A 138,863-nucleotide genomic window follows, 5' to 3' on the forward strand; every position below is an offset into this window, starting at 1 on the left:
GCACGTTCACAAACACGACACAGAAAAAAACTCTATAGAGTACAGACCATAAATATCCTGAATAAAAAAGAGCGTGTGTCCTGAGGACGTGTCAGAAGTTAAACTTCTTTAGCAAGATTAAAATCTACCAAAATCGTCGCCTTACTTTTACTCTCAATGGTTTTCAGTGGTTTTATTATCTTTAATGATGATAAACATCGCGGTATTTTACCCGCTGAAAGAATCATCATTTTATGTATATTCTATGATATCGACCACTTTGGGGCATTAGATGACCTACGGCTGGAACGACGATCTTAGGTCTAGGTGACAGGTCCAGCGACTTTGTTTTGTACCTACATCTGTATCGTTTGTACACGTTGTACGTTTTGCGTATCTACTACAATATATCTACCACACCGCTTCCTGAATATTCAAAATTGAATCCAAACGAAATGTTCATAATATTTTGAATAGGAATAAAATGTTATATTTCGGGCAAGTAAACTAGGTACACGTCATTCTTGATTACTACATCTTTGCTAAGCTAAGTTATCAGGCGCGCTTATTAACGTGAATTTTTTATTTATTGCACGCCTCATAAGCGAAGCGTTGAGGTGGGTACTACTGTCACTTCGCGCAAAACATCTGATTTTTCAAACTTAAAATGTCTTTATGTATCATACATTGTACTTGTAAGATAATACATACACACATATTAAGAAAAAACACTATTTTTAACATTCATGATATTTTTGATGTCACTTTTGTTATTTAAACTAGTTAAAAAACAGTTTAAAAAAGTTCTGTCTTGGACGTCCGTGTGTCTGTATGTGCGGAGGATTTTCTTGTTAACACGATATAGTCCTTTCCACCCAAGAAGCTTATATCTAATACACTGGAGATTGCACTATGACCAATAACTTGTAACAAGAAAATATGACCTAGAATGACGTCAGTCATGTTTTTTGTCTCTTTCTGTCGAGTGACCACGCTGGTTTGTAAATTCAGGATTTTTCAAAATAGAAAAAACTAAAAATCATGGTCTATAAATAATAACGACATAGGTATATTTTTAACAGTATTTATATTATAATATTATGGTCATACTTTATAGGTAAATACAATTTTAATTGGTATAGAATGATAGTTTTAAATAACTTTTGGCTACAAAGCTTGGATATGAACCGATATATAGCATTAACATCCTTTGTAAATAGAGGAAAGTTGTGTTTTGCATCAGATGCTGTTTACCAAATTGTAAGCTACTCAGATCTTCTTTTTAAACGCGTTGCTTCGACGGGTCAATTTCAAGCCAAAATCATCAAAGAAAAACTGTTAATAGCAGCCTTGCACAAATTTCAGCTAACTTTACAAAGTTTATTTTTCATAAGGTATTTTTTTCTGGGTCGTAATCCTCAGTAACCTTGATGGGCACATATATTTCTTTTTATTTTACTTTTTGGAAAGCTGAAATACGTAAAACAAAAAAATATAAGGTAAGTTAAAAAAGTATAAATTTCAATGTAAAAACGAACAATCTTATAACTACATGTGAGTGCAATACCGATGTCGTGTGTTGTTTCATTACTAGTAACAATCTTTAAAATGGTGTTCTAAATTTTCATCATAATATTGTTATTACAATTTAATCTCTTCGCTATCCATAAAAACTCGTCATCATGGTTACCTTACTTGTTAAATTTGTTTATTGAAAACTTGTTGAAAAATGATGAAAGTATTAGGGAAATAACAAATTTAACATGACTGCTTACTAAAATGATGCTAAATTAGACAATTTTTGCCATTGAAATGATTCTAAACAGGTAAATGCAGGAGTATTGAGGAATATTGTAAATAACGTAAATATACACTTGCCTGTGAAATTCTATGCCAGAATTTGGTGTCCAAACACTTCTGCAATTTTGCACAATACAATGCATTCTTTATATTCGGAAAATATTCATTAAATAAGCAACAATATTAACTTAAATATTCGAAGCGACGCAATTTTTTTGACACACATGCCATATTGACAAAGTGAGAGTTGCTACAATTTTATTATGGTGACTACCCATAATCAGGGAGTATCGCTTTTTAATAATTGGTTCAGATACTTATTTTATTTAGCATAAATAATAATTGTCTCATCCAACAATGCTTCTGAATGACGTTGTTGGCAATTTATCAACAAACTCATGTACAAAAACTAACCTTTTGCACAGAATATTACAGCATACATAGTAGCCTTGGGAAAACTTCGTATTAACAGTGGCAATACCAAGTTAGGTGTGAAAGTGATAAAAAACATGAACTGGGCAATATTTTCTTGTTACACGTCAATGTTCATACCGAAATCTCCAGTGTATTAGATATAAGCTTCTTGTTTCCACCTAAGATGATTTCTGTGACACATCGATTTTTGACACGTGTAGAGATGTCGGTTACTGAAATCGTATCAATTGTTTCCGATAATCGATAATATTTTATATGGAAATGAAATCGATTTGAATAAAGTACCAAAATCAGTTTTTTCGGCATTTCGCCAATAATTAACTAAGGAAACTTAGCAAACAACAGCAACAAAAAGTCAACAATAACAATTAGTAAAAATAACAGAATACCACGTAAAGTATCAATATAAAGATGCAACTTGTATACAAGGCTGACGTACTCGTACAGACGATTGACTCGATTGACAAACGATCACAAGATGGGCGCCGATTATATGATTTTCCAACTCTATGATTTTTCAACGATCCATTTCATGTACACGAATTGCGTAAGTATTATATATTTTTTGTGTTATTTTATTTTATTTTTCATCATATTAAACTAAACAATACTGTTTTTGATTTATAAGCTTAAGATGTTTCATTTTTATATTTTTGGTAAGTAATAATGCCGCCATAAAATAAAAATATTATGCACTAAAATTATTTTGACTTTTTAAACATAAAATACGTAATTCGGAACACGATGAAGTGTCACAGGAATCATCATAGGTGAAAAGGACTATAATCGAGTCTTTTTTTTTCTCTTACGCTTGAGTATGCTCAGGAATAGAACCCTTTCATTTTCAGGGTCTGATTCGATGTGGTTTAATTGTTATTAAATAAACAAAAATAATAATTAATAAATAATTATTAAAAAAAATTATGAGGCGTGCACTTTTGGATTTTATTCTTACTTTTTTTTTTCAAAGGGGTTTTGTCAACAGTTGACGATGTCACCCCCGTAAAAGCAAATAACACGATATTAACATACATAATAATACTACCACCTAAATATAGTTTTATCAGCATCTTTGCTTCTCGAGAAAGAGGAGAAGCCAAGATGCTGTTACACCATCCCAGATTTAAATCACTATCTATATTAATATTGTACCTACATTAATTGAGATCGTAAGGCCTCATTCCGAACACATTCCGTCAAAATATGTGTAACATCATCAATGACATCACATTATTGGCCATTAGGAGATGTACTTAGCTTTAACAGAAATTTAAACTTATTTGACGGGATGTGCCCCGAACGAAGCCTCATCAAAATAACAGAATTTTTTCTATTACAATTATCAGAATCGAACCATGGCGATGTAGGAGGCTGACACTGAATCGTCGTATACCAAATACCTTTTGTGAGTGCGCGCTCATTAAAATATTCATGCCATAAATTACGACACATTTTTTTTTGCACAGGAAAGTACTTCGGAATAAACCGGTAGACTATTAAATAATACTCCATCACTAATTGCCTGCCTAGCTACAGTGTTAGCCTCGTCATTGCCCGGGATGCCTACGTGTGAAGGAATCCACTGGATAACTAAGGTTTTATTTTGGGGTTGAAGTTTTCAGATGGTGTCTAAACGTGAATTTTCTATTAAATTAAGTTAGAAATGTTTAAATCTAGCATTAAAATTGAGACCAAATTCTTGATTATACAGGGTGGGAATTTTCGATAGGCCCTGAAGGGAAAGTATACTTTAAATACTGGAGATAGCAAATTTTGCTGAAAGGAAACATTCCTTTATAATTAAAAAGAAATAGAAGTGCATTCCAATTTCCAATATTTTTGAATTGTTTGAATCCATGAAATTTTATTCTAAGAGCAAATATTGTTACGAGAATGAAAGAATGAAATAACAAATTTTATTAAGCTATTGCATAGCTTCTATCGCGGGCCTTGAGCGCGGGGACCGAATCTAGAAATTCCGTAACGAAAAACCTCACGCTCCCCACTCCGACGGGCACGGAGGTGTGGCTTGAAGGCATAGCATGCAATAGATTTACCGCGGCAGTCCCCGAGTGCCACACGTTTTTTATTTTTTTTATAATTTTTAGTTACTTAATTTGATTCCCAGTCGAAGCAAGTGAATTTTCGAAAATCTTTCAATGCAGTGATTTTTCTTTTTAAAAATAAAGGAATGTTTCCTTTCATCAAAATTTGCTATCTCCAATATTCAAGTAGGTACTTTCCCTCCAGGGCCCATTGAAAATTTCTACCGGGTAACATATTTCCTGTATAAGATTGTTTTTCTGTCATCACATCTTAATTTAGCAATGAAAGACTTTATAACGTACTAGCTTTCCGCCCGCGGCTTCTCCCGCGTTTTCAAAAAAATCCCACATAGTTCCCGTTTCCGTGGGTTTTCCGGGATCAAATCTATCCTATGTGTTAATCGAAGTTACCCTCTATATGTGTGCTTCATTTCATTATAATCGGTTCAGTAGTATTTGCGTGAAAGAGTAACAAACACACACATACACAGCCTCACAAACTTTCGCACATCCTAACACTTCACTAATATATTGTAATACTGCGACTGTGTCCTGTGATCGTTGTTATGGGCAGGTGTAAAAAATAATATAGGTATATCTAACACTCGCGCTAATTAAAACTCTTATACCTACATCGTTCGATCCAAGAGCTTTTAATGAGCTTTTTAAAAGAGGTTAAAAAACACAAATTAGAAAATGGCATACTTAATATTTATTTTCAATACAAAATTACAAAAGTGAAAAAACATACAAAAGCGTTCCGTATGACAAATTAGCCATGCTTAAGAATAAATTACAATAATACCATTTTTTTTTTACAATCATTTCTAAAAAAATTACAGTAATAATTATATAACGCCCGATCTAAGGATGGTTATTAATCATTATTAATTATTGTCAAGAGACATCCATCTGAATAAAATCATCTCTACATAGAGAGGTAAAGGCATAATAATTATACCAATGTGGCATCAAAAACGAAGTTCCTTACTAACTATGCTTATTACATACCTAATATATAATTTTTAACTTGTTAAGAATATCCAATTTCTAACGTATCTTCTAAAACTTACACCTATTTCAGTTTTATATCTACTTACTTTATAGACTAGAGTAGATAATTTTTGAAACAAAAAAAAATCGCAGTCGGATGAAACCCATTAGAAAAGGAGGGGAATATGATAAAAATGTAAGGAAAAATAAATTACGGTCAATCCAAGTTCGGGAAGTGGGAGGGGGGAGCTTTTAAGAGAAAAAAATGGTCTCTCTCGATTTCCGACAAAACTACAAGTCCTACGGAAAAAAGTTCAATGGCAAAGTTGTAGGTAATAAAAGGATCTACAACTTTTGTATTAACAATTTTTTCACATAACCTCAAAATTTAGGTGAAAAATTCAAAAAACCAAGTTTTTGGTTTTTTATTTTTATCTCCTTCAAAATTTATTGTTTTTCTACGAAATTTGGTGAAAACTTACTTTATTATGTCCCAAATACACTGTAATTTATTTGATTGAAAATATTTATTTTTTCGCCTTATTTTTAATTAATACCAAAAAAACAACCTAATTTTCAATCGAAAAGTCACCCGTCAAAATATCAGCTTTTTTCAAAAACTTGGGGTGCCTTTTATTCATTGAAATCTCTACTTTCATATGGTGTAAAAAAAAATAAACACCACCATAGTAAATGTTCTCAGGAAATGCATACAAACAGTGTGAAAATTAGCTTTTACTAAATCAGGCACACTTCTGGAACTACCTGAAATGTTTTTATCGACATCATTTTGCTTTTGAATATACAGTGTAAACTCTATATAACGACACTCCATTTAACGTCAAACTCCGTATAACGTCAAGATTTCTCGACTTTGGTTGGTTTATATTGTTGTCTATACAATAATACACTCCATATAGCATCACGCTCACTCTAATTAACGACCACAATAAGACATTACCACTAGGAACTAGGACTAGGTTGTACTGACTAAGTTGCCGAAATCAATGAAAATGTAGTTGTGTACATTCTTTTTTACTGACATACCGAAGATTCTCAGAAATGCAGTCGTAGAAAAATAAAGAAAGAATTCTGCATGCCGAAGAAGATGGACGATCTGCCAAAAAATTGAAGAAACCTCAATATGAAGACCTTGATCAAGCGATGATAACATGGTTTCATAGGCAATGTCAAAATAATATTCCTGTCTCGGGACCAATCATGCAATTTTCCCTTTCTCTCCATTTAACGACCACTCTCTATAACGTCGAAAAATGCACGGTCCCTTAAGTGACGTTATATAGAGTTTAAACTGTGTAAAATATTAAACTTAGAACAGATAATTATTTTTCTTTTGAAATATTACCGAAAAGCCGATACAAGAGAAGATATAGAGTTCGAGAAGTGTGCCTGATTTAGTAAAAGCTCATTATCACACTGTTTGTATGCATTTCCTGAGAACATTTACTATGGTGGTGTTTATTTTTTTTACACCATATCAAAGTAGAGATTTCAATGAATAAAAGGCACCCCCAGTTTTTGAAAAATGCTGATATTTTGACGGGTGACTTTTCGATTGAAAATTAGGTTGTTTTTTTGGTATTAATTCAAAATAAGGCGAAAAAATAAATATTTTCAATCAAATAAATTACAGTGTATTTGGGACATAATAAAGTAAGTTTCCACCAAATTTCGTAGAAAAACACTAAATTTTGAAGTAGATAAAAATAAAAGACCAAATACTTGGTTTTTTGAATTTTTCACCTAAATTTTGAGGTTATGTGAAAAAATTGTGAATACAAAAGTTGTAGAACTTTTAATTACCTACAACTTTGCCATTGAACTTTTTTCTGTAGGACTTGTAGTTTTGTCGGAAATCGAGAGAAACCATTTTATTCCCTTAAAAGCTCCCCCCTCCCACTTCCCGAACTCGGATTGACCGTAATTTATTTTTCCTTTTATTTTCATCATATTACCCTCCTTTTCTAATGGGTTTCATCCGACTGCGATTTTTTTTATCTTTTCATTATTTTTAAAGGCTTCTACCCCAGTCTATTATATTATGACATTACTTTGGATTTGTCGAATAAAACAATTAATATACAATGTGCAATTTTAGGACGAATATAAACATTCATTTTTTTGCTATTATTTACACAAAAATGTGCAAAATACTTTGTTGAAAGATATCGAAATATCATTGTGAATTTTTATGATTAATGAAAAAAGCTCAAGCGAAGACAATGAATCTACTTAATAAATTATTACAATCTAAATTTATTTACAACCTTAATTTACAAAGAAAAGCTGACCAAATTGTTAAATATTTTGTGATCCAAATAATTAAGCATGTTTGTTTAGTAGGAAAATTTTTGTACTTACTGTATATAAAACAAAAATAAGATTTTAATAGAGCTCTCGTGGTTTAGAGAGCATTTTCAGATGCAAGAAATATTTTTTATCTAAAAGCGAATACCTAATAAGAATGAGAGCAAATTGTGAGAGTAAGTAGACAATAGCCGTGGTATAAAAATAATAAACAATTTTACATAAAAATACTAAAACTACCTAAAAAGACACATACAGCAATGATATAAAATTACATCGAGCTTACGATTTATTCTAGTTTTATTGATGCATTCCTTTATCACAGCTTATTAAATCGAATTAAAATTTAATTCACATTATAATATTCCTTACCGCATAACGTCTTTTAAACATGTCTTAGAACTACGGACGGAAAATTTAATCCGAAACGGAGTCAAATCAAATAACAAACAAAAACGCTTCGAATAGATTAATACTTTCAAAATTTAAGGTATAATTTGAAATCTAAAACAACACATTACACAATGTTATAAAACTGGAAACGTTATAAATTATACACAGTAAAAATGATAAATTTTCCACAGTTTATGCAATGTCGGTTGTTTTAATTTTCAGTTGTTCACGTGTAGCAATTATCTTCATCGGCGTGGTCCGAACAGTCGATGGTTCCATCACACAGTTGCGAGAGGGTGATGCACCGGCCGTCCACGCAGCGCAACTCTTCATTCGGGCAAGGAGACGCGTGAGCACTGTTGTGTCCTAAATCGTCGGTTTCGAACAGAGTTGCGTTAGATTCTGGGGAATCTGCCATTTCTTGCTTGCGTGCAATCGCTGCTTTCTGAAATTATGTAGAAAAATAATAAGGTCTTTCGCTTAAAGCATGTTAAAGTTGAGCACAAAGAATATTAGAAAACACTTAAAATACATGTAATTTTTTTTATAATACACACCCTTAGCAAACCAGCACCGTCAATTACTCTTTCCAGGTTATCAAGAGATTTATCAAGTCGTGTTGGAACAGTTGCAGGGACAATTTCTTCTGGTTTCATTGATTGCTTTACTTTATCAGATCCTTCCTTTTCTATGTTGCCAAATACACCCAAATCATCCATTTTGACATCTTCAGATGAGTCATTTTTTTTCTCAGATGCGTTACTTTGGTGTTTCCTAAAGTTTTTGCGATACATCCACCGGGGTCTCTCTGTAATACTTCCGGGGATTAAAGGCTCTTCCTCGGATTCTTCTTTTTTTGGTTTCGGCATTGGTCTTGAGTATGGAGTGAGACGGGATGGTGAAGGTCGCCGAGTAAAATTACGCTTAAAAGAATTTGTAGAATCGCTGGTCATGAGCAACTCTTTGCTGCTATCACTTTCTCCTGAAAAGACAAAAAAATATTATTTAGTTTATCAAGTGAATCAAATAATGTGTATCGTATGTTTGTTTATAAGATTATTTTAATCCAAAAATAAAAATTTCATTATTTTTAAAGAAATTACAATTATTACTGTTCTTCATAAATTATTCACTATGTAACATAATTTAGACAATATTTAGTGTTATGGAAAAATAAAAAAATATAATTTTATACACTAACGATGCCAAAACATGCTCATAAAAGCATATTTAAAATAGTAGTAATGTTTTACCGTTTCTGTAGTGACCATTCCGTATTTCTTGTGTGGGCAGTCTATTTGGCTTCCTTATAGACGGTGCTGGGGCTGATCCAGCAGACTCTTCTCCCGGTTCCTCGATTTCTGCTGCTGCGGACACCCGGTTAGGGACTCGAGTGTAACAATTTTTATCCAATTCATCATCACCACTAGGACAGTCAGAGTAACCGTCACAAACCCAGCGTTTCACTATGCATAGACCTGAACTGCATCTGTAAAATACACGAATATTATCTTGCTTAATAGAAAATGCCAATTTTAAGGTAATATAACATTTAAATTATTTGGGCGCCTTATAAGAAAACAAGTCTTTAATGGTTATTAAAATTTAGGCGCTTATGTTTTGAGGTGCTTGAACATAATTAGTATGAATGCTTTACATTCTTTTACCTTGTCAAAACTCAAAATAATTATAATATTAGTAGTATCGATACTTTACCGAAATTCATTTTCTTCACACGTCGAGCAAGGTGCTTCATCCTCTCCACCAGGGCAATCTTGAGTCCCGTCACAAACCCAATCTCGCGGGACGCAGGATCCATCCCCACAAGCCAGTTCCCTTCCGTAGCAAGGAGCGCGAGCGCTGGCGCAGTTGCTGCTTGAATACTGGTTACAACTGAACATTGAATTTAATTCTGTTGGGATGTAGCCTTCGCAGTTATCCACGATTGCTAGAAGATAAGACACATTTTTAATTTCACTTTGAAAAGGATCCAAACGTGCAATTAAATTCAATTTTGAGAAAATATTCGTAAATTTTACCTTTACACAAATTATAGCAAGGTAGTTTTGAGGAATACGGTGGTGGACTACATTCTGGTTCTAGAAGTGCACAGGCAAAGTGGCGAACCCTTTCACTACAGTTGGTAGCCACCAAGTACTCGATCTGAGGTAACAGCTGAGTAACTTCTTTCTTGCCCACGACGGCTGGTGCTCCAGCTAAGTCGTATGGCAGGATTCCCCGGCATAGAGGCAGATGCGTTGATCGGCATTGGGGTACTGTGAATATTAATAATTTGTTTTTATTTTTGTACTTAAAATGATTTTAATAATTATTAATAGTTCGTTAATAGTAGCTACTTAAATAGCTTAATGTAATTTCTGAATAAGTTCCTTGAAAGTAAAGCACCTGAAAATATCCCTTAGGATTCCATCTGTTAATTTTTAACCGCATGCTCCCATGATATTTTAATTTGTCTTACCGTCAGATAGAGCATTTATTGGATAGTTTTTAGTTGTAGTGTCATCCCTGTCTCTCCAAGTAGGAAGTGTAGGAGAAACTCTAGTATTGTACAACGAGCTTTGTGTAGTAGCTTTCATTTTTGCTGCATCTTCTATAGATATACCGAAGAGTTTTGAATGACCCGATGTAAACTTAACATCAGAGTTAACTACAGGTTGCCCGTAATATTCCTTAGTACCAATTGGTACTTTCGGTACTAATCTGTGGGTTTCATGTATTTGTGGATTATACACGTTCGGTTGTTGAGTCTCATGAATGGGAACATAATATGGTCTGGTAGTAGTTTGTGCAATTGAATTTGTAGTGTAGTTTTCTTCAAAGTCATCATTGATTTTAGATGTAGGAGAAATATTTGTAGACTCCGCCTTCTTTATTATTTCCGTAGTAACTCTCTCAGTACTTGTTGACACAGCATCGACATCTTTGAAGTAAATAGCTAATGGCTTTTCTGGCTTTTGAGTAATATGAGGCCTCAGCGTTGAGTCCTCAGGAATTGAGCTGGTTTCTTCGAGGATTTTAGGCTTTCGTAAATTATCGACTTCATCATTTCCATATTGTACTTCTGGCTCTATATGAGTAGGATAAACTGGAGGGATTGGGAATTTCCTTGTAGAGCTGGTTTCTGCGATCACAGAAGATATATCGATATTTGTGTCATTCTCAGCATCATAGAAATCGATTTCAGTTACTTTTATACCTGTTTGTAAAATATATTGTAATACACATATTTTATGCCTTGAAAATCTTATAACAGTCATCTAAAAATTTGAATGTAAATCTAATAGAATTAAAATATAATAAAATAAAACAAAACATAAAAATGATTTAATTCTGATTCATGAATAAATAAATTGAAATGTTATGTAACAACTGAAATAACCACTCTGATATGAAATATGCATAACACATAATTTAATCTACGAAATTAACACAAATATTACATGTAGTTAAGTATATTAAAAATCCAATTTTGTGAAAAGAAATATGAATCCTATTAACATACCAGATGCAAACGATTTCTCTTGTTGGCTCTGTTTCAGTTTTGGTTTTTGCGTTGAGGAAGTTGGTGCAGAAGAACTATACGAATGAGCTTCAGTAAAGCTTTGTTCCCAAGTCGTCGCATTTATGTTGTCTACGTCTTGTCCAAGGTTTTCTGAAAGCATTAAAGGTTTCCTATTAATTAACTATTAATTACAATTAATTTAATCACCTTAAAATTTCAGTTTCGTTTACTCCAGGAGACTGTTGAAAAAATATATCTGAATTTTTACAAATTTAAATAATAATTAGTTAATTATAGTGTAATCATTTTATAAATAAGATTTCTATAAGCGGTCTTATAATTTTAATAATCTAAAATATACAACGAATACCGAATACCGTAAGGAAATCTCCTTTTTGCATAAATGTACAGTAAAGTTGTTGCTCTCTATATTTGTTTAATTCGAAATATTTAACCTCTATTAGGATTTCTCAATAAGGATATTAATTCAGATCAGACTTGCACATAATATGCGTAACTTCGTCAAATCTTGATTTTCTAAATGATCTGACAAAATATTAGCTTTACATTGTAAGCGAGTATTTAAACTATAAGTAAGTGGGACGATTCTGTTTGTGCCCCAATTGACGTAATATCAAATACGAACTCGTTGATCTAAAGACGAGAGCAGAGAAAGCCGGGTTCAAAAAGTCACTAGCACGTCTCTGTAAGAATATCTTGACTTTGACCTGTACATCGTTAATAATCCTTATCAATTATATAACTGTTGATGTAAGTTGCTTGAAATCTTCGATGTTCTACCACGTTTTATTGTCCCATGTTGCGACATAAAACACATTGTTAAAAAGATCATTAGACTAGGTACCTACAGTTACCACTATGGGTACATTAATATTTGTTATTTAAGCCTGCCGAAAGTGTGGTTTTGTTGGAAGTGATTATCATTTATACTCAAGTTAATAGCACCAGTATAGCACATATTTTGTCTCAGATATCGACTTCTGTCTACGATATGCTTATGAGGCCACCATATATTATCTACTAGTATATTACATTGCTGCTACAATTAAAATATATGTAATATGTTTGACATTTTGAAAATTGATTTTTGTAATTATTGTGCACGTGTTAATATTGCCGACAGCATCGACTTTGACCGCAAAAAGTAAGTAGTCTATTTACACTTTACACGTATTCAATATTGGTAATCGCCGTGTGTTGGCTAATTAGAATTTACTTCAGGTGTCCCTACAATTTAACCGATCACAAAATATTGCCTACATGGGAACAGTTAACCTATTAATATCAGTTTATTATGTTTATGTAACAAGTTGAGATCGTATTGAATTAAAGAGTAATGTAAATAATTAATGTACTTGAATATTATTAAATGTATTATGTAGTACGTATTCAACAGATTGTTTGAAATTCTAGCAAATATTATAATAATCATAAAAAAATAAGGTTGTATTATTGGTTCAGTTATCCATACCTACTGATACCTACATAGATTCTTAATTTATAGACTGTTATGGAGGCAACGAATTCTGTTTCTCTCTCTAGATCAAACTTTTATTAATAACCATTGGAAATTGAACCCAGGTGGATAAAAATGAAAAGAAAGTAACTACGGATTCATGTACTTTTTAAAGAAATGCCGTAAAATCGAAAATATCGGCCATTGAAGTTGCCATTCAATGTATTTCGTGAAGATGTCATAAAGCACACAATAAAACCAAGTATAAAAAATATTGTACACATATCATGATGACAAGCAAAAATATTATTAAAAATTATATTGTTCTTGTCATTCCCTTCGGATGTAAATGTGAAAGTGGTTAAATATTTATGAATATACCAGTAATCTTCGTAAGGTATAGAGGTCCAAAGCAATATAAGCGTGAATAAAGGACTATAATTGTTTTGAATGAAAGTTATTTTATGCCCCAGGGCCGACGCGACGTAATTACGGTATTTTTAAGTCATATATTAGCTGTAAAAGTTCGTGATATGCAAAGTGTTTCTTCCTAATTGGCGCTGTGGATCGTTTTATTGCTTCTTTATGTGGGCTTGCTATTGAAACAGTAAAGCTTATCTACAAGGATTGTTTCAGTTTATTGGAACTTTCTTTCTTCACCATTTAACGTAATAACTATTCAAAAAACTTATCCCATAAACAAAATTTTAGATAAGCTAAGTAAATGCTTGCTGCTTGAATATTATTTTCTTAAATAAGAGACATAATACTCAGCAAGTTTGGAAAGTGATATGATGGCAACTGTTATGATAAAAGATATAACATCCCGTACATCCGTACCAGCTGTACTTGTTATTATTACTTTTGCTGAATAAAAGATCCTATCAAACTATCACAGCACGAAAGCCGACTACTTTTTGAAAGTTAGAGTAAACGTACACTTGTTATTTGCAATTGCGTAAAACGAAAGCTTCGTCTTTATTTGTGATGATATTCTATGATGTTTAACGAAATATAATATCTACAATTCAACTTTATTTTCAATTCAGTAGAATTTTAATAATAACAAATTTAATTCTTACCAGGCATAAGGAAGTAAACAAACACAGCTAGAGCAACGCACACACCGAAGAGTGCGACGGGCCATCGCAACAAACGGAGTACCCGCACAATTTTCTTAGCGCCGCCCGGTCCGTCCGACGGCACTCGATACAAACTATCTGGATGCGAACCCTGAAACAAAAATAAATCTTATTTCCATCTAATTACAGGTCATCGGGGAGGTCGATCATTCAACATTTCGCGCAGTACATCTTGCATTGCACGGTCTTCAAAACGGCGATTAGTACCTAGCAGTTTCCAGAATACACCTAATAACCAAATTGCAGATCTTTTAATCAATAAAATCGTGTTTGAGATGCTGTTTTATTTATTAATTATATCTATGATCTAAGCTGCGTCTACGTTTTATAATTACTGTTTACAGATTAATCTACGTTCGAGTTTTTCAAATGCCATTACCATAACAAGCGTAGAAATATCGCAAACACGAATTGGCTGCGTCTGGAATTCCTTGAGTCGTGACTTGTGAGCATCTTTGATAATGTTACGTGATTGTTGCATTATAAAATGTTTATGGTGTCATTTAAATGGATGAAAGCTGGCGTGTGGGTATGACAGTCGTAACTTTTGTTAAGTACAATAAAATGCTGATAATTTATGCGGATTACGGCGGCTGTAAGCCCGCGTTGTTCTTGTCCGCGATGAGACATCATCATGCCCCTTGACCTTAGAGAAAGTTTCCGAGCACAAATATGTTGCGTTATTGGTCCGTCTCACATGTTCTAAAATTATTGCCGTTAATCATAGCTTATTGGACTTAGACCTATCAAAAAATAAAGCCGGTGTATCAAAAAGAAAATATGAATTATTTGATGTGTTGTTTTGATTAGCAATACCTTGTTGGCAGAATTTTAATGAAGTAAAAGCTTTATTTATATAAATATTTCTGGTTTTGTTAAGATAATAAGTCGTTTAAATAGTTTATGCACATTTATGTAGAGACATGTTTTGACTCTACGTAATTGCTAAACTAGCCACGTGTGCTATTCTAATGAACTATTACGTGCCGATACATTACGTATTTCAACACTCAATTATTCTCTAAAACTGTATAAACTAGATATTCTAATGAAAATAATGTCTAATTTAATGCACAAAATTGTACCCACTATATATATAGTAAGCTAGCGCAAAATATATGTATGTTTTTGTATGTATTTTTATCTTGCCTACCTTAGCGCTAAAAGGTTGAACATCCCTTGGCCTGGCAAAATATTTATCAAATTTTGATTCGTAGCTCATCCCCTCATTCATTGTTGGAGTCTGAATAGATCGTATCCTGTACGTACCATACTGCTCACCATGCTCAGAAATTGTGGGCAAATTACCATTGGGTGAACTACAACTACTGCTTGATCGGGAATATGCATAATTAACAGAACCATCACTGGGATTCTTTGGCTTTTTAGCAAACGTATATCGTTTAATTGGTTCTTCTATAGGTTTCAAATCATACGTCTCAAATTTCTCTGTCACGTAATTTTCTTCAACTTCAGTGGTTGGCACATAACGTAGTAATCTTGGTTCTTTGATCTTCTTAATGTATTTGTCAGCATCTGTCTCGTTATCCAACTTCTGAGCCAGGTTTAGGGAGCGTTGTAAGTCATTAGCCGATCTATTGGATTTGCGTTTGGTCTTGCGTTCTACGGTTCTAGTATGCACATGGTCATCCACAATTTCTGATTCCGAGGCTGGTCGGTCACCATATAACACATAATTTCCATTCACCATTGTGTAAGCTTTAAGTTATTACAAGATGTGCAGTGACTGGAATATTTTCATCTTGTCCAGATTTTTAAAAAGCGTTATTGGCATAACTTTTGTAATATTTTGACAGCACAATAATTAATCTTTCATGTCTCGTGGTCACTACACTATAAAATACTGTACGACCATGTTGGCTGAATGAAGAGAAAAAATATGGTTTGTTTGTTTATTGAAACAGTTGTTATGTCGATTGTGCACGCAACAAACAGTTATTGGGTTGTTTAATTTGGCAGCGGATGAATGAACAAAGTATGTATAGAATTTCCTGTCTTTGACACGATGGATATTTTCGGGATGGTCTTTTGCAATAAATTATGCTCAGAATACAATTATTATGTTAAGAGCCATGGCAATGTGACATAAAATTACACACCAAGAACAGTAAATTTACACGCGGAATTAAAAAGTACGTACGTTGTAAAAACTTTTAATCGCACGCTGTAATTTTCCAACAGTATGTGAACAAAAGCTGCGTATATGAAGTTCTTAACAAATAATGAGAACATTGCAATGCAGTAAACTGCTCAGTAGATAACGTACGGATCGTTATGTTGGCTATTATTGTTTTGACGAGGTTCCCGCGCTTTTTGCCCCATTTACGCGGGAATTTTCTCAGTAAAGCGCGTGCGCGACAATGGCGTCCAACTACATCGAGAGTGAAAGATTGTGCAACATCTCAGGGTGTTTTATGCAATGATGTGCCGTTAGTGCAACAGATGTTTTGAATCTTAGGTCATTTAGTTACATTTCCTGATCCTAATCTATGTCTACATTTGCTTTCATCATTAATAATGTTCTTGTGGGAATCTATATCGTCGGATTAAGTAATATTATATGTATTCTCATTTAAAATGTAATTTTGAAGTTACAAATTGTACATTATACATATTTAAGACTAATATATTATTATGATAACCCAATAGCTTGGCAACATTAAATGCATTAAGGTAACCTTTATAAGATCTAGCGATAAGGTCAATGTTTACAGATGTATTGAAGATCAAATTCGAAATCTATAATTATGGTTTGTGGGAGCACAATCTTTGGTATGCGAATGCGCACTGTATCATCAAATCGCTGTAACAAAGGCAGACCTTGATCTATGTGTAGGCAGGCATTCCTGCCGATTTCGTCAATAGTCAAAGGTTCTATTATGTGAAGCGAACTTTGAATCCTTTATCTAAAGAGGACATCTTGTCTTTATATGGAAAAAGATATGAAGGAGACTTGGTAGAAACACAATATAGTTATAAAAGGTTGTTTTAAGAAGTCTGCAAACCTAAAAAGTAAAACCGCTTCTTTATCTAAGATTTATCGAATCTAAGATTTATCGAATGACCCTTATTTGTTTTGACAAGTGTGAGAAGCTATCCTTGTCATTTTGTATGCTATAATTTGATGACGAAAAATAAGCTTTTATAGAAACACGTAATTGGTCTTTCCTAACGCGAAAAATATAGCGGTAGCCGTAAAATACACCGTACGAAAGAGTACGAATGAATGAGCACCGCGGTCGCTGCCTAAGGCATTTAAATCCATACATATCGTAGTTTATCGGGTATCACTAAAGGAAATATATTGGAAATCTCAATAATAGTATGGTATGATGGTAAGGAATATATAATCTCTCCAGGGAATTATTATTTTGGTGCACATTATTTTTTATAGGTATTAAATTATACTTAGATAATTTCCTGGCGCTACATCGCCTAAATGCATATTCACAATATATGATTTCTTGTCGCGGAAAATAATTATTATAAGTGAAACATAGAAGCAAATTTTTAATTTCTAATTATGTATTACAAAGACTTGATAGAGCGTTAAAGTGTGACATAGTATGTTGCATGGATTACTGCAATTGTATGAAACGGAGAAAGCTATAATGTGCATAATATGCCTATATTTACAACTAAAATAAAAAATGTAAAAGTGCCAATCAAAAATATAGATAATGTATTGTTCAGAACGTATTATTTCCTATATGTATAATGTTATTCAGTATTTTTTTGTGTGTTGCTACTTTCCTTAAACATCATGATTGACGCATTAACCATGACTCAAAATTAAAGCTTTTTTTAAACTTAATTTAGTTTTAATCCACCAAAGAAGAGTTAGACGCTGAAATCCATAGAATGCTATAGATACAGAGAAGTAATGAAAAATTTAACTTTGATAGCGCACAAAATATCAACCAAGGTGCAGCCAATCAACAAACAACCATTAGGTATTAACGAAACAAACAAACCACAGAACACAGCACTAATTATAAATCACATTCACAATACATGCTGATTAAGAACTGTAGAAAAATTCTGCTTAATGCTCCAAGCCTGCGCGTAAGACTGAACCAGGCGACACTCACCACCGTTGCACCACAATGTGGGAAACAGCCGTGGAAACGTGTGAACATGCTTTACGCAACCCATTATATCCAGAAGATACTAGATAAATTATTTAGCAGCTCCCATTCATTGACCGATCCGCCGATTACAAGTAAACAATGTGAACTGGCCGCTTCGCAATCTTTTTACAGATGAACATCAGGTTAAATCTCGCCAGAATGAAAGGAGAAACAAATTGAGCTATAGCAATCCTACATTGCGAAAGGGTTTGTGTTATAATCGAGAAATTGGATACACAGACATAAATTGGAAATAAATTTATAGTTTGGACAGTTCTAAAGGGGTGCGATGGGAAAACATGAGCGAGCTCATACACTTACAAAAACAGCAGGCGCAAGGAAATTCGGAAAAGTTCGTTTGCGTGTGATGAGTGAAATTTCAGAACGCGAGAATTTAACTTGAATATATAAAATAATAAGAATAAAGATGAATATTAAAATACTTGAGACTACAATTTTTCATATACATATTTCAATAAATATGTATCTTAGGAAAGTAAATTGCTCTACTTTATTTTTTTACCTCTGAAAATTCAATGTTTCTATAAATTAGTAATTTAGTGAACAATTATGCTATAATATAAAACAACATTGGATCGTAAAAGCTTTTAGCGTACAGTTCTTACAAACAAACATAACTGAGATGTTCTGGTTCCCAGATCATGAACGAGAAGGTTGGTTTCCATTATATTACGTAAATAACACAAAAATATACACATTATATTTATCGTGTCTAGTAACAGCAGGAAGTTTGGCGTCAAAGATTGTTGGTTGTAAAATTAGAAAAGAAAATAAAACAACAATTTTAAGATTGTGTCACATTACATAATTTTTTTCTTATTATTTTTATTTTATTTTCTTTATTTATCACAAAAGGTCGTTACATGTGTACTAGGGCTAAATACAGTTATATAAATATAAGTTGGCGTATGCACTACCGGTTATATTATACAGCTCACATTTATTATTATTTTGGAAATATTCAAAACCGTCGAGCAATATATTCATAGTGAGATGGGATTCGAACCCGTGTCCTATATTCTACAATAGAGACGCCGCTAGGCTACCCACCACTTTTGACCTAATTTATGTTTAAAAAAATAATAACCACGGGTATATAGCGGAATTTACATAGCTAAAACGGTGTGCAATGGAAACACGTAAACTTAATCGTTGCGTGCTTACCGTAGCTTCTATTGTAACAGTCGATTATAATAACGTTACGTACAAATTGTTTTGCTAACGGGTATCACATAATTATGGTAAGTTTTATTATTTTGTAACAACTTATTATTATTCGCATTGACAATGGATTGCCAAATTTTTATCTGTTGAATCTGGATCCCAGGTTCGATTCAAATGACTCAGTGAGCTCAAGTTGGATTTACTGACCTATAAATTGATTCGTTTTTTTAGTTCTCAGACAAATGAATATTGTACCTTAGTTTAACTTTACAAAAATACCTAAATCTGCATTAGATTTAGGTATTTTTTTAAAGGTCTATACCGCAGCAGTGAGAGGAAAATATATTGGCTAAGGATAAAATAAATACATTTTTGTTGTAAAAACCTAAATTGTAACTGTAGGTTTATATTCACATAGTAATAGTGATATGAATGAAGATATGAAATAATTGAAACAGTTATTTGTTTAGTTTAAAAATAGTTATGATGAACTACAAAAACAAATATATAACAAGAAAAAAACACACTGAACTTTATACTGTGAGACAATGTTTCGCGTGTCGATAACCTACATCTCGGCTAAACAAATGAATAACGACTATATATAATTGTGACAATCATTTCGTCAACATGTCAACACTATTCAATTAAATCACGTGTAACACATTTTAAAAGACAAATAAAATAAAACAAATTCTTTACTCTATTAACCTCTTCAAACCAATCTAGTAATTGCTTGATAATTTTCTTATATTTTCAATTTGCTCGCTTTATCCAGGAATTATCCACCGCATCACCATCATGCTAAGCTTTTAAGTTTTTTACATTTATAGAATTAATTTAAGAATAAATACTTACAAGTATTTTCTGTAAATAGTAGGTAGGTATGTGCGAAAAATTCGTTATGAATGTGTGAAGAACTGCAAGTATTATCTAAATAGCCAACCATATTTAAAGCCTTGTAACTATTCGTAAACCATATATAATACCTTGCAAAAATATATATCGGTATTAAAATATAATGAAATGATGAAATGGATAAGAAATTGTATTCAATACAAAGCTTTCTCCTAGTTTATATTTCCCATTATTGAGGCAGTAACACTAACTTGTTTTCGCCATTCCGATCTAGGCATATATTATTAAGTTTCACGCTGTTTATCTCGAGCCATATATCACAAGAATCATTTATCATCTGATGACCGGTTGGTTACGTGCCTCGACGAATTACGCGCGAACACGCTAGTCATGTTTGATTAATTGCTTTTTTCGGGAAGTATTTATAATGGCTTAAGAAATAGGGACACTATTCAATAAGCGAAATAATAATAGCACCGCAATCGTTTGATCGTAACGCATCATTTGCATAATTACAGTAAAATAATAGACTCCTAAATCGCGTTATTAAATCATATTAATTAATACCACATATAAGAACGCTTTGTGCGTTTATATTATAGTCGTTAAAATAAACAACAAAACACATAAGTTTCAAAGATTTATAACGCGTAGATTATGTAATCGGAAGCTCAGCGAAAAGCTTTCACTGCGCTTGTAACTGCATTCCTGAACTTATAAGCTTCTTACCAGCTTCTAATGTGCAACTCGTGTTTTATGAAATTTTGTTACGGATTTCATCTTGGATTACATTTCAAATATCGACTGCTCACGAATTCATCTCCAAGAAGTAGAAATGTCGATATGAAGTTTATATTTATGCAATTTCGTGCCTAATGGTCTATTTTATTGCAAGCGTTAACTTATAGAAGGGAGTTTTTGTAACGTCAATAAGCTAGTAGCCGATTAGTGAGTTCTTAGTAAGAAGAAGTATACTCTATCGGTAAGAACTTCTTACCGATAGAGTATACTCACTAACTCACTAACTCTATCCCTCCTTTTATTGATATTTTAAACAGAGTTAATGATAATTTGATATTTTAAAAATATCAAACCAATATATCTAATCACGCAAGCCGTACATTATCAAATGGGCGTAATAAAATCAAAACCAAAACGACCTTTACCTGACATTTCGTCTTTGTTTGACTACACAGTACACAGGCACAAAAGTTCCTTTTAAGCTTGAACTTTGAAATTAACACTAATGCCATCCGCATATTTTGCCGGTCGATACCATATAATTCGGTTCTCGATCAAAGCTGAAGTTCACTGATGATATCTTGTTCGATCCATTGTAGTTTCCCTCCATTGTAGTTATCGTCTCAGTAGTACTATAAAATATAAATTTATCACAATAATAAATACGGTTGCTTTATTACCTACCCGTGTTTTTTCCTTTTTCGACATAACTGCTCCAAACCTACCTAATTAATTATACACATTCATCAAAAATTTATTTAAAAGATATTTAATCCATACTAATATTATAAATGCGAAAGTAACTCTGTCTGTCTGTCTGTTACTCAATCACGCCTGAACAACTGAACCAATTTGCATGAAATTTGGTATCTAAGATATATTTTGATACCCGAGAAAGGACATAGAATAGGTTTTATCCCGGAAATCCTACGGGAACGGGTTTTTCTCTGAAAACGCGGGCGAAGCCGCGGGCGAAGCCGCGGGCGGAAAGCTAGTACTTGATAATGTTGAAGTAAGTAATAATGTTGGTAGTAATCTCAATGATATAATGGATGAAGAAAGAACTTTCTATAACAATATAATAAATATTAAATAATGGATAATAAATAATAATAGGTTGCCGTTTGATTCACATCAATAAACATATTAAATTAGCTCCAAGTTCACAACATCAATTCTATATTGGCAGTCAATAAGATCACGATCAGAATACCTGCCTAATATGTATACCTGCTTATATTAGAAGTCGTGGGTTACAACGTGATTAACATCGGTGTTCTAGCCTGTGTTATAAAGTGCACCTACTTAATACAATTATGCAATGCTTCTTGATGCTACTTATAAATTGAATCTGAGCCTCAGTTATTTAAGTAGGCCTTTACAAATGTAGAGTTATATTCGTACGATGATTTACAAATTTTCATCACGTTCTGTCAGTCAGTCAGATCAGTGATTCAAGTCAGTTTTTGAGTTTTACCTTTGCGAAACTAACTATGAGAAACTGCTATAATTTAAAAATCATTATCAGATCAGTCAATTAATTTTATTTGCATTACATATTACATTTATGCGATTAAATACATGATAGGCCAATTAAGAAATCTAATTTATTAGCAGTGCCGATCGGCAGTCATTAAATCTATATCGAAACTAACATTCTTTTAGATTAAAAAAAATAATTATTCCATGCGGAAGGTTAAAAGATTAGTGGAATTGAATCGCAAATGCTCCAATTTCGGTCACAATCCTGTTTGCCATCTGCACCTTGTATTCATAAAGTTCAAGTACATTTTTTGTACCTAATGATGTGGCATTAGGCGATTGCAATATTAAAATATTTTGTGAATGCCATTTGCATCATAAACCTGACACGGTGTCTACGATTTCATTCAAAACCGATTAGAGTTAAAAATTAAGATAGATAAAAGATGGTTAATTGTAGATTAGTAAGTAACTTTAACACTGATCGATTGCTGTGCATTAAAAACTACTAGAATACATAAGAAATAATTAATGTATTCAGAATGTTATAACTGGAACGTGTGAATAAATTCATTATTCAATAGACATCTAAAAAATGAGAACATTATTAAATGAGGCGCTATATTTCTCTATCTTTTGTTATTTTTATTTTCATTCAAACAGCTCAGAAAACAAACTAACAAACTTCTAAACGTAAGTGTAAACGTTGCATTTACATCAAACGAACGAATGCTCATTCTAACCCCTCTATGTCAAATTCTTTTAGTGTAAACAAGCGTATCTTTCGTTATTCTTAGTGTGTCTTAGTACGAAAGAATGCTCTTGCTCTAGCTCTAGCTCTATGTTCGTTTGATCTAAATGCACCGTAACAAAAATAGATTTAGCATTCATAAAAATAAATTTACAAGATACCTACCGATTTAGCACAATTCAATTAAATCGAGAATAGTATTTTTAGCTTAGTTTTTAAATATTTTTCAAGAATGTCGAAGATTAGAGAAATAAAAAAATATCTAATAATTGTAACCTTTAACCATTACCTTCATTGTCTTTCAGATTCTTGATATCACCGAGAATGTGTTGTCCTTTATTCGTGAAAATTAACCTCACATAGCATCTTATATAATAATTATATTCAATTTTAATCAAATCGCGACTATTCGATGCTAAGGAAAGCTTAAAACTAATAAGTTCTAGAAAATCAAGTTATTTGACATTTGATCCGTCCTTTATTTGTATTAATACATATTTAATTTTGGATGCTTCTTCAAATGCCGAGTATTCATTAGAATCTAGACTTTAATTAAAGTTCTTTAAAAAGCATTTATGTTATGTTTATAAAATGTAATTAAAGATTTGACAGGATTTGTGAAAATTAATATTAATTGCCTTTTAGAGATCGCTATATTAGCGATAAGGCCGCCTTTTTGTTTTTGTCCTTGGGTATTTTGTTATTGGTGCAAATTAAGTTTTTTTATTCATTCATTAATATTTTTCTAGTATTATTAGAATAGGTAGGAACGATAATTTAGATTATACTAGACATAGATTTAGATTAGAATTTATGAGTATTTTTTACGTAGCCTGCAGCACATGCAAAAGTATAAATTCCATTGAGCATAGATAGCACTAGGTAGGATCTATTTAATAATCTACTATCACAGATTACCCGATGGCGGGGCACCTCTTTATTAATAAGGATAATACCAGTCATATGCTCGCGTAAAAATTGACTGATATGAATCATAATGTGAAGATAGTAGGTTCAATAAGTTAATAAGCAATAAAGCACCAAACAATGTGCATTGAGGCACCCACACTGTATGATTCACTGGGAAGATGGTTTAGCCTTAGTACATAATAAAATATCAAATACGCGGTTGGCGCAGTGGTAAAGTAACTGCCTACTGAGCCGACGGTCCCGGGTTCGATCCCCGGTCAGGGCAAATATTTGTGTGATGAACTCAATTACATATTCCCGGTCTGGGTGTTATTATCTATATATGTATTTATTAAATATTATATTTATCGTCGCTTAGTACCCACAACACAAGCCTTAATTGAGCTTACTGTGGGACTAGGTCGATTTGTGTAATAATGTCCCATAATATTTATTATTTATTTATTTATTTATTTATTATAAATATGTATATGGCTTTTAACAGATTCATGTGCCACGATTTTATTATGAATATTAATAAATTATGAAATGGCTCTACTAGATTTACCAAAAAAAGCCATAGATCCAGTTTTAAATATTTTTTCAAGTTGTTAATGAGTGCATATTGACGGCAATTTATTGCACTTGCAAAATGTAGGATACATTTTTTATCTCATAAATGCAATAAAAAATTGTAACCTATTCTAAATTTACATTTATATGTTTTCCATAAAACTGTTTTATATAATTATATACTATTTTATTAATTATACACTACAAAATGCGTGTTTATGATATAGGTATGTACCTTCATATAACTAATGCATAAATTCTTAAGTAACGATTGAACCGGAAGCTTCGAGGTAAGTGAAATAGATTGTGAGATCACGACGCCATCTATCAAAGCCTCTCATTCCAATAAGCTTCGTGGCTTGTTCAATTATAATAAACGTAAGAAAAAAAAAACACGTTGTTTTGCGCTTAATCAATAGCTTTTAACATTGATGGTATTGCTATTTTAAAACGAGTAAAGTGCACGATTTGAATCGTCAAATACGTAAAGGTTGTAAAAAATAAGTATTATCAATTTGTAGAAAATTACTTAATCATCAATTTGAAGTTACTTAGGTGTAGTGTAAAAATGTTATACGTTTAAAAATTCAAGGATTTAAAGAGAAAATCGGTAAAAAAACTACATATTTATACCAGCTGCAGCGCGGGCGTATCTAATACTAGATACTTTATAGCGAGCATGATCACAATACATATTATATACCTATGGATTCTTTCTTCTAAGGGCCGATTTTTCAATGCTTGGATAAAACTTATCCGTCCAATAAAGTATTACACGATAATATTTAAATGTCACGTAAACTGTCAAATTAAAATACGTTTTTAAAATGGTAGTTTTATACATTATTCGACGAATAAGTTTTATCCAAGCATTGAAAAATCGGCCCTTAGAAAATGTTCTTGTACACTTATAACCCACTAAAACTTCGAAGTAAAATGCATATTACGCTTTGAGTGTATTGAGTAACCCATCAACACGAACGTGATGAAAATCCATTTGCTACAGTATCGTGTATTGTGTTCGTTGGGCCACATAAAGCCTTAAGCCTCTTTCTTGCCAAGAACATGTTTTGAGATGTATTTAATACAAATGATTCTAATACAAGTTATATGAATACATCAACGAAATTAAATGTATTCAGCTATACAGAACATCAATTTTCCAGTGTGAAGAATTAATTATTGTGACAAATTAAATGGTTGTGTAATATTGCGCTGTGTTTTGTTAGTTTTAATTTAACGATGTCTATTAATGTTTCATTTAATATCTATTATGATGAAATAGTATTTAAGAGTAATCTGATAAATCATAAAATTATTTGATTATCCATTACAATTCTTACTAGGCTAATCACCTGTAATTGTAATGCAAATAAACAATTAGAAATGTTTTCCGAAAGCTCCCAGGCGGCTTGGAAAAAGCTCAATAAATTATACATCTAAGATTACTTCACTAATCACTTTGTTAATACATAAAGAAACTGCATGATAATATTACAATGGTTTGGAATTGATCACGAAAAAACAGACAGACAGGCACGACACTTCGTATTATGTACCTAGTGATTAAAATGTAAATTATAGGTAAATAGATGTATTTTACTAACCGCAGTTCAAAGGAGCGGTAACATTGATGGATATCAAGGCTCCCAATCGAAATTGGCGGCGCACAGTTCCTTCAGTAGCGCCAATAAAACACAATAGGATGTATTTCGTAAGCAAATAACTCCAATAATCTCACCAGTCGACATTCACATATTTTGCATTCGATATTATAGGCTTGGAGCCACGTAGGCGAATCCTAGTTCGCTGTTCGACACGTGCGTACCGATGTCGAAATACCACCCATTGTTTATAACATTCAAGTTTTATAATAGTATCACAGATAATAGTATGTAATAAGTTCGATCTCGTGTATTGTTATGTAAATATAAATAAGAAGGTGAACGTGTGACCAATGGCCTAAAACTGCTAAAAGACCTCGACGCATAAAAATACCATGGAATAGGCTGAACCAAAAAAGAAATTGCAAAATATCTGAAAATAGATGATTCACTATACAAAATTATCGAACTAAGTAGGTAGCTACGTTTCTAGAGCAAATCCGATTTTTAATCCAAAAGACACTGAATGACATCATTTAGGTTCCGACGTTCACCGGATTTAACCCGCTTGTATAGATAAACGTGTGCTAAATCATAAATGTATGTTAATTTTCATAAAAATGCATTGAATTACAAACATCCTGTTTTTGTACAATATAGCTTATTGTTGTGCGTATACCTAAATCAAACATCAGCATGCTAATGCAATAAGGGCAAAAATCAATTGGATAGCATGCAAGCATATGCATAATTTCTGACCTCTAGACGTATTTATAAGTACAAAATAACTTTAGTATGAGACGATTACATTCACCGAGGCACGTATGCATATCTTAGTTCATCGCACTGTGCACTGCAGACTCTCTGATAAAATTCACAATTGCTTATGCTATTACCAAATCAGGGTACTTGATAACGACCACGAAATGTTGTTATTTCAAAGATTTAATTTTTATTTGCATCTACAAAATTTTTTGAACCCGAAGAATTTGTGTGCTTTTTAATATAGTAAAGAATACTCTAAATAGGTACTCTATGTCTATAAGTGCTTTCGGGTTTCAGTTTCAACTTTATAAAACTTAATTTCAGTAGTAGTTAAATGAAATGCGCACACATGCTTTGTGATTTATTTATAAGCAAGCCAATAATCATGCGCATTAATATGGCATCTGTAGCAGGATAAAGTAATTTATTATTGAAGACGCAATTCGCAATAATAAGACAGAGAATAATGCTTGCATTAACGTGCTATATGACTACAATGTTCTTAGAAGGCAGGTGGATGCAGGTCATCTTGAGGTGTTGTCCTTAACATACGGTCGTAGGGCCAAGTTATTAAATAATAAATGACCTAGCACTTGAAGGTCTACCCATCACACATTATAATTACGTAATAACTATTTATAGAAACATTTTCCAAGTGATCCTTTTATGCGCTTTGAATTGCTACGCGTTCTTTGATAAAAACTATCGAGGATTTATTGACTATTGGATATTTTCAGCTACAAAAATTTTGCATTGCTCTGCTGTTCTCGAATACGGGAAATATACCAACATCTTTTTTAGGGTTCCGTAGCCAAAATGGCAAAAACGGAACCCTTATAGTTTCGTCATGTCCGTCTGTCCGTCTGTCCGTCTGTCCGTCTGTCACAGCCGATTTACTCGGAAACTATAAGTACTACAGTGATGAAATTTGATGGGAATATGTGTTGTATGAACCGCTACAAAAATATGACACTAAATAGTAAAAAAAAGAATTGGGGGTGGGGCCCCCCATACATGTAACTGAGGGATGAAATTTTTTTTTTCGATGTACATACCCGTGTGGGGTATCAATGGAAAGGTCTTTTAAAATGATATAAAGTTTTCTAAAAAACATTTTTCTTAAAGTGAACGGTTTTTGAGATATCAGCTCTCAAAGTCGTAAAAAGTATGTCCCCCCCCCTCTATTTTTATAACTACGGGGTATAAAATTCTAAAAAAAATAGAGGTGATGCATGCTAATTAACTCTTTCAACGATTTTTGGTTTGATCAAAGTATCTCTTATAGTTTTTGAGATAGGTTGATTTAACTGTAATTTATTATATTTGCTGCTACGGAACCCTTTGTGCGCGAGCCCGACTCGCACTTGGCCGGTTTTATTTAAATAAACGGCGTTCCATCTGTCTAAACAACTTTTTTTTAATTGTTAAAAATTTCTCGCCAGCATTAATAATTTAGAAAAACATATCATAATATAATCCCTGCCGCCGGAATCTTCAGCGAAAAAATCTTCGTTACGCCAGTAGGCACTTGTACATAATAATTAATATATATACCTACAATCGTTGAGGTAAATCCAGACTCAAGAATTCCATTCGTAATATTTACGATTTTATTGTTTCATTTCAAAACAATAATGTCAAAGGTCCTAATTATATCATAAGATAAAATTAAATTTAGCATCATTCTCACTACAAATAATAGTATGTGGCTTATTATTTTAATTATTTTTATGTTCCAATTTTTGTGTAGAAATATAACTACCTGATTTGATACTTTTAAAGTAAAGATGAGTAGTGTACCATTGTTTTATACTCGAAAAAAATATAAAAGCTAAAATTACCAAAAGGTTATCAATGATAATTTAAATATATTCCACTGTGAGATAAATTAAATTAAATATGAAAACGCAATTCTATACATTGCACACAAGTAGTATAATCAGCTATTATTTAATATCTATCATTATGATCAATTCGTTAATTCTCTGACCTATCTTCTTGCCCAACACTACGTAGCTTGTCCAATTTACTGTTGCCCTTTCAGCCCAAGTCCGTCTGGCGATCTCACTTACGCAAGCTTCCCATTGCTTTTAGAAACACTACGTTCGTGACTACATCTGCACTCAAACGAATGGCCAATGACATCTTCGTCTCTAAAAGGAGACATACCTACTGTTGTGAATATTGATCTTTATCCACTGCACTAAATGTAGTTAACATTTGTAACAGAATAATATGGTCAACAAATGACGAATGTTGTAACAGCTATTAGAGGATCGCGACATTTAAAACTACTCCTTTATTCTAATCTCGTTACATCATGGCGCTTTCGATAATATTTAATTGGCGCTAATTAACCGGCTGCCTAACACTTGTTAGTCTACATACGTAAGAACTTAGGAAAAGAGCAATTACACTAAATATCAAACGAATGCCGTATTGGCATTTATTATGATGATGAAAGTAGGTGCATAAAAATGGGCTAAATATAAAGTAGGGTGATGAATACGAAACATGATAACTAGTAGTGATACTCGCGTTTGGCAACTATAAACAATTATTATTTGTCAAGCTTTTTAATTATACAGTTTAAATGGTACGAAAAAAATATTGCGTATTCATAAATTTTTTTACCTATGCATTTTTAATGTAAATAATGTCTCAGACATAATGTCACTGTAAAGTGTTTAATAAGTGTTAACGTAAACACGTCATATTACTTTCCATTAGCGACCCGACTTCCGCAAATAACGATCCAATCTACAATCAAATAAGAGGTTATTCACAACAACTCTATGTTTAATAACTTTCCGCATTTATCGCTTTATCAAATATTTATTTTAAGAAATTTGCAACTATAAGTACAAGCGTTGTCAGCCTCGTGGTACTCGCGTGATGATGTTTTATTAAGATAATATAGAGACATTTGTTTGCATTATGGTACAGATAAGTTGTTTCCGTTACTGGGTACGATACTGTAAGAATGTCTAGCATCTAGATCTAGATAATTCACACATTGTTAGGTATTTTAATTAAATTATGAAATTAAAACTTTATGAAGAATACGCGGCTGCAGTTATACCTAGTACAATAAGACAGACATATTTCAAAACTAGTATTCTTCAGTTTTTTCTCTATTGTTAGCAAAATCCCGATTCATAATTTACAGTAAATAGATAACTAATAGTCTCAAACTACACTAAATAGTAATCTATAGGTAGGCAATATATTACATCACGATAAATCTTTTAGAGCACTTATCTGAGAACAAGAAAATCATTAAGAATCAAAGCGCTATCGTTTAATCATTGATCCCTAAAAATAACTTTATTTTATCCAAAAAAGTCTGTTACAAAAATTTACAGAGGAGGGTGAAGGTTTTTAATGAAGAGTCTTTTGATTTTGCACAACCCTTGCCCATAATTACATTTTCTTCTTATTCATCATTTTATAAAATAATATTGTTATGACTTATTTAAAATTTATCAATTTCAGTTTACAAAAAGTTTGTTGTCGATTGCGCTAAATTGGTAACTTTTGTCTTTACAAAATTATGTTGTTAACCAAGTAACAATACCTTCTGATCCTTGGCCAATAGGTAAATATACGTCTTCACTTGTGACATTTATTGAATCAATAAAATTAACCTTTGCATTCTATTGTCTTACGCAATAAACACGTGCTAATGTTTCAATTTAAATGAATGGCATTTAGGTGTAATATGTATTGGGAACATCAAGATGTGCTTTGTTCTGTGTCGGGTGTATATCATTCAGAATGAAAAGGATAGGATTAGTTTTCATTGTTTCGCGGTAACTTTCACGAGAGCATGCGGTTAACGATATGAAGATAGGGACATGAGATACGTTGCTCGTGCGATATTAATTATTTTCCTTATGCGCTAATATGTATGTATATGATTTCCTCGAGTTGCTTGGTAGGTATTTAATATATCAGTTTCAACAAAATTTGCATTATGTACTGTCCGTGATTGTATATTAATGCTACGTATCGTCGAGTTTGTATGTGATTATCACATACAAACTCGACTATTATTGCATTATAACGTTTTACAAAGTTCTAGAATAATAAGAGAGTCATAAGAGCTTTTTCTTATTGTCATAACTTTTCGTCTGTTTCTTACACTCATGACTAATTAACATGAGTTAAACTCCTGGAGCGCTTTTTATTCCGATGAAAATTATTTAGAAACGAATACAATATCAGATGGAGAAAAACGGAGAAGGTACAAGATGACGCAATGTCGCATTTGTGCAGTGGGAATACTTACCAATAAATAATTATAATTTATCGTTGGACTGGGGGTACATATTAAATTAAAACGACCAATAAAACAAGATAACAACATTCTAGTAGAATTGAGTGGTCAAACAAAACCATATCACTTTGTAGCAAGAGAATGGAAAATTCTAAGGCCAATCATTTTTCCGATAGCCTCTGCAAAATGGTCCGTGAAATTATACGTCATCATGACCTTTATATCAAATCTTTCACTTGGATATAAGATAATGCAACGCGCAATACTACCATTAGATAAAGTAAATAGACATTTAGAAATGAAAACAATGATCAATAAGATAGCGTTATTGCGTTTTGCTCGATTATGGCGAATGATGCTGAGTTACCGTTCATATGAAATATATTTATGTTTGCACGTTTGTTTCATAGTAAATCTTGTAAAGATAATATGGATAACGTATAGATACATATTCTGCATGTGTCATAGGTATTGAAGGGTAAGAATTATAAAACAATAATATTATTATTTATTACATAAATGGTAATTCATATTCATTATGTTTTCTTCAAAATGTTTACCAGCAGATTATTTGAGGTGCACTAATTTAGCAAAGTCTACGTACAATTAATTGATGATAGTTGGCTCGTAAATTTTATCGCTAATTTAAATGAAATAGGCTGAACATTAATATCTAGAGTCTACTTATTATCTCAATACGGTCACGTACCTACCTGTCTACTACCTGATGCAACATGACCTCTCTCACGCTACCGTAGAAAGCCAAATGTAAGATAATTTATATTGCACTTCAATATGTATATTGCGAATTGGAAGATTTGTACATTTTGAGAATTTGATAATAATTATTATTAGATATGGAAATGTAATACCAAGTAGGTATCGTAATGAATTGTCCGTTGCCGGTATCGATCTAAGTCTCATTGTTATCAACAGTACTTACCTATGTACCGACTTTTGGTAGGGATTTGGAGATGCAAACTTGTTTCTTAAAGGCTAAAGAGGTCAATTTCTTACCGGATCATAGGTCTTTCAACTACATATTTCATTTTCAAATTTATTTTGGTTCACAGCATATAGACAAATATGCCTACAAAGCTTAGCAGCGCCCATACACGGCACGGTCGTTACACCGCCAAGCCACGTCAAGCTGACAAGTGTCTCCATAACAAGGAGTCAAAGTTCATTCCCACCACGTCTCTAAATAATAAATCCGAAAACGAAAATTATACCTTAAGTTCATGCAATAGCAATTATTTCAGATTGTATTCAGCAAAGCTTATACGCGTCATTAAGTTGAGCTTGAAGGGCGTTCAAGCCTTAAGAAGCAATTATGCATTATATTTTACGACTACAATCTATCCGAGTAAATATTTTTATACATATATTGCTATTTTAGGAACTCTATATATACAAATGTATAAAAAATATACTTAATACAAAATATAATAAACTCTATATAATATAAAAGTCACAGTGAAAAAGCTTAAATGGAACTGGGTAGGCCATATGATAAGAAACAATAAGAGAAAATGGACAAAAGATGTTACTGAATGGTATCCTCGGGATGGGAAACGAAAGAAAGGAAGGCAAAAAACAAGATGGGAGGATGATATTAGGAAGGTAGCTGGAACAACTTGGCAAAGAGAAGCCACAAATAGAGATAGATGGAAAAGCCTAGGGGAGGCCTATGCCAAAAGGCAAACTGATAATAAAGTTACCGATGTCGAAAATTAATATGAATCTAATTTATATTTATATTATTTAATTAAATATTATTATTAATGATTAAAAGTGCATGTAATCTTATCATAATTGAAATAAAAATGAAATTGCTAAATGTGCATGAAACTGATTGTATTAAAATAAATATGAAAGGTATTGTAAATTATATTGAAAATTATTTATTACAAGAGAGATAGAACTATAATGTAATGTAATGTAATGATGTTATCAGTAATAAGGGCTATTTTATTTATTTTATTTTATTATTTATTATTATATACAAAAGTATTATCAGAAGCCCAAGTAATTCACCCTGAAGCAACCCTGAAACTTACACCTACAAATAAACTCAAGGAAAAAAATTGTAAACAACGACAAGAATCATAAGTAACAATCAAAATGATTAATGATTTCAATGCATATTGGGAATCCTCAAGGAATAAAACCGATTAGGCAGGCGTTAGAAATTAATAATGTAGAGTCATCTGTCTGCTACCTACAGAGTACAGTGTTAGTGTGAATCAGAAAAGAGCAATGTCTTAGGAATACATTTTGGTGCCAGGATTATAATGTTAACATGGTCATTCTGTTGGTAAGACTAAAAATAGTAAATAAGAAAACGTAGACAACATAATAATGTAGAACTAATTTCTAAAACTATTATACTGACTTCATTGAATTTTATATAAACCAACAGCATTTGTATGAACTTTGCAATCTCTTTCACAGACCACAGACGGTCTCCTTTTATACACTGACAAAAATACATAAGAAACTATAAGACCTATTGTGACTAATAATGAGATAAAAATGAGCATCATTAGGATCACGCTGAAAGTTTTGATGTAACCGTTTGTGTCGTGAAGTCGTTAAGCAAATGGTACATGAGTGTTTCCCATCAAAGCTTTTGTTAAAACTTATGATTCTTGCTCATAAATAATAATATTACAATTTACGTCCCTGGGGGTTCCATAATGTGTTTTAAAGCAGTATTAATTCCAGTGTGGGAGAGTATTAGCGCTAGACTACCTTAACAACTCTTCATTTTTCGACATTGGAATAATAATAGGTAGAGTATATTTAAATTAAAATACCTTTCGATTTTTAACTGAACTACTTAATCTCCCTATTGGTTAAAGTCGGAGAAAAAATGACAAACAGTGGAATAAGCAGTAGAGCTTGATATTTCATTTGACTGATTGATGAAGCAGGAAGAAGATGTAACATTAAAATTACCGGTGTTACAGATCCATACACAAATTACACGCACTTCAACACGAGTACCTACGTGCATACTATTATTACATACAACATTAGTGAAGTAGGCAATCATTTGTATGCTATATTTGTTGTGTAACTTGTAAGACGACAGGTTACGTGAGAGTGGTCATGCTCATCAATTACTATTGCCTTATAGTTTGGAGCAAGTAGGCGGGAACATGGTATCAACGATAATGTTCTGCTCACCGCAGCCGCATTCTCAATTATTTTGTATTGTGTAAGAGAGACATCTAACCTTTTAATGTGTTGGACCTGTTCCAATAAATCTATATTTATACTAAAAGGATTTCGTAGTACATTTGTAACTTTTTATATGTTTCAACACTTGGCAATTTTGTGTCTTTTATCTAGCTGCATAAAAAATGTAATCCTATAATTGCATTTTGTGCCAAGTTTTCGTAATCAACTTTGAAAAAGAGAAACCACTAACATACAACAGAATGTCAATTAACATTCATATTGATGTAGCTATTTACTTATTAGGATCATAAAAAATATAGAAACTTATAAATAATGTAGGACATGATAGAAAATATAATAAGTCACGCGCATTTCTTTAAATATTGAAATAGAAACATGAAAGATAAAACATAGATGATATACGGAAGTGGTGCAAGCATGGCGGGTGCCAAGTGAGAGGTTATAGAGTCAAGATGTTATCAACGCTAGCTCTCATGTATGAGTATATTATAATTTATAACGTTCTGTACTAGAGTACATGCATTATCTAACAATAAATTAATATTGCTATTATAAAACACTTTGTATTATAACTTGTACCCATCTACGTGCAATTAGGTATTGTTAATACTTTGTGTAATTTTATATATTCAATCCATCTCCCATACAATTCAATAAATATTATAAATAACTGAGGATAAGAAGGATGGAAGGAATTAAAGCAAACAAAGAAAACTTCACTGTGCCCAGTTAAGATATGAACTACAGTAGGCGCGCGATAATCCGGCGCTCGCCAATCCGGCACGCTCAGTAGTCCGGCACTTCGGGACTCAGACAGCCCGCTCTATAATCCGGCATTTTACATAGCTGAACGCCGGATTACTGAACGAAAACGTCACAAATGATGAACCTAATATGTAATTTTAATACTTATTTAATTAATATTTTAATTAATTTATGTATTTTTTTTATAATAAATTCAACTTAGGTACCATTTTAAATATGAAGTCTTATTTCCTATACTAATTCGATAATCCGGCATTTCCGACAATCCGGCATAGAGTAAAAATTGCCGGTGCCGGATTAGCAAGCGCCTACTGTATTTAATCATCACCACCTATACACCCCTAACATGTTTTTAAATATGTCATAGATTGCATAGATTTCTAACAAATAACTCGGATGGAAAGAAGGTACAATAATCGATGGAATATACTAAAGAATCTCAGGTATATCCTGCAGCACCTTACTTGTAAGGAAGTTCTAAAAAAGGTTAATGGTTATAAATACTTTAGATATAGATATATTTATTATACTCTACATTTATATTTCCGGCAAATTAACCACAAAAAGTTCAACATTGTAAATTGTAATGCAGGAACAAAACTTAGTAACGTTCAGTATTTTCTAATTAATCTTAGATAAATGGAATTTACTTCCATTATAATCTTGATTAAATGTTTCAGAAACAGTTATCAGTGCTAGATAGAGTTTTATACGATAGATGAATCTTCTGAATCAAAGGCAAATGGTTGTGGATGTTTTATCTTATATCCTAATTTTGCACAAAGAATACCATCCAATCTTAAAAAAACACAACATTAGAATGCCATATTTTATGAGACTATACAATACATAGCCAGTTATATATTTTATTTGTAGTTAAAACAAAAAACATCACCTTAGTAAACAACCTTTTAGCAGTCACGACTTTTATATGAAGCTTAAATGGATTAATTTAAACCATAACTATATTATCTCGATTTTTTTACATTCGTGCGACTCTTCAAATGAACAATTGGATATTTTGACCTTGACATTATAATATTGTACATTATGAACGAAGATTATTATGTACCTCTCTGCTGACTTAAAAAAGTCTTTGTATTGTTCTGCTTGTGGGTAAACCGTTTTGCAATATGCGCAATTTGCTTCATGAAAGTTCTAACAAAGAAAAGAAGAAAACAAATTAGTTTTTTCAAAAAGAGATTAATTATTGAGTATTAAATTGTATTGATTAAACATTACCTACGTCTGTCTATTGACACTTTCGCACGCATTTCGCATATTTAAATAATAAAAGAAGTAGATCAAATAGTATACAATATCCTACAGTTAAATCCATTTTTTATAGAAAAACGAGTACTGATGTTTCGTCTAAAATCTCAGCTCTTCCGTTGAATGGAAATATGTATCAGCACAGTATGGTAACTTAATAAAGGAATATTTTTTTTATTAATATCCTCCTAAATAGATACTAAATTACATAAATAATATTATTTAGTACCTATGTGTAAATAATATGATTTAACTACTAATATTATCTAACATTATTATTTTACTTTGTTTTTTAGTTTAAAAACAAGTTAATTGAAGTTTACCAGTTTAGATACATTTATTCCGAAATAATAACAAAAGCTTCTTAAATAAGGGCTTATTTGTATTTGGTACTTGTATATTTTCGGAACATTCTCACGTTTTCTGATGTCTTTGACATTTGATTAAGCGAACTGGCGCCAATGAATGGCATGCCACTCAAGTGACACTGAATAACTGTTAGTGGATCAAGGTTGAAACTTTTTACGGTGACTTATGAAAAGTAACATATCGCCGAACTTGGGATGTGATAAGAAAATACATATATCCGAAACTTACGTACACTTACTTACATAGTAGTACAGTACCTGCACAAATATTTTAATATAAATATAAATCTCGTGTCACAATGTTTGTCCTCAATGGACTCCTAAACCACTTAACCGATTATAATAAAATTCGCACACCATGTGCAGTTCGATCCAACTTGAGAGATAGGATAGTTTAAACATGTAGGTACCACGGGCAAAGCCGGGGCGGACCGCTAGTTATATTATAAGACTTGGCGAACGTAGCGAACATTCGTCCAATAATATGGCATGAGATGAATCATTATAAGTACGATTAACTACGGAAAACACTACTTATCAATTACATGTAACTAAATGTAGAGCAATAAATATTCTTCACACCAAAATATTGTCAACTCTCTCATAAAACGCTACGATCCCAGATGGGGAATGGGGATGAGTATACTTAAAGTTACACTTTTATTCAGTTCACGCTTTTAAGTAAAAAAAACAATCGCTTGACTACTTCCTAAAATTCCATTGCCAATTTGATAGTCTTTAACTCTTTATCTTTGTAAATTAATTTGTCTCCAAGCCAACGAATTATCAAAGATACAAAGCACAAATATTGTTACAACGGTCGGGAGCTCACGTTGCCTTTATCAACCCGTCCCAATTCCAAGTCCCTTATCAAATACTTTATTTTGCTCGCTCCACTAAGTGGTTATCATTTCACTAGACGACACTAATTTTCCAGACGAACACAATTATCACACTGTTTGCGAATGTGATTTCTTTCGTAAATAATTGCACACGACGAGACAAATGTTTGCTTTTCAAAATACTTCTTAATTAGTAAGACAACCGAGATTTGTTTGTGTTTTTTCTTATTTGTGTTGTTTTTAACCCGCAGATGTTACATTTGATTATAATTTTAATAAGACAAAATAAATGTGTAATAACTTTGGCATTTAGTATTCAAGAACGTTATTTATGGAATGCTTATGTAACATTCTTATAATATACCCAATGAAAAAAACTTATTATCATGTGTTTTCAATCTTTGTTCGATTATTCCGCTTCAGTTTTGTCGTTGAGATGAATTCGTGACAGGATCAACCTTCATATTATCGACTGTGCCGAACGATTAGAATACAATTGACAATAACAGACTCAACCTGTAATTAATAAACATGATATCTCTTCGCGTAGGTTCATAAATAAGAACATTTAGTTATTTCACCTAAATTGAGAACATAAAAGAAACAGCTGTGAAATGCTTTATAAGTGTCACTAAACCACGAATGAAATATGTGTATGATGTAGGTAAGTAAGTATAATTTTATTTTAGTAATAGAAAGCATTCATAAATTGAAATATATCCGGCACTTCCTATAACAATTAACTTCAGAAACAACTAAAAGCTATTTCTTTGTATGAAAGTGGAATCGACATTGAAGCTTTATTTACACAAATACTATAAGCTACATTTGATGTTAAAGATGATAACCCTAAGAAAGAATTTGCGCACAGTAAGTGGACCTTGACCCATTGCGAAAGCCGTGACATCGAACCCGTTTGGATCTCACCACTTCTACGTATTTAACCAATACCGATTTCAAGGTGATCATAATATTAGTGCTATTATGAATATTATTAATTATCTTATGTGAGCTTTAAAAAATGAGAATTAAACATAATGTTAATATAATTAGTGATTATAGTTTCCCTCACTTTAGGTTTACCTAACAGCAAAAGTTTCATTCCTTTTGAAAAGGAAATCGACGTGTGGTAGATGTTAGTCGTTTTCCTCCTCTATTCAAAATGCCCTCTGAATATTATATTCGTCTTGTTTACCAAGTATACAATCAATAAGTTTAATGCTTTATTCTTAGTAATAAAATTTATCTCAGTACCTATCCGTTGTAATTATTTTTAGTACCTAAGCAATGAATACAAATAATGTAGATAGTTATACGCTCACGTGTTTTTCTTAACAAAATAAATGCTCTACACACGTGCTTCATTCAGAAGTATAAGAATAATAGCGTCTTATCAAACATACAAAGTCGAAACTTAAAATAAATTATTGAGATAATTGTTATTTTTGTCCATACAACTTGGAATATTCCTAAAAATATATGAGCGATAAATAACACTAGTACTGAATATTAATTATCCTTCTAATATTATAAATGCGAATGTTTGTGAGGATGTGTGTGTGTTTGTTACTCTTTCACGCAAATACTACTGAACTGATTACAATGAAATTGAGCACAAATATGGAGGGTAACTTGGATTAACACATAGGATAGGTTTTATCCCGGAAATCCCACGGGAACGGGAACTATGCGGATTTTCTTATGAAAACGCTGGCGAAGCCGCGGGCGGAAATCTAGTTTTTTATATAGTATCAGTAGTATTAGTAGTATTTATGTACCGAATTCAAGATAAGTGTTGCTTAACATTTAATAAAATTAATGATGCAATCATCTAAAGAATAAAATTAACGTATTATTACACAAATAACTAAGGTAAACCACATATTATAAAAGCGAAGGTGAGCTGCGTTAGGGCAGATACGCATGACTTTGGAGAACAAGACAATGGCAGTAGGCTAGACTAATGAACAAGTGGATGAGATATGTGTGGAATGCCTCAGAAGCACGATTCAGCTATCAGGCTCATAATATCTATTGAGTAATCGTATGTAAATACTAACTTTTAACTATGGGCTTGGCCTGTTGACGTAATGCTATTTTTAACACTAAAAGCATTTTTAAAAACATAAATAACGTCTTTAAAGATTTTTATACCTAGGTATGTTTTTAATTGACCAAGTTTTTTCCTTGTTGTATTATTAACCTTATAGATAGATTTTGACCTCTACATATCTCTTAATATTCATATTATAATTTCGCATGTATGCTCAATAATTCACAGTAGATATTTGTCAAAACTACCAGCCTCCAATTTATTTAATCATTTGAAATGAACATTAAGTATTTTTAACTACAATATACATCGTACAACTACATATTATTAAATGTTATATTTGATCTATTGATAAGTTATTATTTATTGCATTATTATTTGATATATTATGACTCTTATTGTTATGCTAATGTCCATGTCCTCAACTGAAAACTATTGCAGTTGCACGTTTACGCAATTTTCATAAACAAGGCATGACATGTGCACAGAGAATAAATGTTTCACGTAAGCTGACGATTTATAGCCACATGAAAACGGATTTGTGGCATATAAGGAGTGAATATTAATAACTTACAGTGTTAAGTGTATGAAAATAATCCTATAATATTTAACACTCTTATAAACTGTATGAAGCCTCAAAGTCAGAAGAAGAGCCATAGTCAAGGTTGAATTTTTAAATTTATTTTAAGGTTTGCTTGACCAACTAAGCACATTATAAAAAGTCCTTCACTGTATAATATGTGTTTATCTTAATATGATAATCTCAAAGAATTAAACTGTAAATGTGGATTTCACCATCTCATAGACATGCAGAATGTAATAAGTGATATAGATATGATAAAAATAAGCATTTAGGTACTAGTTGCGAACTATTTTGACCTTTATACTGAATCATATACAGTTTAATAGTTTGCTCGTTTATCGTAACTTAAACCTTATGAAAATCTATCTATACAATTCGATAAACTAAAATAAAATTAACTACATGTATACTTAACAATAAATTATTGTATAATGTAGAGTATGTATGTGAGTACACAAAGCTAGGGGATCAAAACATGAACATAGAGTTTATGGATCAATAAGATTCTATATTTTATAATTTTTTTTTGACGTTATTCTGTTGTTTTTAAATATTTTTTACGTAATCTGTGTATGCGAAACTATAAGTTCCATTGAGCTTAGTACACAGACAATGATAGCTGTTTTAAATAAAATTGATTTAAAATGCCCTCTTTATGTGAGAACTACTTATCCAAATAGTTGTAAATTTATAACAAAGCTCGAGAATTTAATAAAATACTAGATCACAATGAACACTATACATAAGTCAGATTATGTTATGAATGGTCACGAAATTCAATATTTATAATACAATAGCATGACAAATCTACTGTCGAACTAATATGCTGTAATATAATCTCATTACCATAGTTATGACTCTATTACTTACTTTGGGCTTTTGAATAGTTTAAGCCGATATAGTTTTCGGCTTTAAGTACTGAATATCATGAATATTATTGATATCTGATTTTACTGCTTCTTATTAGGATCGTTTATTTCCAAAAAACATTCAATATAACTAATTACTTAGAACGCCAAAATGAAAATCAAAGTAGGTATAGTATTTATATAAAGTTTTTCATAGTAAGTACGTTTGTATATTATGATACCTAATTATTTTAAATTCGACATTTTTATTAATTTTTGAAGTAAAAAATATGTATTCAGTATAGTCAGAATTATTTTATGATATAGCGTTGAACTCTGACATTAGCTACGCTATTTACATAGACACATAATATTATAAAAATACATCTCTTACTGCTAAGTCTTACTGTAATTAATTTTGTAAGAAAGAAGATATTATCAGAAAATAATTTTATTTGAATATAGTCACTGCAATACAAGTCGATTTTATTAAGTTTATTAACTAGTAAGGATGTTTACAAAATTGTACTAAAAAATAAATATAGCAACACCACATGTTACACTTGAAAAAAAATAGTTTTATTCAATGTATTTTTGCTTTTTATTGCTGATATAATTCAGGTCAAATGAGTGGACCGAGAGCAAAAAATGTTCCACTTACTTATTGCTTCATTTAATAATATTAGAAATAACGATACATATATGTATAATTAACTCTTTTTTAATTAATAACAACTTTACGGAACCAAGATACCCAGTATATAAAACGTAAAAACGAATGAATAAGAAAATGCTAATTAAATATTCGATTTAAATTAAAGTAAGTATTAAGTACAGTCTACATTATCTTTATAATTATGATTAGTACTAAGTAGCGATAATATTAAACAGCCTAATCGTATGTCACGAAGTGTTTAAAAATCATTATCAGAGCGACTAGGACTATCCAATTCATCATATTATTGACAGAGCATTATACATTTGTTCGGAGCTTGGCCGTGGGACAAAATGTCAGAATCGTGTCAACGGTTCAATGTAAACAGCATCGAAATCTGTTTAATGGTTTTTTTTTTTGGTAAAGGGTAACGGATAAGTTTACATTCTATAAATTTATAAGAATGTTTTGCAACGGTCTATATGATTTGTGAAATCAATGGGGCAATGGGTTACTAGTCTTTCACGTTTTTCTATGCTATTCTTAGTGATGTCTCTATGTACTCAGAAATTAGTAAGTAAATAAAAAAAATCATTTTTTCATGTATTTTTTCATATTTCGTAATTTTTTACTTGTGAGTCATATGTTGTTGGTTGGTTGTTGGTTATATGTTGATAGTTAGCTTATTATTTTTTTGGTAGAATAATAGAATTTATTTTATCAAATTCATTAGGTACTGGATAAAAAAAACTAATTGAAAGTATCTCAAATACTTAATGTATATTATTTAAAAAAAATAACATTAGCTTCGTCCTGATTATTCAAGCAGTAGGAAATTTAAATGAATACACTTAAAGTGCTGTGTCAAGGAAAATGTCAAAAATACAATTGTTCAAATTACAATGAGATTCAAATACCTTGATTATAATACGAATAAATTATCGGAGTACTTTAATGTGTGAGCTCATGTAAACATAATAAACATTACTTATATAAAAATATAAAACTTACCTTAAACATAATTTTTTCTTTTTCCATATTGTCATGCGCTACCAGAACCTGTAAAAAATAAACATGTTTTTATATAGTATTATGTTATATCTAGTTTTTTCTATTTATGGAATTTAGAGGACAAGCGATTGTCTTTCCATGAGTTATTATGTACAAGGAAGCGACGTGTTTATAAAAATTTGCATAGACCACATAAATATAAAACATAAGTCATATTTGTATTAACAGTCGTTTTTATCTGAGGAAATGAGTATAAACAGCTATTGATGGTAACTGCTATATTGCTTACATAATCGATCCTCTTTATTTACGTAGGTACTTATGTTTACACTTTTTATTGATACAAAAAGTTACCTGCCGGAATTCAATCTTAAAATTATATTTATTATTTTATACGTATATATAACATAGGTGGTCTTTTCAGAATAATTGTTGTTTTCTTTCGCATGTAGAGCCGAGAGAGAATGTAGAGCCTTTTAAAACCCTTCTGTTCTAGTAGATGTCTAAGTCTCAAATTAGTTTAAGCACTGCATGCTACATTCAACCATCAGTCAATCACCATCTAATATAATTTATGATATTACTTTAAACTGATTTGATATGTTATCAACAAAATAATTCAAACCTACCTACTCCAATCAACGCGATGCTTGCAAATTTAAGTATAACTTCTCGAACGTATCGAATTCATAATAACTTAGCAATATTTAATTAACACCTATAGGCTAGAAATAATTGATCGAACATCAACCATTTTATTCATGAAGGTTGTGTGGATAAAAAACAATACTCACTCAGAAAAATTATAAAATAAATACTGAGATTTTTTGCTCTACAAATCCGACGCACCTACCTTGCATTTATAAGTTTCACCCGAGGACGAGCCCGCGGGTAAAATCAAGTATTTCTGTAGCTCATGAGCTGTTCTGATATTACCGTAAATAATCTTATTACTATAAAAAGTTTCATCCAAATCCTATCCATCCTCACAAACTTTCGCATTAATCGTTATTAGGACTTTCAAATCTTCTCTTTCTATTAAAATGTTTGTCTGGTCCATTGAAATAGACTCTATTTCTCTGCAGACTAAGCAGAAATAACTAAATATTACTTACATACTAATAATAAAAAGCCGGTGAATATGACAGCATTGACTTTTGAGAAAGGGTTTGAAAATTTGTTGTGAAGCGCGATGACTTCATACAAATACATTCGGTATTGTTGGATATGCGTTACAACATTTCGTAATTTATTATATACAGCTGTTACTTGTATTGTACATTTTAAAACGATAACCTTAGCGAATTTATTTTATTTGCTTCGTTGTAAATGTTTATTAGATAAATACGAAACACCTGGTTTATTTAGTATTTTGCATTTATTTTTGCACAAAAAGGTCCTTAATTATAATTTATTCAAATAATATGTATGATTTGTAATTTATATCATAATTTCCAATAACATAAGAGATGGCATTGGAATTTTGAGATTTGATTAAAAGAAGTAACTACCATTATTCAAAAATAATCATCTATATTACATACCTACTTAACTTTTTCATATGAATTTATTTTTAACACCGTCATTAATAATTAATTGAAATATATATCTTGTTGTCATAATTATCTACAAGAAATCATTAATCTGTTACATATTTAATACTAGGTTTCCGCCCGCGGCTTCGCCCGCGCAGTTAAAGAAAAACCCGCATAGTTCCCGTTCCCGTGGGATTTCCTGGATTGCGTCATTTTCCCGGGATAAGAAGTAGTCATGAAAATTGGTTCAGTAGTTTAGGCGTGATTGAGTAACAGACAGACAGACAGAGTTACTTTCGCATTTATAATATTATATTTATATTTATAGGATTTATGCTCTACCTCCAGGCAAGTGTTAGTTCTAATATATTCTTAAATAGAAATATTTTTATTTTAAATTGAAATAAATATGATTGCCTGTCCAATTAGACAAATACCTCGAATACTTTTCATTATTTCATTTACTTGAGCAATTGATACCTTGATGTGATCATGTGAACCGTGTTAAGTATTTGTTAATATTATTATTTTATTTTGATAAGTAGTTATTCTTAACCAAAAATATGATTATATATTTTTAAATAATTTAACCTTTAAATAATTTTAGTAAACTTCTTTTTAGCTTTTCGACTAGTTTTCTCAGTTGGTATTTTGTGTAACGAAATTCTTATATAGGTAGCATTTAATATATTTATGTGTAAATGTTTTCAAATTTCCTAATCTAAGCACAGGCGTTTTAATGTTAACGATAAGTATTTTCTTAGCTTTTTTCCATAAAAATAATAAGCAATAATAAAACCAGACACATTTATTTCCTCCAAAAGGCGTTTAAATAAAAAAAATCATCTCTACATTTTAACATCTTATTTTATATAAAACTAGCGGTCCGCCCCGGCTTCGCCCGTGGTACATATTTACGTTTTCTCTACATAAAAACCATCCTCGTACTTCAAGGAATATATTAAAAAAAGAATTATCGAAATCGGTTCAGCCGTTCTCGAGTTATGCGCTTACCAACACATTTTGCGATTCATTTTTATATATAAGAATATATTAAAGGTAGGTACTGCAATTATAGGTTGCTTTATCTATAACAAAAATAGCATAAAAAGCATTGGCAACATTCGTTATATTTTCGCAACTAGTACGATATTAGCTACTTAACTAGTTACGAATTGTAATTAACTCCATTATATTAAGCAATTGTGGAGTTTTGATTATTTCAAACGTGGGAATACCACGTGTCGCATAAACCGTGTACCCTTTTAGTTTTTATTTGCATTTCTAGCTATAAACTTTTTACAATAATTTGTTCACGATTAGAATTATTTTGAATGTATCTAGTTATTACTTAATAAGTATACAATTAATATCTTCCCACTTTATATCTACGTTATACATATTACCGATGGAAAAATGTTTTACGATGAAAGAACTCATGGCATAACATGAATGCCTTGTCATTGCTCAATAATAACAAATAATTTATTTACTTGTGTCCCAATATTTAACGGTAAATGATTTTGAAATTCTTAAGTACACATCAACAGATGCCTGAAACTTGTGAGTCAAACAATGAAATATATTAAGCTTTGCAATCAAGTCTGTTGTAATTATAAATTCCCCGCCAGTTTCGGTATTGGAATTCACCCATGACTAATTCTACAAAATATTGTGTTTAATAGTTATCCAAAATCGTTTAAGGTTACCAAAAAGTTCAGATATATTTCCCACAAACCTATGACCTACTTTGAAAACGTGACTCAAGCTTTCCGGCCACCTGGCACAGAATTGACCTCAAAAATATTGTCATCAGAACACTATAATAAACTCTTGATCCTTTACATTTCTTAACAACGACGTCATAATTTGTAAACCACATTTTTTTATTGGTAGATAATTTCCATAAACAAGGATTCCTTTATTTAGGAATAAATAGAGCCTACCTAATTTAATATAAGTACCTACGTAGTATAAGTTTGTTACGAAAAAAGATTACCTGTGTCAGTGTGTGTTCAGTTAGAGAAAACCTGTGGAGAAAACAAGCTTAATATTTTATCACAACAGTGTAGATTATAAAAAAGTAGTGTACCTAATTGTGTCACCTAAATACACAAAAATTAAACACATCTGCAGCTGTTTTGTAAATAATGCATTACAACACCTATTTCTCAAGAGAGAGTATTGTTTATATGTATATTATTATTAGTCATTGTCCAACTTGTTGTAGATCCAATATGTACCTAATAAGAAAATAAATAAATCAAACTATCTATCCAGCTTAGAAAGCACTAAAAACTCCTCACAATTTTTTTTATAATACATATTTATAGTGGTTTAAAAGTATCTATAAAATAAATAATGGTGTTTAAAGATAAATAAATGTGATTTTCGAATAGTACATTCCATTTCATAACTACTAGATATCTTCTAGATATTTCTAGATATAGGTAGATATAATTTTTCTTACGAACCTTAATGATTAATTCATAAAAACTATCGACTTCCACATAATTTAAGAACATGCTCTTGATAAGCAGTAAAAATTCAACGTTTTTACTTTTTATACATTTTGTTTACAGGAAGCACTCGTTGAAATCATTTGCAGTTCCGTGCGGAGAACATGTTCAATCGTAATTGTTAGGTATATCTGATATCATTGTTTTGTTGTCCAGATAATAAAAATATTATGGAGTAACATCTTTATCGACATGCGATATATCTACATATAAAATTAATAACTAGTACAAGCACCTACAAGTTGACTAATTTTCCTAATCCTTTATGTGATCTCTGAAATAATTATTTTTCCTAGTCATCGATCCAAAAAACTATGGTGCTTTCACTCCTATCAATTAAAGGGTGGATTTTTTAGCATAGTAGGTATGCAGCATCACGACCGACAGATATAATAAAATCTTTATCTTAGTCCTGTTACCGAGGTCAAAATAACGATTTAAAACCAAAAACGGTAATGCACTTTACATTGTTTGTTCATATAAATCTTAAAAATGGACTAAATTAGCATCAATTAATAATTATGTATAGGTTACTTCATCACAGTAGCGTGATTGTGTTTGAATGATAACAATTACTGCATCAGTTATCGGATATCCGATTTCTAAATGGAAATCGATGAATATTAATGTGTTAATTATATTTTATATAAAATTCGTCAAATTGCTTTGCCAAAACGCTACTGATTTATTGCTTTGGTTTACATAAACTTTTTCATTTAGAATTGAATTAATTTATTTTTAACAGACAAATTGATTGGTAGGTAGGTAGGTAATTACGTGATTGAGTGATTGGCAGCATCGATTATCACATTTACATAATTTATAATTACATATATGTACCTAGTTAGTTACCTCTCTGTGTTCAATTGCAGCACTAATTCCTGCCTAATACTATCTATTATTAGGCAGGCATTAGTTTTAAGGATTAAAGAGAAAAATGTTATGTGAAGATGGTCAAACATTTTAAAATATACATACAATTTCATACGTGTTTATGTCATTGAAAACAATTAATTGCAGTTAATTAATCGCAAATTTTCGTTTGCCAAGCCTAGCTAACCAATATAAAACCAAATAAACTGGTTGATATTTTGTAGAAACTGCCAAGTAGGTAACATTTGAAACCTGGTGTATTTTGCTTAAATATAATATTTTATTGATATTTGATACCTATGCAGCGGTGTGATGTAAGAACGGGTACATCAACTTCTTAAATTAGATACACGGATTAACACATTGCATCTCGAAATAGTTTTGTCAATACAATTGCGGTCCGGAAACCGTTTGCATCATCGCATTATTTTTTACTTGATTGCCAAATGAGCCTTTTAAACTTTTTTTTATTGCGTATTAGATATCGTTAAGTTTGAATCTTTAATCAATTCATGATGTGAGATGTCCATGATCTTTTCAACGCCTATCAAGGAAAAGCAAAGTTATACAGTGTATGTGTGACTGATAAATAATATATTATTTTAATACAGTAGACATATTTTATAAATTTCCGCACGATTTCGGAGATATATTTCGTGGTGTCTAGCGTAGCGTAGCCCGAATAGGGATTAACATAGGTAAGTATATAGCAAATTTTATGCATAAACATCTACATGTTTATGTATATGATATAATTTTTTTTAATTATTGACAAAGTAACACATTATTTTTTGATTCAAACGTAAGATCTAGGATAATATGAAATTTGGCTCTATTTGTAGAGAATATTATCACACACTAGATATGAAATCTATGTTTGGCTAATTTAGGCGCATTTTAATTTATCTGTAATATGTTAATCGTTTGTACTAAAAGGCAGAAGTTTATAATACTTAGTTATAGAGGCCAAAAAAATTGAATAATATTTCAGAAATCGGCGGAAATCAAACTCGTTTTTAGGTAGGTACTCAAAATAGACATCGAACAAGCCTGCATATATACAGTACATTTTCGATAAAATAATTTAGTTTCATTTTTAAGTAAGTATAAAAAATTATAGTGTAAAGGACACAGGTACTCCCCAGAAATTGTATTATAGAGCCTACGTAGGATGTAGGCTCTATTTAAAACAATTTCTTAGTTACAGTTACGTAGGATGAACCTACTATAGACGAATGTGAATTTTTTGCATGTACCTAAGCTTATCTTATTAATTTCCTAATGCCTTATTTTTATTACTTTAAAGTTTGGTAATTATACACAAATGCCTTATATTATTCATGAAAAATAAGGACATGAGCGCTGAAAAAAAAGCAAGAAGATATTTCTTGTATGTATATCAATTCCTCTGTGAGTACTTACTTTTCCAATAAGTCAACAAAACGCACACACAAAATTCGCAAGTATCCTGTTATCGCAAATATTGCTTAGCATACGCGGTTGTCATGGCAACGCGTGACGATTCAATATGGCGGACGGTGCGCGTTCGCCGCTGTTTACGAACGGACTGACTCCGCTTGCGCCGGCCATCGACCACCACACGCGGCTCTTCAGAAAGCGAGAGGAAGAGCAGGCCCAAGCAAGTTTTTATTGTGCGAGGACACACGCGCATATTTCCATTTATCCGCTGCCAATTCGGTTCACTCACGAAACTAGCTATTTTGGCTTGTTAGTCATGCTCCTTTGATCGACTATACTAGGTTCACAATTAAGGTGCATTGTGAGAAATTCCACTTGAATCGACAGCCTTCGCCTTGAGATGTCAACCGAATCGTTATGTAAAGTCTATCGGCAATGTAATCACCATCAATTGATGTAATTCATTATGCAAGACTTTCAAGATGAAGATGTAATATAACAATAGATAGTTCGACCATGTCATCAAATAAAAGAAGAGTTCTGTATACCACAATATTTATTTCTATAAGAATATAACTACCTACGAATTATATAAGTATTAGATTAAAAATATTTTTTTACATAACTGTTTTAATTATAATATACATATTGCAGTACAAGAATTAAAGCTAAATAAGAGACTAAAATCTAAAAATTACTTTTCATATAGAAAAGTACCAGCTGCGAATACCTAACAAAGGGTAAAGAGACAACGAAATTGTTTTTAAAGTTATTAAAATAAGCAAAAATAATAATCACTACATGGCTGTACAAATTAACCCAGATACAAATTAAACCAAATGATATGATGCATTCTTGTAGCGCTCGGCACTAGCGTGCGACTCGCGTGTTTGTCTGCAAAACCGCAGTGACAATAAAAGTATTCATTCTAATATAAATTACTATTTACACGAAATATTAAATGGCAATCAGTTATTAGTTCTCTAATCTCAAATATCCATTTTATCTTAATTTTATCATTACGGTGTCATTATAAACAAATTAAGACTCGAATTATCATTAACAGTCAATTTTTATTGCATAAACATAACATTTAGTCACTGCGATTCCTCGTCTTTAACAATATTATAACACTTAACTAAAAGAACACAAAATAACAATAAAGCAAATAAAGAGCAAACATTAATCACAATAAATAAAATATCTAACGCATTTACAAACATAATAATTTGGTTAATATAGAAGCTCGTGAGACGACACAAAACATATCGTAAACAGATTTAATAAGTAGGTTCATATACAATTCCCTGTCGGCCTTTGAACCGACCATCTTAATCATTACGATAAAATTTACAGCCACTTGACAAACAACAATTTATTATAAACTGATAATACTTATACTAAGAACATAGCACCATTTTACGTATAACACAGACTTAAACAGTGTTGACCACTTGATCGAAGCATTTCGCGACGAATTGTTCCTTTTCGTCTAGTTTCCTGACGTCACTGGTCACGTGGCGCGTGAGCATCGCGTCTTCGAGGGCGGTTAGGGCTTCAGACGTGAACCGTTTTCCCTTTAGATGGGTAATGACTGACGCTTCACCGTGGAACCCGGATTCGACCAGGCCGGGGGGGATATTGAGCGTGACGTCGTTAATCAGTCCCTTTTCTACCGTCATACTGATGACCAGCTCTTGAGTAGCCGAATAGACCTTTGAGGGCGCGAGGAGTTCGGCTGGGACGGGGAACGACCGACTCACGGTGAACTCCGGAGTCCGGCCGTAACACCAGTCCCAGGTTGTCAGCTCGTTCCTTAATTCAGCCAGACCTGCAAAATTAGGCCAATTAACAAACACGCCTCATAATCGAAACCATTTACATATTTAACTTGCAAACGAAATATCTCTAGAAGGTTAATGGCCTTCCCGCCGTTTTCGTACTACATAAACACGAAACTGAATGAGTGCTTGAAACGTGCGAGTTAAAATATTATTAGTGAATAATTTGTATTCTGTCGTATTTTAACTAGTTTGCAGCGGAATACTTAATTAATAATGCATAAAGTTAAATTAATAATTCTGTTATTTGCTAATTACAAAATAAAATTAATTAACACACTGGGATTTAATCGGCGTTTTCTGAACATTATGACGAGACGACTCTACTCTATAAATATTTGCATCCTTTTTTGCAACCCTTTTAAAATGTTGTTTTAAAATCGAATGCCAATCCCTTCATCATTTCAAGATTGTTTAAGTAAATACAGAAAAAGTTACTCTTACTTTTTGATAATAGATAATTAAATTCTACAAAAGGTACACATACCCGGGAACCAATCATCCGTAGGGTTGATGAACTGGAAGCCCCTCTGTTTCGATATGTGCCGTTCGCCCGCATCTTCAATGTGCAGGGCCGGGGTCCTCAAGAACTCGTAGCCGATGGCCGTTTGGAGGCTCTCAACAGTGACCCTGTTGTCGATATCGGCCAGGTTCGCCACGGGGGAGGGCGTGGACGCCGTCGCGTTCGTCTGTATGCCATGCTAGATAAAATTATATGCCCTTAGCTTGATTTGTGTACTGGATTGGTTAGTTGCATTGTGGTATTAGTTACGGACATAGTATAGACATGCAACTGATGATAAATAAAAATATAGTGATATGGGATGAAGGAACAGATGTTAGGAAATTATTGGCTTGGATGCAAGGATAAAACAATTATAAAAAGTAAAGCATTTCGAAAATGTTACAGGAAGCACATGTTAACTTAAATTAAAATGTAATTCATTTTGTAATCATGGTTTCGTTATATGAGTTAGTTGTTTTTTAACAGGTCAAATGTTAAATTCAAGCATTTCATGGAACTAGTGCAATCAAAATAATCTTTTTAAAAATGAATCCATCACTTTACAACTCTGTTTAAATTAAAATATTACATCTCTTTTCTATTGACATTTTTAAGGATGTCTTTAAATCAAATAGCATTTAACAATAACAGTTAGCTATTTGTATAGACAAATATATCATGAGTCATGCTGCATGCTGAGACCTTTAACATCAATGAATTATTTTAAATGTTAAACAGTTTCAACACAAGTAAAACCCTTTTATATGCTCACTACTTTAATATGAATCAACTGGCTTCAAAATTTGATGCCTTACCCTTAACATGTTTGAATTTTAAATCTTAAAGCATTTTTATGACACATAATGAAATAAAAAATACAAAATAGTAACTAAATCAGTATTAGCATAAATGAATATTTGCAAACAACATTATAACTTACAAGTCTTCAAATTAACCAAAAAAAAAAAATAAGGTACAAAACTAAACATGAAATATTTCCAAGACAACTATTTAATACTATTTCTAAATATAGTTCAATGTATTTTGATAGACTCACCTCTCGTTTAGCAAGTGCCTTGCTGAGATCAGCCTTGTTGGCGTTGACTAGAAGTGTGCAGTGGTGATATGCAGATAAACGACCAAGCTTAGCAGCAGTTCCAGATATCTATATTATACTGCTAAGGAAATTACTTTTGCTTTTATCATATTCAAGTAGATTGCATAAATGATGACTTGTTTATAAAATGCTTTTAAGCTTATATTAAGTTAAAAATAGATCACAGTTAACAATGTAAACAAAACATAAATATAATTTTACTTCATGAATTGAAAATTTGTCAAAAATATTGCGGAGATACATCTCACAGTATTACATTACTATTTATCTGTTCATTTCTAAACTATTTTTTATTGAAAAGGGATACTTTATATTTGTCTCTAACGAGAATATCTTGACGTTCATTAATGAGAGATTTAATTCCAAAGCCTCTGTACAGGGCCCTCTTTATAACTTCCAAGTTGTATTTCCTATCATATCTGTCCCGATGAGTAAAGAATGTGATGTTGAGGTTTCCACGGTCATGATATACAGTGCCACCGCCGCTGTTGCGGCGAGCCAAGGAAATTTCTTTCTCACCCAAAAAGGGCACATTGGCCTCAAGCCAAGGGTTCTGATGCCTTCCGATCACAACACATGGCTCATTACGCCACACCATCATAATGTGATGGTTGGAGAAATCCATGTTACGGTACATCCAATCTTCCATAGCAAGATTTGTGTAGATATCAGTTGATTGCGACATGAACACAGATTTTGTGATCTCCCCCTCAGATGGTAATTCCGGTTGTGTTTTTTTTGCTTTTATAGTTGTGCTTGTTGCCAGGCTTCTTGCACTCGCTCTTCTTGTTAGTCCAACAACAACACACATGTTGCTGATGGCAATTTTTCTCATCATTGACTGCGCCATGTTTATCAGCAGATACTTTTCTATATGAATGTGAGATGGGTAGTTATGAGCACTTACAGTCTAAAACAGTCTGTTCTCAAATAGTAAACTAAATCTTACAAATGTAATCACTTAACCTAGCACTGAGTTGTGAGGCAAGCGTCAGTATCAGCTGATGAGAGGGAGATCAGATATTCGTGAAGGGCGATTGTCTGATGCAGCCACTTCCAAGTTTGATGCAGGGCGTTAATTCGAAATCGAATCCCCAAACAGTCACGACAGTCACTTGGCATTCCTTCTCTTGAATACAGGATGAAGTAAAAAATCACAAGTCAAGTTAATTAAATAACTGAATTATGTTACACAGCAAACTATAGGGTATATAATATTTTATAAACTAACTAAAGAAAGGAAGAGTGTAGTCTAAACGAATAGAACTATACGAATGCGTAACGAAATATGAATTAATTACCTTCCGTCGTCTCATTTTATTCACGCTGATAATGATAAGCGGGCCAAGGAACTAAGAGGTCGAGCGAGGGCATATTAAGTTCACTTGAACAGAAGCAAATAAATATAACGATAAGAAACACGAATCGACCACGAGCAGCGCAGTATTATCTCGGCAAGTAGTGCGAGCTGAAATATCTTGTTGTTGTCTGTTTTACTGAAATTTACATAGATATATTTGGTTATTAACGTTTGATAAAATTAAATCGTAAAGTAAATATTAATTAAGTGTTTTTAGAACAATTTGTAGATACTTTAGGTTATATTATATAAATAAAGAAAACTAGGTTTTTTCAACATTATTTCTTGACCTGATCACAGCTGTTCTTTTTCCTAAGCCTAAATTAATATTTTTTTCTTCAACTATCTTTTTCAATTAATTTCCATTAATAATTATTATATTTTATTACGACACTTTATTTACATTCACACGAAATAAAAATACAAAATACAGATTAAACGTGAGATTATACTTAGATTTTAGAAACTTTGTTTGACTGTGGTTTGAGTTTTGACTGGTTTTGACTTTATACTTTATAGATTATAAAATTAAGATTTGGTACTTTCACGGTACTTTAGTTATGTATAGGTCTACCAGAATCTGATGGCATATTTATATTTAAGAAATAAAAGATTTTTATGTGGCAACTTATTTGACAACTATCAAATTGGATGTCAAATTATTTGTCTTTTTTGCAGTTGATGAATAATTTTTAGGATTTTGTCTAAAAAATCTTCGAAAATGTCGAAAAAGCCGCTGCGATCACAAGCAAGAGGTGTTGTTTATAATGTGTATAGAAAAACATTCGATGAAGAAGGGTCAAACACATCACAATTTTCAATTTTGAAGATTTTATTGGTAAATTGGACTTACCCGTTTTGATACTATAAATTAAAAAATATTATATGTAGGTAACTATAATATTGTTTGTTGATTAGAATATAATTTTATGAAAACTTATTACAGGAGTTTCCAATACGGCTATTCGTCAAGTCCAAGCTGTCCAAGTCAATTTTATAATGTGTGTCTGTTAATACTTACGAAAATAATACACTGGAGATTTCAGTATGAACATTAACTTGTAACAAGAAAATATGACCTTGAATGACGCCTGTATGTTTTTTATCCCTTTCACACCTAACTTGCCAAGTGGGTGTGAAAGGGATAAAAAAACATACAGGCGTCCTTCAAGGCCATATTTTCTTGTTACAAGTTAATGTTCATACTAAAATCTCCAGTGTATTAGATATTATTAAATTCAAAATTGGCTCCTTCCATGGGTATGCCACAGCTCCACTATAGCATAGCGGCACATACCATCAACCGCACTCCTTAAATAAGATTCTTGATCGTCATGCTTTAAGATGGTATATATTATGTATGAAAATAAAATGATATAAAACAACTATGTGTATATGGTTAAAGAATTCTCAGAAGCAGTGCAGCAGCTGTTTGAAAGCGTTTACACCAACAAACAAACTCTTCAGCTTTCGTATTTTCTTAATAATAATATCCTATGTATTATATATCATCTGTATTTTCATAGAGAAGTTGTCTCGTTAACTTGACGTAGGTATGTCTGAGAATGACAATTGAGTATTGACAGCTGACACTTGCAACATTCAGTTTTTGGCATGGTAGTTTCGTGAACTTTTGTCGAGGGTCGAGAGACGCAAAATTTACAGTATTTTTGAGTCGTTTTTGTCTGATAATCCACAAAAACCCCAATCAGCATGGCTCTCCGAACAACCAAAGTTCTTTACAACAGTATGTACATCTTTTCCCTATTATTTTGATTGCCTTGTCAATTTTGAAGTAAGATTATATAATTGGATTGAAATCTTCCAGATAGCCTGAGGAAATGGTGTTACAACCTCGCAGGATTTAACAAATATGGTAAATATACTCAATTCACTTTATTTTATAAATAAGAGCTTTACAATTTCCAAAATAATAATTACATTATATATCATTTCAGGTTTACTTCGTGACGATTTGCTATATGAAAATCCTGATGTACAGGAAGCTCTCCGTCGTCTACCTGAACATGTAGTTGATGAACGTAACTTCCGTATGGTTAGAGCTATCCAACTGTCTCTCCAGAAAACCATCTTACCCAAAGAAGAGTGGACTAAATTCGAAGAGGATAAACTGTACCTGACACCTATCGTTGACCAAGTGAAGAAAGAAAGGCTTGAGCGTGAAAAGTGGGAAAAGGAATATTAATTTTAAGAATAATGTGTTAAATCATTATTTTGATTCATGTAGTAACAATTAAGTGATACTTATTTAAATCAATAAAACATTTTTTGTTTATTTAGTAAATAATTTTATTTCAGTATGTTGGCTTATTTGAACATTCGTTTTATTCCTTCATATACAAAAAATGGTTTTTATTATAATTCTATTTCATAAATTGATAGATATTTAACAAAATTTATATATTTATAACATGGGAAAGTATAAAAATTCAAATAAACTGTCACATTTACGCTTACATCATAGTAAAGATTATAATGAAAGTGGATGAAAAAGTTTAAATATTATGGATATGCTAAGAGAGACTGGAATGTTATTAAATTAGGACAATGAAGGTATAGGTTTTTATACAGGTTTCTCAAGTCTCAAATATTATGAAATAGACTTAAGCAATTAAGATACATATTATATAATTCAGATACATTAGAGTGACAAAATTGATTCACTACAAAGTAAAAAGTAAAGATCAACATATAATATTATTATAGTGAGTACAGTGATATAACTATGGTAAACTACACAAATTAATAAATAACTTGCTAAATTGGTTGCAGACATTAATCAAATTTATTTGTGTGAGATTCAAATATTCATACATTTCTTCTAAATTTCCTGTTTATATCCATAGAAATATTATTGTAAAGTGATCCCATTACCGAATGACAAATATTTCTTTTGAGTAAACAAGAGATGAAGAGAGGATTATTAAAATAAATAATTATTAAAAACATAGTACCTACCAATAATTTCAAAACAAATATAATATGTAATATATTATTCAACAAACTGTTGTATAAGTAAAGAAAACTATTCCAATTAGATCAAATATTATTACTTATTGTTATATGAATAATGAAAATAAACATTAAAAGAAGTAAAGAAAACTTGATTTATGAATAACTATATTTCTTCTAAAAAATAAAATAAAAATTCTAAAAGAGTGTTAATGAGTAAATGTTTCTTACGAAAAGCACAGTCTTATCACAATATATTCACTTAATTATAATAAGTTACAAGAATGGGCATTTGCTTACTTTATTCAACATAATGGTAAATTAAATTGAACTATGAATATTCATACCCCTTAAAAATCTCGAAAAGGGACTTTTTTTATATATATATTTTTAATAAACTTGCACAAACTTATAGCAATACTAGCGGTCCGCCCCGGCGTCGCCCGTGGTACCTACATGTTTAAACTATCCTATCTCTCAAGTTGGATCAAACTGCACATGGTGTGCGAATTGTATTATAATCGGTTAAGTGGTTTAGGAGTCCATTGAGAACAAACATTGTGACACGAGATTTATATATGTATACTAGCGGTCCGCCCCGGCTTCGCCCGTGGTACATATGAAAAATAGATGTTGGCCGATTCTCAGACTTACCCGATATGCACAGAAAATTTCATGAGAATCGGTCCACCCGTTTCGGAGGAGTATGCAGACTACCATTGTGACACGAGAATTTTATATATAAGATTAAGATTAAGATAAGATTTATCAAACAAGAAACCAAAAGCCATTTTGTAACATTGAGCCTGAATTTTGGGAATTATTTACCTGTAAAATTATTCACACTGTCCATACTTAAACTATTAAAATGTGCTGTAACAAAAGTGGAAAGTAAAAAAATGAGCTTCAGAATAAAATAAGGCTAATAAGAGAGACTGACTAGTTAAAAAATTTCGCTGTATTACTATGACACAATGAGTTCTAATCTTGGTTTGATCTATGATTCTATTTTCTAACATAATTTCTATTTCTATATACTTTAATGTGGAATTTCTATCTATGATGAATGAATGAATTGAACATACTAAATTATTTTATAAGAATGGTCATTTTAATCTCAATAATATACACAGAAAACATAATATGTATATGTTTAAAAAATTTCATAGACATATTACATATATCTAAATTTATAAACCGTATAACAATAAATTCGTGATAAAGTATTTTAATATGGCAAGTAAATGGCCGGATGAAACGTGACAAAGAAATAATAATTAATACATAGCCATTTTTCAATACAAATTCCGTCTAACTAAATCTTATAAAACACTATCTGTACAAATTTTAAAATTTTGGAACTATGTTTATTTGAGATACATTACATTATTTATACATTGCCAAGATATATATAAAAATTATAGTCTTTGGATGATCTGCTTACAAACTTTAAAGTTCTTCATCACCAATTGCTTCAAAAGCATTGTTCTCAACGCAGTCTCTACCTGTTTTGAATGCAACTGATGCAAACTTTTCTGTTAATTTTTGAACGGAGAATATTTCCCTGGAGCTTCCTGGTGTGCAAGAGTCTCCATTCTGCAACAAAAAAAAATGTATTAATAGTAGTTTTATACAAAACAGTTTATAAAACTACTAAAATTCTATCTATCTACCACATTTCTTGAAAATAATATAAGTTTTTGTTCCAATTTTCGAAAGATTTTAGAGACAAGTACTTAACTCTTATTGTTATATAATAATAACATGAAGAGAAATAAAAAAATAATATTAATATTCAGATATGCATAATTCACAAAGAATTATTGATAATCGCTCATTCAAAATGTTGCTATGTATGTTTATTGTTTATTTATGTTAATTGTCTGTTTTATTCAGAATGCATCATTCATAATTAAAAATGTAACTGTCTAAAATCTAATTATAATTTTCGTGTAATTTATTTATAATGAGATAATAATGAGCACTTAAACAATCAATATGATCCAATAATTTTTCTCATTAAAAGTAAAGGTCAACTTAATTTCGCAATATGTAATTATATAAATACATAATGCAAATTAATTAAACCTTACCTATTAAACCTTGTGTTTCATTTTTTCAGCACATCTACACTAATATTATAAAGAGGAAAACTTTATTTGTTTCATTGTTATGAATAGGCTCATAAACTACCGGACCGATTTTAAAAATTCTTTCACCATTCGAAAGCTACATTATCCACGAGTACTAGGCTATATATCATCATGCTAAGACCAACAGGAGCGGAGTAATGCGAGTGAAACCACGCGGCATACCTAGTTAGATATATATAGATGTTCAAAATTTGTCCCGTTGCCACTATATTTTTTTAAGTGAAAACTTCTTTAGCGGCGTTGAGCACTCTTTCTGTAATGGGTATTAAATCTTAAACTCGCGTCAGGACACGTGACCTGATCGAAAAAGCGTAAGACGGATACCATTCCAAAATATCAAACATGCTCAACGTTAATAATCAAGTTTTCATTTCTGCCGGCACTCCCGGAGTGCAACCCGTCTTTTTTTTTAATTAATATAGGTATACATTTCATTGCGTTCTTAACATAAAAAATGGTAACTCTTTCTCAATTATTGAATGTACATTCTGTAAACCTTTTTTGTTTCTGATAATAAATTAAAAAAAAAAAAAAAACATGAACTCACAACAGAACTGAGTGTGTCGCTAGATGAAGATGGTGTGATGAGTTGGCTGGAACCGTCTCGTCGCATGTACGTGAGGCTTGCGCGTTTGCAGCGAGGAGATGTGGGCCCGGAACCACTCTTTTGCCGCATTAGTTCATCCACTATAGACTGTTTGAAAACAAATTAAGAAATGAACATTTACTGAAATCAAAAATTTATATTAACAACTAGGGTTCCGCCCGCGGCTTCGCCCACGCATTCAAAGAAAAACCCGCATAGTTCCCGTTCCCGTGGGATTTCCGGGATTCTGTCATTTTCCCGGGATAAAAAGTAGCCTATGTCCTTTCTCGGGTATCAAAATATACCAAATTTCATGAAAATTGGTTCAGTAGTTTAGGCGTGATTGAATAACAGACAGACAGAGTTACTTTCGCATTTATAATATTAGTATGGATTAACTGTATAAGATATTATGGACAATTTATTTGTGGGAAATTTGAAAAAGTGGGTAGCTTTGCACATATTACTAAGTTTTTGTTCAAAATATGTATATATGAAAGTATTCAGAAATAAAATATTATAAATTTAATTTATCAAACTTTAGCTTACCTGCAAACAAACACTGATAAATATTGCATTTTCAGTTTTCAATGTCACCCAAACAAGGTTGTCTTTGCTAAGGAGATATTCAAACGAAAGTTCGAAATTTTTTGCAGGTTCTTCCAATAATGAGCCATGACCATTTAATTGTCCATCCATCTAAAAAAAAAAAAAAATCTCACAATATATAATATTATAAACTATTTCTAGTTTAAGCGCTGTTATAATTATTTATAATATTTTACATTTTCATGTATACATTTCGATAATAATTATTCTCATCAAAAATAAAACATGATTCATCTAATTATCGTTGAGCAGCCTTACTTACTTACCCACTATAAAAGTAAATTGAGAATAAAGTATGATCATTAAAAAACAATAAAATCTGTTATCAACTTTAAAATATTACTCACAGCATGCAATGTAGTGATCCTCCAACACCTCATTCTAGTAACTTTATACCTCTGTTCATGATTAGGATGCGTCACACTGGTGAGAGTCAATTCTTTTGCAGCTAACGACACTCTCACTCTGATTATTGCCCCTCCCATTTCTCCAATATTAACGGCTTCGGTGGACGCTTCTCCTGCAGGTATTCGGCCATAATGCCTCAAACTCCTCGCTAATTCTATGTACTGTAATTTTTATTATAGTAATTAATATAATATATTGTGGCATATTCTCCTCTGCTACACTAACTTTTTTCTAACTTTTTTTGCCAAATTTCATGAAAATCGGTTCAGCAGTTTTTCCGAGAAGGAGTAACAAACAAACCAATATATAAACTTTCGCATTCATAAAATAAGCAGGCTTATAGAAATGGTTCTTAAAAATTATTATAAATTTATAATATTTTAATTATTTTTTTTGTTATGAAACTTTTTCATACATTTTAAGATTATTTCTTTATAGATTACATACTACAGTGATATATCACCTAAAATTACACTAACACGATAATAATTAATAACTATATGTATAACTCTCAAGTCTCAATACAGGATAAGTATAAATTGGTCATCTGTTTTATTAGTAAGATGACATCATGCATTCAACTGAATACATTATTAAAACAGAACACATATTGATAAAGATAAATTGTATTTATTAAACTTTAGAGCATTTATATTCCAATTATGAAGTTATCTATACTAATATTATAAAGCTGAAGAGTTTGTTTGTTTGAACTCGCTAATCTCAGGAACTACTGGTCCGATAAAAAAAATTATTTCGGTGTTAGATAGCCCATTTATCGAGGAAGGCTATAGGCTCTATTATATCATCACGCTAAGACCAACAGGAGTGGAGCAATGCGGGTGAAACCACGGAGCACAGCTAGTATATCATATTTGGGTCCTCAAAGTTATCTTTAAAACACATTTAAGATAAATTTAAGTACAAATATTACCTCTCTCTTCTGTTTTTTTGCTTCATGAGATGATAGTATATCTCTGGTGTCAGAGTCAGCAGTTATCCACCCCAAGTCAATATCTTCTATTATTTGAAGATATAGTAAGTCTATTGAAACCCTGTCTTGCATAAGATCCAAATCATAGCATGGATCCCAGTAACTAAAATTAGAAAATTATATAATTTTATTATGCAAACATAAATTTAACAAAAATTGAATCTATTGTTTTTATTAAGGTTTTTGGTTTAAATATAATTATGTTATTTATAACATTTAAGCAGTCCAGGAAACACATACCTTTTCCTTAAAACAATTTTATCCTCAGGCCTTACATACTTTTGAGATATATATGGAGATTCAAAATCTTCAAGTTTTTTCAAACTTGGCTGTCCATCCTTTGCACAACTCCAGTTGAAAAGGTATAAGGAAAAATATTTTGTCAAATCCTTATGCAAATTGACATAATTACATGCTATATCTAAAACAGTACTTGATGTATCTGTTGATGATACTGACAATGGTATTCTGTAGCCATTCATTAAAGATATTTCTATATCGACCACATGAACTTTGACATTGTGAGTTTCTTGTTGAGCTGATAAAAGAAATGTCATCAAAATTCCAGAATTTGCCAAAATAGGATTCTGACCAACTGTAAAGGAAATTAAATGAAGTATATTACAACAGGTAAAAATGATATAAGACTGACTTTGTAAAATATAATACACATACCAAGTTGGACATATTTTTCTAAGAGTATTCTTCTTTCTTCCAATTGTGAACTGGTTAGAAAAAGCTTTTTCGGTGGAAACTGTGGCAATTTAAAGTATGGATATTGTGCTTGTAGTTGTTCATGAAGACTTAGTAATTGTTTAAAACGCGCCGTACAATGGAAAAATCCATCAATGTGAATATTATAGCCCTATAAAGAATTAAAACTAGCTATAGAAACACATTTTCCTTAAAATACTTCATGATTAAATTGAACGATACATTGAATTACAATAACAATGCAATGATAACATAATAATAAATGAAGAAACCTTACCGTATAAGTAACTCCGTTGTCGTCTCGGAATTGTTGCAAGTCAGGAATTGAAAAATGCATTGTTCAAGGTGTTATCAAATTTCATAACTTAAAAATGATGTAAAAACTAGTAATTATATAGGTACTGAATTTACAAATGATAAAAAAAGTATAGCAAAACAAAAACGATGACAAAAACTCGCCCACTTCCACTTATGTCAATCACAGATGTCAATCGCGGACAATTCTGTATTGCCATTTGCCAGTTCTGGTTCTGGGTCTCTGTAATAAGTATATAGTCTATGGTTCTGATAGTACATTCTGTATATATTTGGTAGGTAACTGCATATAATATATAAGTATTGATATATAATTGTACCTGCAACCTGGATTTGTTTAAAATTTTGTATGTATTTTATATTAGATATCTGCGAATTAAAATGTACGTAATGTCAATTTCTGTTTGTAGTCCACATCGCAACAATGGATAAATAGCTGATAGATCGACACATCTATAATATCGACATATTAAAATTTAGAAATATATTGGCCTTTTTTGCCTATAATCGGGTTTGAAGAAAATTATAGAAGTATTTTCTATCTGTCTATCTGTAAACTGTCAAAAAATTTTGCAAATTCGGAAAATCCGGAAAATCATTCATCACTTCATCCTCTAAAGCTACGGCCACACTACCTTACCATCTACCGGGCTGTTACCGCAATAATTATGGCATAAAATTACCGTCTAAATTACTGCATGAACTAGTGTGGTTACACTACAGTTTACCTAGATATGTTGGTAATTATTGGCATTTACCGCAGCAAAAAAAATATTAGTTAATAATTAATACCTATATAATATGGTTGCTGTAATAATTCATCAAGGATTCTTTCTTTTTAAAAAGGATTTTTTCTTTTTCAAATCATCTATTGTACTTGGAAATGATAAATTTTGTTTGATCCGACGCTACGCATCATTGTGTACACTGCGATGTTTATAGTTCTTCTGTTGGGTATCCCCAAGATCCCAAAGAGAAGAATTCCAAGAATTCCAAAAATTTGCGCCATCGTGCGCTTTTTCATTTGACCACTCCATGTTGGTCGATACGTGCGTTGCCGGTGAGCTCATATTGCACACTGGTCATATTGATTGGCATTGTAGAATTATGACCATAAGTCGTGGTTACACCTAGGTGTTGTTAAAGTTGTGGCAATAATTATTGGCATATCACTGTAGTGTGGCCGTAGTATTATACTACACCTAGGTGTAACCACGACTTATGGCCATAATTCTACAATGCCAATCAATATGACAAATGGCGGTAGGCAATAGCTCCGGCGGCGGTATTCTTTCGCACATCAAAGAAGATTACCGCCGTAATTATTGCGTATGCGGCCACACTACCGTTAGTCCAATGTGCAATATGAGCTCACCGGCGACGCACGTATCGACCGACATGGAGTGGTCAAATGAAAAAGCGCTCGATGGCGCAAATTTTTGGAATTCTTGGAATTCTTCTCTTTGGGATCTTGGGGATACCCAACAGAAGAACTATAAACATCGCAGTGTACACAATGATGCGTGGCATCGGATCAAACAAAATTTATCATTTTCAAGTACAATAGATGATTTGAAAAAGAAAAAATCCTTTTTAAAAAGAAAGAATCCTTGATGAATTATTACAGAAACCATATTATAATATTTTTTTTGCTGCGGTAAATGCCAATAATTACCGACATATCTAGGTAAACTGTAGTGTAACCACACCAGTTCATGCAGTAATATACGGTAATTTATTGCCATAATTATTGCGGTAACAGCCCGGTAGACGGTAAGGTAGTGTGGCCGTAGCATAATTGCTCCGAGACTTCATCAGACAAGTGACAGTTCACCAATCACTTGTAGACTGTCTAGATTGGTACTTGGTACCTAGTTGTTTATTTATTCTTCTATGATAAACATATGTTATAATTATTAAATTTAATGTGATCAGTGAAAATAAACGATATCTTGCCAATATCAAATATTATGAAAACACTAAACTGCTACTTGTGTTAGTGAAGAAGTGATAATAAACAAATATGTCTAATTTGCCGGTTGTTAATATCCAATGTGATTGGAATGACGTTCTAAGGTGACTCCCATCTCTATTTTTACTTAGAATTCCTATATACGCAACTTATATTGTGCTTACAAACGACTGGCATTACAAAAAATGAACTCTTAAACTTTGTAGAGCCCATACAATTTTACCATACTCCTAATCTTTTTCGAAGAATAAAATCTGAATTTAAAAATTAATATTCATATTTATTTTGCAGATTGCCGCATGGTAAAGCATGGATATCCTCAAAATATTTGAATGTGAATAGTATACATGATAAGATATCAGCATCCCTTGACAAATCTGAAGTAAAAGTTAAGCTACATGTTCCAGATACTTTCCAATTAATTTCATATTCAAACCTAAGTCTTGCTTTAAGACATTTTGAATCTGGCTTAAAGGTAGCTTTTGTGGCTCCAACAAAAGTACATAATATCCACAAGAAAGCAATTATCTCACTATGTGCAGCAGATAACTTCTTAACTGTATCATCATGTGAAGATGACAAGCTTTTAGTTTGGGATAATAGATCAGGTATGTAGCAACAGGTAGCTTCTTTAGTATGGCACTACACTTACAGGCCTTGGATATTATACTTGATTAATGAAAATTCATTCAGAATTTTTACGTTGTTTGATTTTTCCCTTTTTTGGTGATTTAATTTTTAGTTTTTGTTTCCACTAATATTCTCTCTGATGTCCCATTAAATAAACATAAACACATCTATTTTATATTAATTCGTCAAAATTTTCAGGTGATCAAATACTTGATTTGAAGGGTCATGGAGGACCAATATATAAATGCAGATTCTTTCCATCTGGTATAGTTGTGATCTCTGCTGGGGCGGATGGTTCGTCCAAAATTTGGTCAGCACAATCTGGAATTAACCCAGTGACTCTAAAAGGCCACATTATGGCTGTTATGGATGTCTGCATTATTGAAAAGGGAAGAAATGTTATAACTGTTAGCAAGTAAGTTTTTTTTAATTTAAGATTCTCATCTTTAGTAACTATGCTTCGAAATCATCTCAGTGGCACATTGTTGCTTTGCAATTTCAAGTAAGTATTAGATATTACAAAAGTATTCAATATTTTGTCTGCATAAAGCTCCTGAAGCTAGATATAAATATAAAACCATATAAATATTAATAATGTTTTGTTTATAGGGATGGTACTGCAAAATTGTGGGATGTTGGTGAATCAAAATGTTTGGATGATGTGATTAAAGACCAGGGCCCCATCAATTGCTGTGCTCTTGGTATCGCACAAGAAGAAGTGGCAGTTGGGAATGATAGAGAGGTACTTAATTATATTTTCTGGTTCAAACAGAAAAAGATAGTTTTATGAGTAACATTAGCATGTTTCTTTAAAAGAAACTTTGTTCCCTTTCTAGTAGCTATCAAATGTCAGAAAATGTAATTTAACACTTTTTATAATTTAATGGCTCTGAAAAAAAGTACATAATATAATGAAATACTAAAATAATCCTTTTTTGAAATCATGCTATTTAGTAAACTAAATAAGATAATGCTGAACTTCATCATGTAATCTAACTATTTACAAGGTTTATAATAATCAATATATTTTTTAATTTGTTCTTTTTAGATTGGAACAGGGAATAAGATACTTGTAATAGGTTGTGAGAGTGGCACGGTAACAGCTGCACATGTTGCAAAAAGGGAGCAGATTTATCGGAAAAAATTAGAATCCGCCTGCAATGCCTGTATTGTGGTCGATCAAACAATCATTGTTGGATGTGCTGATGGAAAGGTAATTAAAGAAAAATCACATTTATAACTGTTTATGTATGCTTGAAAATTTATCACAATTTTTAAAGTGAAATTTTTATTACATCGTCTCAAACTTTTTGGTCTGTGTAGCGCATGTCGCGTGTATCGACCGTCGACCGTCACGCGACATGCGCTACACAAAGCAGTGTTCGGAACCGTTCGAACAGTTTCACTTTTACCGTGGTTTCATAAAACCACACAACATTTTTTTTAAGCATAATATGTACATCATATAATTACATAACTCTTAAATAAAAATTTATATTCCCATTTCAGATCATACACATGAAATTGGAAAACGGTGAAATAATCAAAGAAATACACGAATCAGCCAGCCCTATTTTATGCCTCGCAAACCTAACAAACAACTTATACGTTGTCGGGCGTCAGGACGGAAACTGCACTGTATTGTCTTTAAACGAAGGCCATGAAACCATAAGGGTTCAGTTAACAGGATCTGATTGTGATGGCATTAGAGATGTATCATTCAATGGGAAATGGATCTTCGTCGGCTGCCGTGACACCAACGTGAGGAAATACGATTATAATCAACTAAGTGTACACTTTAAGTGACTCTAGGTGTAAATAAGTGAAACACATATTTTGTGCTAATATTTATATTGCATTTTCATATCTTGCGATGTATCTTTCTATGTCAATGTATGTGATATCAGATAGCAGAAACTAAAATGCATTATAACATAGACATAATCCTTGTTGAGGATATGGAGTCTTTATCTGAAATACAGTATAAAGTAAGTATGGCAGAAGATTTTTATTTGAATCCTTATTCTAATGGTCTTAAAGTTATAGGAACTTTATCTTTTGTTTATAGTAGTTGTAGTACAGGCTTTATAAATATTACAATTGAACAGGCAGACAGAATCAATTGAACTTATACGCAATTCCATTTAAGATAGCCTACGGTCACCATATGGTGACTGTAAGCTAGCTGTAGCTATGGTGAGTGTAATTAAATATTTAATTACTTTCCTAAACAGTCCCGTTTTCTCATAATTTTATAACAAAAGACATTCCAATAAGGCAACAAGGTGTAGTGACGCAATTTGATGTAATTGATTGACATTAATTATACAACAAGGATTAAGGCCTTGCCATTGGAATACTAATAAACAATACTAATTTAATTCGGCATTGCAAATTTGTTATTCAAATGATCGTGAAGGAAAATCTCATGTAAATCAGCACTTACTGTCCTTTTCATATAATAATTTTTATAGCTATTCAAACCAATAACGAGTCTTTGGTTTAATTTAAGCCATAGTTTCACATCAGAGTCTATGTTTTCCTTCAATTTTATCCACTTTTTCAAGTTTTCCTCTTTCATTTTTCGGGAAGTACTAATAACAGCTGAAAGGAAGGTATAACTTATAGATTATGTCCTATTATAGTTATTTATAATACCTTGTTTTTTTTTATCATATACCGTTATTTCGCAAATTAGCTACATGAGTATGGGTATTTTCAATCCAGTATAGCCAATTTTCTAAATTAAACATCACATTCTCTAGGCCTTTACACCATATTCGGAGATCATGTTGTCGTAATTTTAATTGCTTGTGAACTGAAAATTACGCGAATTATTAGTTTATTAATTTTTGTAAATTGTAGTTCGAAAACAGGTAAACATACTTTTTCAAACTACTTTCCAAAAACGACCGTAGGTTCACAATTATTAGCGACTACCTTATTTTATGGTATATATTTTGACGAATCACTTTAATACGTGATAATGTTTGTATGGCAGTTGCCGCTTTATATGCTTCAACAATAGTAAAATTGTTTTATATTTAAAATTTGTATACCTTGCTTTTCCTTTTTGTCATCGGTTAATTTTGTTTGTATTCCTTTCTCTTTCGTAACGAGTTTTTTCAAATATGATTCTTGTATTTCAGAGTGAATATCAATTATAGGTAGAGTGAATAGATTTAAATTCTGGAGAATATTGATCTTCATTTGAATCTCTTTCTCGTTGTTCAATTCTTTAATCCTTTCTGTGTTTATTTCTTCACCAAATTCAATCAATTGAATATTATTATTATTATCACCTGCGTTATGTTCTGCATCTAAAGAATTTAGTTCAGGAGAGAAACTAGTATATAACTCCTCAAAGTTTTCCATTTTTGTGTCAGTTAAATTCGATAACTCCGCAACAATCTCTTCTTCCAATGATTTTTCGCTTTCTATTCTTAGTTTTGGATCCGGCGAAGTGATTACTTCTTCTGATTCTATTATAAAACCCAAGGAAGTAACTGATTTGCTTACTGAAGCTGAAAGCTTTGCAGTTAATGGCAAGATATTTTCAGGCCAAATTTCGTCCGCTTCACCTGTATTTGAAAAAGTTTTTCAGTATTTTATCATCAAATTAACTAAAACTTCATCAACACTGGTAATGTCATTTCATCTATACAAATATTATAAAGAGGAAAGGTTTGATTTTTTGTTTGTTTGTTTGTATGAATTGAATAGGCTCCGAAACTACTTGGCAGATTTGAAAAATTCTTTCACTGTTGGAAAGCTACATCATTTCTGAGTGACATAGGCTAGGTTTTATCCCGGAAATCCCACGGGAACGGGAACTATGCGGGTTTTTTTTTGAAAACGCGGGCGAAGCCGCAGGCGGAAAGCTAGTATAATATGTAGATTTTATTACTTACTGATGAGATGATGATTTGGCGGGGCAAAATTAATATTTCTACGAAAAGCCCTAGAATCGTTTCGTGAAAAATAGTTTTCCGAAGTATTTACGTTTACAGCGTCATCATAGCTATCGAGAAAATAACAGATTTAAAATAGTTTTGAAATTAAAAGAAATACCTATATTTAATATCTTGCATAGTTAAATATTCTTACCTTTCTTCTTCTTTTGGTATGATTTTATGTTTTATATCTGAAAATAAAATTGGACCCTTAATTAAATCTACCTACATGATATTAAAGTTTAATATGCAAAGTGTAAGAATTGAATAAATATTTCCAAGCTAATTTAAATCGATTACAATATTTCTTACTACATATATGTAATTACCGATATGGATATCAGAAAATTTTACTTTTTTAAAAGCATCGTCGGTAGTTTCAGATGTATTTGCTTGGTTGACGTCTTCTTCTGTTTTTATTTCATGAATTTTTATATTATCATCGCTTTTTGACTCTTTTTCCTTGACGTTTGTCGGTTGCTCTTCGAAAGCATGGTCCTTTGCCGACGCATCATCTTCTATTTTTGTTACGTTTAATTTGTCATACGTTTCACTTTTTACGTCCATCTTCTCAACAGATTCGGCATTAATAAGACTTTCGTTTGTAACAGGTATAATATCGTCAAAACTATTGTTTTTTCTTAAAATCGTGTCTATAATGGTGTCGATTAAGGATGCGGTAAATTTTTCTAAACTTATTTCATTCTCTGAATCGCCAGCAGCTTGATCAATAAGATTAGATAAAATCAAAGCGACCATTTCGCCGTTTCCTTTTATTTCATCTGATTGATTTTTATTGATTATCTCTTCATTAATCTCAGGAATAGCAATACTCGATATTTCATTTAATAGTTCTCTTATGTCATCGTGAATACTACCTTCATCTTGAATACCAGAAGTTAGACTAGATTTTTTAGTAGAAACCGATATGTAGCTATTGCTTCTTGAACTAATATTGTTTTCCACTAGTGATATACTTTCAGATTTACAGGTGTCCTAAAATAAAATAAAAGTTCATTTGAATTTCTTTTGATTTAAATGAAAATTACTAAGCATTATCAATTGTTTTGAGCTCTTACCGCAACTGCGTCCAAAATTTCGTCTATTATATCCCATATGTGTCCTTCCAACTCTTCTAATTCTAAAATTATTATCAGAGAACAGTTCATAAAGGAATATTACATGAACTTAAAAAATATTATATGTATAAGTATCGATGAAAAGATTATTTTTTTATTATTCACCTTGATAATCATCCAACATGAGCTTCATCGAAGATTCTTCTAAGATAGACGTTATCCAAATTGTTACCTGTTCAATTCAATTCAAGTAAACGATCTAAATTTTTGAAGTGAAACTTCTTTAGGTATTTCTAGAGTAAAATCTCAAGGTGGCGTCATGGCAATACCGTAACGTCATGGAGTAAGGCGACGATTGTGGTGTCTTTGAATCTTGTTCTTGTTAAAGAAGTTTCACTTCTGACACATGTGCTCGACACACACTCTTTTTTAAATGATAAAAAATTACTTTTAGTGGTAGGTATATTTTTATTGTACCTTATCTGCTATTTCACTTTGTATTTTATGGTTAATCACTTTTGTTCTATTTTTTTTACGTAAAATTTTAGAGATCTCGGTATTTATAATTTCCGAAAGTTTTCGTAATCTGAAAATTCATTAAATGATTAATTTTGAATCTGTATTTTTTAAGCCTTATGTATGTGTTTTAATATCGTACATACTCAGGGTTTAATATTGTTTGAACAGGTTTTAACAATTTGTTATGTATTTCATATCCAAATAGTGCATATAGTAGTTTGGTCTTGTTATAATTTTTCTCTTTAATTGTTGTATCTGCATCTCTTGTCCTGTGCTTAGCAAAATATGTTATTTTAATATTATTGAAATCATTTTTTATTAAAAAAACATGATTTTAGTTATTGTTGTGTCATGTACCTTGTTCTCTTCCTATTTCGTGATTTAAAACAATTAATTGCATCACTAATAGGAACTAGTGGTTTTTGATCCATAACGTGCTCTCGTAATCTGTCGGCCTTAAAATATTATTTCTTAATACTTAATACATCTATTATTTTTGCAATGTAAGCATTATGCATTTACACTATCAATGAACAATATTTTGTAAGGGGATATCCCTTTTTTATAAATTGATTTACAGCTTTGATTTAACTGTAGCTATCAGTCTATCATAAGCACTTTATGATATTACCCAAATTTCCGAATAATTTACCATGAAGTCTGGAAGCATGTTGCCTTTATGTCTCCATGTATCTAAACAATGACGTTTTGAAGGAGCAGCAAGTTCAGCTATTCTCATAGGACACCTATTTTTGTTTTTATTGCTCTTGCTGTTATATTTGTTGCGTTTGCGGTGAGTGCCATGACTTCGTGGAAGCGTTGAGGAACGAAATGAGTTACAACACGATAGAAGGCTACGATTATTTCGGAGAGCGGATTTGGTTTCAGCCTTTCTGAAATATAGAATAAATCAATCAATCAAGTTCTCGTCAAAAGGAAATTGATGACAAAGCCTATTATCTCTTTAGCTAGATTGATGTTGAAGGTGTTGCTCTGCGTTTTGATGGCTGTTGAAAAAGCGATGCATTTTAACGCAAAAATTTATTGATATTTTGGTAGACCCTAATTATTCTACACTAGCGATATTTATGATTTTTAGGGTTATTATCAGCCAATCGCCTCTACATGGTTTCTATAGAAAATTAATACAAAGTGTTAAATTACTTCCGGTAAAGCTTTTTGACGGACGTTGTTTTAATATCGAAATTAACGTCTATAGGCACATGTTCTTTCATTAGAGACTTTGTTGGTTTCACTTCTCTCAGTTTAACACCTCTTAAAACTTCTTTGTCGATACTAATGTTACTCCAGAAATCAGTGAATTCTATGCCTTCTGTGTCAGAGTGAACTAAAAATTATAATCGTTTTGTTAGAACTGCATCAACTTCCGATAAATACAAACAATTAAACGAGATGATGGAATAAAGTAACAAATATTATTCGGAATCTAGAATTTGATCATGCTCTCAAATCTCTTTGCAAATAGCTCTAATAAAATCAATTAATAGTTAATATCTACATATTTTAATAAGTACTGACCAGAAGTTTTACCGGATGTACTAGCATAATACATGATTCTTAACTAAGTAATAAATTACTTAGTTAAGAATCATGTATTATAGTATAGTAGTATATGAAAAACTTATTTTCTAGTAATATTTGAGTACATTGTACGAGAAATTTGGTGTGTTTGTATTAAATAAAACGAATCTGTTTGGCCATGGAGAAGATGTAGGCAATTGCATTTTCTTAATTTATGGATAATTGTTTTAAATATCTCCTATATTTTATTGCATTACATGTTAAGTTAATAGTTAGGTATACTATGTTTCTAATAAAGACAGCTTGAATAACTTCTAGATAATGATTGTGTGTAAAAATTAAATAGCTGCATGGTAAATTTTTTGAGAAAACTTATTGCTAATCCATTGCGAACCCCCTCAGCTTGAATAACTTGCATTCCTTTAAAATTAATTTCATCGAGATAAAACAAGACGTCTGCAAAATCGATTATGTAAACTTTTAGATCTTATGATAAAATAAATAGAGCAAAGGATATAATTTTATGTTGGCAATACTATGTCGGCCTCAACGATGTCATAGTGATGTCATATCTCGTGTCATATTTTGTCACTTGTTGCGAAAAGTCAACGCAATGTCAACGTCACTTTGTTGTTGATAAATTGAAAGGTTCGTATCAAAATACAAACACGATGTTATAGTCAATGATTCATTGTAATTTCTGCGCGATTCATTCAATAATTGTATGTGGATACGTCTGCACGTAGTATTTCCAGTGAATTTGTCTGTTAAAATTTGTTATTGGCGAAATTTCAGACTTAAAGGTGCGCTTTTTGCTTCTGAATTACATTGTTTTTTCAACACAACAATCAAGTTCAATACCCTTTACATCGAGTACGGTTACGCTAAGTTACATTATTTTATTTTTTACAACAGCGAGTTTTAAAACAAAGAATATATTTCCAAGATGTGGTCGCATTTGGAACGTGGCAGCTCACCTGTGGATTGGTGTGAATCGAATTATTCCATTACACCTATGATAGCAGAATTTGTTAATACGGTATGTTTATTTTTAACTTTTTTTTGGCTTATGGGCCTGAGTTTATTTTAATGCGCCGTATTTATATTTGAGCTCAAAACCTTATATGCTCGTGTTTTGACGTAGAACTTGTTTATTATGAATAATTCAATCTGTGGTACGATAAAAAATACAATAATTTATTAACATAATTAAATAAATGTTTTAATTTCAGGTTAGCAATGTACTGTTCTTTTTATTTCCGCCAGTATTGATACACCTTTTCCAAGGATATGCTAAATTTTTCAATCCAGCTATTAATATTTTGTGGGTGCTATTGATGGTTGTTGGAATAAGTTCAGCATATTTCCATGCAACTCTAAGTTTAGTGGGTAAGTATCAAGTTTTACTTAATTATTAAAATTTAAACCATGTGCAGTTTGACAATACTCATATTTTTAATCATCATCATCATCATCATCAGCCCATATACATTCCCACTGCTGGGACACGGGCCTCCTATGAGGGTATTTTCCTCCTATTTTTAATCATAAAGGGTCAAAATCCTTGGACCTTTTTTTTCATAAAACACAAACCAGTTTTCTGAACATTGAACCTGTTGAATTCTGTGCTTTTTTTCTTCTTATTATTAATTATTATGTATTTTAACTTTGTATTTATATTTCTTCATATTAATTATTATGTTGTTTTAGGACAATTGCTGGATGAACTTGCAATATTATGGGTGTTCATGGCTGCATTTGCAATGTTTTTACCGAAGCGATATTTCCCAAAATTTTTAGGTGGCAACAGGTGAGTTGTTTAAAGTGAAAATATTATGTTAAGTAAATATATTATTATATATTATGTTAAGTAATATTATATTTACTTAACATAATATTTTCACTTTAATCTTTTTTTTATTAATCACGTAATTACGAATTATAATTAGCACACCATGGTATGAGTACTACTCTTATTTAAGTAATGTTTTACAAACATCAATTGATTTATACAGTTTAGGAAATAAATTTAATAAATTTCTTTTAGTTTTGAAATTTTACTTTAGACCTGTTTTGACAGTTAAGCTAAGTATAAGATTTTAAACATTCTTCATGACTTCAAGACATTAGTGGCCCCAATAAATAATAACAACAACACAATTTTTAAAACCATTCTATCATGTCCTTTTGGATATTGGGCCTCAGCTACACGCATCTTAATAAATTACGTTCCTTTAGTCGAAATATGATATCTTCGAAAACTACGTTATCGTAACTATATCTACTTATCATAACTAATTCGTATAATAAAACTGTCTGTTGTCGGGGTTTAACCACACCCCGGACACTCCATACAAAATGATCGTTTTGACAGTCACACTGTAGAGACTGCAAATGTGTGTGTTAACGCTTTATGGTTGGCACATTTGTGACTAGCGTAAAAAAAAATTCGCGTTTTTCTGATGAAATTCATCCGTAAACAGCACAATATCTAACCATTTTCTACGAAAAACGATAATCACAAATCCAAAATAATAAAATTACTTTAAGTCAATTTGATTAATGTTGTCAATCTTCGTTGCGTATCGTCCTTGCAGAAAAATATGGCCCATTTTATGTCTGATCGCGCGGGGGTGAGGTAAGTTTAATTTTGACGGGAGGCGGAGAGTGTCCGTTCTGTAGCGTTTAGCTACTATTATGTATTCTGTGGTTTAACGCAAAATATACTGGGCGAATATTGATGAGTTTTTTTTTGGTATACAAACAGACTATTACTTATTTGATATCGGCAACATATTATATCGGTAACATAATATATATCCGTGTATTTTGTTAATCGATAAACCGATTGACGTGATTTCATAGGAAATTTTTTGGTCCTATTTTACGATTAGATTAGGGTACCTCCTACCCCAGGAATGTCGCTGATTCTTTTTTAAAGATTATTAAAATAAAAAATCAAATCTCTGTTTAAAGTTACATAATGTTGCTTTATATAATATTATATGATCATAGAATACAATGATAATGTGTTAAATAATTCTGATGAACGATTCTTTATGCGCGCTGCATGAATCAACCCAACATGTAAAAGCTTTGAACCGTTGAAATAACACGTGCAAAGGTTAAATAACAATGAAATATGTATCTGACATTAAGTATACATACTTGTATATCTTAAATTCTCTCGCTCGATGAAGTTACAATCTTGTAGAACAAAATATGTCACGTAATTATTATTTAGAAGACTTAATTACGAAAGTAGTTTAATAATTAAAAATATGAATTTTGTTTCGATATGGATTTAATCTTCATAATAATTTGAAATATTTATGGAAAATTTAACACTAAGTAAGAAGGTAACGGATATTAAATGTTCAAGGTTAACACAATTACGCTTGAATATAGTACTTAGTATTTATAATAATTAATTAAAATGATTTTAATAACTTAATCGTAATCCATCCATACTCCACGATTTCCTTTTATTTTCGCATACTTAATAATTACCTATAATATTATACCTAAGTAGACAGTAATCATATCATAGTAGCATCTGTTTCTAAGAAGAGTAGAATAAGTAGTACAGAAATATCAAACATTCGCACAATTACAAGCTCGAAAGAAACAAGGGTTTGTCGTAAACAAAGTGAGTAGGTACTACGAGGGCGTATTCTTATCACGATAAAGAGCTCTAAGTACGTTGAGTGCAAATGTACTGTGATAGAATAACATGAGCCATTTGATTTGACGTCCTTTGAATTGGGTAATGGCCTACAATGAGGCGCGTGGCTGATAAGATATGGTCATTCTGTACGGCCTTTGATGCCAAGCGTGAGAAGAATTGGTAATAGCCGAATAAACGAACGTGATAGACTAGCTTCTACAACGACTTACATCTGTGGTGATAGTTATAATATCTCAAATGTATTTTATCTAGGTAATAACAAATAAATACTTCAAGAAAGGTAACTCGAGTTCGAATCAAATCTGGATCTGGACCTAAAGAGTAAAGAGCCCAAAAACATAGCAGGCGCTACGCCAGAATTTAAATAAATAGACCGTTTGGTTTACCTAAGGGTTTACCCAATTATAATTATGATGTAACACACAAAAAATTTCCCCTATTGAAATCGATTTCACTTTTTCACATCGATTACAATAAAGGAATTTGTTGCTTGACGCTCCGATATTTATGAACTTATTAAATGACACAATTTAGCATTTAATAATATTTAAAAAAATTAATTTCATTACATGGCTAATGTGGTAGCAGGGACCACGAATCACTATTACGAAATCACGAATCAATATTACAATATGTCTCATGATTAACTTTTTTTTCAATTATATTATGCATTGGGTGCACATAAAAGGACATATTGAATCCGATGTTTGCGTGGCGGGAAGTGACGTCGTCATTCTCCTAACATCCATACTAATATTATAAATGCGAAAGTAACTCTGTCTGTCTGTCTGTTACTCAATCACGCCTTAACTACTGAACCAATTTGCATGAAATTTGGTATAGAGATATTTTGATACCCGAGAAAGGACATAGGATAGGTTTTATCTTAGAAATCCTTCGGGATCTATGCGGGTTTTTCTTTGATTGCGCGGGCGATGCCGCGGGTGGAAAGCTAGTATTATATAATCGGGAAAAAGTTAAAAAAGAGAGCCTAGAAGATTTCCCTAAATTTTAGGGAAATCTTCGCAAACATATCAAGATGAGGTTTGAGGATATTTCCCTGAACTAAATTCTAATTAATCTACTTATTATTATTTAAAACAACATGTTTGATACGATATTGAGTCGTAATAGACGCGTTTCATTGTGGATTAACCTTGAAAAAAAAAACTTTGTTATCATGAAGAATGACCATGTTTACATTTACGATCTTACCATTTATTTGTGTTACTTATAACCGTAATTCAGCAAATTATGAAATAAAATTTATTAAATAATTTAAAGTTCCTTGTTAAGGTATACCCGGCGCGGCGAATGATGATCCCTATGACAGTTCGTCTTAGTGATTGCTCGTATGATGGGTCGTGTCGATACTTTACTATTTTATAGGCAAAGGCGTGGTTTGCATTCATCCACGTCGGTAAACATGTTTTTATAAATATTATAAAATGAATTTTTAACGTCTTTTATATTGTTGTTGTTGTATTAATTTAAGTTTTTTGCATAGATTAAGTAGGTTAAAGTAAAACGAAAGTTTTCCAAAACATAAAAATGCGCCTTATCATTTTCACGTAATTTTTAACCCGTTTAACACAGTGTATATTATTTTATCGTGAAAATGGAAGCCCCCATTTAATTTGTCTAAAAAACTTATATTATCATAGGTAAGTAAATTAACGCGAACGGTAATTAATTAATTAATTATGCTGCGAACTTCTGTTCCATTCAATAGTGAATGAACTGAAGCTTAAGCATGGAAAAAATGTGATCTCGTTTCCATTATCGAAATTTGTTTATCGATACTTTCCGCACTAGTCGATAAATGCCAACGATGTAAATTTTGTAGGACGTAAACGTAAAGTCAGATTGATATAATTTCTCGTAAATGTTAAGAATTGTTATAATTCCAACAGAATATCATTGTTATGGCAAAAAGCTACGTAAAAAATAATAAATGCCATTTTTAGACGCTTCCAATACGTTTCTAATTTAATGGTGACGCCATTACAAGTTTGTCTCTTGAGAATAATTGTCAGTGTCATAGGGATCATCATTCGATGCGCCGGGTATAGGTACACTATCGTGGAATAAAGATGAATGGAATGAAGAATGACAAAACAATAAAATTTTCCTTAACAAAATAAATGTCTACTTATATATTTGATTCAGATTTTAAAGAATTAATTTTATTTTGTTTTATTTCATTCTTCCTCCATGTTTTGTCACTGAAAAGTACCTAACTTCTCAAATATTTATATTTTTCTGTACTGCGTAGGAATAAAATATTTGTTATTGAACCAAAAAATCATTTGAATACTAAAATACCTCATTGATTTTGCGAGTTTATCGAACAATTTTTTTTAAAAGTACCTACATAATTATTTTATGTAAGTGAATGTACGTCACGACTCACGAGTGATAATAATCAAGGCCCCATAGAATGTTTTTTCTTTTACTTAGAATTGCGTTTTATACTTACATTGTTAGTAGAAATAAGTATTCAATTGTAATACCGGCTTAAATGTAATGAAACCTTTTTAGGGTTCCGTAGCCAAAATGGCAAAAACGGAACCCTTATAGTTTCGTCATGTCCGTCTGTCCGTCTGTCCGTCTGTCCGTCTGTCACAGCCGATTTACTCGGAAACTATAAGTACTACAGTGATGAAATTTGATGGGAATATGTGTTGTATGAACCGCTACAAAAATATGACACTAAATAGTAAAAAAAAGAATTGGGGGTGGGGCCCCCCATACATGTAACTGAGGGATGAAATTTTTTTTTTCGATGTACATACCCGTGTGGGGTATCAATGGAAAGGTCTTTTAAAATGATATAAAGTTTTCTAAAAAACATTTTTCTTAAAGTGAACGGTTTTTGAGATATCAGCTCTCAAAGTCGTAAAAAGTATGTCCCCCCCCCTCTATTTTTATAACTACGGGGTATAAAATTCTAAAAAAAATAGAGGTGATGCATGCTAATTAACTCTTTCAACGATTTTTGGTTTGATCAAAGTATCTCTTATAGTTTTTGAGATAGGTTGATTTAACTGTAATTTATTATATTTGCTGCTACGGAACCCTTTGTGCGCGAGCCCGACTCGCACTTGGCCGGTTTTTTATAAAAGAATAAGCAAGAAACGTCCGAACGTAGTTAAAGTACAAACCAATAGGTAACTAGGTAGGTACCTATTGGTTTAATGAATGAATTATGTAGTTAAAAAAAAATTAACGACCTGTGTCTAATGTACTTCGGTTAACTCATCATAATAATACAATATTGTAATTTGTAGTTAGAATACCAAGAATATTTCACCCGTATGATGCCACTTAATTAAATCATATAAATTGCATCCATTACCTAATATTAGTTGGCAAGTTGCTAACGTTGTATACTGGGTTACAAAATGACCTACTTTAAAACATTGTGGCTTAGTCTTAATACGTTTTGCGGTTTATACCCGTCGGAATAGGTTAAGAGCACCTAATCTTGTAAGCAGTAAAATTAAACTGACATAATATCTGTTTTCACTTTATAAACAAGCGGTAAAATTAACTTCTATTACTTTCGTTTTAGAAATGGTTGAATCTAAACCGGAAAATTAGTTGAGATGACAATGTGTCTTTTTTTAATATTTATTAATAATGAAACTGTTAACAGCACACTTAGCACATAACGCGGGGTTGTAATAATAATACAAAATATGTATAAAAACTTTTGGACATGGATACATTTATTTTATAAATTATACGTCCCATTATGATACAATATTCACAAACAAACAGCGGCGGCCTTAGGGGGTGGCGAACAGGGCAATCGCCCGGGGCCTCGCTCTTGCAGGGGCCTCGCGCAACAACCCACCCAAGCAAATTTAAAAAAATGAAAATGTGCGTGTACTAGAGTACACACGTAAGAAGTGAAACTTCTTTATGACCTTATTTTTCAAAAAATTACTATATATACAATATTACAGAAATATGTTAGTCTAACTAAGGATAAGACGATTAATGACCACTACATCGGAAAAAATATTCAAAATGAGCTCATACAATTAATGGCAATAGTCACGTAAAGACTTAAATTGTTGAAAAAATAATAAAAAATAAATATTACTCGATTATTCTTGATTGTACTCGCGACGTTTCTCGTGTTGAGCAACTTTAAATTATTATAAGATTTTTTAATATAAATACAGCTGAAATTGAAGAACATTTTATTGGTTTCTTAGCCGCTGAAAAAACCACAGCTGAGAGTTTGACTAATTATATAATCACAGAATTAGAACAGTTAGGTATATCATTGCAAAACTGCAGAGGCCAAGGATATGATAATGGTGCGAATATGCGCGGTGAAAAAAGTGGTGTTCAAAAACGTATTCTTGAAATTAATCCACTTGCTTATTTTTTACCATGTGGGAGTCATAGCTGGAATCTCATCCTAGGAGATGCAGCATCGTCTTGTGTCCAAGCAAAATCTTTTTTTGGTTTGCTACAAAGGTTGTACACTCTGTTTGCCGGCTCAAGTCAGAGGTGGGCTATTTTAAATGCTCATGTCAAATCGTTATCGCTGAAACCACTTTCTGAAACTAGATGGGAATGCAGGGTAGCATCGGTGAAGGCCGTTAAATACCAACTAAGCGATATATCAAATCGTCGAAAATGACGTAGCTCATTCGTTGGATTATTGTGCTTTAATTAAAGATTTTAGCCTTAGGAAAAGCCGCAAACATCAATTTTAAAATTTATCATCTCTGTATTTGTTAATTTGGTAAATCTTTCTATGTATAAATATATAAATATCTATTTTAAAACTCAAATTTTATTCATTTGTATAACTTTATCATTTCTCCTCAAATATGACAAATACCTAAACCAAACAACCAGACCTACTTTGGCATCACATACATTTCACGAAGAGCAAAGGGCCTCGCAAAGGGCCTGCCGCCCGGAGCCTCGCAATGGGTAAGGCCGCCGCTGCAAACAACATTCATTGAGATTAGTTCGAAAATATTTTAAAATTTAAATACTGATGTATTGTAATTTGTATTGTACACTGTACATGTATACAGTTTACATCCACAATGGTGTGAAATGTAAGAGAAAAAACTTTCCATTGTTTGCATTTATGTGAGGGATAAAATTGTATTATTTTAAGGGCATTCAGGCATTTTATTTATATACAAAAATGTTATTTATTTTCAGGAGAGTGCTAGCATTCTATTCTAGCATTTTCTCTGTGTTGTCGACGGGATTTCTTGTGATGCACCCGAAAGCAAACGCCTTTGCTCTAATGACCCTAGCGTTACCTTCCCTGGGATTCTTATGTAAAGAGTTAAAAAGGTTAGTGTTTTTCTATACAACAAAATGTTTTGAGGGTTACCGATGTTACCATGATGTCTTGAAGCAGTATTACTTCCAGTGCAGTGTAGGAAAGTGATGGCGCTAGCTCTGTTATTATTCCACATTGGAATTAATACTGCTTTAAGACATCATGGTAACCACCATGGTTATTCAATAGCAAGTAATTCAAAACAATTTTATGAAAATTGATGCTTTTAATATTTCACCTGTTATGTTTTTATCGACGATGTTTAATTATATTGTTAAATTAATGAATTCACAAACTTGAAATCATAATTTTCGAAATTACCCTACATTTTCATGATAGTAATGATATAATACTAAGTTGCGTGTAGCAATACACGAGTGCTAGAACTAAACCGATTAAGAATGAATGTGTGCGTGTATAAACTTTGTTCATTAAAAATAAGGCGATTAATTGTTGCTTTATCTATTTAGAAACAAAGACGTTTTTTATTTAATTTATGCGTGCAATAAACAGATACATTTTAAGCTATGCAACGTTTTGTAACTATGTATTAACAGCTATTTATTTGCAGTCTATACAAATTTTTTTTTATAATCAATAGACAAACATTTGACCACAACCCCGTCTTTAATGGCCAATGGGAACAGGGAATCGGCGTTGTGTCAGGTCATGTCCTACATAAACATTGTTAAATACAATAAACATGCTACAGGTTTAAACAACTGAATACGAAAGACTGATTTATGAAAGAAGTATTGAACAACTTGACGCAACGTTAACTACTTTTAAAATTTCTTGGGCCTTTTGAAAAATATATTAAAAAAAATACGACACTCCTAATTTTCTCAATCGTTCCAGAGTAAAATGCGCGCGTGTTTACCGCCTCGGCTTACGTTGTGTTGCCGTCAGCCTCCTCGCCATGTTCTGTTGGATCATCGACCGAATGTTCTGCGATGCGTGGCTCTATATCGACTTCCCATACATGCATGGCGCTTGGCACATACTAATATTCATTGCCAGTTATACAGCCCTTGTGCTATTTGCGTATTTCAATGTATCCGAAGAGAGGCCGGAACAAAAGCCCCAGTTGCGGTATTGGCCGATTAACGATTTTGAGTTGGGTGTGCCGTACATAACTATTAAACATCCTTGCAAGAAAGACGATAATTTGGCCATTTAATTTAGTACTGACACAAGAAAGGTATCTGGGATTTGGGACATAATAACTCTATTTATTTATATGGAACATGCCTGATAAAGTCGTTGATTTTTTTTCTTGCTTTGTATAAAGTAACTGATTGTAATGTGATTGTTTAAATTGATTAGCCAGTCCATGCGTATACAGCGACTTACCATACTTAAACTGTAATTTATTTTTAATGTATTTTCTATTTTTGCTGCCTACATAAAATTAATCTCATTGTAGGTAGTTCCTATTTAAATAGAGTTGTAACGTATTTTTGTAATTATTTATGTATTTAGTGCCAATCTGTGATGTTTAGATTAAAAGAATTTAAATTGAGTGCAATGAGTAATTTTAAGAGTGACAAAGCGTGTACCTTTTAATTATTTAGGGTTTTTTTAAAGTTGTCAAGTTTTAACAATACATTTATATTTAATTCGTGTATAATATATACATATATTGTTCCTAATTATTAATGCTTGTATTTAAAAACTATTTTTAGCTGTTAGTTCCAGCTGGTAAATTTATATCTTTATTTTTTACATCGTAAATGACATGAAGTATTAGCTTGAAAAGCAGCTGTTTAGTATTGTGATGGTTCTACTAAGTCTGCATAGTTTTACATACATATAGTTATATATTATGCGTTAAATTATAATTTAGTGTGATTAAAAGCAATGTGTTAGTATTTCAACTGATAGAAATAAGATCTGTTTTTCAATTGTATTCTATTTGATTTGATTATTTTTATTTGTCGTTTTTCTTTAAAATAATAATGTTTGATGGAAATCTCTGATTATTTAAATAGTGTTTATGTGATACACATGCATTAATTGAAACGCATTTGACAATTATGTGCACTATTAATATATTTTATAAATTATCAATAAGACAACAATGTAAAATAAGATACCTACTTACTTAATAAAATTTTATAGTTTGCTATTAATCAAATTCGTTTTTAATTTCTCCTCAATATATGGAAACATACCTTTTAATTTATCTTTTTGTTACGACTAAAATAAAATACATTAAGTATTTTTATTAAAATTTATTTAAAAGTCAGATTCAATATAACATCTAACATGGTACATAAGAAAGCTATTACTTAATATATAGTGTTCATGTGAATAACAAGTGTAACTTGTACCAGATAAATAATTTTGGCAAGAACAAGCTTCTAAACATTACTGTGCGCGTAACAAATCCCTTGATTATCGCGAGTTATCCATAAGAATAATAAGTAGGATTCAAAAATATATAATTATATTTTTTACCTTAATTGTAAAAATATATGCTAGGTTATCTGGCAACACTTAAGCTAATATGAAATGGAATGGTCCCATAGGATATAAAAATAATAGATTCAATTTCCTTCCAAGTTTGCAGCACGTCTAATCAGAGTCTGATGAGACATGGTTGTGGTTTCCAGGGTGTAAGCTAGAGGAGTCGAATTTCTTGCGCGGGAAAGTAGTCCCTCCGCGGTATACAACATGGTTCTTTTCCGTTTCCAATATTTTCACCTCATGCAAAAGCAGTGGTTTCGGCATCACCTTCTGAAGTTGATCCCATATGAAAATAGCCAAGTTTTCAGTGGTGCTCACCTGCAAATCACAAAAGATAGTATGTAGATCCTATTTATTAATAGGATGTTGTTATTTATTAAATGTTGGATGAACATTACTTGTTTACATTGAAAAGCTATAAAAACTTGACATCTCTTCAAGGCAGCCATACAAATGATACAATAATAAACAGATTATCTAACCTACCTCAATTAAATTGATTTGTAATATAAATATAGCGAGCAATTGAATAATAATTACATAAGGGGATGCTTCTGTTGTTTTACTGCTGTTAGCAATTCATTATTCATAAAACCATTACATAATATGAAGGAGATAAAAATATATTACGAATATTTCACCAATTTAAAATTTGGAGTTTTTATATTATCATGATTCACATACTTTAATAAATCGTTAACTAATTATACAAGGTATTAGCAAAAATTCAGTCTACCCATTAGACTTAATAATCTACATAGATTACATAACTATATAATATAGGAGTAACAGACCAATGAATAGTTAGGAGAATGTTTGTAATTAAAATAACTGCGTTTTAAGCTACATACACCAAAAAATATTTTCTTAAATTGTTGTCTGTCTGTCTCTCTGTTTGTTTCAGCTAACCTCTAGAACAACTGGACCAATTTTGACAAGACTTTCACTGACAGTAGCTAAATAGGGAGTAAAGGCTCGTGTTATAGTATCACGACGACCTATGCCATAGATCGGCACGCGGGCTTTTGTTTAATATTATATTTTTATAGGCACAATGATCGAAACAATAGTGTGCTTTGTACTTTTCACTATAGCAAACAAAATAATAGCAATATATCTTACCACAGCCTTAAAATAAGGTACATCTTGGTCTAAATTTTTGTGATCCAATGGATCCATGATAGCTTGTTGCATGTACTGTTTCAGGTCATGCACATTCATTACCATCCCTGTCTGCTGGTCCACTGGTCCTTTTACCGTAACAAGCACTAAAAACAATTTAATTCATAACTACCTTATAAAACTAATATCTATCTGCCAGTTATGTTAATTCATTGTAATATTAGATAATAGAAATTCTGAATCTATCAAGATGAATATCTGTTAAATAGGTTATGTATTTTATTAATGATTTTACTCTTTAAAATATAAATTAACTTTAAAGGAAATTGTATTGATAGTGTCAAACAGCTTCATTGTTCACACAGCACATAAGAAGAATTATAATCAGTGTTTTACACAATTTATTGTTGTGCATAAATTAATTTATTGCATGTCTTGGTTTATTAAACATATGCCTTGCATGATAAATTATAAATAATGAGTTTTAATTAAGAATGAGATAAATAACTGTTTACGAAAAATTGTTGATAAGTAATGAAATATAATATTTTTCAACTTATCCATATACTTACCGATGTTGAAAAAAAAGAGTAAATACAAATTAAATTTTAAAATATTATTTTCCGTTGATTGAATATAATATAATATAATAATAATCCTCATTAATGTATTGTAGTAAATGTATGAGTATATAGAACATTGTCTATCAATCAGAAATTATTCTTGGGCAACCAACCATGTAAATGTTTATAGAAAGTTACTTGAGTATTCACAATCAACCAATGCAGCAAGTTACATGTAATCACACTAACCGCAACTATGTATCAATTCTAAATTATTATAAATTAATTACTTACCAACATAGTTGTGACCATGTCCATTTGGATTATTACATTTTCCATACAGCTTCTTATTTTCTTCATCACTTAAAAAAGGGCTAAAAGCAGATAAAAGGTTAAAGATAAAGAATTGCGGATATATTATTATTGTTAAAACTTATTGGTCACAATTATTATCTATTTCTTACTCAACATATTATTATTATACTATAACAAACTAGTGGACGATAACTGAACGATAACATTACTTGAGATTTTTTTATCTTAATTATTATTAAACTAATGACAAATAAATTACATTTCACAATATTTAATAATTTAATTTTCCAACTTACCTATGCAATCGGTGGCAGGAACTGAAAGTTTCTCTTCTGGTTATTGATACGATGGGTAAAGCAGACATAATTAATATTGAACGATACGAAATCTGTTTAAAAAAAAATTGCAATATACTTATTTCTTGTAATAGTTTTAAAATTTAAAAGTTAAAATTTAAACGTTACGCGTTCTAGATTAAAAAGCGACATACAACATCAATTAACGAAGAACACCGAATGACTGAGTGACAGACTGATCCGTTTAATTGACACATGGCAAATTGGCAAATAGTTGACACTTGACAGGTGCAAATACATTTCAATTTGTTATTTGACAGCTGACGTCCGAGGCTGACGTCGTTTATCTACCTGAATAATGTTGTAAACGTGTAAACCGGTACTTACCGGTAAAAATCTGTGTAAAAACAAGTAAAAATCATACACAACAAGGAAAGACAAGCCTACAAACATAATGTTATGGAAACATCATATGTACATACACTTTCACTAACACTTCACTTTAAATTATAATAATACTATCTCGAACCCGCGACGTCGCTCGCTATGTCTACAGCTAAACGGGCTACAGCTTATCCATTACACTTATCTAAATAGATACCTAAATAGGTACAAAATTTGATACCATTTCGATTAGCTGTTTTTACGCGAAAGATTAAGAAACAATATCTATACATATTATGTACTTAAAAACTTCCGTGTTTCTATTATTAGTAGGTACTAGGTAATAGTCGGATGAACATTGATGATTGAATAAGTAAATGATCAACTTCACGATGTTTGTGCTACAGCAAATGTGTTTTTTATTACATTTAATCATTATTTTTTAAATGAGTTATCGTAATCTAGGTATTTGTTAAAAATATTCTGATTATGCTATGGCTTAATGGTAAATTAATACGAAAATATCGGTAACTTTTAACACGTAACGTCACTAAAGTGGTGATTTAGATTTTGATTGGACTTTGACTTTTATTTTGTAACCTTTTGTAGAGTTCTATGTAAATAACATTTTACGTTTTATAAAGCAAATTAAGCACAAAAATGTTTTCGCCACTCAGCAGGCAATTATTGTTTTATACTCAGGTTTGTTTATAATAAAACCTATTTAATTCATATGCTTAATATATGTAAATTTTCAATAAAAATTCCAAGTTGCCTAATTTATTTTACATTTTAGCTTCGTCGTCTGCAAAGTACTTTAGTGTTAGCTGAGCATAACAATGAAGCCCTATTGCCAGCCACTCAAAATGCCATAAGTGCTGCAAAAAAGATCGGTGGTGAAATCTCTGTTCTGGTTGTTGGTACAAAGTGCGGCCCAGTAAGTGTATTATAAATGATTTTTCCAATCCCTATGATCAATTTGGCTATCTTCCACTCTTATACATAATATACATATATACTTCATAGCCTTCATAGCATACTTTTTCCAGTTGTTACTTAAATAACTTAATTCATAAGCAATGCTACGTAACTTTTGAAAGTAAATTTCTTCATTAGCTTACATATATATTATATAATAATTTTAGGCAGCTGAAGCTGTTGCAAAAGCAAATGGTATATCCAAAGTGCTTGTAGCTGAAAGTGATGCATTTAAAGGGTTCACTGCGGAGTCCTTGACCCCCTTAATATTGGCAACACAGAAACAGTTCAATTTTACACATATCTTGGCACCAGCCACTGCTTTTGGTAAGGCTGTGTTGCCCAGGGTTGCCGCAAAGTTGGATGTATCGCCAATTACTGATATTATTGGTGTTAAAGATGCGAATACATTCATAAGGACTATTTATGCAGGTATGTATGATGAGTACTTATGATTTAGAAATAAAGTGACTACTATTTAAATCTATTCATAAAGCATTGGTTCACTATAGCGATACTTAGCATTACTTCTGTAGACTATATTGAAATTAATTTCCATTAAATATTCATTTTCTTTCAGTCTTGATATAATTTATCATTGACCATATTTTTAAATTAAATCCCACTTTGTCAATGAAATATCTTACTAAATTGGTACATGTTTACATTATCTCAAAACCTTATCTTTTTGTTTTGCTAAGAGGAAACTGATAACGGTTACTATTTAACTGGAGATGCCTCTAACTGATAAAGAATTTAAATATTCCTTATAATATGTATAATATAGTTAAAAAAAAGTGTGATTAAAATATTTCTATTTTGATTCTTTGGATATTCAAAATGTAATAGATATGTCTCATAAAGATTATTCATGCAGTATATTGTTTCGTTTTTGGTTTTGCTCACTTAAAGAACACACAATTTAACCTCTCAACCACCGAGCGGCCAGATCCGACCGCGACACAATAGATTTTCTATTGTGTCTGTGATTCCGGGGCCTGATGGATTAAGTATAAATTTGTGTTGCATCTTCATATTGCTAGTTCCTTTTTTTCTCAATTGAATCAGACTCGACTTATTATATTTTGAGCAGCCTTTTGGTTTTGCTGCACGCATATTTTATACCTAAAATATAAAAATAGTAGAACAATGAATTGTTAAATATATTTTTAATATCTTAACAGGAAACGCAGTACTAACATTGGAAGCAAAAGACAAAATCAAAGTGATCACCGTTAGAGGTACAGCTTTCGCTCCCGAGCCTCTGGAGGGTGGTTCCGCTGCAGTGGAAAAAGCACCAGAAGGCAATTACAAGAGCGATTTAGTGGAGTTTGTCTCGCAAGAGCTTACTAAGTCCGATAGGCCAGAACTCACCAGCGCTAAGAATATTGTTTCTGGTGGTAAGATTCCTGCTTTTTTTTTAATTTTATGTGTTTAAATATTATCTAGATTCACGGTATTTTAATTGATCTTATCTTATCTTAAAAAAAATACAAGATCATGTTCAATAATGACACTGAGCATGTTTTTTATTTTGCCATAATCAATTGTGCTTATTCAAAATCTATTCTGGTGTCATTAAAATAAAAATTGACGATAATTTTGAAAAGTAAAAATTTTACTAGTAATTATATTGAAGAAATTATAGGTAGATATCAACTCTTATCTAGATGTATCTCTAACATCTTAAATTTATATCAATATTACACGCTTTTTATTAGCTTCACCTGTATGTTTGTATGTTTGTTTGTAACCGACTTCTTTGGGCGCGATTTTGACCCACTTTAAACGGCCAGATTTCGTTCAAACTTTGTAGATTTATTGAGGACCGACAATACACTAATTTGATAAAATTATTCCATTTTTCAATTTGCAAAAAGCGTGTTTTTTAGTTTTTTTTTAACTATTATTTTTTTTACCCGCACAGGTCGCGGTCTCAAGTCCGGCGACAACTTCAAGCTGTTGTACGATCTAGCTGACAAGCTGAACGCGGCCGTGGGTGCGAGCCGTGCTGCCGTGGACGCGGGCTTTGTGCCCAACGACCTGCAGATCGGACAGACCGGCAAGATTGTTGCCCCTGTACGTAGAGGTTTTTTCTTTTTTGAAGTGAAAACTTCTTTAGCGGCGTTGGGTATAAAATCTTAAACTCGCGTCAGGACACGTGGCCTGATCGAAAAAGCGTAAGACGGATGTTTTTTTTTTAGCCTTTATATTCCATGCGTAAGGAAGTAACGGATACCATTCCAAAATATCAAACATGCTGAACGTTAATACATGTAATCAAGTTTTCACTTCTGCCGGCACTCCCGGAGTGCAACCCATCTTTTTTTGTTTATTTACAGCCAGTGGTGTGATAGTGACGATGTTACGGTTGCCATTTATTACGCGTTCTAAAAAGGTTGAGCCAAGTGCTGTGACAACTTCAAGCTGCTGTACGATCTAGCTGACAAGACCGGCAAGATTGTTGCCCCTGTAGTTTTTAACTTAATTTTGTTTTCGGTTTCTTGTTGCAATTATTATTTTTGTTTCATATTAATTCTGTATTAATTTATATTGATATCTTCTTGTCATGAAAAACAAAAAACAAGCGGACATTGCCATGCTCAAGGTGTCTCAAGGGAGAAATGGTTCTAAATTTGTCCAATTTTCCTATAAGTTCAAACGGAATGTAAATTTTGTTCTTTATGTGTATGAGTTGATAATTTATAAATAAACAATCATATTTTCTTTGTATGTATAGAACCTATACATCGCGGTCGGCATTAGTGGCGCCATCCAACATTTGGCCGGTATGAAGGACTCCAAGACGATCGTCGCTATCAATAAAGACCCTGAAGCGCCTATCTTTCAGGTAATAAACATTTAATTATTAAATTCCAAAAGTTTTACAGCCGTACAAATAAACGAGTTATAACATTTTATAAAAAGAATAAAGTAAGAATAAGGAAAAATCATACAAATAAACACGTAATAAATGAAACCTATCATAACTTCGTAATAAGTATTCATACTAATGCTATTTCGTCCTTATTCCGGCTACCTCCCTAGTATAAGTCTGACATAACTGAGTTACAACGTATTTTTTAGTACATTGTGCTGTGTTTTATAAGTTTTAGAACCTATTTTCAATCTAAATTTGAGATAATAGCAATGAGAATAATACGAGAAGTAGAAAAAGTTGAGGAAATTAATAATTTCATTACGTACCTATTGAAATGGAAAATTTAGTATGAAATGTCAAAATATACGAAATTATGAAAAACCCTTTTGATATTTATAATGATTTATTTATTTACAACATGCGCCAAACCATACATACATAAAACACTTATTTCTAAACTTATCACAATAATATAAACTTTTGTTGAAAATATAAATCTTCTAAGCTTGGAGTTGTATGTTTTGAGTACCAGTTATTTGGCAACTCTCTATCTCAAGGTGGGTTTATCTTCTGTTCTCCGGATATTGGATAGGGTTCTCTTTCATTTGCTTGCATATTTAATGATATATTTAAATTATTTCAAATAAATATTTAAAAAATAAACAAACAGAACATCGTATGATGAAACTTCACAACAAATTCGACGAAGTCAAACGAGCGTCAAAATGACAGCACCAAGGTTTAACCGTAGACAATTTCAATGTTTTTCATAATTTTGTGAATGAATTGCTACGTTGCCGCTCCGCGCCTATTGCATAGCGTGAGCATAGTTACATCGACGTTATTCCAAATTTATTTGTAAGAAATTATGACATCCTTATTCTTTATTTATTCTTATCATATCTATGCATTGCATAAGGTTTGAATAAGCAAGTTTTTATTTGTACGGGTGTTAATGTATCTGTGTATATATAATTTTACGCTAAAATTTCTTAATTGATCTTGAATGACATGTGAATTAGTCGTGCATACATTTTTGGTGTGTTATGTGAATAGCATAGTGTGTATAAATACAAGATAACTATAAACATAATATTAAAATTTTATTATTTGCGAATTTGTTGAGAACAAAACCTCTTAAAATGCGTAAATATAAACAAACATATTTTCCATGTCGAATTTATGAAAACATTACAATTTGTAAACGTCGATCGGAATGTCATGGAAATGGCGCCAAGCACAAATGTCAAGCGAATTTTTTTAATCCCGTTTGTACGAGGTAACGCCTCCGTGATGTGTTGCGTATTAATTCAATAGCATTTAGTACTGTCGGCTAGTATAATTACTCAATTATCGACCGATAATTACTACTTTGCGCTCATATTTAATTGTTGAAATTGTCGCTAGCGGCCATTAAAGTTATCGGCAAAACATAATTTTATCGTCTTCTTTATTATTCATTGTTGGTTGAATTTTTATAAGTTAATTTACCTTTTCGTGTGATAATTATTTGTAATTACTATATTTATGTGACTATTTAAAAGTTATTTAGAATTTTATTAAATTGTTACGTAATTTTTTGTGGCTATTAAATATAGGTACATTACGATCGAGCTTGGCTTGAATTATTAAGCAAAATTTAATAGTTTTATCGACACCCGATACAAGGTGGAGAGACTAATATATACATCCAACTAATATTCTAAATGCGAAAGTTTGTGAGGTCGGATGGACAGATATTTATTAGACGACGCGGTTGGCGCAGTGGTAATGTAACTGCCTACTGAGCCGACGGTCCCGGGTTCGATCCCCGGTCAGGGCAAATATTTGTGTGATGAACTCAATTATTTGTTCTTGGGTCTGGGTGTTATTATCTATATAAATGTATTTATTAAATATTATATTTATCGTCGCCTAGTACCCTCAACACAAGCCTTAATTGAGCTTACTGTGGGACTAGGTCGATTTGTGTAATAATGTCCTATAATATTTATTTATTATAATATTTATTTATTTATTTGTTATCCTTTCACGTAAAAACTACCTACTGAACCGATTGCAATTAAATTTGGTATGTAGGTAGCTGAAGACCCAGAATAAGACACATACTTTTTATCCCGGAAATCCCTCAGGAAAGGGAATTATGCGGATTGCGGGCATTTCTTTGAAAATGCGTGCGAAGACGCGGGCAGAAATCTAGTACAAAATAAATTACCGACAATATTTATTGTTACGATACTTACAATAATTTTATATAGTACATATTTATCAATTTTAAGCTTTGCGTGTTATTTCAGGTATCGGACATTGGCCTGGTAGCAGATCTATTTAAAGCAGTGCCAGAACTGACATCAAAGTTGTGAATATCTGCCAAGTTTTAGTTAGCAATTCCTAATCAGAATATACAATATACATCCCTTGAGATTTTTGATACCCATATACTTGTTACATCCACAATCATGTATTTTACGAAGAAAATGTTAATAAAATTAATTTTATAAAAATTGTTTTTTTTTTATTGGTACAAAAATTTCCTCTTTGCCAAAATTTTTTGTTTGAAATAGAAACTTATTTAGCCACATGCACGTGTTTGGGGAGGGAATTTTTCACGACTTCTTATTTTAAAATTTATTTGTAAATCGAAATAAGAAAAGATTAAAGTCATATTTTAATTGCGTATAAAAATATATCTGAACGCATCTAATTAAATAACGAAAATAGTAACTGCTCGTTTAAAGAAACAATAGTATCGCTATCGTCTAACAGATGGCGTTAGGCGTATTCATGTGGTATTCATAATAATTTTTATTGGTCATAAACACAACAATTTATTAGAGGTATATCCTTTAATCAGTACCTAAACAAAATTTACAGATACTATAATATACAAAAGAAAAGTAAACCATAGATAAAAAAAAAAACATTTTTATTCTTAATATAAATTATGCCCACAATTATTTTTCTTTAGATGTTATGTTAAGTTTAAAGTTTAACATGACGTCACAAGCGGCTAGCAAAACCAACAGGCGGTAAGTGCAGTCAATCACGTTGTAATGATAGCGAGTTGAGATGCGGTTTCTTAGTGGCATCCTCGTTATCATATTTGCCGGTAACCGGGGCGGGGCCGTGCAAGCCTCGCCCAGACTCCGCCTTGGTTTATACCACGTTTATACGTTGACACGCCGTGTGGTACAAACATTTGTACAGAATATAGTCACAATATTGTAATACTGTGATATACATAGTAGTACTGGGATTGAATTGTGTCTAAATAATTTGATTGGAGGAATAAAATATTAAGGTATTGATTGATTTATGTTAAACATGATTAATCAGTCGATAATACCTACTAAAGTTTGACATTTGGAAGGATCATTCATTCAATTAATTTTATTGAAACAATTTTTATAACAAAAGCAATTTACTACTATATTATATAGGTATCTACACTACTTGGTGTAGGTAATAACACAAAATAGGTACATAGGTATATCTAAACCAATACCTACCTACCTTTTAGCAAAAATACTTATGAATTAATATATTATCATGTACTTACAAAAAAAATCAGTTACACAACGAAAGTAGATATCGCTATAAATAGGTACCTACACCTACGTCACATGAATTAATTAAAGCAATAGGTAGGTACCTATATTGAAAAATTATATTTAAAATATCAATGTGTAAAAATTGCATCGACATGCAGTCTTTATAGCTGTAGGTAAAATCATGCTAGCATTCGTTTCCTTACCGAAGACAGGTGAAAACATAAATATTGATCTACCCTCATACGTTATCCGTGCGATAGGCACAATTTGCCGCCTTTGACTTCCCATTATACTCGAACATCCCCAATAATTACGGACCGTGACGTTTTCACCCCAACTTTAGGAAGCATATAAGATGTTTTTTGTTATTAATGTTCCACGGATTCGGTTGTGTTTCGGTAATTAAAAGTTAAATAATTTGGGCGTTTAAGGGTTGTCTAGAATATATTTTATCTAATATCTACAGATTAAACTTTTTTTTATAAATATGTCAATTTATCTTGAATACAACTTAACTGTGAACTTTTAAGTTCACAGTTTAATATTTCTACTTACGTACGTACCTACTTATTTGGGAAAATACAATGTAGGTAGAGCAGAAATCATCTAAAGCGTCATAGCAAATAAACATATACATATATAAATATTTGAGAACCATCAAATCAAAATATTTTATCCTTGTTAACTCTGTAAGCTACCATAATCGAGAGTTTCGTACAGTAGGTAAATTACCTATTGGGCGTCTCATCAAAATAAAGCTAGGTACCTCTACCTACTAACGGAAAATTAGCTTGATAGTAATCAAGTGCGAAAATGGGCGATGGATCCTGAACTATAAGTACACTTGTACAGCATTAGAAGTAACATTTTATTAGAGCCTCATTTTCAGAGGATTAGGCACAGTTATAAAATGCGGAATGCGGATGGTAATCCATCCCTTTGACTTTTCCTACGAATTTTTATACCTATAAAATTGTAGTACCTACCTAAGTAGTGTAAAATGAGTTGCGGGACTTGTTTGTAGAAAATATAAACGTTTTAATTTAAAAGTGTAACACGGAAGTCTAAAATTGATATCTATTTTATATTAAATTAAAAGCGATATTTCATTAAAGTTATTCATGTAATAAAAATGCTAACGTGACAATCTATATGTATGTCAAATAGCAAAAAATATATAGCGGTTTGTATAGATTCACAGCGGGTAAATAAATCTAGTTGTTCCGGTCTGGTTAGTGCACAGTAGGCTAATAAACTATTTACTACGGACGTTTAAAGATCAGTTAACGCATCATTTTATGCCTAAACTTGAGTCTAATTTTCTCATTTGTTAGCTTATTTTATCTTTACGTTAAAATGTCTGATCGGAATAATTGATTCAAAAAACTGCATGATTTACCGGACAAAACATTAAACACCTACCTAGGTAAGTAAAAAAAAGTATTTGTCCCGTAAAAGTCCTGTCCTCCTTCTGAGTCCTTTGTCAACCTATACGCATAATATTACAGTTCAAAAGTATCAGCGCAAACATATGTACCCTTTTTCAGTCTGAGGGAACGTAAGATCAATATAGGTATGGCCGGAGAAATATCTGGCGTAAAACAGACAGCTTAACGTCTTAAACGAGGCAAGGATGCCTAGTAGCAGTCTGGTAGGTGGCTGACCACCTACCAGACTTCAAGCTATTATTTAAAAAAAAATCGAATTATTTTTTCAAAAAACGGACGAATATCGCCAAAAATGTAGTAAGTAGGTAGGCTTTAGGTAGGTACTGTCTTTAAAGTAGTGACAAGGTAAACATACCTTGTCACTACTTTAAAGACAGTAGAGTGTAGACTTTCGTTGCGTATAAACGCAGCGTAACAACGCTGCGTTTATACGCAACAAAAGTCATTCGTCTTTGATGGGTATCGTAGACTTACTTGGTAAATATTGTGCGTAGCCGTGTGGACACAGCATTAGATATCAGATCAAAGTCGGTTCTCACGCACACGCGCGTAAAAACAGACTTAGCTGCAGGTAGCGCGTATTAAGTAGCGTCGAGCAGTGCTAATGCAGTGACGATCTGAGGGATGAGTACAGTCGCACACTGAATACTGTTTGTAGTTATATCCTAGCAAAATACATTATGAGGTGGTTAGTTTCCATGCAATTTAAATTGCATTAAAACTCATATAGGTACGTACCCGCTTAGGGGTAAATGTAGAGAAATTTATAAATTTTGTTCTTTCCACCTCAAAGAATCCTTTTATTATAGGAACCATGGATTTAATTTGATAAAAGTTTTTTGTGTATAGATAACTAGCTTCCGCCCACGACTTTGTACGTGCATCCCCGATTTTTCCCGTTCCCGCAAGAATTTCGGGAAATCCTTTCTTAGCGGATGCCTACGTCCTAACATCTACCTGCATCACTTGCATGCCAAATTTCAGCCCGATACGTCCAGTGGTTTGGGCTGTGCGTTGATAGATCACTATATCAGTCACCTTTGAGTTTTATATATATATATATACATATATAGATTATTGTATAGAGTTGATTCAGCGTTGATATTTATTAAAACAATGAGTGATGACTGGTATTATTTATTAATATGGCTCTCTGGGAACTTCCCGCCTTTCACAATTAGGTAAGTTTTACTTATATGTATAAGTAAACTAATTTAACACTACATGAAATACAAGAATTATTAAAGAAATTTATTATCTCATATACCTATCATATAATAATATGATAATGATCATCATCATCATCATCATCAGCCCATAGGCCATAATGTTCCAACTGCTGGGACACGGGCCTTCCGTAAGGGGTGTCACCAAAAAATATGTTGATATCATGCATTAATTAATAAACAAAAACAATTGCCATCTATATAGGTAACTTCCCAATTTAAGACTAAGGGGAATAAGTCTCTCTTAAAAGCATATTGAGTGCCCGACAGTACATCTTGTCCACTGCAGCCTCTCAATGTCCGTGCGTGACTGATCTACTCAACGAATTCACGGCAAGTCAAATGTTTAATTTGCTCTATAAATCACGCTATTAAAAACATTTCAAGGGTGTCATCGCGATCTCATTGGAAACGTGACGGGCTGTGTGGTCGCCGGTCATCACTGCTTCTCTATTGTGGCAGAGCTACGGCGAAGAATGCTACATCAAATTCAATTTAATGGGAACAAATTGAATTAGTTTTTAGTCCGTTTGCATGATGTGTTCGAATTGTGGTATTGACTATCAACATCCGTAATATGGATTGAGAAGTCTTGGTGTTTCTGGATCGATAAAATGTTAATGTCAATAAAAATACTTACTAACTAAGGTGGAGAATACTAGAATTATCGAATACAAAGTATCACAGCATAGTAAAGAATATTCCTTAATCCTTACAATTAACCCTACTGAATTAGCTATATAAACTCAATACATCCATATTGTTTTGCATCTAGTGACGCACTCGGTTAATGTTGTGATATACAGACAATTTCGCAGCAGTGTAAAGTATTATGTAACATAACCTCATGATGATAATATTCTCTAAATACCTACCTGACGAATATGTGAAATGATTATTGCTGAAGAGAACCTATCTACGATATGTTATCGATTCTTTTGATTTTTCTCTACATTGTGTCTAACGCTAATGACACAAAATGTATTCCTTATTTTTATTTTCATCAAACTTTTCTTACGTGTTCACAAATCCCAAAGCACTAAGAATCGTTTACGTCAATGAAAAAATGCTAAGAGCATTGCGTAGAGTTGCGTGACGGTAAGCGTCCGGGAGGAAACTCGCATTAAATTGAATTAAATGAAATTGATTTACCGAAGGAGGAGCGTGAGTGCCGTCCTTCGGCCCTCCAATATACCGCTTCGTTCCGCTGCCCGCCACGGTATCTAGTAATTAATGCTATTAGATATAAGTAGCTAGATGAAACTAGACGCTTGGAATGTTTATGTTCTATTAAATTCTTTACCACCTATAATAATCGGAAATATGGGTACCTAGGGAGATAATTGATTTTCTTGTATAAGCACTAACTTTAATGACTTCTTCTAATTATATCTATTACTAGATTGAAAACATGATTTGAATAAGACATATAGGTACCTATATAGGTACGAAGATTTAATAATATAGGTACATACTTGAAAATCTATAGTCTATACTCTATACCTACTGCACCTACCGGTTCGACAGTATCACATTTTATTAGCTTGTTTTATTCCATAAATGTCATGCATAGTTATAAAAAATGTGAGAAATACGTAGGTAGGTAGTAATTATATTTTACATTGAAAGCAAACAATGTAAAATTCTGCTCCGGACGATTAGCTATATACGGCTTATTAATTTAATTAATAGGAAAATAGCTTCCTGTAAATAATGGCAACGATTAATATCATCCATTTTTCAATACTTTCTCGCTAACCGTTAGAAAAATATAAAACTCATTGATGATCACTTGACACGTAAACCGATATAATGAAACGATTTACGGAACAGGCGTTAAATATTAACAAAATGTTGTGATAGTGATTTATAAGCGATAATTTCGATACATAAAACATTTCATTATAGGAAGCGAGAATCATTATTCAAAGATATTTATTCATGTCGAATGATTGCTTTTCTTTTGTGAATCTTACAATGGCGTCTGTTCGTTTTACCATTTGCGCGATCGCCCGCTCTCTCATTGTGCTGGCGTGTTTTGTTTCGGCGCGAACGCGGCCTTTTCACACCGAACATAGAAATCTATTCTAAACTTAAACGGACAAGATTGATGGCCATAGACACGACCTGTGACACGCACTACCGAATACCTTCCACACAAACGCCTGCCCGATCGTGTGGAATGTGCTTTACTTTACCCTTTCTATGTATGTAATTATTAATTGCCTAAATGATAAATATCAACATTTATTCGGATGCGATCAAAGGAAAAAAGGTTTGTGTGTTATGCGAAGCTTATTAATTTTGTTAAATTAATAATCATAATTAACTATACATTTAGATTCGTTTCATCGATATATATTAATAATGGCAATTAGTTTCATTATACTAATTGCCTAATTAGATACTACGTTTAATAGACTATTATTTCGCTAGATCATATGGATTATAATATCTATCTAATTTGGTTATTTAAATTTTAAATGTCGATATTATAATTTTATTATGCATAAATTGAAAAAATATTATCTACGAGTTACAATCGATTTTCTAAATTTCAAAATTCAAATTATGATTCTAGTTAAGCTGAACTTATTTGAATTTAATAAGTAAATTAAACATATTATTTACGACCGATCGGAACTACTTTGTTATTATTCGCCAATAAGATGTTAAAGGTTCTTCAGCTTTACCAAAACAACATTAAAACTAAACAAAAAGTTAGACGCAAAGTTCCAGCTGCAAACAGAACTAGAAACAAGTGAATTGGAGTTATTATAGACTAATTCGAATGTTTGGGCAACAGCTTCGCGTGAAATTGGCCCAAGAGCGGTAGTTAGGGGCGCCTTGTAATTTGTGAGCCGCCTTCTTCGAAAGTTGAACAAACTATCCGTAACCTAATTCCAACTTTGTTTATACATTATACTCTAATGTATTTCTAATATGTTCTTTTTTGTTTTGGACGCAATTGTTTTTTTGTACAACACTTTTTGTCTTAAACGTTTTCAAGATACGAGATGGTAGACGTCAGAAGGTGACTATTGTTTTACGTGTAACATTCCTGATTTCAGAAAAATTTTAAAATGGTGTATCTGTCTGTTCTTATTAGTAAATAGTTACTAAACATTGAAACATCTTACTCTGAATGTTAAGTAAAATTTAGCTTTTGCTCTTGCTTGCCTAAATAGCTCAACTACAAAGTGTTCCAAAATTTGTAGAGTTGTTTTGAGGTCTATAATCGTGGAAAAACTATATTATGATCGTTATTAGAGAGGTTGAGTTAATTTTGTGATTGAAACATTAGTAAGATTGATTAAAAATTATAATTAATTACATTAAAAAGCTTTGTACCCATATTGACTCTACATCAGTTCTCTACGTCATTTCTCGTATGTTTAGAAAAACGTGTGCCTACCTATATTGTTCATACAGAAGCCTGTTTGGACAATCATGAGAAAAGAAATGAAGGGCTTCTCGTATGTGCATTGTAGGCACTATTCAGTAAACGAGAGTTCAATTAAATATGTGTATTAATCTTGTTACGCAAATAAAAAGTTCAGCGTTTGACTCTTCATGGATTTTTGTCAGTAACACTGGCAAATATACTGTTATCGGATATGGCAGGTATATATTGATATTTTTCGACAGAATATCCACCATGAGTCGAAGGCGGATATTCTAGTATGTATATACTAACAATAATGATTCACAACAACGCAACATAGTAAATATCACAAAACGCTACAAATTTCATTTCTCATTACCATATCCGATAACAGAACGCGGATACTAACATAAATAAATGTTTAAGTTGTTAGTATAAAAGACTACAATTATGAAGGGCAGAGAAACGAAGCGGCGTGTTCCGAGTCTGATTTTTATCTCAAACGGTGAGCCGACATTTCCATCGCGGTAATTACAGAGTTTAGAACCTAGAGTGAATTATTAGACGCGCCGCGGTGCCGTAATCAACACAATAATTGTTATTTGCGGCTCTTAGTGTTTGGTGAGCGATTTTGTGGTCGCTAGCAACGCTCCGAACCAAATTGAATTTTATACAATTATCCAAACTGTAGGACTCGGACGTGTGTATGAACGATTTCTAATCGCGGCTGTACGTATCTACTGTATTCGTGATCTTGTATTGAGGGTAATTAGGGTTATTTTAACTTTGAATTATTCGGCAATTTTAATTTCGTATCGTTATTGGTTTTGACTTACTCGGCTGTAATGATATTTATGGTATAAATTGCTTGTTGTTTCTTAAGCTTATTGGATAGAAAGTCGGTGCATTTTTCATTATGTTTTTTTTTCATTATGTAGTTAAACTACAGCTCTACGGGAATCAACGCATTAAAAAATCCTTTTAATTTTAAAAATTAGAATGTAAACTCAATTTTTACATATTCATAAAACTAAACATTTTACTACCTATCACTAGTTTTTATTCTGTTTTTGTGAAATAACAATTATTATTTCAACAATAATCGCGATAGCTTTAATTAATATTTTGTAACGACTTACCCACTTCTACTGAACATTATTACCAAAAACAAAATAAAAATAGTCGTGATTTATATATTTCACGTTTGTTAATTTCATGGGTATCAAAGTTATTGCTTACCTACACTAGGCTATTAGCACTAAAGGATTACAGGTTCAGGCTAGGCTATTGATATCAATTTCACTAATTTTAAATGTTACCAACATCAGCTACCATTCTTAGCGTTATAGCGCATTTCAATTTGCATCGCGTTCGTAAAATTTAATAAAAATTATCAAAAAATGTTACTCAAAGTTTGTATTAATGAAATTTAAAGTGCCGCGTCTTTGATGTTTTTGCTGCGTTCGCGATAAAATCAATTTGTATGTAGCCATTAAGATTTTTCAATTTTACGCTAGATGAAGAACCAGACTTTTTAAGAGCGAATATTTTGAGCGTTATTGATTTGTTTTGCCTATAATATTTGAGTTGGTAACAGAAAGAATACACATGGGAAATTTTATGTAAATATACGTATACTTTTATGTTTAAGAACTGATAATAGACATTTAAGACTAAAAGTATTATCAGGATTACATAAAGTAAATTGTACCTAGGTAATTGAACACGTCCAAATTAACTGTAACCATTCAAACTGTCACATATCTATAGACTATACGTCCATACTAGGTACTTAGTATTTAATCGCATTTTAACCATTTTACAACCAAACACAAGAAATCAATGCAAACTAAACAAAAGCTAACACGATCTAATTACGAAGCCAAACTGCAAAAGCGAAGTTGGCAATTTGTTCTCTAGGGCGGCGGGCGGCGTCCCTCGCGAATTCATTATCAGTTTGTACCGACGCTTCCGTTTCCGACGACCGGTATTTAAGCTTCGTGCAAGTGTTGCCCAGTGAAATACATATATCGCTTGAATAGCATACAATGCTCGATTTATGTATAGTTCTAAAGTATAGCAAAAAAAAAACGTATTTTTTTCGGATTTGTATCTATATCTTTTTAGTTATGAGTCTTATGGTCAAAAATTAGACGTGAATTTTTTTGTATTTTGTAAAATCCATGCTTTTCTTATCGGTAAGGAATCTTGTTATCTGATCGATTACGCGTCCTGATTTTAAGATTTCTTATAAGAATATTAAAAGGCTATTAATTTATTATACACGCTTTCATTTCTTAATTTTAAATTACTGTTTTAACTGTAGGTAACATAGTTATGTACTTGACTTTAAACTGGAGTGGAATGAAATGTGTATAAAGATATTTTCAGCAAATTATGCACAAGGGATACTCTATCTAATAAAAAAAGTTTAGGTATAAATTAGATAGAGTGTAGAGGGCAAACAAAAAATTTAGCTTAAAAAGCAAGTACATAATATATTAAGTTAAGAAGATGCTTAGAAGAAATTATTTTCCAAAGAAAAAAAAAATCCAAATATAAATCCCATAAAAAGCCACTGCAAAACTGTATTACACATTTTATAATCGTCAGCATTGTATAATCTACACCAGGAAAGTCTCAAAATCCCTCGCAGTGATTGGTACGACTTGACGTGACTTCGTTTGCACAGTCGTTGTAAAGCAAAACTAACATAAACATTGATACAGTATACACGAACCTTCTGTTTTGTATCGTGGCTGCTTTGAACACGCTGCTGTTATTTATTGGATAGTTTTTGTTTCATTTTTGTATGGAATTTGGTGTTTTTCTGCTTCATACTGTGGAGTCAGTCAGGTTGAGGGAATCAATTAATCTCTACATGGATGATAGAGCTATGTTGTTATTAGTCATAACAATTATTAAATTTCATAAATAGGTACGTGTGTTTTTGTAACACATTATCTAAAGGTATCTTAAATACATAATAAATGATAATATTATCACATGGGAAAACCAACTGCTAAAATTTTGCTGCTGCTTTATTTCTTAATTTTTCATACAGATTCAAAACGGGTAATAATATCCAATTAATTAATTTGCATAAATTACATATGAAATGAAAAGACATGTTACAAAATGAGTGTGGGTACTGATTTTGTTAAAAGTTTCTGTCATATTGGTTAAAGCAGTTATCTCTACCAGGCTTCTTGTTTGCAAAGGAAATGGGAAATGCTATCGTTCAAACACTCCGCAAACTTTAAAGATTACCTAGTAAGTTAATAAGAAAGCAATCAGCAGTAATCTTAATAGCGAACTATAAATAATTTTGTACTATATCTAATTTTATTTGTGAAATGTAGCATTTAGTGTAAATATCCTTAACTGTTTCGAGCTAACCCAAGTAAATCCAATTAAATCAGTCCAGTAAGAACACACGCTCATATTTGCGCTCAGCCGCGACCAATGATATATAACGTTTGTTAATTAGGTTATCTGCCGCGGCATCTATAAAGGGCGCAGGCTTAAAAGGCTCGTTGATATTAAAAATGCCGCTTATAACTTTTATCATAAATCACCCTCTGGCCAAATCGCGAGGGCGCGCGAAAAAATTTTTCGTTTCAAACAAAAAAATATGCAAGTAACGACGGACGTACCCTGAGAGCTTTTTTAAGTTCGAGATGGTGTTTAGAATTAATTATCTCGAATGTCTTGGCTTTGGTAATGGAGAAGTGCTGTCACTGGGAGCGTGACTCGGACATGATTTTACTATTTCGCAGCTTCGATCTGTATTGTTGAATAATGATTTTCGAGTATGCGTTGAGCTTTTTTGACGTAGAGACTAGAGTAGTAAATTAATCAAAACATAATTTATTTAGTTTTAATTTCATCATCTTAGTTAAAGTCTTGCCGTGACATAATATGAATATGGAATTGATAATATGATAATGCAGTTATCAAATGGTCCGCTTATCAAAATTATGTTCAACTGTCATATGTTTACAGTTTCTTTGCCATTTCCATAAACGTATAGGCAAATATTAAATATAAAAATGAAAAATCCTAGTAATTATACGTCACTTCTCCACTTAATGTTTGTTTTAAAATTATACGCCTTTGCTCTTTCTTTAATGCGATCAAGCGTATTAAATTAAAGAGTTTCAAGAAGATTGTTAGATAATTCTTCTAGTCTTTAATTCCAACCATACGTCGTTACATAAGTACTTCAGTTAAATAATTATCTATACATTACGTATGTAGATAACAGTAAACCAAATAGATAAAACTTCATTAATCTAAAATAGAATTATGTCAAATTGGATTCAAATTCAACAAAAGCAATTTCATAATGTGTTGATATAAGTGCTTAGTACATTCTCATAAGCGCAATTACTTTGAAATTTTCAATTACCTCATGCGGTCATACGGTACAAAGATAAACATCTAGTGTAATGAATCCCATGAGATCTCGTGGAAAGCGTGGGTGATTACCGGCTGCTTCCCTCTAATAATAAAACATCGACAAGCCGCCTTTATCGACTGCCCGCTCGATAAGCATCCGTGACGAATTCGCAGCACTCGCGCTATGCTCGCATGCTTACATGCTTCATACAAAAACAGCATATGTAATACCATGCTGTTTAAAATTCAACTCTATTACCTAGACATAGAATTCTTAATAAAATATAGGTAAATGCGTATATATGACGTTATAAAAGGTGGAGAAGAAAAATGACCGAGATATTTGTATCGATATAATTTTATTTCCAATTATAATACTTGTCTTTTTACTTTTAACGTTTCGGGTAAAATTAGTATTACGTGTTTATGAATAATATTTTGATTTTACAGTTATTTTTATGTAGGTATACTTCGAAAGTGAATATTTTAAAAGTTAATATTTTTATGTAGGTATCTTTTGGTGAAAAATAAATCCAAAATGTTTGCATCAAAATGATACCTACATGCTTCACATGAGGTGTGACTTGTGTTGGTGGTTTTTAAAATGTTAGATTCACATAGAGCTAACTGAGTAAATACATTATACCTATAGGTAGGCTAAAGTTATAGGAACCTATCATCTAATCACAGTGATTACAATATTCTGTAATTAGGTGCCTACATACCGGCATACGTACTTTTCGGATATCTTTGCATAGTATTTGATTAAGGTTTGATTAGCCTTCAGATGAAGCTTTTTAAGTCCTTTGCCTATAATTAATAACCTACCCTTTGTAACTTTCTATCAATTGTATTCTCATAATACTAAAAATATTTGTTGGTTGCTCTTTTTTAGGGTTCCGTAGCCAAAATGGCAAAAACGGAACCCTTATAGTTTCGTCATGTCCGTCTGTCCGTCTGTCCGTCTGTCCGTCTGTCACAGCCGATTTACTCGGAAACTATAAGTACTACAGTGATGAAATTTGATGGGAATATGTGTTGTATGAACCGCTACAAAAATATGACACTAAATAGTAAAAAAAAGAATTGGGGGTGGGGCCCCCCATACATGTAACTGAGGGATGAAATTTTTTTTTTCGATGTACATACCCGTGTGGGGTATCAATGGAAAGGTCTTTTAAAATGATATAAAGTTTTCTAAAAAACATTTTTCTTAAAGTGAACGGTTTTTGAGATATCAGCTCTCAAAGTCGTAAAAAGTATGTCCCCCCCCCCTCTATTTTTATAACTACGGGGTATAAAATTCTAAAAAAAATAGAGGTGATGCATGCTAATTAACTCTTTCAACGATTTTTGGTTTGATCAAAGTATCTCTTATAGTTTTTGAGATAGGTTGATTTAACTGTAATTTATTATATTTGCTGCTACGGAACCCTTTGTGCGCGAGCCCGACTCGCACTTGGCCGGTTTTTATTTTTTAAGAGTCAAAGATGTTGAAAATTATATTCTATAGACTCTACATGTTTAGGTACTACTCTCTTTATTTATTATCAAAATTACGGTGTATAACGACAATGTTCCAAGTAAACGTAAAAAGTAATGTTCCAAAAATACTGGTAGTAACTGTTTGTTAGTAAGAAGGTATACAAGTGAAGTAGCAAATGCATATAGTACTACCTACTATATGTACTATATGTACTATATGTAGATACTATAAGTAACTTATAAATTTATAATAATTTATACATACAAATATTCATTTGTATTTACCTAATGTTTATTAAGTAATTATGATAATTGATATTATGAAAAATATTTTTGCACAAATATATTTTTTTCTCGTCGAGCTTTTAATTGTATTTCTTACTAGCTTACCGCCCTTGGCTTCGCCCGCTTTGTCTAAAACCTACTATAGGTACTATGTAGTGAAGTAGTAGGTAGGTATTAGGAAGATGACTCGCCTTATTTTAATCAAGGCGATTTCTATTAATTAAAACGTGGTGTTAAAATTAAAAAAAAACTTGGAAGTAAGTAGGTTACCACGAATATTGTAGCAACATTTTTAGACAAGAAATTCCACAGATTTTTTTAATAAAGAGCTTCTTTATTTAAATGGCAGTCAAATTCATATCAAGCTTATTTCACACACGCACTTGTTATGTCCACTTCATTAATGTCAGACTAAAACTTTTGTTTACTTTTCTCCAGTATGTAGGTGATAAAGTGTAAAAAATCATTCTGACTCTACATTTTTTATCGTGCTTTCTACTTCATAAAAATTAGTCGCTGTTTTAAAACAACACTTTTAAGTTTGATTGCGGCAAGTGTTTGTATGCACATTTGGGTATTTCTTTAGGTAATCGTTTTAAAAAAAAATCCATTGAAAATGTGTTTATAATATATATATATATATATATATATATATATATACCTAAATATGTATATGTATATTGTAATTTGGTGTTTGAAACCTGTATGTATTCAACACCAAAGGTGTGTAGATATTGTAAATACCTTTATTGATGGCATAATAAATTGTCAGCTGTGATGTGTACCTATTTAAATAAATAAATAATAATAATTTATTACAGTGGTAGTCGAATTGATACACAAATATTTCAAATTTAATTATCAATATGTTGGGATACATATTTATAATAATAACCACTAGGTACCCTATAAGAACTAGGTACTATAAAAGCTTCTCAAAAGAAATCTTGTTGAATATGTACAAATATTTGAGTTTAATGTTATTTATGTATTTTTAAACTCAAACTTAAAGATTCGCACCGGTCTTCAGAAGAGTTATCTTTTATTGTGTTATTTGTAAAGCCTTATTTTTATTTTAGCCTGACTGTTACAGTTCAGTCACCTTCTGTGTCTAGGAAGTAAAAAATTAGTCGTGTCCGATTCGTTTTTTGTTACTTCTAAATCGTTGGTTCGTACAAAAACTGTGTATACTTACTTTCTATAAATATTTACCATCAAGATAATTCTTTACCGGCAAGCTTTCATTTAATGTGATTCAATGTAAAATATAAAGTATTTTAGCTGGTAAAATGTGATATTTAAAATATACTCGTCTGTTGAAGCCTGAAGGAGTCCTTCCTCGATGACTTTTTACAACAAGCAATATTTAAAATACACCTGAAGTACCAGATCTGCATATATTATATTTTTGTAACACAATGTTTAGAAACTGCATTATTTTCATTAAAATCATAACTAATTTATTCAAACTGCAGTGAGTGCAATTTGTTATACCTACCTACTGAGACTACATAATAATATACATTCATCGTTGAATTGGTGCATAATTCAAATCTCTTTTTCTGTATCATTGTAATTTACATACGCTAAATAAAAAGCGGTGTCATCACAAAGGATGTTTGGAGGCAATATAAACATAATATCAATTTAAATTCCTTGTTAGTGAGCCGACATCATACCTGAAAGTTCTCGTTTCCCATTGGTCGCGTACCCAGCCAATCGAAAGCGAGAATCTAGCGGCTCTACTCATACACAGTGGGACCCCTACAAGGCGGGCGGATCAACCGGCAAGCTCTCCGCGCCTCAGTTCTTTTTCACACCTCGCATCGAAGTGACGTGACTACACGCTGTGCCGGTTACACAAATTCATTTTGTAACATAATCTTGTTGCCGGTCCTCAGTGGAAGTGACCATGCCGCGACCATCACGTGAATCGTATGGTGATCAAAAACCACCTTATTCTTACATTTCGCTAACAGCAATGGCAATATGGAGTTCACCGGAACGCATGTTGCCGCTATCAGAGATATATCGGTTTATAATGGACCGATTTCCTTACTACAGAAGAAACACGCAGAGATGGCAGAATTCATTGAGACACAATCTTTCTTTCAACGATTGTTTCGTGAAAGTGCCACGAAGACCGGACAGACCTGGCAAAGGAGCTTATTGGACTTTGCATCCTCAGGCCTTCGATATGTTCGAGAACGGTTCCTTATTGCGACGCAGAAAAAGATTCAAGTTGCAGAAAGGTGAAAAAGATAATCTTAATGCTGAATTGGCCGCCCTTGCAAGTTTTAATAGGGCATTTTTGGCTCGGCAAGCGAATGCGCCACCTCCGCCGTCGGCATTGCCCAGCGCAAGTTTGTATACGCCGCCAATGTGTTCGCAAATGAGTCCTGAACCCGCTGAATTACCTGAAGTAGCTGTGACAGTTTTACCACGGGAGAGACCACGAAGAGCGTTTACAATAGATGCCTTGTTGGAGCCAGAACCACCTAGATCGTCACCGTCACCTCCTCAGCCGATGATAACAATGCAAGTGATGCCTCCCATTCCGAGGTTGGATTTGTCGATGCCCTCACCGTACATACTGGCAGCACATAGGTACCAGGCAGAGCTCTTGCAAGCGGCCGCCCATGCCCTCCGTCCCTGCTACCTGCAGCCACCGCTGCTTCCCGTCGCGTGACATCACCAAGATCTTGTGAACTGTTACAACATGTGCAATGCTAGGTTGTAAGTACAGATTTATGAGAAATATTCAAGTTAACACGATTCTTCTTTGGTTCCCGTTAAATATTTATTAACCTAAATTAAATATAATAAGTTATTTTGTTCCTATATGTAAATAGTCTTTGGTTATTCCGTTAGTATTCGTAGATTTTAAGGTTCGCGTGTTAGCCGACGGTGTTGTGAGAGGCCTAAATACGCTAATCGATTTAAAGTTTTTATAAACCAGCAACCTCATAATCAACGACATATATTTAAGTGATCTCAAATATAGACGTACTTAAAAATTAATAAATGTTCGTGCTAGTGATGATAATAATTTATTTATTTAGTGATTGTAAATATTCTATCAAGTGAACATTCCATGTTTTAATGTTAGTGAAGTTATGGAAAATTGTAAATCGTATTTATTTGGTCTTGTCGTTATAGTGTACCTAGATAAGCTTAAATATTATTCGCTTTGTAAATAGATTTCATTGTTATAGTTGTAAGCAGTATATTAAAAGAAACAATTATTATGGTACATCTTGTTTTATTGAATTTGTTCAACTTGGTTATTCTATCTGGGTGGTAAACGATAAATTTAATCAGATTATTACGCTTTTTACCGGAGTGTTGAAGTGTTACTAAAGTTCCTAATCCTTCGTGGGGGGTTTGAGTTAGAGAAGAAATTTTTGAATGGTAAAAAATGAACGCGGAGGTGGTCCGTTTCACGCTGTAACGACCGCAACGACCCACATTTGTGATCTAATAGGTCGTGATATTGCTACTTGAACAATTGTCGAGTCATTGCCTCCCTGATTAGCCACTAATACAGATAAAAAATATTTTAAAGGAATTTTCAAACTGGCTGGTCGGAATGTGATAAATTGTATTACAATAAGTTAAACTACAATAGTGGCACAGATCTTATTAGATTTGGGAGATAAAGTTCCAACGTAAATTAATTATTTATGAATAAAATTAATTATATTGAAACTTGCTTTATTTAATTATTTATCTAGGGCATACTGAATCATACTGCACCTGTAAGAGAACGGTGAGTTGACTTAATACGGACATTAAACAGGATTTATCGATTTAGCACTTGCTCCTAGTATTTACAGACAGCTACAGTCAGCTGCAGTCTACAGTTCAGCTTTCATTGTTCATATTTAACAAGAATGTGTTTTGATTTTTATAATATGTGGCTGGACCGATTTTATTGCAATTTTTTGTGCCTTCAGGTGGATTCGATCTCATTCGAAGAGTCGGGCAAAACCTAGTAACAATAAGTTTAATGAGTATAAACAAAAAATAGTATTTTTGGCCTATATTTTGTAATATTTATAATTATTTAACTTTTCTTGGAAAATATTAAATTTTTTTAAATTAAAAACAACATAGTAGCAGTTACAAAAAAGCTGGACGAATAAATTAAAATAAAAAATGGTTGGTCATATTTTATTTTGAAATGTGTATGTACTTAGATACTGATACGCTACATATAGCATATAAACACATTTATTTAAATTAATCCAATAGTAATTTGTTCCTTCTTAATATCTGTTTTACGTTGAAGGTAGGTAAATTTGTAAATATTTTTTTTAAATTTTGAGCTTAAACAAGTAGGATAGAGTTAGATGGTTATGTATTATTGTTTTAAGCTTTATTATTTTAAAAATGGTGGGTGGGTTCATAGAAATCAATTGTTTATAAAATAAAACTCCAAAAATATCAGTGACAATTTATTTTTCAATTTTGTTACATTATTTTTGATATTCAGTTTTTTTTACAATATAAATAGTAAATACTAAAGAAATATATATAAATGTATTCCTTATTTAAACAAATTTACTTAATTTACAAATAAACTAAATAGAATATTCCTTGATTACGAGACGATAAAGATGTTTACAAACGCTCATTCTAGTGTGACTTGATTTCCTCCAAGAATCTATTTCCTCCACAAACTAGCGTTAGAGCATAAACAATATGTTCTTAACTTAGTAACAAGATCCATTAAAGTGTCATAAATCAAAATGATATCCATGCACCGTCTCGGGCGTAAATCATTTACAACAATGCTAAACAAAATTATTAATGGCGGTATTGTGCGCAGATACATTGCTAATATTTTACCAATTGTAACATATTTGTGGATATCTTTTACTGTTAAGTGACGGATAATTTCAACATGTTTATGTTCCATTGCTTTAATAAACGGGTAATTTGAATGGTTTGTCGGTAAAACTTACGAAGTAGGTAGGAAGGAATTATGGATATAAGGTAAATTTATTCAAGTCTTACTGAATTTTCTTTTATCTATAATTTAAATTTGAGAGGAAATTAAGTGTAGTATAGTACATAGGTATTTCTTATTTCCCAGTTAAAGGTAGAAAGCTGATACTTATTTGAAATATTGGTAGATTTGAATATGGCATGGTATTGAACAAAGGTGGGAACCTTAGTAACCATCTAAATGTAGCTAGAGCAAAAACTTCCTTAACCATGTACCTAGAGCTAAATAACCTAACGAATAAAAAAAAATACAAACAATGAGGTAAAGTCCAGTATGTAAAACATTAAATAAACAATATTACATTTTCATAGTGTAAAATATATATTGTCTTTATTTTCTATAAGGTAAACATTGAGATAACACCCCAAGTCATATTTGTAGAGTTAGCCCAAAGCACACATTGTTTACTATTATTTGTGCATCAACATTTTTTAAGTTACCAATCCAATAATAAATATTTGCTGAGGCAGCTGTTTGAGTTGGATCATTACAAACCTTAAATAATAATCGGTCTCTTAGCACTTCTGTCGAAGTTTTTGTCCGAACACCTTTGTAACAAACAACGTAACCTCTAATTTGGGAATTAATATCTAACACATTGTGCCCATCCTTTCACAGCACACTTTTTTGTTTTCCTAACATCCTTATGTGTAATTATCTCGCCGTGATATGAGTTTTAGAGACGTATAATATTAATTTGTGATTATTATATACAGGCTATTCGCAAAGGGGAACTTTGACGTCAAACCCTTGGGCATCAGAAATGAATATATTTTTTTTTATTGTACGATAGAAAGCGCTTGGCCACGATCTCGCCTGATGAATTTTTCTAAGTTTCTAACTTTATTCTAACGAAATCCATATGACAGCTTTTTATTTTTTCTCATGAGACATCATATTATTGTTATAAGATTGAAAAATGAAACAATTTTCTCTACATTTTTGAATATTATGTATCTATTATGCTTTGCTTTTATTTATGTTCTATAACAAAGTAACTCATTTTAATCTAAATGAGTCCTTCAAAAATTTGTTTAAGACAAGCGGTCTTTGGTTCTTGCGGTCCAATACCAAAACATGGTGCTTTTCAATCTTGAAACTTATTGTGAAAAAGTATCCTTCCTGTTTAAAAACCCTTCTGTTTTGTTTGTTTTCGATATTTTTATTTACATAACTGACCAATGAATCTATAACATGTTTTTGATGTTATGCAAGACATAAAACTGTGTCATAAGTCCAGTTTTATTCGCAGCAGTTTTAATACTTCCTTAATTTATCTTATGTGAGATATTTTGAAACGTATATCATAATATTTATATGTCCTATATTAATTAAATTTATTATTTATGTATAACAGCTATCAATCACATTAATATTTAGACTTACGACAAATATCATATGATAAAATGTCAAGGTGAGATCAAAATATTGTTCTTATTACAGAATAAGGTAGGTACCTACTTCTATATTATTAGATGCTTTCGGAATTAGGATGTGTGATGTGAAATAAATTGAAGACATTTTTAAATTAAAAAATAGATATATAGGTAACAATAATATCTAACAACATCAAGTAATAATGAGAATGATTTATTAAAAAAAAATTAATAAAACAATAAATTACCCATCTTAAAATAATCAATTCGTTAGCAAATTGAATGAACACAAACGATGTAAAAGGCGACATTAAGGCTACAATCGAATAAACGGCTGAATGAATCGGCTCTAAGTCAAGGGACACGGTCTTGAAAGTTGAATGAAGGTTTAGAAAATTGTCGGTGACATCACGACATCCCGCCGCAGTTCCGGCTATTGTATGCCGCCCGCCCCTCGCTCGCTGGATACCTGACTTACAAGATTGGTGATGAACGATAATGTAACTTATAAATAATTGTTAATTAATGTAGAAATAAAATATAAGGAATAAATTTATATATTTATAAATATTGGAAACAGAAAATAATTGCTGTTTATTTTTTGCAGAACAGTAAAGCCAACTGTCAATATTAAACTTAAAAACAAATAATAAGTAGAGACAAAGTGGTTCTTAAACTAGCACTCATAGAGATGAAATTCTGTTTTCCAAAACTGGTTGCGTCGTTTTAGTAGTTGTCATTAGATCACGTATGGCAGGCCGAGGCTTTATCGGATGATGGTGTGAAATGAGCGGTCGCCGGCGCCTTTGAGCGCGCCGACCGATACCGTTCCGTAAGAGCCACTTTTTGTACCATGCGTTTAGGACGCCTTCGGTTTTTTCTACACTGTTTGTAATGCCGAGTGTGTGGGACTTGACACGTAGGTAACTATTGTTAATTTTTTCTAACTAATCATCTATTTGTATGTCGCTTTCGTTTATTTATATTTAGTTGAATACACAGCGTTAGAAATCGATACTGACTTCAGCAAATTACTAACTTACAAATGACTAACTAGAAATAATCCGCAAATGTCACGAACTGAGCGTTATGTTATCCATTATCCAAATTGTAAGTGCCCGTGTTGGTCGTGAACGATTTATATAATGTTTGCACGCGAAACTAAAGTGTCGATTAATAAAACGAAACATTTGCACAAATTTGTCTATCATTATTAAATTGCCAGTTTATTATGCAATTATTATACTTGCAAGTGATAAAATATTGATTGGTTCTTATAATATTACTATAGTTTCGTGTTATAATGGAAAGTTTTGATTGATTTTATTTCGCCAAATCAAAATAATTGTTGTTGCAATTTATTGGGATATTTTAATTATCGTTAAGAGTTAAAAATATAAAAATATGCTACGTTTTATGAAACAAATGACGTTTTGATTGCGTGTGTATTCGGCGACAGATGCGTCGTGTTTAAAATGCAATTTAAAAATAATTTGTAAGAATAAACTTTGATGGTGATAATTTCTATCTGTCCACAAAGAAAAACAACAGGTAATGATGAAACAACACGCTAACTGCATAATACTGATACAAATAAACTTGTGGGCAGAAAGTCTTGTTATGTTTAGTAGTAGAGCTAATAGTCTAATAGTTCATTTTAAACTGTATTTTAATTTTTAAAGTGAAACTTTTATTACATCGTCTCAAACTTTTTGGTCTGTGTAGCGCATGTCGCGTGTATCGCGGCTGCCGAGTAGGTATACCTACTCGGCAGCCGACCGACACGCGACATGCGCTACACAAAGCAGTGACCTCAAACAAGAATATTGTGCTGCCCAGTTACAAATTACTGAACACATAAAAGAGGCAGATTACTTAATAAAGTTAAGCAATGAAAATATGGATCGCTTCGAGTCCATGACCAATAACTATGTATGTCAGTGTTCCATAAGTGACAATGAGCAACCGTCGCCCCATAAGACCATTGACTGCACTGACATACATAGTATCCAACCAACGGCAACAATTTCATCTAGTAAAACAAAACATCTTTCCATGCAGAAAATTGTTGTGTTGTCAGATAATATAGGTCAGGGATTTGGCGCTTTGCTTAACAACTTAGGGCATAAAGTAACCAATTTTTGCACTCCTAATAGTTCATTTACATATATCATGAATTCGTTAGATAATTTTAGTTTTAAGGAAAATAGTATTGTTATTATATTATACGGAGATAGTTTTAATTTAAAAAAACATGACATTGATATAGGATTTCAAAAAATGTTGAAAATTAGTAGTGAGACAAAATGCAAATTTATGTTGTGTACATTGCCATATTTGCCTGGTTTGACACAAAATCAAAACAAATTTATCTATAATATTAATTTAAAATTATATAATTTAACAAATCATCATAGTGATGCATTTATATATTTTGACATAAATTCTTGTACAAAATCTTTTTGTTTGACAAAGAATACAGTGTATCTGCCATCTAGATATAAGAGAGAACTTGCTATGTTAATAGCATATAAAATTATTAACCAGTCTGATACATGTTCAGTAGCAGACCATCGATCTACTATAATTTTATGTAGTAGTAATTATATACATCAACCTAGGTTAAGTGTTGATAGACAAACTAGCCCTAAGCTAGATTTAAACTAGTATGTAAGACAACAGCTAAGCAGCCTTTTTCTATTGTACATCAAAATATTCAAGGCTTGGCTAGCAAATTATTAGAAATAGAATTATTTTTAAATCATAATAGAACTAAAATATTTTGTGTAACAGAACATTGGCTTAAACAATGTCAGTTGTTAATAAATATTGATAATTATAAATTAAAAAGTATATACTTTAGGACAAATGCTATTCATGGAGGTTCTCTTATTTTTGTACACAATAGTTTAAAATGCAAGGAACGAACTGACATTGTTAGCCTTTCTGTAGAACGCACCATTGAACTGTCCTGTGTTGAGCTTGAGCGTTACATTATTGTTTGCGTATACAGACCTCCTTCCAGTGACTACAATTTGTTTGAGACAGTCATGGAAGAAATATTAAAGCGTTTAGGCAGGAGTAAAAAGAAGGTAATAGTATGTGGTGATTTTAATATTGATTTACTTTCACACACACAAACGGCAACACGAATAGTTAATTTGTTTCATTCATTTAATCTGTATAAACTTTTTGATGAGCCCACACGAATAACACCTACTTCTGCAACTTGTATTGATAATATATACTGTGATTGCAAATGTTTAGAAAAATATATTCTCAACACGCTAACTTCGGATCACTGTGGCCAGAAAGTAGTTTTTGAATGGGATTGCATACCAACATTTAAAAGAATTAATGTTAGGCCTATAACTAGAAAAGGCATTCATACATTTAGAAATAATATTGATAATAAACTACCTGACCTGAATAATCAATCCTTTCATAAAAATCCTTGTGAAATGTTTACAAATCTTTTTAAGTTCATTCATAGTGAATATGAAAAAATATTTAAAATTAAATCTTTAACTATTAACAAGGATTTACCATTCAGCCAATGGGCAACTCCTAGTATACACAGATGCAGGAACGTTCTTTACGAGTTATATGGTATGAAACAATATAACAAAGACTTGTCATTTCTTAGTTATGTTAGAAATTATTCAAAAACATTTAAAAAAGTTTGTTTCACTGCCAAGAGTTTGTATATCAGAGACAAAATACGCAACTCTGACAATAAAGTTAAAACGGTTTGGACAATTATTAATGGTGAATTGGGCAAAATCCGATCAAACGATAGTACCATAAAACTTGTCAACTCTGGTAGGGTCATTGACAAAAGTGCTGATGTTGCGCTTGCTTTTGAAGATTTCTTTAGTAGTGTCCCTGCTAGTTTAACTAAGAATTTAAATTCGTCTTCAGCGCTTGCAGAGTCTTTATTGAGGGATCACGTTGCTGAGTGTAACAAATTATTTGAATTGCGACACGTGACTGCTGATGAAATTGTTAAAACTTTTAAAACATTAAATTTAAAAAAAACATGTGATCTCTGGGGTATGTCTGTAAATTTAGTAAATAATATCATAGAAAACATTGCCAATCAACTAGCGTTTATATTTAATCAGTGTTGCGACTGTGGTATATTCCCTGATTTACTAAAGTTTAGCAAAGTTATTCCTTTATTTAAAAGTGGTGACCAAGAAGACAGTAATAACTATAGGCCAATTTCCATATTACCAACTTTGAGCAAAGTCTTCGAGAAACTAATTTTAACCAATTAAATAGTCATTTTGCATCAAATGGTTTACTGCACGCCAAACAGTATGGATTCACAAAGGAGCGCTCTACCACTGATGCCGGAGTAGCTCTTTTGTCACATATATACAAAGCATGGGAAAATTCAAAGAATGCTTTGGGGATATTCTGCGACCTTTCTAAGGCTTTCGACTGTGTAGAACATTCCACTCTATTACGGAAACTAAATTTTTATGGTATCAAAGGTTTAGCTCAGGATCTCATAGCTTCATATCTTCAGAACAGGGTACAAACCGTTGTCGTTAATGGAGAGAAATCTCGCGGTGCGCCGATTAACATAGGTGTTCCGCAGGGATCTATCTTAGGACCGTTTTTGTTCTTAGTGTATATTAATGACCTACCTTATTATTTGCAGGATATGTGTGAAATAGTACTGTTTGCAGATGACACCTCATTAATTTTTAATGTTGATAGACATGACACAAATGTTGACGAAGTAAACTCTGCTCTTTTACGCATATCCAATTGGTTTAATGCTAATAATTTACTATTAAATACAAAAAAAACAAATTGTGTAGAATTTATCCTCCCAAATGTAAAAAAGGTGAAAAGGAATATTATTTTAAACGGGGAGGTATTAAACCCTGTGGAATCGACTGTTTTTCTTGGTTTGACATTGGATGAGAAGCTTCAATGGGGGGCCCATGTCACCACCACCGCTGCTAAGCTCAGCTCAGCTGCATATGCAGTTAGAAGAATAAGGCATCTCACCGATGAAGAAACGGCTAGATTGGTTTACTTTAGCTACTTTCATAGCATAATGTCCTATGGAATTCTGCTATGGGGCAGGGCTGCAGATATAGAAACTATATTTATATTACAGAAAAGAGCCATACGCTCTGTATATAATTTGCGTGCTCGAGACTCACTAAGAGATCTCTTTAAGAATACTGGTATCCTTACTGTACCGTCGCAGTATATATTTAATAATATTTTATATGTACATAATAACGCTTACTTACACACAAAAGTAGGAGATAGACATTGTTATGACACAAGAAACAGAAATAAAATTGAAATGCCATTATTCCGGCTAGCTAAAGTTAAAAATTCATTTATGGGCCAAGGTATACGCTTTTACAACAGAATTCCTCATAATATTAAAGAGTTTAGTAGTTCTAAATTTAAATCTTATATAAAAAATGTACTTGTCAAGAGAGCCTATTACAGTATTAAGGAATATATGGAAGATAAAAACCCATGGAGGGTTGTCGCGTAAAAACCACAGGACAGTTCTTTGGCATATTATGATATTACATATTATGTAATTTGTAAAATTGTAAATCTGACATGATTAAAAAGAGCAACTATGGAGTTTCTTGCCGATTCTTCTCCGTAGATACTGCTTTCCAAATCGGTGGTAAATGTTAAAAATATGTACTTAACGACGTTTCAAAAGTGCTTCTAGAAGAAGTCTAATTGAATAAATAAATGTTTGAGTTTGAGTTTTGAGTTTGAGTGTTCGGAACCGTTCGAACAGTTTCACTTTTACCGTGGTTTCATAAAACCACACAACATTTTTTTATTTTATTTTATTCAAGGATACTTAGATAGATGTATATATTTTTCAAAGGCTAGCAATATGTTTGCCTACTGCTGTACATAACCTATACTTACATAATTCTCCTAAAAAAATAACGATTATTGAATATTAAAATACCAAATTCAAGACTGGTGAATAGGCACTGTTATAATTTTCATATTATTCGAAATGTAAGGCATATAAATCCGTAAAGGTTTTAACAATAGCGTTCTGAGAACATTAGCGATATGAAAAGGAGGTATAAACAACATTAGCTCCTTTGTTGTATACTGGAACTGATTTTTCATCATTATGAATAAACCAAGATTGATTCCCATACAAAAGCTGTCAACTTTAGCGGAATAATAAAACGCAAACGCGCCTTTTTATTGTTGTTACAACAAAATGAAGTCGTAATGAGTGGGTCGCTCAGCCTCACGTGAATTTAATGTCGCTCGATTGAATTAAAACTACTTCAATATTGTGGCTTTTATTTAAATGGCTGACACATGACAGGCGTCGCTGACGTCTGTCAAGATGGCGGCCGATATAGCGCGACAAATCTGCGACAAGCTTATGCGCATAATGTAAGTGTAATTTAATTGTGTATAGTATTGTTGCGGGTCGTAAGAAATATAATGCTATTTGAATAAAGTAGGCCTTGAATTGAAAATGTATTGATGAATGTAGAAATGGTAATAATAGTTATATAAAGAAAAGATAGATAAAATTAATACCTAATATCATCTATTACAATTTATAGTGGACAATTTTAACATTGCACTAGCTATGAACGTATAAAGTAATTTTTAAATCACGTAAGTGCCAAGTTTTGAGTAATACGAAGCGCATTTCCATTGTAAAATATTGTAACCGGAGACAATACTCAATCTTTTTCTCCGGCCGTACCTCGCATCGGAGTGATTAGCAGCGCGCAGCCTGTAATCACTGTTGCCCGAGAGTCTGCGCGGACGCTTCCCCGCCCTCCCCGCCCTCCCCGCCGCCCGCAACCCCCCAGGCAAATGCCTTCGTACAAAGGGAAAAAAACTTTTCCCGTGCGTACACTGTTAACGACCCGACCTGTTTTCATACCACTGTGAGAAGATTTAGCGAATTTGAATTTCGATTGCCCCAGTCGAGCCCAACGGTCCATCCATCACGGGAATTGATGGATTTGGGGCCAAAAAGACGTGAAAAAGTTCGCGAGATGAAAGCGGGCCATTTTGTGAGCGGTATTTGTAAGCGATGCTATTAAGAGAGGCTATTATTGTTTATCTGGGCTTCAGAGTGTTAATTATTATGAGCTTATTTTATAGGTGTTTCGTGTGAGTTATTAATATTTAAGACTTAATCTTGATTAAAATGTAACAGGATTTTGTTTTGCAGACGTATAAGGATAAGAGACAATGCTCTACCCCGTTTGTCTCTATATACTTAGAAAATAAAAGTAAACAGAAATATATACCTATGTACTTATTAAAAATTGAAGTCACCCAAAAGCCTAGCAGGTGGGTGATAAATTATATAGATTATGCACCGTATATTACCCGCATACTTTATTCATATTAGAATGAATTGATATTAATGCGGTACTGATAATGAAAATAATTTAAAATTACTGTTAATAATAATTAAATGCATTGTGTGTGTATGTGAATTGCATATTGTAATGCATGACTGTAAACTGTCAAGTGATAAAATGTCCAGAAGTGTAATAAAATTGGCTCTGAAATTTGAGAAAATTCATGTAGCCATATTTGTTTTGAATGCAATGCCTCGACAACTTCCGTTGAGGCCAAACAGTGGTCTTATATAGAGAGTACCTAATGTTTATTCATTGACCTATTTTTAGTAATATCTTAATATTTAAAACTGCATTTCATTAGCTGCTTTCTTGGAAAAGCGTGTGTTTTTGGTGTGGCGTTTATTTTGTGATTAATAAAAACTACTCAAACTTGCCAAAAATAATAGTCGTAGATAGAGCATATTTTTCATCAATTTTTCATAAAATATGGTTTATAATTCTGTTAGATAGCTTTTAGTAGAATAGAATACAATATAAAGTAAGAACGTACTAATATTATGATATCTATAGAGCATTTATTGCCAAATTAAGAAATCTAGAAAATTATTTATTCTGTTCAATTTTATTATTTCGAATTCACTACCATCGCATCAATATATGTAGTAGGAAAAATGTCCACTCAAATAAAAAAAGAAATCATTTCCAAATGGCTTGCATTTCATTTTTTATGCTTTGAATAACGTGACAAAGAGATCACATTCAATGTCTCACCGAAGAAAAATCTTACAAATTAAAACCGTATATATATTAATGGAAGTGTACAGATAAGGAAAATACAATTAAATACTAAAACGACATTTGTAATTGTTAGAACTCTGGTTATATTATTTATAGAAAATCATCGTAAAGTTAAAAATAGATGAATGCTTAGAGTATACATATAAATGAATATTTGTTTCAATGTGAGCGTGTTTGTATAATATTTTTTGTGTCAACAACAGGTTACAAATGGTTTGATCTCCGCATTCTTGAGAGATTGCTTCTTTGTTGTTGCCGCTTAATAATGGTAATGATGACGTTTGTAGGCCTTTGTATGCCGCAAGGATGTCGTTACAAAACCTCTCCTATTCAAAAAAATATCAGTCCAGCATTAAAACCAATGAAGTATTTGTTAAGGATATCAAAATTTTGATATAGGTAGTTATACTATTTTTAAGGTAGTTCATATTTAAAACAAAATTAAACATTCTAATTAAATATTGGAAATAGTTCTACACTGCGTAGGGACAAAAAGAGAGCAAAGAAGAATAATAAATAAATCATATATTTTTGTTTGTATAAATTTTACATAAGTATCAATCTATATTTATATATCATTTTTAATTTCGGCAATGTCCTTCGTCCGTAATATGACGATTTGACATTTAGTAGATATATTTATTTTTCGTAGGTCACATATCAAGTTTGACGTTCGCAATCATTAAGAGAATTAATTCGTGTGTCTTAATTAAACGATTCCAAGCCAAGCAATTTAATTATTTACATATATTACTAACTACTTGTAGCGCTGTATATATACCATTATAAAATTTATAACATTAATTATGCACACTAAATCATAATAACGTCGTCCCTAATTAAGATTTCATTTCATTTTCCGAAATATGTAGTTTGTTGAGCGGCTACTTGTTGTTTTATTTTGATTATGAGTTTTGTATTTTTAAATTTTTTACCGATTTCATAAGAAAAGAGAGATCTAAAGTGCTGTTTCTGTATTTTTGTATTTCTACTGGATTGTATAACGAAGGAGTTTTTTTCTTGAATAAGAAGAGTGAAAATGTCACTCAAGATGGTTCGATAAGAAAACGGATATCGAATCTTTTATTATTTTATATCAAATTATTGCCTGCCCAACTATTTCATTGATTCTTCATTTTTCAATTATATCAATTAAAGCTTTAAATAAAAGAGTTGTATCACAAATTTTAATAATACAGGCATTAAAATACAGGACATGGAATTTCCAGGAAACTGACTGATTAGTGATTGTTATTGATACAAGGGTACATATATATATATTACAAGAAGGAGGTTGCAAATTGCAATTCTCAAAGCGGCTTCTTCAAAGTCAATTCATAATTATCGAAATAATTATAATATTGAATCTACAAAGTAATTGTTATTGAGACGGATTTCCTGTTTTAGCTGCAACTTGAGTTCTCATACGTGAGTAATAAATTTTGGGTTTATGTCCGAACGTTTATTCCAATCCGGATTGGGAGCGGGATACTAAAGTCGTATAATTATTATAATCAGTGGTCTAGTTGAGTTGCAATGGGTTATTTTTAATTAAGCTTTGTTTACCTTTTAGTTTATCAGTGGCTCTGTTTTAAATTCACATTGTATCTAGTGTGAGTGTTTAGATGTTATGTAGGTATTCGATCGTATATGAACTAGTATTTTGTAGTTAAGAGTTCAGATTTTTACTGAATTCATGGTAGTTTATTTTTGTACTACGGCTAAAGTACGATTGTGTTGAAATTTAATTAATATGTTTTTTCTTATGAAATTCACTACTTAATAATTATAAACTTCAAAATTTTTCCATTTATTTAACAAAAAACGTGTTTGGATAACTTAATGTTGCTTTTAAGTTTTCAGGTTACATGCGGATGAAATATTGTAAAGTTTTGGCTAGAAAAAGTTTTAGATAGAAAAGGCTGAGCAAGGAGCATTTTCTAGTTTATTAATTATATAAGAGTAGGCTTTCATATTATATGACAATACATACTTACGATATTTTCCACAAGACATTTAGCCAAGCTACAGATTTCTGACTATGGTTTTACTTTGCTAATGGCAGTATTGAGGGAAATTATGTAAGTGAATATACCTATAACAAGCTGAAGACTGATAAATAGATATGCCAGTATTTTATGTTGAATATCGTTATTATTTACCACCATCGTAATTTAATGTTGTTGTAACCATAAACAAAACAGCAATAAGTTATAAAGTATAGTTGTAAGTATTTTAGTATTATACATATATCTGAAGTAGGTAAATGCAACAAAGAAAGCTCGTTATAATATTAAATAGATACTAAATTAAAATAAAGATAATTTATTGTTATCGTCCATGTAAATGGTAAGACAACAAAGAAACATGACACGTGTTAAGGCCAGATGTAAATGGAGCTATTTATTTTGCTTGATATATTTAACTGAAGCCAGCAAACCGTCTTACATTATCTGCCTACATCTGCCACATTTCATGCTTACCTTCTCCAATTTTCCAACGGTCATAAAGTTTACGTATAAAATCTACATTATCCGGGAATGTCCGTGGCCTTCTTCACGGTGGATTAAAATACAGATAGAGGATATAGATACGTATTGTCATTGTGTGTAAGCGTATAATGGTGTGAAATCAAATGGTATTCGTTGTGAACTCTGCAGGTGTGGTGTGCGACTCGGACAGTGTCGCGCATGTAACTGAGCGTTGAACAATTCTTCAAAGGTGCTTATTAAAATATTTGTTGTTCAGACGTTATTTATTTGTATATGTTGAACAGCTTTGTGGAATGCCGGCGCTCTGATGTAGGTGGCTGCGGACGTGTGGCTTTGTTGCGGACCTCTGTGACTAATTCCCTTCTGTAAGATAGTTACATTGCAAAATTTACTTTGTCCTTTGTGTTTGCTGTGACCGATTTCTTTAAACAAATGCCGAAAATATAATTCAACAATATCTACTATAGAACTGTATTGTTAGTAAGTATTCTTTCTGTCATATTTACCATCATTCGGACAAAACGGGCGAACAAATAACACAAATATATCTTGAATGTTAATTTATTTGCGCAGTATTAGAACGTTTGTAAATAAGAATATTGTATAAGATATCTATCGAGACTATTTCAGTTATTATGAGAATAAATTAAACGTCACTAGTTAATATACATAATTATAATAACTTTAGCAAATTATAAATATTATTTAGAAGGTTTGTTTACGAGACTTCTGCCGTTAAAGCCTACGGGCAATTATTTGAATAAATATACAGTAGGTACATATTAGTATATATATTATTTATCTAATGTTTTTAAGGCTGGCGGTTATTTTTAATGATTTCCTATGAGGTAGGTATGCTTTAAGGTAATCTTATATTATTATACATTTACATTATCATCATACATACCTACGCTTTCTCTTCGATTTGAATTATCTTAAAAGCTTAAAACTATCCAGTCATTATGTAGGTATTTACACGATCAATTATCCTAGTTTCTCAACATAGACAAAAACGGTATAGGGTATTGTTATGGTCAGACAGATGCATATAACAGTACATAAATCAATTAACAAGAATCGATTAGCAGGACTCCGTGGCGGACTCCCGCGCCAGCTTTACTTCATAGAACGAATTGACTCAATTATAACAAACCCGGGGAAGAAAATGATCTCGGGGATCGGCTCGATGCACTCAAACGTCGAAACTGTTAAAACATTATGAGCCATACAATTTTATCTCGTTCGAAAGCAGCCTGGGAGAATGATGGGTCCCGCAGACGAACCGGCGCAGAGGGAACGGGACGGAGTACTCGAGAGAAAAAGGGAGCCAGCGCGTTCGACCGACAGAGGTCGAATATAAATGTGGAATGTTTATGGTTCTACCGTTTTATTTTATCTGTGCCGGCAACGCATTAAAGACTGTTCCAATTGAAAGGATTGATCAGATGTTGGGCTAATGACGAGTGCTTTAATAGAACCTGACGTTTGATTGAGTTCGGTTTGCAATCGCATCACGCGTAGATATCCGCAGGTGATACTACTCGTGTTACTTTGATTTAATCTACGCTGTCCAACCACTTAAGCGTTATAAATAAAGATTGGATCGCGAGATGCTTTGATCACTGTAAATGCTATAATTGAATAAGTGTTTAGATAAATCATATTATATAGGTTTGATTTATTGCACATTTTACACAAAAAAAATCTGTAGAGCTTTTTCATAGTGCTATAATTAGCATAGTCATAAAGTGTTGTTTCGTTTTCTTTACACTGTAGGTAACATAAATTGCATAATTAATATGTACAAGAAATTAATTAAATTTCCCTTTCTTTATCAAATTTTAAGATATCACATATAAAACGGGACTCAATATCACATATCAAAAAAGCTTCATCGACTATAAATTTTACTGATGAAACTTTTAACAATGTTACCTTATTATTGGTGCGTTGTCAGAAAACAGAAACAGAGATAATCAAGGTGCACATACAGAGAACATGAACACATTATCTACTTATACTTCAGGCTCTTTTCGGTCGACGGCAGCAGCAGCAGCTTTAGACCGTAGACGTAACCTAAAAAGCACTTAAACCATTGATGTTTATACTGATTGATGTAAGCAATTCTCATTTTCATCACTTCTTTAGACATAACTTAAATACTACTAATAGACTAAGTACATACTTATGTTTATATTGATATTTGTAAGCAATCGATGGTTCTCATCCAGGAAAATCATACAACAACGCAGTATCGCTTTCAACCTCCGCCCGCCCGCATACAAAGCTTTGACGCTTTGAGCTTCGCAGTCTCTGACGCATTGTGCGATTAGTGCCGGCGCCGGAACACGCGTCGTGTTGTGTTGTGACACCGACAGAGACGCCGATGTTTGCATTGTTGCGTGCCGTGACATATCGTTTGAGAAACGCCGAATGTTTTATGTACTCGAGCTTTGTGCGGACGTATTGTCTAGCACCGTGAAAGTTGCCGATGTTTAATGATGGAGGGATTGGTATTGTTTTGCCGTACGTTATACGTATGGTTGGCAAGGAACTAAAGGAGAAGTTCATGTGTAGGCATGTATCCAGAGGCATAGATACACGTAACCATTTTCTTATTGATCTATTGCCGCCTCTATCAAACTCTACAATTTTACAACTTAATTCGCTATGTTTGTAGTATGAGTGTTAATGTTATTGTCATCATATTAACCTACCAGTTCATATGATGTACGCGTACCTACTGTGTACTGTGTACCTATGTACGTAATTGTTTATAAACAGAGGGGGTTGAAGAAAAGGAAGATCGCTGTTTATTAACTAAAGGAATATTAATAAAGTAATACAATAAATACCTAAATTAATCATAAATAAACTCTCCAAATTTTTTGTAATAGGCCTATCGGCCCATCCGCTTATTATAGCCTAACCAGCCTATTGGTAAATTTGTCTTTATGTGTGTCTGTGCTGTTGTGTGGGTTTGTAAGCAACTTTTAATAGAAAAAGAATAGTAGCTTTTATTGTGTATTTGTAAAAAAACTTTTAACCTACCTATATAAATTTCGTGCTCATAAGATCAGTACACAAATTTCCTATAAAACTTTGCCTTGTAAATAAGGTTAGGAAATTCTTCCAGAGAACAATATTTGCGGTTTTGCGCGGTACATCCAATAGTCTTTTTTGGTCATTTGAACGTAAAATACACACTAGAGTCGTTTCTTAGCATTGGTCTACTGGCTACTGTAACTCGAAGCTAAATCTACGCAAACGTGTGAGGACAATGCGCAGTAAAAACCTTCTCAAGGTATCCAAATAGGCCCAGTTCCATATTGCTAGTAATTTGTGGTGTTTGTGTATGTCAGAAAACGATAGATGCAATTGTTTTGAGTATTCGGAATGCGTTGGTTTTTTGAAGTCGTATTAGCAATTTGGCTAACAATATTCATGTTTACTTTTCTTTTAAACTCCCATAATATTAATCGATATCGCATTTAAATAACTTTAAAAACTAAGTAATGTTTCAAGATAGAATTAACTAGGTACTTAATTATGTTTATTCAATACTTTCAAAAATCTATAAACTTGATGTAGGTATCATTTTAACGTAAAGCTACCCATACTCATAGAAACTTGTAATAATTTGTATTTGTGTTAAATAGTCGGAAGTTTAAAATATAAAATCAAGAGACTTATCTAATAGAGCATTTTGCATGCATTTGCTTACCTACAAAAAATTATAATATCATTTCCATACAAATAACCTTCATCAAAGATCGATGCGTGATTCACCCAATATGAATTTAAATAAGAGGATTTTCGTAAGAGATCATGAAATTGTATATTATCCCCTTTAACCTTTACCAGAAATAAATAAATAAATATTTATTTCTGCTAATCTGCTGCAGAAAAACTGACTAATATTATCTTAGTTTGGGAGAAAATGTCACATAATAATAACATTTAATTTAATATAGTAGTTAGTTCTCAGAATTATTCACACAAGATTATCATTAAAAAGCAGTAAATACTAATTAAAAAAGGCAGCACTGTATTTCATCGAGTTTTTTGTAAACAAAATAATAGACCAAAATTATTAAGTTCATTAAACATGTTCTGTGAACTTTTGTTTTTTCATACATATCAAGAATAATACCAGATTCAAATCGTAACTTGACTGATAACTATCTTTTAATTAAAGTTGGGAAATTAATAGTGCAATTAATAAACAAAATTCACTAATTAATTAAAACACCAAAAACGGTTAACACATACGTTATATTTTCTCTTTATTAAAGTTACAATAAATTAATATTTTATTGCTTATAATTATATACTAGCTGTACATATTTACAATTGAACGCTAACACAAATATCACAGTTTGGAAATCTACATAAATTAATTAAAACGTTGTCTAAACAATAATTATACTTGGGAATATCCACGGCTTTGAGTTATATGTTGGATCTCTCCTGAAAACAAAAATTTAATTAAGGGCCGATTTTTCAATGCTTGGATAAAACTTATACGGCCAATAAAGTATTACACGATAATATTAAAATGTCACGTAAACTGTCAAATGCGGGCAATTAGAATACGTTTTTAAAATGGTAGTTTTATACATTATTCGACGAATAAGTTTTAACCAAGGATTGAAAAATCAGCCCTTAATCTCTTATGGAGGTACCGTAGAGTCGCCTAGTATATTCTCGTGTAATACTGGAATACTTAATAAAAAAATGTGTTTGAATATTTTTATTTGACAAATAACTCAGTAATCATTTTGGGTTGTATATTTATTTTTTTCTGAATAAAAAAGTTCAATTAAATGATCAGTTTTTTTCTAATTACCAAGTTTGTTTTCATTACTAATTATATTGAGTTGAAACGTAAAATAAAAATACATTTATAAATTAAGTATCTATACAGTCTCAAACAATTCTAAAACACATATTAATTTCAAGAATAATAGAAACATATCAACATATTATCCGCACTAAATTTCTCGCAAAGAATTTTATGCGTTTTATATTTATTAATTCTCAAATATGTAAATCTATAAGATAAATAATGAAATTCCATAAATAAATTAGTCTATAATATGAATTCTTATATAAATAAAAAATATTTACACCCAAAATATCTACACATATTTACTTTATGTCCTCAAGATATTTAATACAAAATCAAAATCCTAAGAGCCTTGATATACATGATGTACAAAGTTACAGACATTTCATTAATTAAACCATTGTTTAATTCCTTGGTAGATTATAAATATAAAGCTGAGTATCCACTAGTATTCATTGTAGCAGTAATATAAAAAAATCTAAATGTTGTAGGTATGCATGGTTTGAAAAATAAATGTTGCTAGACATACTACAATACAACAAATGAAATCAGTTGTTATTGATACATGTAAACATTTTATTGGGTTCCATGATGACAGTTTCTAGCATATTTTTAAGCTAGTTTACCTAAAACTTGACATATCCTACCACTATACAGGGTGTAATCGTTAAGTGTGCACAGGCGATTATTCCGTAACTATTGTAGATATTAAAAAACTTTAAACTGATATCGAAAGTACATTTTACCTAATGAGTAAAATGACAATAATAACTTTTTAAAATAAAACGAGAAATATCCAAAAATGTTACATGAAACGCTCCCTTACGACATACCTTAGGTACTTACATACCAACGGACACATGTAATATAATACTTTATTACCGATAGTATCATAGTATGTAAGCATATTTTTCTTTCCCAGAATCGAAGACGAGTGGATACTCAGCTAAATTATTATAGGAACTTACCTTTATGAAAACAGGCCATATTTCCCTAAAATTGTCTCATTCTTCTAATCCAGTTTTCTTACAACACACTTCTCGTATTTATAATTGTTTATTTTCAATGTTTTTGAACGCAAAATCACTCTGTTCTCAATTTAATACAATCTAACACTAGGCTTTATATGAGGTGCCTCTACTGTTTATTATTACTAGAACTATTGAGATCTTGCTTATGGAGTAGATTATCTGTGGACAAAGATAAAAGGTTGTGTGAATAAAATTAATAAGTACTTAATATAATAAATGTTACAATTACAGAATTATGAAAAGGGATTAAAAAGTAAAATTTAATTTAATATTTTCGTAAACGAAAAAGAATTAGGTATATTTTGCGCATTTGGTATTATATAATTTTTTGCTAGTATCTATAGATTGTTAAAGATATAATTTTTTATACTATCTGCAGGATCGGTGTTTTCATAGAAAAGACATTGGTAGTCGTGGAATAATACCTATGCGTATTCTCATACATACATAATATAAAATGCTTTAATCAATTGGTAGGTATCTCTTTAATTTCATACGTGATTTACCCTAACAATACCAAAAGTTTAATGTTCAATCAAACGAATAATCAAGGTAATTTCTAGATATTTACTTATGTGCAATTGCAACCTATTTTAGAACGTAACTCTACATAGAAAGTTTTAGTAAAATAACCCAAAAACATTTTGCAAGCTTAAGGTTAATCCTATAGGTAAACACGGAGCTTTCTGGACTCTACGTGCTTTTCATAAAAAAAATCAATCGTTCACTTTTAATTATCCTAGGTTCTTGATAACCATAACCGTAGATGTTATTTTTAGTGTTAAGATTGAAGAAGAAGTAATTGTAACTGAACACATATTTGAAAATATTTGGTTGAAAATAGTGGTGTATAGGTAATGTAGAGCTCCGTACGTATAGGTATAAAATTTACTGAAAGCCTTAAATTTTAAGATAGACAATCTTATATTGTAGAATTACAAAACATTATTTTTTTCCACGAATAAATCAATAATCAGAAGGGTATTATAGTTTGTCGAATATGCGTAACTTTGTCCTCAGATACGAGGTAATTTTGTTTTATATTAAATGGTCAACAAAATTGCGAATCAGAAAGGCCATTCGGTAAAAAAAAGTTTTGCAGTAATTTCTTTAATTAAAATTAATAATAATACCTAGTTAACAAAATGTTTAACGAACATACTCTATTTTATTCAAATTCGAATTGAAACCGAGAAGGTGTGTATATATCTGTCAACTGTGGTACCTACGTACTCACGAATTTAACTCATACCATGACAATAAATGTACAGACAGACTTTTAAATTGTTAGAGTATTAAGATAATGATGTAGGACTCGATAGATTGTACATACATGTAGAAATGAACCATATGTATCTAGATATAGGTATTTTTCCTGATAACAAATCATTATGGCCATTGGCAAGATACTTAGGGTGAATAGATAGTTTCGATATGTAATATCTATCTAAATAAACTGATGTCACACGGACCCCACGGATTCGTTAGATTAGATTCAATACATTTAAAAGTTGAACATAAAAAGCAGGGCTGCGTCATCTTCTACCCTAATAGCTTTATTAAAAATGTCCCGTAACTTTACCCGTATTTCTCCGTTCCTATGGATGTTAGCGTAATTATATTATAGCCTATAAACTTCCTCGACAAATAAACTATCTAACACTGAAATAAATTTTCTAATCGGACTTTTAGCTGTGCTATTAGTTCATGAAAATAGCGTGTTCTATCTAACAAAAAAAAATAACAAACACTTCAGCTTTATAATACTAGCATAGATTAAATTGAAACAACAAAAATTGTAAGTCAGAAAAGTAAAAAAAAAAATATTTTTTTGTTATTTACATACATTTCTCTTAAATTATTACTGCATTAAATATATACCTAATATGTTTGAAATAAAGAGTATAACTCTATCGGTTATTTTTTAAATTTATCTAACAGAAACCACATTGAGTCAATAAGTGCTGAGTCCAATCTTCTTTATGTTACACCCACGTGCTATTACGCAGTTATCGTCTTAAAAATTTATATAACTATTTATGATACATAATTTGACGAAATATAATAAGCCGTCTAATTTATTTGCCGCATGGATAAGCCTGAAGAGCCTTTATAAAAGTTTGTGTGTAATTTATAATGTTTAATAATATTTGCTTGTATTTTTAAAGTGAAACTTTTATTACATCGTCTCAAACTTTTTGGTCTGTGTAGCGCATGTCGCGTGACGGTCGGCTGCCGAGTAGGTTTAAAGCAGTGTTCGGAAAGTTTCACTTTTACCGTGGTTTCATAAAACCAAACAACTTTTTTTTTTATTGAGAATTTTGTAAAATAAGACACTATTCACGTTTTTGATATTGCGTACACATTTTAAGTGTCATATAGCCTTTAAAATAATTGTTGTCTTAAGCGCATCACACACGATGAAGATACTATAATATTTTATGTTATTCTCTAATATAAAATATAACGGTATCCGGTATCAGCGTTCTGACCATCATTTTTCTTTTTGTCATTGCGAACTAAGACCCCTGTAGAACCGCCATCCTGTTACAAATGACCCGAAACACTGACACAAAATTTCAAAAAACTGACCCGAAATTTTGTGGCAGTGTTTCGTGTCAGAACGCTGATGATACTGTAATATTTTATATAATAAGAGAATCTTAACATAAAATATTATAGTATCTTCATCGTGTGTGATGCGCTTTAGAACTAATGTGTTATCCTATTTATTTATAATAATTATTGAGTCTAAAAAAACTTGAAGACGATTTATATCAATACTATTCAAATTGACTCTATAAAAGCAGATAGAGTCTTGATTTTGTTACATGAATATTAAGATTTACTTACATATAAAAATTATAAACAAGCTTCTATTCAAATAAATAAATGGCTATGGCCATTCAAAAGTGAAGTATTAGGACCTAGGCATAGAAAATACATATAGGTAGGTATTAAGAATCCAGAGCATCATTCCTAAAAATACCCATAGATATTAGGGTCTCAGCTCAAACTAGAGCTCAAACTTAAGTAGGTACATATATCATTTTGATTTTTTATATTCACTAATTAAAATTTTAATGTCTCCAAATTTTCTTTTATTTGCTATAATCCTGCACAGAATGCAGGACATTCTTGAAATTAGACAATTTTTTCTGCTTTCTTCTCCATTCTTAAAAAATTGACTATTTTTGATATTCTATTGCCCGTTACAATCGGATATAAAAGAGTTGCAGGCCTAAACAAAATAAACGAAAAAATCTTTACGACTTAGTGTGGACGCGGTTCGGCCAATGAAAAACGTGAGTCGCCATTTTCCTCGGCAGAGGCCGCAGAGGCACGTCCACATTGACCGAGCTGCTTTACGCAACAAGCTTTTAGCTTACCTAGGTAGGTATGTAAATCCCATCCTATTCTACTAACGTATTTGACATTTGGCTAGGCCTGATGGCCAGATAACCATTTAGAAAGGTTTCGATGGATGAAAAAGAATTGGACATACTTTAGAACATTGAAATTATTTGAGGGAGGAATTTATGTATAGACTTGAGTGAAGCAATGACTTCAATATTAAAGTTATAACTTGTAAATTGCTACATAACATTAAAATACCTTGCAGATCGTAAGCAAATTTCCAACTAGATTATTAAAATCTTAAAAAGTAGATGAGTAGATTACAATTTACAATATTTAGTTGGTAAAATACATGCTTGATAAGTATTAGGTATGTGATAATTATTTGAAAATAAATTTGCTTGTGCTAGATGAGAAGAAGGGAGACTCAAATTTATTATTCTAGGATCTGAGTATTCCATTAGCAAAGACATGGGTTTATAAAAGCTTTTTGTTTCAATTGGTGGAAAATTCAACTGGATTTTTGGAAGTCTATCCAGTTTAGTACTTTTTAAATCACTTTTAAGGATACTCTCTTATTTGTCAATAAATTTAGAGCAATTACAATTAATATTGCTCTAATTTTTTACCCAAAAGTTCTTATTTACAGTATATAGTAAATAACATTGTTAAATCATATAATATAATAATTTTCCTATAAACGACCACTTACCCGTCGACTTTACGACACTTTCATGTTTGTTGAATAAATTATGATGATTATCTACCTACTTTACTTCATTTTATTATTAAACTAGCGGTCCGCCCCGGCTTCGCCCGTGGTACCTACATGTTTACGTTTTTTTCATAAGAACCATCCTCATACTTCAAGGAATAGATTCCGCAGCGCACACGATGACAGAATTTTTATTAAGGAAATTTTTACACCTTGGGTTACATTATTGCATTTTTGGTAAGGATTTCTAATTTTTTTGAAAATGCAATATAGCCTATGTTGCTCAGTGAAGATGCAGCTTTCTAATGGTGAAAGAATTTTTGAAATCGGTCCAGTAGTTTATGCGTGAAAACCATACATTACATACATACATATTTACAAACCTTTCCTGTTTATAATATCTATTAGTACCTATATAGATAAATACTAGCGGCCCGCCCCGGCTTCGCCCGTGGTACATATGAAAAATAGATGTTGGCCGATTCTCAGACTTACCCGATATGCACAGAAAATTTCATGAGAATCGGTCCACCCGTTTCGGAGGAGTATGCAGACTAACATTGTGACACGAGAATTTTATATATAAGATAAGATAATGTTATTTTACTGCCACATTTCGCGCATAGAGCATCGCTCAACTCACTCATCTCATTTAAAACGAGTGTTTCTTATTTAAATGACTAGAAGAATAGTTCAAAAGAAGTAAGTGTTTATATACAGGGTGTACCAAAAAGTAGTGATGAACGGAAGCTGAGAGGTAGAGGACCTAGAGGGCTATCCGAATCACCCCCATGTATGTTATGCGATTTTTCGTATTTTCGGAGTTATGACGTTTTTTTTCAATTTTTCACCTATCGCCGAGTACGATGATATTTTCACTCATGCTGACGTCAATGATTGCGGAAGATTGTTGATTTTTTTTTGTGTGCTAAGCTGAAAGATAGGCCAATTCAGTATGGTAACATTTACTAACGTTAGATCTTTGAATGGAATAAAAAAAAGAATTAAATGGCAAGAAAGATAAAATTACCCAGTATGTTCACCACTTCAAGGGCCCGTAAAAAAATAAAATCACATAAAAAAAGTTTTCCGTTTGACTTTTAAAAACTTGCTCTATCTATCAGATAGCTACCCTGAAAATTTCATTTAATTATTGAGAAGGCTTCAATCGAAAAATTTAAATCTAAATGTGGTAAGTGCAAAAATTGAATTAACATGATGATCATTAAAACCAATAAATAGGTGTTTAATTACCAGAAATTTTTAAAATAACCCCGCTGTTGCTCAATGCAAGTGCGACATCACCGTAAAAAGTTGTCTTTTAAATGTCTGAATACCCTTTTATCATTTTTAATGGTTTCTTCTGCTACTATGAATTTCCGGGTTATTTCGTCCAAATTGTGGCAGTCTCTCGTCTTTGTAGTATCCCCACGGAAAAAAATCAATAGGGTTTATGTCCGGGGACCGTGCAGGCCAGGCTAAAGGGCAAAGATACCCTGAAAGATGGATTGGTCGTTGCAGCCTGCGCATGCGCCGGTGACGCCTGCCTTAAAGCCTGGCCTCCACGGTCCCTCGACCTAAACCCTATTGATTTTTTTCCGTGGGGATACTACAAAGACGAGAGACTGCCACAATTTGGACGAAATAACCCGGAAATTCATAGTAGCAGAAGAAACCATTAAAAATGATAAAAGGGTATTCAGACATTTAAAAGACAACTTTTTACGGTGATGTCGCACTTGCATTGAGCAACAGCGGGGTTATTTTAAAAATTTCTGGTAATTAAACACCTATTTATTGGTTTTAATGATCATCATGTTAATTCAATTTTTTCACTTACCACATTTAGATTTAAATTTTTCGATTGAAGCCTTCTCAATAATTAAATGAAATTTTTAGGGTAGCTATCTGATAGTTAGAGCAAGTTTTTAAAAGTCAAACGGAATACTTTTTTTATGTGATTTTATTTTTTTACGGGCCCTTGAAGTGGTGAACATACTGGGTAATTTTATCTTTCTTGCCATTTAATTCTTTTTTTTATTCCATTCAAAGATCTAACGATAGTAAATGTTACCATATTAAATTGGCCTATCTTTCAGCTTAGCACACAAAAAAAAATCAAGCATCTTCCGCAATCATTGACGTCAGCATGAGTGAAAATATCATCGTACTCGGCGATAGGTGAAAAATTGAAAAAAACGTAATAACTCCGAAAATACGAAAAATCGCATAACATACATGGGGGTGATTCGGATAGCCCTCTAGGTCCTCTACCTCTCAGCTTCCGTTCATCACTACTTTTTGGTACACCCTGTATGTGTGTTCATGGGCTAAGAATAACACACTTCCAATAAGGTATTCAAGCACTCACCATTCATGAATTAAGCGTATAATGTGAAAATTGACTCGTATCCCGCCACGTCCACAGCGGTGGTAAGCAGGATTGCTGCAGTCCAGCCAACAGCTCCGCGTGGTACCTCTGCGCCGCCAGGAGGTACGGGGCTGGTAGCGGCAGGGGGTAGTGAGGTTGCGGCGCCGGAGGAGGGGAGGGGGACGACTGCCTCGGCTCAGGCTCTAGAAGGGCATCTATCGTAAACGCTCGACGAGGCCGCGGTCCCGCCGGCAACAACGCTGATGTGTCTGGTGCATCTAGAGGGTCTGGACTAGGCCGTGAACACATCGCCATCGGTGCGTACATTCCACCTGACATCCCGGATGCTGGCGCAGATCCCGCCTGCCGCGCCAGAAACGCCCTGTTAAAACTGGCTAGCGCTGCCAATTCAGCGTTCAAACTATCCTTCTCCCCTTTATGCAACTTGAATCTCTTACGTCTACGTAATAAAGATCCGTTTTCGAACATGTCAAATGCTTGTGGATGAAGTGTCCAATAGGCGCCTTTGCCGGGCCGGTCTGGTCTCCGCGGTACCTTTACAAAGCAGTCGTTGAAGGAGAGATTGTGGCGCAGAGAGTTCTGCCACCGCTGTGTGTTCCGCCTGTAGTATGGAAACCGATCGGTGATGAACCGGTAGATCTCCGATAAGGGCAACATGCGTTCCGGCGAACTCCAGATGGCCATGGCCGTGAGCGCGATGTATGAGAACGGTGGTTTCTGGTCCCCGTACGATTCGCGGGTCGGCCGAGGCATAATTTAGCACTGAAACGTTTGTGTATATTCGCGTCGTGTTTTCAGGCAGCACGTCTCTCACTAGTTAATGGAAGATAAGAACTGGGCGAGCGGGCACGAGTCGCGGCGCGGCAAGGCGGGGCCGCGAGTGCAGGCGCCTCCCTCCTCGCCACGCACCAATCGCCGTCATCTTACTTTGCTTTTGTTTTTGTCGGCTCCGGACCCGTTACAGAAGAATTTAAATTGTTATCACGTTTACATTATACAAAATTTATTCGACACCGACACTTGAGCTTGTTTCGAAATTGCAATGATTAAAGAAGTAGTACTTAGTGGTGTTGAGAGCACGTTGGATTCAGGCCGATCGTTATACATTGATTTGTAATAATCTTGTTTATTCCTACGCCGCTGTAAATAACGTAGGAAAAAATTATATAGAAAAGTTTTCTCTAAAATATTATTTGCGAAACAAAAATAAAGCTTTTACATTTTTATATGTTAGACATGTTAATAATAATCTTTTATCTAATCTTCTTTCTTATATATAAAAATGAATCGCAAAATGTGTTGGTAAGCGCATAACTCGAGAACGGCTGAACCGATTTCGATAATTCTTTTTTTATTATATTCCTTGAAGTACGAGGATGGTTTTTATGTAGAGAAAACGTAAATATGTACCACGGGCGAAGCCGGGGCGGACCGCTAGTAATAAATAAATATAAATAGGTATGACAAAAAATTCAAAACCAAATAGGTATCTATATTGGTGGTGGCTATCAAACGTTTCAGGATATAGCTTTAAGCATTTTAAAAAGCTCATTCTACTTAATAGTTATGAGCAATATATTTTTAATTGATGAACCAGTAACATTAAGAGTTAAGACTAAGTTTTAATTACCATTAATAGCACAAAAAGAACATTAATATAATTAAAATTGCAAACCAGAAGGATTAACAAGATGCAGTAAATTAAGCTCTATATTTGTCTGAATTAAACTCAATGCAATTTTTACAATGTAACAAGACACCATCTAATCAGGTAATAGCTATTGCAGACTAATTGCATACGTAAATCGTAACTCATTTACTAAACAATGTACCTAATTACATATCTTTATTAGCCACTTGTATTTCAGTATCTATTCTTAGAATAACACATGAGAAAAACATAATAATAGGCATAACTTTTTAAGCTCAGTTGATAGACGCGTCTTCTCAGAGCTACTGTATAATAAGTACCTATACGTAGCATTTATGTTAAAGTTATTGATTTGTATGCAAAATACGTATAAGGCAGAAAATACATTCACGTAATAATTAACTGTGAAAACGTTTATTGCAACTTTGTTGAATCAATTACTATATCTACTGAAAGACACATCATGGTATTTAGATATGCCCCTACTAGGTTTTTGTCCTTATATTTTTAAGCAGGAAACAAATAGAATAGTAGGTAACGATAGAGTTAATAATAACGTAACAATAGTGATTCCGATAGAGCGGCATTTTCGTAAAATTTAGGTATGTTTCTTTGGGCAGATACATATATCTAGTTACGTCACAATACATAGGTAAGTGCTAAACTTTTGAATTTATAATTTTGTCTGTTATCCAACCGGATCGGATAGGACTTTATATCCTACAATAATTTGTCATTCAATGATAAATATAAATAAAAAACAAAAATGTTGAAAAAATATATTTTTATCTTGTATTTGACTGATTTTCGTCTCAGGTTACTTATTAAACATTATTGCTTCAATATAGGAACATTACAAATTGAAACATTGTTGATAATATTAAAACCCGGATTATTACTGTAAAATAGTTAATCTTTAAATACTCAAATAAAACTTGGTAGCAGGCAGGGACTAGAAACAGATAATCTTAAATCGTAGTTATTTCTACCGGTGGGCGGTGACCTTAGCCATTACCTATATGTAGTATAAAATGTAATTTAATATAAAATTTTATATCTTCTCCATAAAGTTAGACTTAATAGTCTTAAGGGTACCTACTACTTTAGTACCTACATAACGATTACTTAATATGTATCTTATATGGGCCTCGAGACAAATGGCAGACACGCTAAAGAATAGAACTTGCTATCTATACTAATTGACATAAGCTTATGATGTTTTGCTAATGGTTTGGTCACACTACACCAAAATTCCCATCCAGCCAAAAAATTACAAAATTCTTCAAAACATAGGTAGGTACCTAGTTAAAAATAAAATGTAAATTTTTTTCAATATTAGTAAACAGGTTTTTCGCTATTTTCACCGAGATCGTTAGCATTATAATAAAATCACT

At 32.0% G+C, this 138,863-nt stretch overlaps 12 protein-coding genes and 1 long non-coding RNA gene across 22 annotated transcripts; 6 read left to right on the forward strand and 7 right to left on the reverse strand.

Annotated features, from left to right (window-relative positions):
- Positions 1 to 4,948: 4,948 nt before the first annotated feature.
- On the reverse strand, positions 4,949 to 49,525 carry LOC149487947 (uncharacterized). Of its 5 annotated transcripts, none has more exons than XM_089696671.1 (11): positions 49,367 to 49,525; positions 43,018 to 43,065; positions 14,056 to 14,206; positions 11,497 to 11,646; positions 10,453 to 11,190; positions 10,013 to 10,249; positions 9,690 to 9,921; positions 9,227 to 9,462; positions 8,531 to 8,955; positions 7,299 to 8,418; positions 4,949 to 5,351 (listed from the first exon to the last, which is right to left on the reverse strand). In XM_089696671.1, exons 2-10 carry the CDS (start codon positions 43,042 to 43,044, stop codon positions 8,200 to 8,202), a joined length of 2,415 nt encoding a protein of 804 aa, XP_089552797.1. In that variant the 5' UTR covers positions 43,045 to 43,065; positions 49,367 to 49,525; the 3' UTR covers positions 4,949 to 5,351; positions 7,299 to 8,199. The 5 variants fall into 5 exon arrangements, with proteins under 5 accessions (XP_089552797.1, XP_089552796.1, XP_089552793.1 ...); XM_089696670.1 differs by lacking the exons at positions 43,018 to 43,065; positions 49,367 to 49,525 and adding exons at positions 15,269 to 15,996; positions 18,111 to 18,243 and having other exon boundaries at positions 10,453 to 11,115; XM_089696667.1 differs by lacking the exons at positions 43,018 to 43,065; positions 49,367 to 49,525 and adding exons at positions 15,269 to 15,996; positions 18,111 to 18,243.
- An 891-nt stretch (positions 49,526 to 50,416) lies between these two features.
- On the reverse strand, positions 50,417 to 54,268 carry Lipt1 (Lipoyltransferase 1). Of its 2 annotated transcripts, XM_089696672.1 has the most exons (5): positions 54,128 to 54,268; positions 53,134 to 53,696; positions 52,767 to 52,874; positions 51,692 to 51,905; positions 50,417 to 51,194 (listed from the first exon to the last, which is right to left on the reverse strand). In XM_089696672.1, exons 2-5 carry the CDS (start codon positions 53,674 to 53,676, stop codon positions 50,800 to 50,802), a joined length of 1,260 nt encoding a protein of 419 aa, XP_089552798.1. In that variant the 5' UTR covers positions 53,677 to 53,696; positions 54,128 to 54,268; the 3' UTR covers positions 50,417 to 50,799. The 2 variants fall into 2 exon arrangements, with proteins under 2 accessions (XP_089552798.1, XP_089552800.1); XM_089696674.1 differs by lacking the exon at positions 54,128 to 54,268 and having other exon boundaries at positions 51,692 to 51,893; positions 53,134 to 53,676.
- On the reverse strand, positions 53,793 to 54,615 carry LOC149487949 (uncharacterized). 3 transcript variants are annotated; one of them, XM_089696677.1, is made up of 2 exons: positions 54,477 to 54,615; positions 53,793 to 54,026 (listed from the first exon to the last, which is right to left on the reverse strand). In XM_089696677.1, the coding sequence occupies exon 2, from the start codon at positions 53,946 to 53,948 to the stop codon at positions 53,793 to 53,795; it is 156 nt and encodes a 51-aa protein (XP_089552803.1). In that variant the 5' UTR covers positions 53,949 to 54,026; positions 54,477 to 54,615. The 3 variants fall into 3 exon arrangements, with proteins under 3 accessions (XP_089552803.1, XP_089552802.1, XP_089552801.1); XM_089696676.1 differs by lacking the exon at positions 54,477 to 54,615 and adding an exon at positions 54,128 to 54,267 and having other exon boundaries at positions 53,793 to 53,955; XM_089696675.1 differs by lacking the exon at positions 54,477 to 54,615 and adding an exon at positions 54,128 to 54,265.
- A 134-nt stretch (positions 54,616 to 54,749) lies between these two features.
- Positions 54,750 to 55,213, forward strand: LOC149487950 (uncharacterized). The gene is made up of 2 exons (XR_016315777.1): positions 54,750 to 55,024; positions 55,133 to 55,213. It is a non-coding gene; the product is annotated as an uncharacterized LOC149487950 (long non-coding RNA).
- A 558-nt stretch (positions 55,214 to 55,771) lies between these two features.
- On the forward strand, positions 55,772 to 56,482 carry LOC149487951 (cytochrome b-c1 complex subunit 7-like). The gene is made up of 3 exons (XM_089696686.1): positions 55,772 to 55,933; positions 56,015 to 56,062; positions 56,145 to 56,482. The coding sequence occupies exons 1-3, from the start codon at positions 55,900 to 55,902 to the stop codon at positions 56,390 to 56,392; spliced, it is 330 nt and encodes a 109-aa protein (XP_089552812.1). The 5' UTR covers positions 55,772 to 55,899; the 3' UTR covers positions 56,393 to 56,482.
- A 154-nt stretch (positions 56,483 to 56,636) lies between these two features.
- Snx17 (sorting nexin 17) lies at positions 56,637 to 63,095 on the reverse strand. The gene is made up of 8 exons (XM_089696680.1): positions 62,901 to 63,095; positions 62,585 to 62,774; positions 62,150 to 62,504; positions 61,850 to 62,012; positions 60,855 to 61,076; positions 60,448 to 60,597; positions 59,860 to 60,006; positions 56,637 to 58,755 (listed from the first exon to the last, which is right to left on the reverse strand). Exons 1-8 carry the CDS (start codon positions 62,958 to 62,960, stop codon positions 58,609 to 58,611), a joined length of 1,434 nt encoding a protein of 477 aa, XP_089552806.1. The 5' UTR covers positions 62,961 to 63,095; the 3' UTR covers positions 56,637 to 58,608.
- Positions 63,096 to 64,784: 1,689 nt separating this feature from the next.
- On the forward strand, positions 64,785 to 67,533 carry LOC149487953 (proteasomal ATPase-associated factor 1-like). The gene is made up of 6 exons (XM_089696679.1): positions 64,785 to 65,014; positions 65,202 to 65,518; positions 65,739 to 65,955; positions 66,150 to 66,282; positions 66,589 to 66,753; positions 67,050 to 67,533. Exons 1-6 carry the CDS (start codon positions 64,962 to 64,964, stop codon positions 67,344 to 67,346), a joined length of 1,182 nt encoding a protein of 393 aa, XP_089552805.1. The 5' UTR covers positions 64,785 to 64,961; the 3' UTR covers positions 67,347 to 67,533.
- A 68-nt stretch (positions 67,534 to 67,601) lies between these two features.
- Positions 67,602 to 72,085, reverse strand: LOC149487954 (uncharacterized). The gene is made up of 12 exons (XM_089696678.1): positions 71,744 to 72,085; positions 71,449 to 71,546; positions 71,235 to 71,360; positions 71,050 to 71,158; positions 70,738 to 70,804; positions 70,573 to 70,634; positions 69,823 to 70,489; positions 69,648 to 69,684; positions 69,452 to 69,561; positions 68,600 to 69,121; positions 68,221 to 68,358; positions 67,602 to 68,144 (listed from the first exon to the last, which is right to left on the reverse strand). Exons 1-12 carry the CDS (start codon positions 71,828 to 71,830, stop codon positions 67,918 to 67,920), a joined length of 2,250 nt encoding a protein of 749 aa, XP_089552804.1. The 5' UTR covers positions 71,831 to 72,085; the 3' UTR covers positions 67,602 to 67,917.
- A 1,203-nt stretch (positions 72,086 to 73,288) lies between these two features.
- On the forward strand, positions 73,289 to 83,996 carry bwa (alkaline ceramidase). 3 transcript variants are annotated; one of them, XM_089696682.1, is made up of 6 exons: positions 73,289 to 73,436; positions 73,549 to 73,672; positions 73,866 to 74,022; positions 74,344 to 74,443; positions 81,521 to 81,658; positions 82,506 to 83,996. In XM_089696682.1, the coding sequence occupies exons 2-6, from the start codon at positions 73,580 to 73,582 to the stop codon at positions 82,825 to 82,827; spliced, it is 810 nt and encodes a 269-aa protein (XP_089552808.1). In that variant the 5' UTR covers positions 73,289 to 73,436; positions 73,549 to 73,579; the 3' UTR covers positions 82,828 to 83,996. The 3 variants fall into 3 exon arrangements, with proteins under 3 accessions (XP_089552808.1, XP_089552807.1, XP_089552809.1); XM_089696683.1 differs by having other exon boundaries at positions 73,313 to 73,355; XM_089696681.1 differs by having other exon boundaries at positions 73,289 to 73,672.
- pr (6-pyruvoyl tetrahydrobiopterin synthase purple) lies at positions 83,867 to 86,648 on the reverse strand. The gene is made up of 4 exons (XM_089696684.1): positions 86,413 to 86,648; positions 86,096 to 86,175; positions 85,239 to 85,384; positions 83,867 to 84,434 (listed from the first exon to the last, which is right to left on the reverse strand). Exons 1-4 carry the CDS (start codon positions 86,478 to 86,480, stop codon positions 84,225 to 84,227), a joined length of 504 nt encoding a protein of 167 aa, XP_089552810.1. The 5' UTR covers positions 86,481 to 86,648; the 3' UTR covers positions 83,867 to 84,224.
- Positions 86,649 to 87,339: 691 nt separating this feature from the next.
- wal (electron transfer flavoprotein subunit alpha wal) lies at positions 87,340 to 93,159 on the forward strand. Its single transcript, XM_089696687.1, has 7 exons — positions 87,340 to 87,498; positions 87,593 to 87,733; positions 87,942 to 88,206; positions 88,959 to 89,174; positions 89,702 to 89,853; positions 90,515 to 90,625; positions 92,953 to 93,159. Exons 1-7 carry the CDS (start codon positions 87,457 to 87,459, stop codon positions 93,016 to 93,018), a joined length of 993 nt encoding a protein of 330 aa, XP_089552813.1. The 5' UTR covers positions 87,340 to 87,456; the 3' UTR covers positions 93,019 to 93,159.
- Positions 93,160 to 108,262: 15,103 nt separating this feature from the next.
- Positions 108,263 to 109,967, forward strand: fd96Cb (forkhead domain 96Cb). The gene has a single exon (XM_089695920.1). It carries the CDS (start codon positions 108,349 to 108,351, stop codon positions 109,123 to 109,125), a length of 777 nt encoding a protein of 258 aa, XP_089552046.1. The 5' UTR covers positions 108,263 to 108,348; the 3' UTR covers positions 109,126 to 109,967.
- A 17,845-nt stretch (positions 109,968 to 127,812) lies between these two features.
- LOC149487959 (fork head domain-containing protein FD4-like) lies at positions 127,813 to 136,615 on the reverse strand. The gene is made up of 3 exons (XM_089695921.1): positions 135,798 to 136,615; positions 129,292 to 129,513; positions 127,813 to 127,944 (listed from the first exon to the last, which is right to left on the reverse strand). Exon 1 carries the CDS (start codon positions 136,569 to 136,571, stop codon positions 135,801 to 135,803), a length of 771 nt encoding a protein of 256 aa, XP_089552047.1. The 5' UTR covers positions 136,572 to 136,615; the 3' UTR covers positions 127,813 to 127,944; positions 129,292 to 129,513; positions 135,798 to 135,800.
- Positions 136,616 to 138,863: the final 2,248 nt, after the last annotated feature.

Source organism: Colias philodice, chromosome 6 (assembly GCF_061535455.1).
Source record: "Colias philodice isolate Cphi_HAF_F1 chromosome 6, ilColPhil1 Martin Lab GWU primary, whole genome shotgun sequence".
NCBI lineage: Eukaryota > Metazoa > Arthropoda > Insecta > Lepidoptera > Pieridae > Colias > Colias philodice.

Coding starts and splice junctions, on each gene's coding strand:
- LOC149487947 (XM_089696667.1), bottom strand. CDS start 15,826: ATGGTGAATGGAAATTATGTGTTATATGGTGACCGACCAGCCTCGGAA. Junction 14,207..15,268: donor TTCAACCTTTTAGCGCTAAG/GTAGGCAAGATA, acceptor TTTTTGTTTCAG/GGTTCGCATCCAGATAGTTT. Junction 11,647..14,055: donor TGTTTACTTCCTTATGCCTG/GTAAGAATTAAA, acceptor TAATGCTTTCAG/AAAACCTTGGACAAGACGTA.
- Lipt1 (XM_089696672.1), bottom strand. CDS start 53,676: ATGGCGCAGTCAATGATGAGAAAAATTGCCATCAGCAACATGTGTGTT. Junction 51,906..52,766: donor AGGCACTTGCTAAACGAGAG/GTGAGTCTATCA, acceptor AATTTTATCTAG/CATGGCATACAGACGAACGC. Junction 51,195..51,691: donor TACGGATGATTGGTTCCCGG/GTATGTGTACCT, acceptor CTAATTTTGCAG/GTCTGGCTGAATTAAGGAAC.
- LOC149487949 (XM_089696677.1), bottom strand. CDS start 53,948: ATGCCAAGTGACTGTCGTGACTGTTTGGGGATTCGATTTCGAATTAAC.
- LOC149487951 (XM_089696686.1), top strand. CDS start 55,900: ATGGCTCTCCGAACAACCAAAGTTCTTTACAACA. Junction 55,934..56,014: donor AACCAAAGTTCTTTACAACA/GTATGTACATCT, acceptor GAAATCTTCCAG/ATAGCCTGAGGAAATGGTGT. Junction 56,063..56,144: donor CGCAGGATTTAACAAATATG/GTAAATATACTC, acceptor ATATCATTTCAG/GTTTACTTCGTGACGATTTG.
- Snx17 (XM_089696680.1), bottom strand. CDS start 62,960: ATGCATTTTTCAATTCCTGACTTGCAACAATTCCGAGACGACAACGGA. Junction 62,013..62,149: donor AAAATTGTTTTAAGGAAAAG/GTATGTGTTTCC, acceptor TTCTAATTTTAG/TTACTGGGATCCATGCTATG. Junction 61,077..61,849: donor CAAAAAAACAGAAGAGAGAG/GTAATATTTGTA, acceptor TAAAAATTACAG/TACATAGAATTAGCGAGGAG.
- LOC149487953 (XM_089696679.1), top strand. CDS start 64,962: ATGTCTAATTTGCCGGTTGTTAATATCCAATGTGATTGGAATGACGTT. Junction 65,519..65,738: donor AGTTTGGGATAATAGATCAG/GTATGTAGCAAC, acceptor CAAAATTTTCAG/GTGATCAAATACTTGATTTG. Junction 66,754..67,049: donor TTGGATGTGCTGATGGAAAG/GTAATTAAAGAA, acceptor TTCCCATTTCAG/ATCATACACATGAAATTGGA.
- LOC149487954 (XM_089696678.1), bottom strand. CDS start 71,830: ATGAGAATAGCTGAACTTGCTGCTCCTTCAAAACGTCATTGTTTAGAT. Junction 71,547..71,743: donor ACATGCTTCCAGACTTCATG/GTAAATTATTCG, acceptor TAATATTTTAAG/GCCGACAGATTACGAGAGCA. Junction 70,635..70,737: donor CATGTTGGATGATTATCAAG/GTGAATAATAAA, acceptor TAATAATTTTAG/AATTAGAAGAGTTGGAAGGA.
- bwa (XM_089696681.1), top strand. CDS start 73,580: ATGTGGTCGCATTTGGAACGTGGCAGCTCACCTGTGGATTGGTGTGAA. Junction 73,673..73,865: donor TAGCAGAATTTGTTAATACG/GTATGTTTATTT, acceptor TTTTAATTTCAG/GTTAGCAATGTACTGTTCTT. Junction 74,023..74,343: donor TGCAACTCTAAGTTTAGTGG/GTAAGTATCAAG, acceptor ATGTTGTTTTAG/GACAATTGCTGGATGAACTT.
- pr (XM_089696684.1), bottom strand. CDS start 86,480: ATGTCTGCTTTACCCATCGTATCAATAACCAGAAGAGAAACTTTCAGT. Junction 86,176..86,412: donor TCCTGCCACCGATTGCATAG/GTAAGTTGGAAA, acceptor ATCTGCTTTTAG/CCCTTTTTTAAGTGATGAAG. Junction 85,385..86,095: donor ACATGGTCACAACTATGTTG/GTAAGTAATTAA, acceptor AATTGTTTTTAG/TGCTTGTTACGGTAAAAGGA.
- wal (XM_089696687.1), top strand. CDS start 87,457: ATGTTTTCGCCACTCAGCAGGCAATTATTGTTTTATACTCAG. Junction 89,175..89,701: donor TAAGAATATTGTTTCTGGTG/GTAAGATTCCTG, acceptor TTACCCGCACAG/GTCGCGGTCTCAAGTCCGGC. Junction 89,854..90,514: donor CCGGCAAGATTGTTGCCCCT/GTACGTAGAGGT, acceptor TTGTATGTATAG/AACCTATACATCGCGGTCGG.
- fd96Cb (XM_089695920.1), top strand. CDS start 108,349: ATGCCGCGACCATCACGTGAATCGTATGGTGATCAAAAACCACCTTAT.
- LOC149487959 (XM_089695921.1), bottom strand. CDS start 136,571: ATGCCTCGGCCGACCCGCGAATCGTACGGGGACCAGAAACCACCGTTC.